At 39.9% G+C, this 139,034-nt stretch overlaps 3 protein-coding genes across 7 annotated transcripts in view; 1 reads left to right on the forward strand and 2 right to left on the reverse strand.

Moving 5' to 3' along the window:
- The first annotated feature begins 3,983 nt into the window (after positions 1-3,983).
- Positions 3,984-19,251, forward strand: spag16 (sperm associated antigen 16). Its single transcript, XM_061981055.2, has 3 exons — positions 3,984-4,914; positions 11,456-11,560; positions 16,732-19,251. The coding sequence occupies exons 1-3, from the start codon at positions 4,039-4,041 to the stop codon at positions 17,377-17,379; spliced, it is 1,629 nt and encodes a 542-aa protein (XP_061837039.2). The 5' UTR covers positions 3,984-4,038; the 3' UTR covers positions 17,380-19,251.
- Positions 19,252-19,985: 734 nt separating this feature from the next.
- On the reverse strand, positions 19,986-107,219 carry sptan1 (spectrin alpha, non-erythrocytic 1). 5 transcript variants are annotated; one of them, XM_061980696.2, is made up of 56 exons: positions 107,091-107,219; positions 85,479-85,721; positions 82,143-82,268; positions 81,678-81,818; positions 76,989-77,269; positions 76,736-76,880; positions 76,495-76,649; positions 76,088-76,223; positions 75,912-76,013; positions 75,564-75,701; positions 74,655-74,765; positions 74,493-74,570; positions 74,253-74,408; positions 73,913-74,117; positions 73,651-73,832; positions 73,321-73,564; positions 70,255-70,377; positions 69,962-70,179; positions 69,764-69,856; positions 69,534-69,668; positions 68,610-68,758; positions 68,394-68,450; positions 65,546-65,744; positions 63,900-64,004; positions 63,796-63,828; positions 63,670-63,705; positions 62,503-62,550; positions 61,508-61,599; positions 59,350-59,494; positions 59,101-59,282; positions 57,517-57,616; positions 53,746-53,943; positions 53,234-53,380; positions 53,054-53,157; positions 50,652-50,814; positions 49,589-49,603; positions 45,652-45,783; positions 45,375-45,512; positions 45,205-45,309; positions 43,929-44,134; positions 42,049-42,169; positions 40,741-40,862; positions 38,955-39,087; positions 38,786-38,884; positions 38,561-38,720; positions 37,686-37,762; positions 37,397-37,606; positions 37,022-37,318; positions 34,210-34,322; positions 30,225-30,242; positions 30,061-30,115; positions 28,335-28,531; positions 24,927-24,980; positions 24,700-24,846; positions 20,358-20,505; positions 19,986-20,283 (listed from the first exon to the last, which is right to left on the reverse strand). In XM_061980696.2, exons 2-56 carry the CDS (start codon positions 85,713-85,715, stop codon positions 20,158-20,160), a joined length of 7,437 nt encoding a protein of 2,478 aa, XP_061836680.1. In that variant the 5' UTR covers positions 85,716-85,721; positions 107,091-107,219; the 3' UTR covers positions 19,986-20,157. The 5 variants fall into 5 exon arrangements, with proteins under 5 accessions (XP_061836680.1, XP_061836679.1, XP_061836682.1 ...); XM_061980695.2 differs by having other exon boundaries at positions 63,796-63,831; XM_061980698.2 differs by lacking the exon at positions 68,394-68,450 and having other exon boundaries at positions 63,796-63,831.
- A 16,392-nt stretch (positions 107,220-123,611) lies between these two features.
- The window catches only part of derl2 (derlin 2), an 18,312-nt gene continuing 2,889 nt past the window's right edge, over positions 123,612-139,034 (reverse strand). Inside the window, exons 2-7 of the mRNA XM_061980702.2 lie at positions 138,666-138,731; positions 132,359-132,432; positions 131,771-131,864; positions 128,088-128,283; positions 127,911-128,001; positions 123,612-124,035 (exon numbers count right to left, since the gene is read on the reverse strand). Of these exons, the coding sequence (XP_061836686.1) occupies positions 123,930-124,035; positions 127,911-128,001; positions 128,088-128,283; positions 131,771-131,864; positions 132,359-132,432; positions 138,666-138,731 (627 nt within the window). The 3' untranslated portion in view covers positions 123,612-123,929. The remainder of the gene's footprint in view (positions 124,036-127,910; positions 128,002-128,087; positions 128,284-131,770; positions 131,865-132,358; positions 132,433-138,665; positions 138,732-139,034) is intronic.

Raw genomic sequence — 139,034 nt, forward strand, 5'->3', positions numbered from 1 at the left:
AACATTAATATCATGTCTAGGTTTTTGTTTTTCCTAAATATGCTAAATTTGTTTTAATATATATATATATATATATATATATATATATATATATATATATATATATATATATAAATAAAAGAAATACTTGAAATTCTTCACGGTGGCAGAGGGGTTAGTGCATCTGCCTCACAATACGAAGGTCCTGAGTAGTCTTGGGTTCAATCCCGGGCTCGGGATCTTTCTGTGTGGAGTTTGCATGTCCTCCCCGTGACTGCGTGGGTTCCCTCCGGGTACTCCGGCTTCCTCCCACTTCCAAAGACATGCACCTGGGGATAGGTTGATTGGCAACACTAAATTGGCCCTAGTGTGTGAATGTGAGTGTGAATGTTGTCTGTCTATCTGTGTTGGCCCTGCGATGAGGTGGCGACTTGTCCAGGGTGTACCCCGCCTTCTGCCCGATTGTAGCTGAGATAGGCTCCAGCGCCCCCCGCGACCCCAAAGGGAATAAGCGGTAGAAAATGGATGGATGGATGGATCTGCTATAGTAAATGGGGACATCTGTCTTACATTCGGATTGCAGACAACTTCTTATCTCCTAAGATAAATGTACTGTCACATTACATAATAAAATATTTACATTTTCTATATTAGCATTAGATCAGACCAGTGGTTCTTAACCTGTGTTCGATCGAACCCTAGGGGTTCGGTGAGTCGGCCTACGGGGTTTGGCAGAGCCTCCGCCGCGGAGGTCAAGACACACCCGACTCATTGTGTAAACAAAAACTTCTCCCTGTCGGCGTATTATGGATACCCCCAAACAATGTTCCCTCTAATTTTCCATATGTGTGAGCAAACTCAAAAACTCCTTGAGCATTCAGTGGAACACATGTGAGCGACGTCAGACGTGCACATGCACTGTGGTCACACCTGCAGCACACCTGTCCCAAACCTGACTAAACAACAAGTTCAATGTTTTATTATTATAATCAAATGACAGCACTCATTTCCATGAGATTACTTTCTAATATAAGTGTTTTGACCCACTTACAATGACTATAACATATTGTTTTTCATGAGTTGTGTACTAGTATTATATGTCTGGGTGGGGGTCCTGCTTTGTCAATGTGTACCCCTTTCAGATATCGCATTTAGTTCCCACTAAAACATTCACATGTTGCACAATGAGATGTAAACATGGGATCATGTGTACATTCCTGTAACTTTGTGTTTGTAAAATGTATCTTTATTAGTATTTATTTAATATAATAACGAGATAGGCTCCAGTGCCCCCCGCAACCCCAAAGGGAATAAGCGGTAGAAAATGGATGAATGGATAATAACATCGTTTTATGATTACGGTTCGGGTTCAGTGAACGCGCATATGAAACTGGTGGGGTTCGGTACCTCCAACAAGGTTAAGAACCACTGTTCGAGACATTACATTTTTTAAACAATAATATATTAGTATCAAGTAATTGTCAACTACACTTATATTCATCCACATGGTTTATTATTCAAAACTAAAGCTGCCCTTTTCACCTTCGCTTTGACTCTGGGTGACATATGCTCTGCCATAAATAAAAATAAGTTTGCATGTATGCTAACAATTTAAGTACACAATCTTTCGAAAAAGATTTTCACTACCAAATCCAAATATTTATTGACTCAATGTCAGAAATACAGCTGTTGAAGTTCATCAGGGAAAAGACTGGTGGTTCTCTCAGATCCCAAGGAGACAATTGGCTTTGGCAGAGCATCTGTTGTGGATTTGGGATACATTTCTTGTGGTAAGGGTCATTCAGCATCTACGCTGCACTTCTTAGACAGTTCATATTTAATTCCTGGGGAAAAAAACATTTTATATTCTGGTGCACAAGATTTGGTTTTCCTGTTTGCTTTTTTGCGTCAAACCAGTGATGGCATTCTACGGCCTCTGTCCTCTCACAGAGGAAAAGTCCATCTCTGCCATGGGTGCAAATGGAATTTGTAAATAGGAATAATAACAATAATTAATGAATGCATATCAACATCACAATAATTTAGGAAATGTTTAAAACCTCAACTTGTAAAACAAAATTAAAAAAGTAGTAAAAATAAAAAATCAGATTTCTACCTAAACACAGTATGTTTATCAATGTCTGCTCTGCCAAAATTCCCAAATTTCCAGGAAGTTCCCATTGAAACGAATGGGACATTTTTCCAAGTTGCACAATTCCCACATTTTTCAACCTATTCAAACCATTCCAACATCAACACATTCCATTCATCCTGGACATTCAAACTAACACTTCCCCCAATTCCAAACCAAATTCCGGTTTCCCTGGAAATTCAAACTCTTCAACATTCAAACTAATCTTTACATTCATAGTACATTTTGTCAGCATTTCAGTTCAACTTCAGCATTGGAGAATTCACACGCAGGATTTGCCTCTTCTAGTCTATCATAAGATCCATCCAGCCATTCATCCAATTTCTACCGCTTGTCCCTCTCGGGAATGAAATAATAATAATACCATCAAACAAAACAGTATGTTGTTAATGTAATTTTCAGGCGGTAGCAGGCTGACCGACTGCTTTGCAATATTAGACCGTATATAAAAGAGAAGCATAATTTGTGCAGCGATGTTAAGTACAACACATAATGTACAGATGATCAAAAAAGCGTTTATCCGTGTAGGAATGTCACATGTCGCACCAAAAACCTTTTTGACCATCAAATAATCCACATTTTGTATCATTGACATCGCTAATGTCGTCGTATTCGTTTAATCTGGAGCCAGAAGATGTTTAAAGAGGACACGATGTATACACTTGATATCAGAAGTATTTATTCCCTATTGGATACAATTCTAATACAATTTGTCTGAGCGCGATCTGTCCCGAGTAGTATTCAACACGGCGACTTACACAGGACTGTCTGGATGCGCCCTTCCTCTTGCAGTCTTACAATATATATCACAATGTATGAACATGCAATGAGGTGTCTGCTTCCAGGCGTGGAATCTTCCTCTGCCTTCTCCTTCCTGGAATCCAACTTCATATCTGGTGTTGTCCTTCAGACCTCGGCAAAGAAGCCACGTCAACAGTAGCAAGAATGTGGACAATAAGAGTGAAGACCTGCTCAGTGGCCTAGTGAGATCGGTAGGTTGAGAGTTCAAACCCCGGCCGAGTCATACCAAAGACTAAATATGGGACCCATTACCTCCCTGTTTGGCACTCAGCATCAAGGGTTGGAATTGGGGGTTAAATCACCCAAAATGATTCCCGAGTGCGGCCACCGCTGCTGCTCACTGCTCCCCTCACCTCCCAGGGGGTGAACAATGGGATGGGTCAAATGCAGAGGACAAATGTCACCACACCTAGTGTGTGTGTGTGTGATAATCATTGGTACTTTAACTTTAATGTGCGTATACTTGAACTTGGACCCAGTTCCAACTAGAACTTAGAGGATATGATTAGTTGCACGGCCTATTCTAAGCATATACAAATTTTAATCACTTCATCCTTTATTGTCCTAATTATATCCCAACATAAAATATCCTGTAATGTTTACTGCTTAAACCATTATTGTGAAAGTCTGTATCCTTACTGCTGTAACAGGATGTATTGGCTTCACTAACCGGAAGTAGGAGAAATGCCGGTGTTCGACCAAGAGGTAAAGAAATAAACGGAGCTCCCGGGCTAAACTGAGGAATAAGAGTTTTCTACGTCCAGTTATTATCCAGATTAGTCTATTATACTTATCGTATATAGCTAATCACAACATATCCCAACATTAATAACACGGAAGTATTGAACAAAGAACAAGGAGGGCTACAGAATTTACACGTTTACCCACAATGCATTGCGGGGTGACGTCCGCAAACAAAGCTCTATTCCGTCAACAAATTGAGAGAGGTAATGAGAAAATGAGCACAGAGAGTGTTCAAATGTGACCACAACAATGTTCGAGCGTGTATAGTAATACATATTATACGTACCGTGAGTGTACAGGACATGTTACTGTGTGTGCGGTTACTATAGCAACCTGTAACCACGAAGCCGCTGGAGGACAACATGTCGGCACAAGTGAAAGAGAGGGAAGATGAGGACTTTAAAGAGGAGGCGAGGGTGTCTTCCGTCTTCTCTTCTGCTGAAGCGTTCAGAGAAGAACCGTCAGACAACATTCCAGAGACAGTAGACGACTTTCTCAGGAACTTCCTGCGGAGACTTGGCATGAGTCGGACTCTGGACTCGTTTGAGGCGGAATGGTACGGCTTCGCTCACAAAGTCCTGACAGGTCCCTTAATCACCGCACCTGCGGCGCCGGGCGTCCTCGTCCTGCCCGACGCCGCCACACACCAGCGGCGGCTCCGCTCCGAACTGGACAAGGTCCTCGGTGAGACCAACGCCTTGAAAGAGGAAGTGTTGTCCGCCGGGGACAAGCTGGTGAGGGTGCAGCGGGACCGGGACCTGCACCTCCTGCACCACCGCCGCTTCGTGGACGACAAAAAACGTCTGCTGGAAGACATCAAGCGGCTGAAGAAGCGTCTGGAGTCCTACGAGCCGGCGCTGAGACGTCTGGACGACAAGTACCAAGCCACCATGAGGCAGAAGATGCTGCTCAGCCTGGAGAGCCAGCGAGTTCTGAACGCCTCAGAGCCACCGAGTCGGGACAGAACCAAGTCGGAAAAGACGAGCGACCTTTGGCGGAGCAGCATCAGACACCAGAGCCCCCCTGAGGCGCCTGTCTGCCAGAACCTTCCACTCACGTATGAACAACATCAACCCAGAGAAGACAAAACAATTTCAAACTTCAAGCTGTTCTGTTCCATCAAAGCTCACGTTCTTCCTATCAGCTGCATCAGTCTCCATCCTCACAGGAACTTCCTGGCCTCTGCTGGTGATGACTGCAGCTGGAAACTGTGGGCGCTGCCCACCAGCACAGAAAAGGTAAACCTGTGGTCCCTAACCACCGGTCCGGGGACCGGTACCGGTCCGTGACGCTTTTGCTACCGGGTCAGACAGAAACATTAATTATATCATAAACTACCGCATTTTCTCCAACTTAACTTTCACCTGTCCCACTAAACACACCAATAAGCTTGTTTATAGACGTATATTACAACTCCTGATAGAAGGTTGCCATTTGTTATAGTACATTAATGCACATTAATGAACATATAAAACATACTTGCCAACCCTCCCGGATTTTCCGGGAGACTCCCGGAATTCAGCGCCTCTCCCGAAAACCTCCCGGGACAAATTTTCTCCCGAAAATCTCCCGAAATTCAGGCGGACTCAGGTCCATGAGGACCTGAGTCCGCTAACCCACAATATAAACAGCATACCTGCCCAATCACGTTATAACTGTAGAATGATGGAGGGCGAGTTCTTGGTTTCTTATGTGGGTTTATTGTTAGGCAGTTTCATTAACGTCCTGCCAGTGCGGCAACAACACACAACAACAGCAGTCACGTTTTTGTATACCGTAAAGCAGTGCGTCTGCCGTAAACAGCAATGTTGTGACACTCTTAAACAGGACAATACTGCCATCTAGTGCATTTGATGAAAGCACTTTTGTGCGTGCCACACATCAATGCATCATCAGAGAGGGTGTTCAGCATGGTTCGAAAAATAGTGACAGAGAATAGAACAAGGATGGACAATTCAACCCTTAACTCAACAATGAGTAGATCAGTGTTATGTGTGTGTATATGTGTAAATAAATGAACACTGAAATTCAAGTATTTATTTTATATATATATATATATATATATATATATATATATATATATATATATATATATATATATATATATATATATATATATATATAATAAAATACATACATATATTTATATATATATATATATATATATATATATATATATATATATATATATATATATATATATATTGCTGGAATTCACTGAACGTCAAGTATTTCTTATCATTTATTATTTATATATATATATATATATATTATCTATATATATATACATATTTATATATATATAGATAATCTATATATATATATATGAAATACTTGACTTGGTGAATTCTAGCTGTAAATATACTCCTCCCCTTTTAGCCACGCCCCCAACCACGCCCCCGCCCCACCCCGACCACGCCCACCCCCACCCCCTCCCCCCACCCCCCGAAATCGGAGGTCTCAAGGTTGGCAAGTATGATATAAAATGGTAATGTGCCAGATTGAAGTCAAAGGCTTATTTACATCTACAGGGTCGTCCAATCAAGGCCCTAGTGTGTGAATGTGAGTGTGAATGTTGTCTGTCTATCTGTGTTGACCCTGCGATGAGGTGGCGACTTGTCCACGGTGTACTCCGCCTTCCGCCCGAATGCAGCTGAGATAGGCTCCAGCACCCCCCTGCAACCCCAAAAGGGACAAGCGGTACAAAATGGATGGATGGATAGTTTCAGAACATAAGGTGTTTTGTTTAAAGCTAGGGTGTCAAATGTACGGCCCGAGGGCCGGATCAGGCTTCATCCAGCCCGCGGGATGAGTTTGCTAAGTATAAAAATTAACCTGAAATTTTTGGATGAAAGAAACAGCTGTTCTAAATGTGTCCACTGGATGTCGCAATAGCAATTCTATTGCGACATCCAGGCGCTCAGACTTCATGAGCGCCAACAAACATAATAAATAAAACATCACTTACTGCACAATGTCTGCTCTCACTGGGATGCTGACTGATAAGATGTTGATATATTCCCGTTTAGATGAAAAAAAGACTCATGAATCCTCGCGAGAAAAAAGGGGGTGGAACCAAGTGTCTTTTTGTGTCTTTCTCGCCAATTACCGAGTCTAAATTGTGTGGCCTAGTGGTTAGAGTGTCCGCCCTGAGATCGGTAGGTTGTGAGTTCAAACCTTGGCCGAGTCATACCAAAGACTTTAAAAATGGGAGCCATTACCTCCCTGCTTGGCACTCAGCATCAAGGGTTGGAATTGGGGGTTAAATCACCAAAAATGATGAGCAGTGGGCACCGCTGCTGCCCGCTGCTCCCCTCACCTCCCAGGGGGTGAACAAGGGGATGGGTCAAATGCAGAGGACAAATTTCACCACACCTAGTGTGTGTGTGGCAATCATTGGTACTTTAACTTTAACTTTAATATGTACAAAATAAACCACATGATGTTAGTACATCAGTTGAGGAAAATGATCAAATTACATATGTATATTTTTTGATATAATTTTGTATCTAGATAAATTGAAAATTACACCAATGAGTTGACTGATGAACATTATCACATAGTTTATTCAGAAAATATATATAACAACAAATAAAGTACACATACTATTAACCGCAACAAGTAATTGTAAAAAAAACAAAAACCCAACAACAATATGATTTGTACAATTTCAGAATGTGCTTGTTCTATTTTTAAACAAAGAAAACAATCTGAAGTTGTCTTTATTTTTAAGTTATCGTGCCGTGATTTCACCAATCCGGCCCACTTTGGAGATTTTTCTACATGTGGCCCCTGATCTAAAATGAGTTTGACACCCCTGGTTTAAAGGAAACACCTCCTTTTGTAACTTGTGAGAATACCCCGACCTAAACCTTTATTATTTCATTTATATAGGGTTCAACTACCAATATTTACCTTCCAGAATAAAGAACCCCCCAAGTAGTTTTGTGTCCTTTGCTTGATAACGATTTTGCCGGGCAACACAAGTGCAACCCATTTATTATAACACAACGCAATAATACTAAAAGGCATAACACCTAAAACGCATAATACATGTAACACATATAACACACATTTATTTGTTTAAAATGAATCCTCATTATTTGCTATAAAGTAGTCACACACAAGACAAAAGCAAAATGTAACACATAACGCATTTCACAACATAACGCATATCATAACCCATATGCAGGGATTCTCAAACTGTGGTACGTGGGCTCCATCTAGTGGTACACCAAATAAGTAATTAAGTGATTAGTGTTTTATTTTACTATATTCGAACACAGTATTACTGTTCAAACTTTGTATGTAACGTTAAAGGGGAACTGCACTTTTTGGGGGGAATTTTGCCTATTGTTCACAATCATTATGTAAGACAAGAAGACAGATGTATTTTTTAGATGCAGTCTAACTCGTAAATGAACGTAAATAAAAGTAATAGTGATATTGTTATTATAAGCGCTAACGCAGACAAACTATAGTGGCACATTGTCAAAGAGAGATAACTAGCTTGTTGCTGTTATATTGACGTCATGAGTTGGTGAGCTGCTTTACCGCCTGGGAGCTCGTGAAAGTGTATTCGAGCTCTCACCTTGATAGAAGGATGAGGACATAATTCGACAAGTTGGTCAACTTTGGCATCCAATTTAGACCCGGGAATTGGCGAGAAAGACACAAAAAGACACTTGGTTCCACCCCCTTTTTTCTCGCGAGGATTCATGGGTCTTTCTTCATCTAAACGGGAATATATCAACATCTTATCAGTCAGCATCCCAGTGAGAGCAGACATTGTGCAGTAAGTGATGTTTTATTTATTATGTTTGTTGGCGCTCATGAAGTCTGCAGTTAGTAGTTCTCAGTAATGTTGTCGAAGAAAAAAGCGAACGTTGTGATGCTTTTGTGAAATTAATGCGCCGCGTATGCTTAAAATGAAGAAAATACGCAAATATTAAATGCTATTATAAATGTGCCTGTTACTACATTACATATATACTTACATCATGTATATACAACATTAGTGGATGTGTTTTGAGGTGTTTTAAGCACAGTACAGGCAGAATAGAGCGACTCCCATAAGCTCCATTTTAAACAGACTTTTGATTGCATTCATTTAATATTTAGAATGCATAAAAAAAAGAAAAACATGTGTTCTCGTCTTACATAAGGATTGTATATGATAGGCAAAATCCCCCCAAAAAAGTGCAGTTCCCCTTTAAAGTGGGCATAAATATTAAATATACTTGTTAAATAAAACCTCTGCCTTGTTTTTATTGTATACTTAGGCATACTATTACTACTACGCTACTGCATTTTAATTTTGGTCATCATGGTGGCACTTGTAGAGCCAAGGGTTTTCTGAGATACTTGGTGAAAAAAGTTATAGAACCACTGACATAATACACACCACACATAACACATGCTTATCATCACACATAATGCCTAACACGTATAATAACACCTATCATAGTACATGTAATGCATATCAATATGCTTTTCATTATTTTTTTACAATATATGTGTTTTGCCTACAAACACTGTCTAGTATCAAGTCCACTACTGTACACATAAAATACATAATGTAAAAAAGTTTCATAAAAAAAATATTTTATCATAAAATATGATGAGAAATAATTATTTCCAAACACAATTCACACTAAATAACTAAACACATTCTGCAAAGAATATATGACATATTTGTATAATTTAAATAAATGTTTTAATTAGAAAGTTGTGGGTGAGTGCAGGGAGATTTGCCATGTAAGGAATGTCCTCACCACTATGTGTCATTTCTGGCAATGCGTGAAAGCTGATGCATGACTATTTATATTCCTACTTAGTTTTTAGTTTCCATAGTAGTTTTTCATTTGTATTCACCTATAAGAGGGATGTCAAACTCATTTTCATTGAGGGCCACATGGCAGTTTTGGCTGCCATCAGAGGGCCGCTTGTAACAGCGAATAATGTATGAATTTGCCTCTGGTTTTCATTATTAATTATATACATTGTTTTAAGTAGACTGTAGATTTTACAGTAAAAACTTTACATTTAAACAATTTTTACTGTAAAATATGGTGGGTTGTATTTTTATTTTTTTTAACAACATTATATTGTTAATGGAAAAACAGTAAAAGTTCCTTTTTTATTCTGGCAACTTTGCTGCCAGTTTTTCTATTGTAAAAACAAATGTACTTTCTTTCCCTTTACAGTAATACACCGTTAAAAACAACAACCGTAGATATTACAGTCAAAAACTGGCAGCTCAGTAACCAGAATTTTAATGCGAAAATCAGTAGTATTTTTTTTCAATTTACAGATATATGCTGTAAATAACGTAAAATGTATTGTCATTTTTATTAATTTGATGGGTAGTTTGATGTAAAGTTAAGTATTTTATTTAGATAAAAATATAATGTTAATGTATAATGTTTGGAAAGTATTATAATATACTGTAATATTTGTGGCAATAATGGATACCATTAAAGTTGAAAAGGTATGCAATTTCAAGCGGTACATATATTTTTTCTGTCAAAATGAAAAAAATCCATTACATTTATTGAGAAAATATGACATGCTTTATTGACACATATCATTTCCAGGTGTTTGCGGGCCAGATAAAATTATGTCGCGGGCCAGATCTGGCCCCCGGGCCTTGAGTTTGACACCGGTGACCTATAGGAATGTGTGTATTCACTTTGGTAACCTGAGCACTTCATTCTTTTAGGATCTGCAATAAATGAAAGACAATCACGGACATTGTAGCCTCAAGTCTTTTTCAATGGATTCCACCATCTTGGCAGTTAGCACACTTTTTATTAAAAAAATGTTTATTCACATTTAAAAAAAATTTTTGTGATGCCCTAATTGTTATGTCCAAGGATGCACAGACTAAATTATGTGCACACAAAACTTTTACTTACAAAACCCAAAACCAATGAAGTTGCCACGTCGTGTAAATGGTAAATAAAAACAGAATACAATGATTTGCAAATCCTTTTCAACTTATATTCAATTGAATAGACTGCAAAGACAAGATATTTAATGTTCGAACTGGAAAACTTTGTTATTTTGTGCAAATATTAGCTCATTTGGAATTTGATGCCTGCAACATGTTTCAAAAATAGCTGGCACAAGTGGCAAAAAAGACTGATAAAGTAGAGGGATGCTCATCAAACACTTATTTGGAACATCCCACAGGTGAACATGCTAATTGGGAACAGGTGGGTGCCATGATTGGGTATAGAAGCAGCTTCCATGAAATGCCCAGTCATTCACAAACAAGTATGGGGCGAGGGTCACCACTTTGTGAACAAATGAGTGAGCAAATTGTCGAACAGTTTAAGAACAACATTTCTCAACGAGCTATTGCAAGGAATTCAGGGATTTCACCATCTAAGGTCTGTAATATCATCAAAAGGTTCAAAGAATCTGGAGAAATCACTGCACGTAAGCGGCAAGGCCGAAAACCAACATTGAATGGAAAGAAGTGGTTGATATTACCACAGCGCTGACAGTTGAGTCTGTGCATCCTTGGACATAACACTGATGCACTTTTCTCAGGTTAGTGAATGCATCACAACTGGACCGTTCAGTCTTTCTAGAAGAAATTCCACTCCTCATCCTAGCAGGCTTCATCAGTTCTTGCTCACAGACTAGCTCGGACAGCTCAAGTCTAAGAGGACGGTGCGGGACCCAAAGTATTTATTTATCCTCTAAGCTAATGAAATGCCCCAAGAAGTCTTCATTAGTCATCATCAGTCATGTTTTACGATGTGTCACCAGGTGGGCCAGTTGGTGCTGACAGGTGAGGGACACTCTGATTGGCTGTCAGGCTGCAGCTTCCACCCAGGAGGAAGTAAACTGGCAACCACCAGCGGTGACACCACAGTGAGTTTGTCTTCTTTCATCACCTTTCACTTTATCATGTTTTATTTCGCTAAAATTACTTTTTCATCCACCCATTTTATCATTTTATTTTTATTTTTTACATTAAAGCAGGTACAAATCAGATGATCAGTAATCAAAACAAAGACGATAAAACAAGTAACTGACATGTTAGTAAAAATATCAATACAAGACAAAGAAGTTGACAAAAACGAAATCCTATCATGTTTAATTTCATCTCGTCAATGGCTGGGTCAAATTCGGAATATATCCAATCACAGTTCTATAACGGCGTACATTGAAAGGGGGGTGTGGCTTAGTTACGAACGACAGCCAATCAGATGCTTTTCCTCGCGAGATAAGGAGGTCACCGACAACCTAAATATGTTTCTTTAATAAGTGTACACCTGGGAAAGTGAAGACATTTAATTTTTGCTGCTATGATGCCATCAGCAGGCGAGTCATTGATTCAGACATGGACACAACTCGATAAGTCAAATCTATTATTTGCTGAGATCGCCAAAAAACGATTTCATGTCAAAAATGTATTCCAGACGCCGCGTCGCCAAAACGTGTATCGCTTTCGGTCTTCTTCTGTCCACAACTGATTACTAACTATGAACCCTTATAGTTGTGGTTATCGTAACGATATGTGTTTGAAATTATTCAAGTAACAGTTGGCCATCTCTATGGTAATATTGAGATCGTAAAGGACTGTTATTGATCCGATGTTAATGTGCTAAAACCTCTTTCTTGTTTAGAGTCTACATGCATTAATAACTGATCTTTGTTAATGCACATACCGTATTTTTCGGTGTATAAGTCGCTCCGGAGTATAAGTCGCACCGGCCGAAAATGCATAATAAAGAAGGAAAAAAACATATATAAGTCACATTTTTGGGGAAATTTATTTGATAAAACCCAACACCAAGAATAGACATTTGAAAGGCAATTTAAAATAAATAAAGAATAGTGAACAACAGGCTGAATAAGTGTATGTTATATGAGGCATAAATAACCAACTGAGAACGTGCCTGGTATGTTAACGTAACATATTATGGTAAGAGTCATTCAAATAACTATAACATACAGAACATGCTATACGTTTAACAAACAATCTGTCACTCCTAATCGCTAAATCCCATGAAATCTTATACGTCTAGTCTCTTACGTGAATGAGCTAAATAATATTATTTGATATTTTACGGTAATGTGTTAATAATTTCACACATAAGTCGCTCCTGAGTATAAGTCGCTGGCCAAACTATGAAAAAACTGCGACTTATAGTCCGAAAAATACGGTAATAAATATTAATAAAGTGTTTGGATGTATTCATTCAAGAGAGTTACATATACGATAATTAGGTACATATACTGTACTGTTTACGTGTTGAGGTACCCTTTAAAAAGCTGACAATTTAGTGATTCAAAACTATATTTTGATATTGACACATGTCATCTGTACATCTAGTCATTTATGCACAGATGAGATGCGTCGATATCAAAATATCTCTTTGCATCACTTTTTGGCAACCAAGAATACATTGATTAAATGAATACATCCAATCACTTTATTAATATTTATTATGTGCATGAACAAATAACAGGTAATATTGTATGTAGCTTCTAAAGAAGAAAGAGATTTTAGCACTAGGCAGCACGGTGGAAGAGGGGTTAGTGTGTCTGCCTCACAATATGAAGTTAAAATTAAAGTACCAATGATTGTCACACACACATGAGGTGTGGTGTAATTTGTCCTCTGCATTTGACCCATCCCCTTGTTCCACGCCCTGGGAGGTGAGGGGAGCAGTGGGCAGCAGCGGTGGCCGCGCCTGGGAATACTTTTTTGGTGATTTAACCCCCAATTCCAACCCTTGATGCTGAGTGCCAAGCAGGGAGGTAATGGGTCCCATTTTTATAGTCTTTGGTATGACTCGGCTGGGGTTTGAACTCACAACCTACCGATCTCAGGGCGGACACTCTAACCACTAGGCCACTGACTAGGAAGGTCCTGGGTTCGATTCTGCGCTCGGGTTCTTTCTGTGTGGAGTTTGCATGTTCTCCCCGTGACTGCGTGGGTTCCCTCCGGGTACTCCGGCTTCCTCCCACCTCCAAATACATGCACCTGGGGATAGGTTGATTGGCAACACTAAATTGGCCCTAGTGTGTGAATGTGAGTGTGAATGTTGTCTGTCTATCTGTGTTGGCTCTGTGATGAGGTGGTGACTTGTCCAGGGTGTACACCGCCTTCCGCCCGATTGTAGCTGAGATAGGCTCCAGCGCCCCCCCGCGACCCCGAAGGGAATAAGCGGTAGAAAATGGACAGATGGATGGAACATTGGATCTATAATAGCATAAATATGGCCAACTCTTTCATTTTTCAGACACGATAAAGGCCAAACATTTTTTAAACACATTTCCTTATCCATCCATTTTCTACCGCTTGTCCCTCTCGGGGTCGCGGGGGGTGCTGGAGCCTATCTCAGCTGGATTCGGGCGGAAGGTGATGTACACCCTGGACAAGTCGCCACCTCATCGCAGGGCCAACACAGATAAACAGACAACATTCACACTCACATTCACACACTAGGGCCAATTTAGTGTTGCCAATCAACCTATCCCCAGGTGCATGTCTTTGGAGGTGGGAGGGAGCCGGAGTACCCGGAGGGAACCCACGAACATGCAAACTCCACACAGAAAGACTCTGAGCTCAGGGATCGAACCCAGGACCTTACCCCATATCCTCATAATAACCACAAATATAAAGTGTTTGTCTTACATGTAGTAATCAGTTGTGAACAGACAAAAAACAGCATTAAAGCTTTAACAAGCGTGCGAGCTACCGCGACGGGAATACATTTTTGGTAGCCCCCCCGAAAAAAATTGATGCCGCCCCTAAATATGTTTCTGCAGGTGCGTCTGTTCTCACTACGTATTCAAGCGACATTACATTAGGGTCTACGTAACATATAACATACTGGGTGTCCCTAAAGTCTGCATATATCATTCTAATAAAGAAATTGTTTTTCTGATATATACAATGTATAACGTATTTTTTCTATCTAATGTGTTGATTGTATTTGTCAAGCTGGATACATTATGTAGTCCTAACATTTTAGGACAGTGATCTTCAGCAGGAGGTACTGCTGAGGGATTGTGACATTTTTTGATTGATTAGGCTTTTAAAAAAATTTTTTTTTAATATTCCCCATGCCATTTTTTTAACCAATTTAAATGTCCTAAAATAAATGTCAACAATAATCCAACACACTGTAGTGTAGTTTATAAATAGCAGTGGCATGGCCACTTTACTTTCATGTTTAACATAAACACATCAATACATATTTATCATTTATTCATGTCAACATTTAAGATAGCTAGCGATTAGCGACACAAGTTGCCAGCTAGCGATTAGCGCTCCAGTTGTGAGTGTGTGAATGTGTGAATGGGTGAATTGGAAATAGCGTCAAAGCGCTTTGAGTTCCTTAAAAAAGGTAGAAAAGCGCTATACAAGTACAACCCATTTACCATTTACCATTTTGTGAGCTAGCGGTTAGTGTTGTCACCTCACGATTAGCGCACGGTGGTCATCTAGCGATTAGGGCGCCAGTTATCATCTAGCAATTAGCACGCTAGTTGCCCGCTAGTTATTAACGCCGCAATATTGTATTATTATAATGTAGACCTAGGCAAATTAAGGCTCGGGGGCCGCCTGCGGTCCGTAAGCTTGTCATTTTTTTAGATCTTTAAGATGGAAACTGTAGCTGCCATTATGATGTGCAGTGATTTTTTTAAATGAGCGTAAGTCTTGAACTATACAAAGTATTTCAATGGTTGGAATCTGCGCTTTTGCATGATAGTTACTTTGGTAATATAAGTCACAGCAGCTCAGACGAGGCACCAAGCAGTGTGGGTGGGGAGCGTTTCCACAGAGTGTTTCCAGAGCGGCCAGCCTGAAATGCGGTGTCAGGGACAGACGCAGAAGGAGATTTTTACAACAAAGTTCTAAAGCTTAGTGATATATCAGATTTTTCAGATTGTAGGTGCGTTTATTTTTTACATTTCACGTTCATATTTGGCTGTTTGTTGCATTTTTGTTGCGTTTCACTTGATTGCAAAAAGGGGGTGTGACGTTCATATGTTGTCAATATTCAGTGTTTTATCGTTCATAGTTAATATTGTAAATCCCACATTCTTTATTTTTATGTACATTCTGGGTGTCTCATTCAGTAAAAATTTTTAAAATTAAATTCAGTTTTTAAGGCGGTTTGTCATAACTAGAGATGTCCGATAATATCGGACTGCTGATATTATCGGCCGATAAATACTTTAAAATGTAATATCGGAAATTATCGGTATCTGTTTCAAAAAGTAAAATGTATGACTTTTTAAAATGCCGCTGTGTACACGGACGTAGGGAGAAGTACAGAGTGCCAATAAACCTTAAAGGCACTGCCTTTGCGTGCTGGCCCAATCACATAATATCTGCGGCTTTTCACACACACAAGTGAATGCAAAGCATAATTGGTCAACAGCCATACAGGTCACACTGAGGTTGGCCGTATAAACAACTTTAACACTGTTACAAATATGCGCCACACTGTGAACCCACACCAAACAAGAATGACAAACACATTTCGGGAGAACATCCGCACCGTAACACAACATAAACACAACAGAACAAATACCCAGAACCCCTTGCAGCACTAACTCTTCTGGGATGCTACAATATACACCCCCCGGTGCCCCCCCCCACCCCCTCACCGCCCAAAATTAGGCATAATAATGTGTTAATTCCACGACTGTATATATCGGTATCGGTTGATATCGGAATCGGTAATTAAGAGTTGGACAATATTGGAATATCGGATATCAGCAAAACAGCCATTATCGGACATCTCTCGTCATAACATTCAATCAGACATTATTGTGAGGTTTTGTATTAGTGTTCCTAAAAACAGATATACCGGCCCCCAGACACATTTTTTTCTCTAAATTTGGACCCCGAGTCAAAAAATTGCCCAGGCCTGTTAAGAATATATAAGTTGGGTATTTGCTCCAGCTCTACTTCAGTTTGGGGGTCTTTGGCCTGGAAAATGTTGAAGACTCCTGTTTTAGGAATATCTGACTTTATTGGATTTTTTTTCCATTCATGTAACTTTTACTCTTTGCAGGTGAGACTGTGGGACTTTTCCTGTGGACGTTGTGTGTTGACGTTGTCAGGCCACAGCAATCCCACCTGGGGCTGCTCCTTCCACTCGTGCGGTCACCTGCTGGCCTCCTGCTCCTCCGATAAAACTGCCAAGCTGTGGGACCTGAACAGCCAGAGTTGCCGCCTCACGATGCGCCGCCACAGCGCCTCCGTCAACAGCGTCTGCTTCCAGCGCGCGTCCAACTCTGTCCTCACGTCCTCGGCGGACAGGACGCTGGGCCTGTGGGACATCAGGCTGGGAGTGTGCGCCGCCTCCTTCCACGGACACCAGCATCCCTGCAACCACGCCGTCTTCGGCTTGGCCGGGGAAGTCGTGGCTTCCTGCGACACGCGTGGGACAGTCAACGTGTGGGACATCAGGAGACACACGTCGCCCATACGCACAATAGACGCCGGGCCGCCGAGCGCCAACCAGGTGGCTTTGAGTCCGTCTGGGAAGATGTTGGCAGTGGCGAGCAGCGACGGTTTGGTTCGGCTGGTGGACGTGGATTCTTGCACAGTCTGCACCTTGTCAGGACACAAGGGCAGCGTGAACACTATCACCTTTGACCACAAGGGGAAGACTGTAATGTCAGCAGGTAGTGATGGTCTCATTAATATCTGCACATGACCAGTGGCAGGCCGTGCGTTTCCCACCTAGGCCTTCAGTGAGTACCTCTCCAAATACCTTCATTTATGTCCCCACATGTCCATCGCTGGAGCAATACTATACACAAACACATTTACACACTACTAGAGGACAGCAAGAGAGAGCGAGACAAAGAACTCTTCCACAATTTTATAACTTTTCGGAAAAAGAAGAGGGTTTGGGGCAAAGCCTGTCTCCTGGGAGGGGAGAGAGAAGAGCAAAACACACTTATCTGAATGTGATATTAGCCATACCAAAAAATATATGGAATATGAACCATGTAACACACTGCAAAAAGCCAGTGTTCAAAAACAAAAATGAGGGGTATTTTATTTGAACTAAGCAAAATTATCTGCCAATAGAACAAGAAAATTTGGCTTGTCAAGACTTTCCAAAACAAGTAAAATTAAAGCTGCAAGCAGCGATGGACGGAACCGACTTTGACGGCACATAAAATCCAAACCATAGCAGTAATTAAAACTCTTTTGTCAACTTTTAATCAGAAGGGTTCAATCTCTCTCCTGTGCTAGTTTGAAGCCGACACGACAAACGCGCTCAGAGGAGATAATGTTTGAAAAAAGGTGACCAGTTTTTACAAAACTTTTGTTTTTAAGGGGGAATTGCAAACTTCCTGTTGATTTTTGCTGGGGGTTGTCAATATATGAAATGTAGGTCTAAGTGAGACCTACAGAGAGGTTTTTGTTTCATGTCTCTAAGACATTCCTACTTGAAGTTACAGGCAGTTTTGTCTGTTTTCTTCCTAGGAGCAGTTGTGTGTTTTCTTCCTAAGGGGCGCTAGAGCGCAATTTTGAGTTTTGGGGTTGGGTTTTTTATTAGATCGAAATTTTTGCCAGTCCTGATGTGTGTGTCCAGTTTGGTGAGTTTTGAAGCATGTTAAGGGGGTCAACTTACAGCTCAAAGAGGCAAAAGTGACTTGTTTTTAGCAAACTTTTGTTCTGAAGGGGGAATTGCAAACTTCCTGTTGATTTTTGCTGTAGGCTGTCTATGTATGAAATCTAGGTCTAAGTCAGACCTACATAGAGGTTTTTGTTTCATGTCTCTACGACATTCCTACCGGAAGTTAAAAGCAGTTTTGTCAGTTTTTTTCCTAGGGGGCGCTAGAGCGCAATTTTGAGATTTGGGGTTTGGTTTTTTATTAAATGGCAATTTTTGCCAGTCCTGATGTGTGTGTCAAATATGGTGAGTTTTGAAGCATGTTAAGGGGGTCAAATTACAGCTCAAAGAGGCGGCGGAATAATAATAATAAAACGCACGAAATACAATAGGGTCCTCTGTCCCAAAGGGACATTGCGGTCCCTAATTAGCTAACCTCAATGAACCCAAAAATACCTTAAAGTAAGTATATTCTCACTAATAACAACTGTACTACTATATGAGTACGTATTTTCTATTGTTTAATTGAAAATAAAACAGCAAAGTCTGTCATCTATTTTAATATGAGACAATTGTGTCAAAGTCATGATTTTTTTTTCATGCTTGAAATAAGAAATTATTACTTTAAAAAAGTAGTTTTATACTTGTGAGTGTTGATGACACAGCTTTGCATCAGTTGATATTCTAGTTTCAAGCATGTTTTACTCAATATAGGTCATAAAATCTCAGCAACAAGCTGTAATATCTTACTGAGATCATTTAGGACCAAAACACTTAAAACAAGTAAAACACTCTAACATATAATCTGCTTAGTGAGAAGAATTATCTTATCAGACAGAAAATAAGCAAATATCACCCTTATTTGACATATTTAATCTTACTTAGATTTCAGTTTTTGCAGTGCATGTTTTAGTAGTATGGATGAGTTTATTCAAGTTAAAAATGTAGAGTTAAAGGCTTCTGTACCGTTTTTTTTCAGATGTATATATATATATATATATATATATGTATATATGTATGTGTGTGAATGTTGTCTATCTGTGTTGGCCCTACGATGAGGTGGCGACTTGTCCAGAGTGTACCCCGCCCGAATGCAACTGAGAGGCTCTAGCACCCACCGCGACCTTGACAGGGACAAGCGGTAGAAAATGGATGGATGGATATATATATATATATATATATACATAGCCGAGGTTTGTGTGGTTTATCCGTTATACAATGCTCAATACCAGGGTAGAGTGGAGTATACGTTAGGTCAGGAAAAAACAGAGGCTATTTCATCCCTACAAGCCTGATTCGCATTGACATATAATACTACCACCACCATGCTTGACGGTAGGTGTGGTGTTCCTGGGATTAAAGGCCTCACCTTTTCTCCTTCAACTGGGTATTGTGGCCAAACAGCTCCATTTTTGTTTCACATGGCCAAAACCTTCTGGAGGAAAGTTCTGTGGTTCTTTACAAGTGTATGTAAACTTTTGACCGCGACTGTATATGCTGTTCCTTGTTCCCCTGTATAGAAGTACTCCCAGAGCACACCCACAGGAACAAAGTTAGACTATGGATGATCCTCTTCTTGCCAGCACTGTAGAATAGACTGAGAGGGGAACGTGTATGCATGGACATTTGTGTAGATAGAACCAGTTTAAGTAATACTTGAATATGGATTCAAAATGAAAAGTACGACTTCCAAGTAGTTGTAGGCAACATTTATTGAAGCACACTGCAGTGAAGTTATGTGATGCTATTAAATTATTATGATGACAAGCACAGACACATTAAGTACAGAGCTAAGTAGTGCTAGTCGATGTAGTCATGCACGCTTTCAGTGTGAGGGGTGTGTTGCTTAGTTGGGCAAAGGAAGGGTTAGTTAACGAAGAGTGAACGAGTGAATTCCACAAAGTCAAACGCTGACGGCAGCTCCCGGCCCTTATTGTCAAGGTAGGGCTTCATGTGCGAGAGGCAGTAATCTGCTTGTTCCTTGGTCAGGTTCTGTAGGAGCAGCAGAGGAAGGTGAAGAAGCAGTTGTGACAGTGAAGAACGTGCACAAGCAGCACTCTACTCACCTGATAAAGCTCTTCTTTAGTCACGTACGGCTTGTTCTCCGTACTTAAAGCTCGGAATGCGCTCTCGATCTCCTCGCTGGATTTGACGTTTTCTGTCTCACGGCTGATCATGAAGGCCATGTATTCTTGCAGAGACACGTTACCATCCCTGTAACAGTTCATTAAGCATCATTTTGAAATATTTTCCTGAAACAATAACAATGTCATTACAATTCACACTTTAGCCCTGCTACCCTGACACATCACTCCCTCTGAAGAATATTCCACAAGTCATGTGGTCCACAGAAAGTTGCATCATTCACCAACAAAAGTCCACTTCTTTATTCTTTCTGTATATTTGATCACATTTCAACTAGAGATGTCCGAGAATATCAAACTGCCGATATTATCGGCCGATAAATGCTTTAAAATGTAATATTGGAAATGATCGGTATCTGTTTCAAAATTATCGGTATCGGTTTCAAAAAATAAAATGCCTTAAAGGCACTGCCTTTGCGTGCCGGCCCAGCCACATAATATCTACGGCTTTTCACACACACAAGTGAATGCAAGCATACTTGGTCAACAGCCATACACATCACACTGAGGGTGGCCGTATAAACAACTTTAACACTGTTACAAATATGCGCCACACTGTGAACCCACACCAAACAAGAATGACAAACACATTTCGGGAGAACATCCGCACCGTAACACAACATAAACACAACAGAACAAATACCCAGAACCCCTTGCAGCACTAACTCTTCCGGGACGCTACAATATACACCCCCCGCTACCCTCTAACCTGCCCCCCCACCTCAACCTCATCATGCTCTCTCAGGGAGAGCATGTCCCAAATTCCAAGCTGCTGTTTTGAGGCATGTTAAAAAAAATAATGCACTTTGTGACTTGAACAATAAATATGGCAGCGCCATGTTGGCATTTTTTTTCCATAACTTGAGTTGATTTATTTTGGAAAACCTTGTTACATTGTTTAATGCATCCAGCGGGGCATCACAACAAAATGAGGCATAATAATGTGTTAATTCCACGACTGTATATATCTGTATCGGTTGATATTAGAATCGGTAATTAAGAGTTGGACAATATCGGAATATCGGATATCGGCAAAAAAGCCATTATCGGACATCTCATGTCGGAAAGCCCAACAACGTCTTTTTTTTTGAGGAAACTAAAATGTGCAGAAATCAATGGTCAACTTTTACAACTGTGCCATCAGCAGTGTCCTCACTTACGGATTTTTAGTGTGGTTTGCTAGCTGCACTAAAGCAAACCAACAGGCCCTCCAGCAAGTGGTTACAAGGACGATACTCCCAGAGATGAGTGCCATGTACACAACTCGCTGCCTAAAGCGAGTACACAACATCCTGAAGGACAGATACCACCCAGCACATGGCCTCTTCAACCTGCTACCCTCTGGAAGGAGGTATAGATAGATTGGCGCCAGGACCACCAGAATGTCTCACAGTCTGTATCCTCAGGCTGTGAGACTGCTAAATGAACAGCCTGCCCCTTTGCTGCCCCGGACCATCTTATTACCTCACTCTTCACCACCTCAATAATTGTGCTCTGGACATTGCATTGCTGCAACATCAACGTAACACCCATCAGACATATGACTGTTCCCACCCCCACGTCTCTCTTATCGCGATCTTCCTGACAATGCTAAAATGTAAACTATTGTCAACCTGCACGTCAATGCAGTTTCTATGCCGCTGGACAAAGCTCAAACAAAATCTCATTGTTCATGTATGACTTAAGTGTTATTATGACAATGACAATAAAGGAACTGATTGATCTCTAATTTCAACTATAACTGGGGGTTAAAATCTCAACACATAAATCACAACACTAATTTTTGTGTGACTGCTCCAAAGCATTCACACATATGGTTTTCTACACCAAAATTCATCTATTTAAACTTATTATTATTCTCCAGATTTTGGCGCGCTCTACCTTCCACATTTTTCACCCGATTCAAACGGTTTCAACTTCAAACTGTTCAGCCTATTCAGGAATCGCGGGCTTTCCCTTGACAAATTCCAAAAAATTCCCAGAATTCCCAGAATTCCAGGTTTTACGGGACATTTTTCCCATTCAAAATTAATTGACCATTTTTCAAACTTCCACCATTTCCACATTTTTCAACCGATTCAAACAATTCCACCTTCAACACATTTCACCATCCTGGAAATTTAAACTATAATTTTTCCAATTTCAAAAGAGTTCCATAATTTTCCAGACTTCCTGCTTTTCCAGAGCCCTATTTCCACCCTTTTTTCTGGCGACTACTCCTTCCACATTTTTCAACGGATTTCAACCGTTCCACCGTCAAAACATTCCTCTTAATCAGGACAAAAAAAACAAGTTGTTTTTTGAACTGGAAAAATTGCCGGTTTTCCCGAAATTCCAGGAATTCCGTAATACCATTTCTCAATTCAACATGTTACTACTACAACATTTCTCGACCGATTTGAAAAATTCCAACACCAACCATTTCAACTCATTCAGACCATGTTCAAAAAAATTCCCGCTTTTCCTGAAATTCCCAACTGTTTTGGAAATTCCCATTGAAATCAATGGGACAGTTCCACAACTGCCACATCTGTCATCTGATTCAAACTGTTCCAACTTCAAAATATTCAGCCTGTTTAGGAATTGTGTGTTCTACTTCAACAATTCTAAAAAAAATTCCAGGATTTCAGTTCAACTTCAGCATTGGATCCTCATCTTGTTTTGTATTGTTATTTCTTCCTTTTGAAAATAAATGTGTTAGTTGAATCACTGTAATATGTTTTTTAATAAATGTGCTTTAGCATTAATGTTTTAATGTATTTATTAATTCTATGATAAAACTCACTCCTGTTACTTTCAAGGTTCAAGGTGTCATATAATTTACATTCTCCATATGTTACACACAGTAAACAAAAATTACATTTCTCATACTCAGTGCATTTAGTGCAATGAAGACAGTGCAAGTGACAAGTTTCTGTCCTGTTACTCAAATGAATCATCTTCTGCTAAAGAACCTTGGATAAACCTAAAAATAAAGTTGTCCGAGGTTAACCAATACACATTTTGAGTACCGGTAGTTCAATATGTGTGTTATCAGATTTAGAGCGTAAAACCAATAAAACAGAAAAGTCATTGATTTACTTCATTCATCCTTGGTTTATCAGATGTTTATCAGGATTCTTCTTACTTGTACTTTGTAAACATTGAGTTGGAACAGTATCTTAAAGTGGATAATTGTATTATATTGTTTGATTTCTTTGCTAAATCCATTCCATAATTCAGCCTCTTGCAAAGAAAAATCCACCGATTAGCTGCACCTCTGTATAAGCCGCAGGGTTCAAAGCTTGGAAAAAAAGTAGTGACTATTAGTCCAGAATAGTGTTGTCTCCATACTTTTCGGTACTTTTCTAAATAAACGGGACCACAAAAATTGCATTATTGGCTTTATTTTAACAAAAAGTCTTAGGGTACATTGACCATATGTTTCTTATTGCAAGTTTGTCCTTAAATAAAATAGTGAACATGAAAGACAACTTGTCTTTTATTAGTAAGTAAACAAACAAAGGCTCCTAATTTAGCTGCTGACATATGCAGTAACATATTGTGTCATTTTCCATTCTATTATTTTGTCAACATTATTAAGGACAATTGGTAGAAAACGAATTATTAATCTACTTGTTCATTTACTGTTAATATCTGCTTACTTTCTCTTTTAACATGTTCTATCTACACTTCTGTTAAATTGTAATAATCACTTATTCTTCTGTTGTTTGATACTTTACATAAGTTTTGGATGATACCACACATTCAGGTATCGATCTGATACCAAGTCGTTACAGGATCATACATTGGTCATATTCAAAGTCCTCATGTGTCCAGGGACGTATTTCCTGAGTTTATAAACATAATATACATTTAAAAAAAAAACGAAAGAAGATGTTCTGATGCCAAAAAATATATATGTAATCATAGCAGTATTGACTAGATACGTGTCTGTACTTGATATCATTACAGTGGATGTTAGGTGTAGATCCACCAATGGCGTTTGCTTACATTTTGACGTCGGTGAGCTACGGTGTGTAGTGAAGCATGTTTAGGGGTGGCGGACCGGTACTTTTCAGAGGCGGTATAGTACCGAATATGATTCATTAGTATCGCGATACTATACTAATACCGCTATACCGTACAACCCTAGTCCAGAATATATGGTATTAGTAATACTTGCAAAGAAGATGTTCCATAGATTGTTGGTAATAATCATGGCTTTAAAGCATATTGTTTAATATTTTAGAGAAAGACTGGTGCGTGTGAATGAGTGACACACCTGTTTGGATCAACGGTGTCGAGTATGGCCTCAAACTCAGGATCAGGTTCCCCCTCTTCCACCATTGGAAGGTCGTAACCCAGCGAGCGCAAGCATGACTTGAACTCCTGGTGGTTCAGACGGCCTGACTTCTCTTTGTCAAAGTGTCTTTAGGACAAGAAAGGCAGATGATGAATGTTCCGGCATGGCATGAATACAACAGCGAGATGTTGGCAAAGGTCACATACTTGAACATCATGCTGAACTCCTTCAGAGCCTCCTCTGTCACGCCTGTCGTGTTCCTGGGAGGAGAAGCAAAAACTTGTGGACAGATGCTGACCATGTTGACTCTTAGGACTCCACGACCTATCTATGCAGGCGCAGCGTGATATGTAGTGCAACATGATATGTAGTGCAACATGATATGTAGTGCATCATGATATGTAGTGCAACATGATATGTAGTGCAACATGATATGTAGTGCAACATGATATGTAGTGCAACATGATATGTAGTGCATCATGATATGTAGTGCAACATGATATGTAGTGCATCATGATATGTAGTGCATCATGATATGTAGTGCAACATGATATGTAGTGCAACATGATATGTAGTGCATCATGATATGTAGTGCATCATGATATGTAGTGCAACATGATATGTAGTGCAACATGATATGTAGTGCAACATGATATGTAGTGCATCATGATATGAAGTGCATCATGATATGTAGTGCAACATGATATGTAGTGCATCATGATATGTAGTGCAACATGATATGTAGTGCAACATGATATGTAGTGCATCATGATATGTAGTGCATCATGATATGTAGTGCAACATGATATGTAGTGCAACATGATATGTAGTGCATCATGATATGTAGTGCATCATGATATGTAGTGCAACATGATATGTAGTGCAACATGATATGTAGTGCAACATGATATGTAGTGCATCATGATATGAAGTGCATCATGATATGTAGTGCAACATGATATGTAGTGCATCATGATATGTAGTGCATCATGATATGTAGTGCATCATGATATGTAGTGCAACATGATATGTAGTGCAACATATGTAGTGCATCATGATATGTAGTGCAACATGATATGTAGTGCAACATATGTAGTGCAACATGATATTTAGTGCAACATGATATGTAGTGCAACATGATATGTAGTGCAACATGATATGTAGTGCATCATGATATGTAGTGCAACATGATATGTAGTGCATCATGATATGTAGTGCATCATGATATGTAGTGCAACATGATATGTAGTGCAACATGATATGTAGTGCATCATGATATGTAGTGCATCATGATATGTAGTGCAACATGATATGTAGTGCAACATGATATGTAGTGCAACATGATATGTAGTGCAACATGATATGTAGTGCATCATGATATGTAGTGCAACATATGTAGTGCAACATGATATTTAGTGCAACATGATGTGTAGTGCAACATGATATGTAGTGCAACATGATATGTAGTGCAACATGATATGTAGTGCATCATGATATGTAGTGCAACATATGTAGTGCAACATGATATGTAGTGCAACATGATATGCGGAACAACATGTGGCTGCATTGCATTACATGTGGTGCAACATGATATGTGGCGGTGCAACATGATACATAGTGCAACATGTGGCTACACAGCATATGTGGCGGAAACATGATGCGTGGCAGTGAATCATGATATGTGGTGAAACATGATACGTGGCACAACATGTGGCTGTACAACATGACATATGGCGCAACATGATATGTAGTGGTGCTTAATGATATGTGGTGCAACATGTCGCTGCACAGCATATGTGGTGGTGCTTGATATGTGGTGAAACATGTGGCTGTACAGCATAATATGTGGCATAACATGATATGTCACAGTGCATCATGATATACAGTGCAACATGACACGTGGCGCTACATATGATATGTAGAGCAACATGATTTGTGGCGCAACAAGGTATGGGGCGACGCATCATGATATGTAGCGCAACATATGTGGCTGCGCAACATTACATGTGGTGCAACATATTTGGCGGTGCATCATGATACATGGAGCAACATGTGGCTGCACAGCATTACATGTGGTGAGACATGATATGTGGCGGTGCATCCTGATACTGCGCAACATGATACCTGGCGCAACGTGATACGCGGTGCTGCATGATGATATACCAGGCACAATGATCATATGTAGCACAGCATGACACAACCACACAGTACTGACTTGAAACTGCAAACGAGTCTTTAAATCAGTGAAGTAAAACTGATGCATGATCAATAAAATTGACTATGATTTTGTCTTCGCATTTGTTAGTATAAGTCAGAGAATTTTGTTTGCAGCAGCTTTAAAAATATCTGCTATATGAATCACTACATTATCCACAGCCATGTTGAACAGAATGATGAAAATAGTATTATTTCACTTCTTTAAGTACCTTAAGTGATTGCTCTAGTTGCACTGCAGAAACTGAAATCTAAGTAAGATTAAATATGTCAAATAAGGGTGATATTTGCTTATTTTCTGTCTGATAAGATAATTCTTCTCACTAAGCAGATTTTATGTTAGAGTGTTTTACTTGTTTTAAGGGTTTTGGTCCTAAATGATCTCAGTAAGATATTACAGCTTGTTACTGAGATGTTATGACCTATATTGAGTAAAACATGATTGAAACTAGAATATCAACTGTTGCAAAGCTGCGTCATCAACACTCACAAGTATAAAACTGCCTTTTCAAAGTAATAATTTCTTATTTCAAGCATGAAATAAAAAATCATGACTTTGACACAAGTGTGTCTCATAATTACAACAGATGACAGCCAAATGGATTTTGCGGTTTTATTTTCAATGAAACAATAGAAAAGATGTACTCTTATAGTAGTGCAGTTGGCACACTACAGTAAACGGACAGTTAATATTTAAACATTTGACATTTCAAACAATTTTGACATGCACATTCGGGTAAATTCTTCAAAATTACAATCAAATAAAATTGGCCGGGGGCCGGGCTGTAAATATATATATATATATATATATATATATATATATATATTCCTTGCGCACTAATTGACTGAAAGAGCGCATACTTGACGTGATAATGTCATGTTGTCAATGGAAAAATGCCTTTTTAGACAATATGATTTGCCTGAGTGGCTAGTAGACCCCGAGAGTAACAAGCGGTTGCCTTGTTGCCTTTCCATTAAGAAAAATAAACTAGTTTTTAGTATAAGTTTGCTGGTTTCAAGAAATGTAATGCCGAGCGCATATCATTATGTCAAGATATCGGCACTAGCATGTATTTAATTTAAGAATATTTTTCAACATTCTGAGAAAAAAGGTCTCATGTTTGTTTTTTCTATCAAGAAAGGTGCACTTGTTATTAGTGAGAATATACTTATTTTAAGGTATTTTTGGGTTTATTGAGGTTAGCTAATTTTACTTCTTTTGGAAAGTCTTGACAAGCCAAATTTTCTTGTTTTATTGGCAGATAATTTTGCTTAGTTTAAGTAAAATACCCCTAATTTTTTTTATTTTTTCCCCTTGTTTTTGAACACTGACTTTTTGCAGTGTGAGAGTTGTTGGATATTAAAGAGCTAAAGTATGTATTGTTGTGTTGTTTGTGTACCTGGCTTGTATCTGCTGCTCCAGGTTGTGTTGCATCCTCATCCCCAGCTGGTCCAGTTGGTCCCACTGCTGCGCCAATCCCACCGTGCTGTGCTCCGTGTACTTGTTGTCCAATATGAGCGCTTCTTCCATAGCGGCACCCAGGTCTTCAATCTTCTTCAGCTGGCTGCGCATGGCACGAATCTCCTGGTGTTTGCGCTGCACAAACATACACAGAACACAATCATTTGTATCATCTAACTGCTTTATAAACACAAAACACCCAAGAGAGCGTATGCCAACATTTAAAATTGAGGAGATTAAATAATTACTATGATGATGTAATAAAATGTTAAGACAGATCTTCTGTAATAGAAAGTGACAGTTTTTGTCATCACATCATAACAATTGTCTGACAAAAACAACGATGCTTATATAAGGCTCACATACACTATATTGTAAGTAAGTATTTGGCCGCCTGCCTTGACTCACATATGAACTTGAAGTGCCATCCCATTCCTAACCCATAGGGTTCAATATGATGTCGATCCACCTTCTATCCATCCATCCATCCATTTTCTACCGATAGACAACATTCACACTCACATTCCATCCACCTTTTGCAGTTATTACAGCTTCAACTCTTCTGGGAAGGCTGTCCACAAGGTTGCGGAGTGTGTTTATAGGAATTTCCCACCATTCTTCCAAAAGCGCATTGGTGAGGTCACACATCAATTGTTCAAGCCCTGGCTCTCAGTCTCCGTTCTAATTCATCCCAAAAGTGTTCTATCGGGTTCAGGTCAGGACTCTGTGCAAGCCAGTCAAGTTCATCCAACCCAGACTCTGTCATCCATGTCTTTATAGAGCTTGCTTTGTGCACTGGTGCACAGTTATGTTGGAAGAGGAAGGGGCCCGCTCCAAACTGTTCCCACAAGGTTGGGAGCATGAAATTGTCCAAAATGTTTCTCTATCCTGGAGTATTCAAAGTTCCTTTCACTGGAACTAAGGGGCCAAGCCCAACGCCTGAAAAACAACCCCACACTATAATTCCTCCTCCACCAAATGTTACACTCGGCACAATGCAGTCCGAACTGTACCATTCTCCTGGCAACCTCCAAACCCAGACTCGTCCATCAGATTGCCAGATGGAAAAGCGTGATTCATCACTCCAGAGAAGGCGTCTCCACTGCGCTAGAGTCCAGTGGCGACGTGCTTTACACCACTGCATCTGGCACTTTGCACTGGACTTGGTGATGTATGGCTTAGATGCAGCTGCACAGCCATGGAAACCCATTCCATGAAGCTCTCTGCGTACTGTACGTGGGCTAATTGGAAGGTCACATGAAGTTTGGCGCTCTGTAGCAACTGACTGTGCAGAAAGTCTTTGCACTATGCGCTCTGTCAGTTTACGTGGCCTACAACTTCGTGGCTGAGTTGCTGTTGTTCCCAAACTCTTCCATTTTCTTATAATAAAGCCGACAGTTGACATTGGAATATTTAGGAGCGAGGAAATTTCACGACTGGATTTGTTGCACAGGTGGCATCCAATGACAGTTCCACGCTGGAAATCACTGAGAGCGGCCCATTCCTTCACAAATGTTTGTAGAAACAGTCTCCATGCCTAAGTGCTTGATTTTATACACCTGTGGCCGGGCCAAGTGATTAGGACACCTGATTCTGATCATTTGGATGGATGGCCAAATACCTTTGGCAATATAGTGTACGAGAGGAGGTGTAAGGACTTTTACCTTCGTGGCCTCCAGTTGGGATTCAAGTGTACCCGACTCTTCAACCATACAGGACCTGACACAAAAAACATTTTGGAAAAGAAGAACGCATTACTCACATTTCTCAACAACACGTCACTAGAAACCAAATCAACTAAATTAAAGAAAAAAAATGTGATATTAACCCGTCCAGAAGATAGGTCCTGATCCGAGCAACAGGATACCAGCCAAGACGACAGGGAGGTAGAGGAAGAGAAACATGCAAAACATGTCAAGTATATTCATGGTACATGTCATTTGCATTTTTTTAATCATGAAAATGTGTTTAATGTCTTAGAGTAGGGATGCACAATAATTATCAGTCCGATATGAGGAATTATGACGTCAAAACAATAACATTAAAGGTCTACTGAAACCCACTACTACCGACCACGCAGTCTGATAGTTTATATATCAATGATGAAATCTTAACATTGCAACACATGCCAATACGGCCGGGTTAGTTTACTAAAGTGCAATTTTAAATTTTGCGCGAAATATCCTGCTGAAAACGTATCGGTATCATGACGTCAGCGCGTGACGTCACGGATTGTAGAGGACATTTTGGGACAGCATGGTGGCCAGCTATTAAGTCGTCTGTTTTCATCGCAAAATTCCACAGTATTCTGGACATCTGTGTTGGTGAATCTTTTGCAATTTGTTCAATGAACAATGGAGACAGCCAAGAAGAAAGCTGTAGGTGGAAAACGGTGTATTGCAGCCGGCTGCAGCAACACAAACACAGCCGGTGTTTCATTGTTTACATTCCCGGAAGATGACAGTCAAGCTTTACCATTGGCCTGTGGAGAATTGGGACAACAGAGACTCTTACCAGGAGGACTTTGAGTTGGATGCGCAGACACGGTACCGTGAGTACGCATGCAGCTGCGGCTTCCAAACATTTGATCGCTTGCCCGTACGTGCGTGCCGCTATGTGCATGTCACGTACGTAACTTCGGGGACTTTGGGGAAATATATGTGCTGTATGAACTTTGGGGAGGTGAACGGTACTTTGGGCTGTGGGATTGAGTGTGTTGTGCAGGTGTTTGAGTTGTATTGGCGGGTTATATGGACGGGAAGGGGGAGGTGTTTGTAATGTGGGATTAATTTGTGGCATATTAAATATAAGCCTGGTTGTGTTGTGGCTAATAGAGTATATATATGTCTAGTGTTTATTTACTGTTTTAGTCATTCCCAGCTGAATATCAGGTCCCACACGCCTCTCACAGCATCTTCCCTATCTGAATCGCTCCCACTGCCCTCTAGTCCTTCACTCTCACTTTCCTCATCCACAAATCTTTCATCCTCGCTCAAATTAATGAGGAAATCGTCGCTTTCTCGGTCCGAATCGCTCTCGCTGCTGGTGGCCATGATTGTAAACAATGTGCAGATGTGAGGAGCTCCACAACCTGTGACGTCACGCGCATATCGTCTGCTACTTCCGGTACAGGCAAGGCTTTTTTATCAGCGACCAAAAGGTGCGACCTTTATCGTCGATGTTCTCTACTAAATCCTTTCAGCAAAAATATGGCAATATCGCGAAATGATCAAGTATGACACATAGAATGGACCTGCTATCCCCGTTTAAATAAGAAAATCACATTTCAGTAGGCCTTTAAAAAAATGCTCCACTGAGGCGAGATTACCCGTAGGTGGGTTAGGGTGAGCAAATCCAGCGCTCCTTTCCTCATACCGTATTTTTCGGATTATAAATTGCAGTTTTTTTTCATAGTTTGGCCGGGGATGCGACTTATACTCAGGAGCGACTTATGTGTGAAATTATTAACACATTACCGTAAAATATCAAATAATATTACATTTCTCATTCACGTAAGAGACTAGGCGTATATCAGCAATCGTCACACACACACGTCAACCAATAATAATTTGGCGGGGGCGGGTCATGGCAGAAGTGCATTGTAGGAAAAAAAGATGCTACCTGCTATTACTTCCGTACCTATGAAAATTGATCATTTCAACATTGGCAGTAATTTATAAAAACTGAGAAGGGCTTTAAGGCAGTCCTGCGCAACCTGTGGGAGCGGTGGATGAAGAATGGAGAGCAACCGGGAGAATGCGCCATGCAACTTTTCTGGATGTCATTGGATGGATCGACAAAGCATGGGCTTCAGTGACAACCGAAACCATCCTGTCCGGATTCAGAAAGGCTGGAATAATTGGAACTGCAACTGACGATGACTCTGACGTAAGCGACGTACCGATAGAAGAGGAAGCGGCGCATTGTCTACCTTTGGAATTGGCAGAGTTGTTTAGAAGCGACACAGAGGTAGAAGATTTCATGGGATTTAGCGATTAGGAGTAACAGATTGTTTGGTAAACGTATAGCATGTTCTATATGTTATAGTTATTTGAATGACTCTTACCATAATATGTTACGTTAACATACCAGGCACGTTCTCAGTTGGTTATTTAAGCCTCATATACTATTCTTTATTTATTTTAAATTGCCTTTCAAATGTCTATTCTTGGTGTTGAATTTTATCAAATACATTTCCCCAAAAAATGCGACTTATACTCTAGTGTGACTTACCGTATTTTTCGGACAATAAGTCGCAGTTTTTTTCCATAGTTTGGGGGGTGCGACTTATACTCAGGAGCGACTTATGTGTGAAATTATTAACACATAACCGTAAAATATCAAATAATATTATTTAGCTCATTCACGTAAGAGACTAGACCAGGGGTCGGCAACCTTTACCAGTCAAAGAGCCAGTTTTTTTTTGCTTTGTGCTATGTATAAACTAGGGGTCTCAGACACGCCGCCCACCTTTATATGGAATTTGAAAGCTGGTGCGGCACGCGAGTTTTAACTGAATGGTGCTTGTCAGCGTCATGCGTGCCGTGATGGTACAGCATGTAGCGCCCACTACAACCAGCGTGCCTGATCAGCCACACGTTGTATGGTGTTTCCGCTTGCTCACGTAGGTGACAGCAAGGCATACTTGGTCAACAACCACACAGGTTACACTGACGGTGGCGGTATAAAAAAAACTATAACACTCTTACTAATAATGCGCCACACTGTCAACCCACACCAAACAAGAATGACAAATACATTTCGGGAGAACATCTGCACAGTAACACAACATAAACACAACAGGACAAATACCCACAATCCCATGCAGCCCTAACTCTTCCGGGATACATTATACACCCCCGCTACCAAACCCCGCCCACCTCAACCGACGCAGGGGGGGGGGGGGGGCAGGGGTGTATAATGTAGCCCGGAAGAGTCAGGGCTGCATGGGATTCTGGGTGTTTGTTCTGTTGTGTTTATGTTGTGTTAAGGTGCAGGTGTTCTCCCGAAATGTGTTTGTCATTCTTGTTTGGTTTTGGTTCAAAGTGTGGCGCATTATTAGTAAGAGTGTTAAAGTTGTTTTTATAGTCACCGTCAGTGTAACCTGTGTGGCTGTTGACAAAGTATGCCTTGCTGTCACGTACGTGTGCAAGCAGAAGATGTATATTGTATAACAAGTGTTGGGCTGGCACGCTGTTAATACAGATTGTAGAGAGCGCCAAATGTTGTACCATCATGGCACGCCCTTATTATAGCTGTAAGGATGAAAATCGGTGAATATTAATCCCGGGAGTTTTCTGCGAGAGGCACTGAAATCCGGAAGTCTAACGGGAAAATTGGGGGGTTCAGCAAGTAAGCTGCTGAGCCGCATCAGAGTGATCAAAGAGCCGCATGCGGCTCCGGAGCCGCGGGTTGCCGACCCCTGGACTAGACGTATAAGATTTCATGGGATTTAGCGATTAGGAGTGACAGATTGTTTGGTAAACGTATAGCATGTTATAGTTCTTTGAATGACTCTTACCATAATATGTTACGTTAACATACCAGGCACGTTCTCAGTTGGTTATTTATGCCTCATATAACGTACACTTATTCAGCCTGTTGTTCACTATTCTTTATTTATTTTAAATTGACTTTCAAATGTCTATTCTTGGTGTTGGGTTTTATCAAATAAATTTCCCCAAAAAATGCGACTTATACTCCAGTGCGACTTATATATGTTTTTTTCCTTCTTTATTATGCATTTTTGGCAGGTGCGTCTTATACTCCGAAAAATACGGTATATTTATACAGTGAAAGAAGGATTTCTCTACCTGGTTTCTTGCAGCCATTGATGGAAAGCGTTGGCATGCTGTGCAAACTCCTGACGCAACTTGTCATTCTCCTCCTGCCTTCTCTGCTCTTTCTGCAGCTCTAGTTCTCGCTCCTACATTCACAGAGGCGGCAGGGAAAGGAAAATTATTATGAGAACATCAGTATTTATAAACACATTTCTCACAGCTCTGCATTACGATGACCCTGATTTATAGATTTAATGCATGTTGATCAGGGGTCTCAAACTCGTTTTCATTAGGGCCATATTGTAACTATAGCTGCCCTTCAGAGGGCCGTTTGTCACAGTGACTACGGTATATATGAATCTAATTGTAAAATCTCTATGAAATTATTACACAATTGCCTATTCATTTTATTATATTTTATTACAAACAAATTGGTCTGCTTTGAAATCATCAGTTAAGATATTTTGACATTTTTGCTAAGAAAAAAAGCTTGGAATATCTTCTTACATGATGAGATATCCAAGTTTAGAACATATTCTATTGCGTCCAGTACACTTTTTCTGTCAATATTTAATTATATATACATTTAGCAAAAAAGACAATGTTTCGTTAATGCACATTATCTCCAGGCTTTCGCGAACTACATAAAACGATGTGCCGTGCCAGATCTAGGCCTTGAGTTTGACACCTGTGATGTAAATGATAATAATCATCAGTAGGAACTCATCACGTTGCACATGGTACCTCAATTTACAAACCCCTTATTGTACGATCTTTTCAATTTACAAACCATAGACAGGGTAAAATATGCTTTGGTGTACCAACCACTAATTGTGTGCCTTGCAGCGCAGCCATTGTGGGCGGACTGATCGAGCTCTGGTGCATATTGTCCGTCAGCTCACAGTGTTGCTGTTAGCTACTGTGCTCAGTGCTAGTTTGTGCTTTTTAAGTGTTTATTAGAGTTTTTGCCGCATTTTTCTAGTTTTGCTAGCTCAATATATGTCCAAAGAAGTTAATGGACAAGTGATGTGTGGTTTTAAACATTCAGGAAGAATCTACAGCGTTGTCGACGCTGCCTCCTCCCTTCTGCCTGCACGCCAAGATGATTAACTGATAAGGTAAAGTGGGTTTTATTTTCTATTCCTAAATGTGGTGCACGTAAAATGAAAAAGCCTGCATTTATCCACTTACTAAAACTATAGCCCTCTCATTGTTTTACTTGATATTTTATTTGTACAATGTATACAATGTATAATACTACATTTTTATTTACAGAAGTATTTCATTCAAGGAAAATGTTTTAAGTTTTCTCAAATGTTGGAGTTTGCAATGCTACATTTTTGTTAACAGAAGTAATTTGTTGAAAGCAGAAGTACTGTCTCCCAGAGGAAGCTCTTGATTTAGTTCTTTGAAAATAATTCCGTAAAAAGTACAATTGGTCAACAACATTGCACAAATTAGAGTAAGTTGCAGTGTAATTTCATACTATATCACTTTTTGATCAGATAAAAGTCATTGTCATTTGTATTCATTGGTGTCTTTAAAAAGTAGGACGGGTGGAATCAGGAAAAATATTGTAAACATTTCTTGTGGAAAAAAAATCAGATTTTATTTTTAGGCCATATCGCCCAGGCCTAGTTTGATATACAGTACTGTATAGCATGTTTTATTGTGTCCAAACAATGACACTTTTACTCAAATATGGACTTTTATCAAGGCTGGAGCCCCGTATTCATTTTTACATTGTTTCTTGTGGAGAAATTTGATCAAAATAAAACATGTTTCTATTTACAAACCTTGTTGAAGAACAAATTGAGTTAAATAATCTAGGGTTCCACTGTATTCTGTATCTCTAGAAGCATATCATTACTGAAAATGATGCTTGGATCGCGTGACCGTTAAGGTTCTGTGGTGTATTCACACCTCCGAGCAATCTTTGGACACTTTAGGGCTTTTAAGATTGAATGACTAACCCTAACAGGTTACTGACAGTGGTAAACTACACCAAGAGCAGCACACACAGCAGACTGTTCTTCATCTGTAAGAGAACTCGGGTTAGACCAAAGACTTGCTGGATGGGGTTACTATCTCACTACTCTACAGTCTCACTGTGGGCCTGGGAATGTCTCATTGGAGGAACTGTCCAAGACAGAGAAGTCTGGCAAGTCCTTCAACCAGACTTTAATGACTCCTCTTCCTCCTATCCAGGAGATCGCAAAAAGCCGCTGCCTGACCAGGGCTCAGAAAATCTGCAAAGACTCCTCCCACCCCCACCAAGGACTGTTTTCACTGCTGGACTCTAAAAAGAGGTTCCGCAGCCTTCGAAGCAGAACCTCCAGGTTCTGTAACAGCTTCTTCCCTCAAGCCGTAAGACTCTTGAACGCATCATAATTAAATTATCCCCTCAACTCCCCCCAAAATGGATTAACTCGCTGGAATAAAAAAGACAATATAACATACATCCATAAACGTGGACGCATGTGAAAAAGTGCAATATATTTATCTGTACAGTAATCTATTTATTTATATATATATATTTATATATTTTATAAATATATATATATATATATATATATATATTTATATATTATTTATATATATTTATTTATTTATTATATATGCACCTTATTGCTTTTTTATCCTGCACTACCATGAGCTTATGTAACGAAATTTCGTTCTTATCTGTGTAAGTCTAAGTCTAAAAGGTGGATGGAAATACTATAAATCCATGTTTTAAATGAGCAATATTGGGGGTAAAATCACAGATATGAGACATGTTTGCAGTTAGTGTATTTCAAGCCACCAATCAGAGTAAATAAAGCCTAGTAAGAATGACTGAGGGTACCTTGATTATCTTTTGCAGATTTCTCCATGTTTCTTCCAAAGCTTCCATTGTGAACCAGGTGTACGGGTTGGACACCACCTGGTAGTTCTTAATCTGCGTGTCCAGTTCAGCCAGCTGGTTGAAATCGGTATGCGCTGAGGTCAGCGATGACCGGAAGGCCTCATGGGCTTCACGCAGTGCCCGGATTTCTTCCAGAGAATTGCACCTGACTGGGTCTGTCAGGTCCTCCTCGGCATTCTCAAACCAGCTGTTAAAGGCTGATGCCTTTTTGGCAAAAGTAAGAAACAAGTCTTCTACCTAAAGAGGGGACAAAAATTTAGATTTTTTAAAGTGATACGTGCAGCCAATCAACACCGTACACCTCTGGATTGCTACCTTTCTGAAGTGCTCTTGAGCCTCCAGAAGCTTCTTCTTGCGAGCTGCTGAGTTGGACAACAGCTGGTTCCAGCGCTTCATTAAAGCAGCATGACGAGCTTCTATTGCTTTTGACTGGACGTGCTTGGCAGCCAACAACTGGTCTTTGAGAGCTGTAATACTGGTGATGCCCTCCTGCTGGAAGGCTTGAAGTCCGGCATCAAATGTCTCCTGCAGCCCCACAGTGATACAAACGGTCAGTGAGTGGCGACTGATAAGACGTTTGGAGGAGTTTATATGCAGGACATACCTGCTTAGTCAGCAAAGTCTGGACTGAGGAAAGGTCTCTGCCATAGTCATCCGTCTTCAGGCTGTTCTCTTTCTCTCCTGAATAGAAACCACAAGCTGATGGTTACAAAAACAAACCAAAAAATCTCCATAGCTGAATGATGATGATCGTGGTTATTGGTAAACTAAAAATTATAATCTCGTTTCACTGTATTGGCATCATAATTCATTTTGAAATGAAAACTAACAGTACAGTCATGTAAAATGTTACACTATTATTATGATAACTATAATCCTAGCTCAATGTAAACTTGCCACCTATAAAAAGCATAAACTTGGAAAGCAGAACCCAAAACTTTACATGTGAGTTTGTAACGTGGCCAAAAACAAGAGGCTACTGAAAACCATATTAGCAGCGGCCCATATGCTTTGGAAGAATGCTATCATACATGTAAAATCAGGGGCACATTACAGGAGGGAAAATTAGGACAATTCAAAACATTGAACTGTGGTAATAACAGATGTGGTTTTTTTTTTTGCTGCCCAGACACCACTGCATGTAATACAGAAATGCAAAGTTTGATTCTATTAGACGAATAATCAAATGACGATTAGCAACTTGTCCTGTGTCTTTGAAAATGTGAAGCTGTATGGAGGCCATGTTTTTCACATTCTAATTGTACACACATGCTTGTCAGTTACCTATACGTGTGTACGAGGGGTCACACATCAAGGTTTAATTAACAATAGTGTCACCATGTGAATATTTGTCATGAAATAAAAGCACAAGTGCATATTTTCACACATTTCCACCCTTTTGTGCGCAGTGCACCAGGAGTAGAAAATATATAGACTAGTAAGGACAGTGAAAATACTCTTCTGCACTCTCTTTCATACCAATCCAAGACTCCACCACATCAGCCTTCCAGTTGAACTGCAGGAAAGCAGAGTTCTCATCCAGCTTAGCCTTCCTCTGAGCAGCTGCCCGACTGAGCTCCGACACCTTGCCTTGCAGAGCTGACATCTTGGAGGTGATGTTGTCAACATGATGGTTGTTCTAGGGAAACAAATATTGTGTTGTAGAATGCAAGTTTGTTTCTTTGCCCATTGCACAGATTGTACCTTCTTAATGAGATCTTCTCCATTGGCACAGACATCACTAACTCTGTCTCTGTGGACGGTGAAGTCTGTCTCAAAGGCTTCATGCTTTTTAAGCAATCCCTGTCAGAAACAAAGCACCCTTAGAAAGACTCAGAAAATAAACTTGAACAAATATAAGTAGAAGACGTACCTGCACAGCAGCCAGTGTGTCTCCATAGTCTTCACTGCCCACTAAATTCAGTTTCTCATTAATCCATGCTTCTTCTTCTTCCACGTTTGCCACAAACTGCTGGTAGTCCAACGATTCCTCCAGCCTCTGACCCCTAGATGAACACACATTTACTCAAATGTTCTTGGTCTACTTTATTTACATATTACATTCACCTATATACAAACCCCGTTTCCATATGAGTTGGGAAATTGTGTTAGATGTAAATATAAACGGAATACAATGATTTGCAAATCATTTTCAATCCATATTCAGTTGAATATGCTACAAAGACAACATATTTGATGTTCAAACTGATAAACATTTTTTTTTTTTTGCAAATAATCATTAACTTTAGAATTTGATGCCAGCAACACGTGACAAAGAAGTTGGGAAAGATGGCAATAAATACTGATGAAGTTGAGGAATGCTCATCAAACACTTATTTGGAACATCCCACAGGTGAACAGGCAAATTGGGAACAGGTGGGTGCCATGATTGGGTATAAAAGTAGATTCCATGAAATGCTCAGTCATTCACAAACAAGGATGGGGCGAGGGTCACCACTTTGTCAACAAATGCGTGAGCAAATTGGTGAACAGTTTAAGAAAAACATTTCTCAACCAGCTATTGCAAGGAATTTAGGGATTTCACCATCTACGGTCCGTAATATCATCAAAGGGTTCAGAGAATCTGGAGAAATCACTGCACATAAGCAGCTAAGCCCGTGACCTTCGATCCCTCAGGCTGTACTGCATCAACAAGCGACATCAGTGTGTAAAGGATATCACCACATGGGCTCAGGAACACTTCAGAAACCCACTGTCAGTAACTACAGTTGGTCGCTACATCTGTAAGTGCAAGTTAAAACTCTCCTATGCAAGGCGAAACCGTTTATCAACAACACCCAGAAACGCCCTCGTCTTCGCTGGGCCTGAGCTCATCTAAGATGGACTGATACAAAGTGGAAAAGGGTTCTGTGGTCTGACGAGTCCACATTTCAAATTGTTTTTGGAAACTGTGAACGTTGTGTCCTCCGGACCAAAGAGGAAAAGAACCATCCGGATTGTTATAAGCGCAAAGTTGAAAAGTCAGCATCTGTGATGGTATGGGGGTGTATCAGTGCCCAAGACATGGGTAACTTACACATCTGTGAAGGCGCCATTAATGCTGAAAGGTACATACAGGTTTTGGAGCAACATATGTTGCCATCCAAGCAACGTTACCATGGACGCCCCTGCTTTTTTCAGCAAGACAATGCCAAGCCACATGTTACATCAACGTGACTTCATAGTAAAAGAGTGCGGGTACTTGACTGGCCTGCCTGTAGTCCAGACCTGTCTCCTGTGTGGCGCATTATGAAGCCTAAAATACTACAACGGAGACCTCCGGACTGTTGAACAACTTAAGCTGTACATCAAGCAAGAATGGGAAAGAATTCCACCTGAGAAGCTTAAAAAATGTGTCTCCTCAGTTCCCAAACGTTTACTGAGTGTTGTTAAAGGAAAGGCCATGTAATACAGTGATGAACATGCCCTTTCCCAACTACTTTGGCACGTGTTGCAGCCATGAAATTCTAAGTTAGTTATTATTTGCAAAAAAAAAAAAAAAGTTTATGATTTTAACATCAAATATCTTGTCTTTGTAGTGCATTCAATTGAATATGGGTTGAAAAGGAATTGCAAATCATTGTATTCCGTTTAAATTTACATCTAACACAATTTCCCAACTCATATGGCAACGGGGTTTGTATATGTGGTGTTTTTACCTTGCTCCGGATAAGTCTTTGAGTTCTTTCCAGTGGTCAACAAACTGGGACAGTCTCTGCTGGATCTCCTCTTGACCAATGGTGTTGTCATCAGACAGCTTCTTTCCAGTATCCAGCACCGACTGGAAGCATGTACCGGTACAAGATTTTAACATTTCAGTATTCACATGTGCAACTCAACAAACTCCTGAAACCTAATCCTCATATCCCATAAAAAGGCTTTAAATGTGTTTTATACATATTTGTGTGTGAAAGTGACATATAAGAAACATTTAGGATTGGTTGTCATGTGACTTTTCCAAAATAGAACCCAAATTAACAGTGTGTCAGTTAAACAAACTAATTTACAAAAGATACATTTTTACTATTGATAAATATATTTTATTTCCTTAATTCAATACATTTGTACAACACTAAAAATTAGAGATGTCCGATAATATCGGCCTGCTGATATTATCGGCCGATAAATGCGTTAAAATGTAATATTGGAAATTATCTGTATCGTTTTTTTTAATTATCAGTATCGTTTTTAAAAAGAAAAAAATGTATTAAATCAACATAAAAAACACAAGGTACACTTACAATTAGTGCACCAACTCAAAAAACCTCCCTCCCTCATTTACACTCATTCACACAAAAGGGTTGTTTCTTTCTGTTATTAATATTCTGGTTCCTACATTATATATCAATACAGTCTGCAAGGGATACAGTCCGTAAGCACACATGATTGTGCGTGCTGCTGGTCCACTAATAGTACTAACCTTTAACAGTTAATTTTACTAATTTTCATTAATTACTAGTTTCTATGTAACTGTTTTTATATTGTTTTACTTTCTTTTTTATTCAAGAAAATGTTTTTTTATTTATTTATCTTATTTTATTAATTTTTTTTAAAAAGTACCTTATCTTCACCATACCTGGTTGTCCAAATTAGGCATAATAATGTGGTAATTCCACGACTGCATATATCGGTTGATATCGGTATCGGTTGATATCAGTATCGGTATCGGTAAGAGTTGGACAATATCGGCATATCGGCAAAAAGCCATTATCGGACATCCCTACTAAAACATTTTGGTTTTTTTCAAGTAACAAAACAATGTAACATTTATATAAATCTTTTTAGCAGTATGAATTAGTAAAAATTGACAAATGTCTTGCATGTGTTGTACTTGCTCTTTGCTATATCCACCATCATTCAACTTAAAATGGATTGTTACGAGTTAAGTAAGAAGGGCTTTTTCACAAATATAAAAGTTATGTTTTGACAAATGCACGCTGTAGTGTAAACACATGATTTATTTTGACCTTTATCGCTGGCTCGTGGGCTCCCAGCTCAGCTTCAAGCCGCTTGTGTTTCTTCCTGAGATTCTGAACTCCAGTCAAATCACGTCCATAGTCCTCTGAACTTACAAGCAACTTCTTCTCCCTGTTTGATGTTGGGGCAAAAATACACAGCAGCTCGTTGGCAAGGTTATTTTAAAATGAGGGCTGTCAAAAATAACGAGTTAATTTGTGATTAATCACAACAATATCAACGCACTAATCATATGTACCTACATGGAGATTAATCACGCAATTTATTTTGACCGTAAATGCTCCTTTAATGTAACCACGGATAGTTACCTGAAAGGCGGCACGGGTTGCTATATCGTCAGTGATCGGGTCATTGCATAAGCCATTGCAAAGATGAGTGAAGAGAATGACTGGTGTGCTCGCTGGCAAATTTAACTTCAAGATTAACCTGTTACCAACTTTTGAGCAAATAAATGAAGTGAAGTATATTTATATAGCACTTTTCTCTTGTGACTCAATGCGCTTTTACATAGTGAAACCCGATTTCTAAATTACATTTAAACCAGTGTGGGTGGCACTGGGAGCAGGTGGGTAAAGTGTCTTGCCCAAGAACACAACGGCAGTGACTAGGATGGCGGAAGCGGGGATCGAACCTGGAACCCTCAAGTTGCTGGCACGGCCACTCTACCGACCGAGCTATACCGCCCCACAAATGACGTGCATTCAAGTAAAATATTTAAAAATGTACCTGTATGACATTCTGACAATTAAATTGCAATTAATCAGTTCATTTGAATTATGCAAGCAAGTAATTAGTTGTAATTAATCACGATTAATTTAATTTCAAAAGTGTCATTAATCTGTCCAAAAAAAATGTGTAATTTGGCAGCATTACTTAATACATGAAGTGAAGTGAATTATATTTATAGAGCGCTTTGCTCTAGTGACTCAAAGCGCTTTACATAGTGAAACCCATTATCTAAGTTGCATTTAAACCAGTGTGGGTGGCACTGGGAGCAGGTGGGTAACATGTCTTGTCCAAGGACACCACGGCAGTGACGAGGATGGCGGAAGCCATCCCAACATGAACAGCCGATATACTGTCCTACAAATTATTGCCGATATTATTTTGAGATCGAATTAAGTACAAAAGTAATCATAATATAATATATAGCAATGATCCAAGTACCCTTTTAAAAGGCAATACACATTTTTTCTAATTAGTATTTTCTATTATTGTAATTGAAAGGTCATTACTTAATTGTCTTTTTAACAAGTAAACAAAATAAAATTGACTCTCAATCTCTGTTAGCAAAAATTGCAGTTCAATAAATGTTGAACATCTTGAAGTGCATTTTTTCCCGTTGAAAAAACTGGTTCAAGTGTTGTGTTCATTGTTGTCTTCACTTTCTAACACATTTAACATACTGGCTTGTTCGTCCATGTTGAAGGAGTCATATTTCTCATTTGGTTTGAAGCACTCTGTTCATGTAATTCTGCTATTGAATAAACATGCTAAGGTGCTGAGAGCAATACAGAGTGAACTCCCTTGCACCCGGTTTGAAAACGAGGGACAAAGAAAACCAACATACACGGACATGGCAATTTATCGGAACCTCCCATGCGCTTCACAAGTCACATCGTTTTATATAAGTATTTATAATTATTTTTTATAATTTTAACCACCTGTCAATAGTACCAGTACCTTGCAAACCTGGGTGCCTAAGGCCTAATATTTTTGCTTTGACAAATTTATCTTATACTTTTTTAGGTCCATTGTTAGATATCAAGTATTAACAGAGGAAATGTCAAGATGTATCAAACAAATCCGACTGGTGTTGTGTACCAGTAGATTAAAAGTAAACAGAATAGAAAAGAAGTGACTCTCTTACTTAATCCAAGACTCTTCATCATCCAGGTCCCTGAAGAACTGATGCAGGCGGTGAGACTCATTGAGCTTGGCATGGCGGCTGGCTGCCATACTTTTAATTTTGATGAAACGGCCATTGACGGCGTCACGCTTCTCCTTCACTTGAGAGGTGTCCAAAGCAGTGCCCATCAGACTGTCAGCCTGGCCACTTAGATCCTTCAGACGATCCTGAATCGGGAGGGAAAGTACATGTAGACATTATGTAGTTGTCTGAAAACTAACCACAAAATGGAAAGTCAATAAAACGTGTATCAAGTTTAACCCTTGTGTAATGTTCAAATTGTTGTTACTCAGCCAGGGTTTGTGGGTCTGATGGACCCGTTGCATTTTGTGGCTTTTAATGCCTCACAATCAAACACTTTTATGTTAAAATACTGAACAGATGTTTACCTTATCCCAATAAACATCTATCTACACAGGGATTCTTCTTTTGTGTTTCTGCACCTGCGGTTCCCACACAAGGTTGCAACATTGTTTGTCAACACTGTCTGCTCTCATTTTCTCGCACATTTGACCCTCTGATGTTCTGTGTACCTACACTCTGTCCTCCTCCTGTCTAGGCCTGCTGTGTGTGTGTGTGTGTGTGTGTGTGTGTGAACATCAATTTCCCCACTTCTATTAGCCCCGGGTGGACCCTGACATCTTATATGTAATAGAAATGTGTAGGGGGGGTGTATGGTGTGTGGTCATTAAATATGTATTCTGATATATGTTCTTCACAGAAAACGAGCCAAAGTCAGTGAGTCTCAGTTTGAAAAATATATTAATTGTATCATTTTTCTTTTAATATAAAATTCAAACGGGTCCCACAGACATTTTAGATGTGTGTTTAGCCCATGAACTTGTTCCACTTAACTAATTGTAACCCGACTTACTACCTTCACCTTGGCTCTTGCATAACATTCTCCTACATATAAGATCTATAGCCCTTGTGCCCGCGCTATACGAACCACCATTCTTGGTGGTTATGGCATGATATGAACTTAACTGCCCACTGCCACCTGCTGTTAAATCAACTGTTTAACTTGTGAGAAAAATGGTCAAAACGTTATTGACAATTGAAGGAAGAGAGCATGATAGGCTGATGCGGAGATCTCATATCGTTTTACAATATACAAACACATCTAATGTATCCAAAAAACACTGTGGCCTGTGGTCTATGCACAGAAAATCTATGATTCAATACTACCTCGCTATATAGTTGGTGTTGCTGAAATTATATGCTTAGTTCAATGTACCTCGTGGGCAGAAATATCTGCCTCCAGCAACTGGTGTTTCTTCAGCAGGTTGTTGACCGACGCCAGATCTTTACCATAGTCCTCTGAGGCAAGGAGTGCTTCCACCTAAAAACACATTGTGTCAGTCCAACAGAGAGCCTTACCATCTCTGTTCTTAATGTGATGATTACCTCAGAGAGCCAAAAGTCAAAGTCTTTGATGCCAGTGTTAAAGTTCTGCTGCTTATTGGCATCCTTAAGTTTTTGACTCTTTTCAGCAGATTTATTGACGAGGAACTGCCACTGCTCGTCCAAAGCACTTAGGCGGACCTATCGAGAAAAATACATGTTTGTACAACACGTACTGTACATTTTACACAGCCAAAATGGCACTTTAGGAATAATCGAATATTCTTCAAAGCATGCCAACTGTAAGTTAACATGTAAACAAAGCACATGGTTTAAATACCTTCACTGCATCCTCACTGCCAGCACAGGCCCCTCTCTGGATGAGAGAGTTCCCAGTATCTATCACTCCTCGGATTCTGTCAGCATTGGCATGGAGCTCCGCCTCAAACGCTTGATGCTTCTGGTGTTTGCTCTGCCACCATTGAGACAATCAAGATGATACAAAAAGTGTAAGATTATATCATGACAAGTTGCAACACCGGTAGAACTTACGTTTAGGATAGCATGTCTAACATTGAATGCAGGAAATGCGATTGCAATTACAACCCAAGCTATTGACTAAGGGCCTGATTTACTAAAGGTTTGGATGTACTAAAACACGTGCAAACTGAGCTACTAAACGTGTGCAAAGTGGATTGCGTCTGTTAATTGAGCGGAAAAAATCGATTTTGCGTCTGTCTTCATTAATATGCAAAATATTTGCTGATCATCAAAACGCCCACAATATTGGGAGGAGAAAATGCAAATATAAATATTTAGCTCACGCAATGCGATTAATCAACACTCGTTACCGTTTTGTAAGTACTATATTGTCTTTTATTTAACACGTGTCAGAAAGACGTACAAACTGACAGTTCCACACACGGCTGCACAGACAGACAATGAAGAGACTAGAATCCTCCGTCTTACGTGTGTGTGTGTGTGTGTGTCAACATTTTGGACTGCCAGAAATAAAAAACAGACATATCATATATTCAGCAATTTCCTTTTATAATTTTATAGCTGCTGGATGACTTAAGGGGCTGATTAAAATTCATTCAATTGATGCGTTATGGAGTCTGTTTTTTTTAATTTAGGAAATATATTAGTATAATATATCTCCTTCATGAAAGTAAGTCTTTTATTGTGCATTTTCTTGCATTTCAATCATTCGAGACGCACAAATGCACTTTTGATGCAATCCCCATCCTTGTGCATAGAGACAAGTGTCAATGTGCGCATGTTTCTGTTGTCTAGATTGCGATTCAGAAAAGGTGTTACAGATTATAGATGTGTGCTGCTGGTTCAACACATCGCACATAGGTAGGAGCATGATAACATGAATTTACAGAAAATGATCGTTTCTGTGGTAAAAGTCCAGTATGCACGCAAAGCCGTCATTTAAATAAGGCGACGTGCACCACTTTCCAATTGTACACGCAGTGTTAGTAGATCACACGCAACATACCCACTCATAGTACACGTTATTTTATTTTTTGCACACGCTGTTTAGCACGAGGTATTTGGATCTTAATAAATCAGGCCCCAAGTAAGCTAATTGAAGTAGAAGCAAAGCCTTCGGTCTCCAAATTAATAAAAAACATCATTATTTAGTTTGTATGTAATTAATATAGTAGTGTCAGTAGACTTTGAAGCTTAAAACAGACATAAAACAGTGGCAACAACAAAAAACAAATCTAGGGATTTTAGTTACGAACCCAGAATATACACTTGCACTCATCATGGCGTACATATCATAATTACATGTGCCCTTCATCATTTACAGTATATTTCCCAGGGTGTAATGATACTATAATCAACTGTTTTTGAAGATTAAAAAAAACAAAAAACTGAATTGGGTGCAAGTTTTAATTTACTTTATACAGGGTTACAATTATATATAATTTACGGACTCAAATAGATCCAAGAAACAAGTTAGTGGGCTTTATCCAGTCTTAAAGCTGTTTTGATGTGTAATTAGGATGAATGCCGTGATGGAAAAAGAGATTAAACAATTTGTAGTACTTCATCAGGAAATCTGCAGGTATCAGCTAATCTAATCTTTTTAATGATACTTAAAACTAATTTAATGCCCATGTCCAACTGCATACAGTTATTCACATTGTCTGTATAGAAAGAATTGATTGATTTAATTGAGAACGTTCACAGGATGTATCATTCCAGGTATCCGGTGTTCATAACCCTTTCAAACGCAATAAACTTATTTCTCATTCACACAAAAAGGTTGTTTCTTTCTGTTATTAATATTCTGGTTCCTACATTATATATCAATATATATCAATACAGTCTGCAGGGATACAGTCCGTAAGCACACATGATTGTGGGTGCTGCTGGTCCACTAATAGTACTAACCTTTAACAGTTAATTTTACTCATTTTCATTAATTACTCATTTCTATGTAACTGTTTTTATATGATACATGATCCTAACCGTGTCAGGTCAACAGAAAGATTTGGTTTTATTTTATAAACCAATTTATCGGTAGTTCTTGGCTTCGAAAACCTTCAACAATGGACTTTACAATTTGATTCAATGAGTGCTTTATTTATTTGTAGACCTTAATTTAACCATGATAAGTTATTCTGGACTCTTCAGAACACAAAGATTTAAGAGTGTGCATTGGTTGCCATGATGAGTGCATGTAAACTTGTAAATACAACTTGCCAGCAGCACAATCTGAGGTGACCAAGTAGATCAGTTTGTAAGGACTGGGTTGAAATGTGACCAATTCAAGTCCTGCTTCAGTCCAAAGTACGGTAATATGTATAGAGTAGTAAGGAAATTGGGACAGTGCGGCTGGAAAGGTTTGCTTCCACTAATGAGGAATAAAAGAATGATAGTCCCTTCTTGCACAAGTTTTCTATTCGTTGGTGGATGTCTGTAGAATACAAAGCGTGTGTGCGCGCACTTGTGTGTATTTGTGGTGCTCAAGGGAAAAAGAAGCACTTTGAATAATAAGAGAATGTCTGAATGGATCCTTGTCGCCCTCAAATCAGTAACAGCCTGAAATGAGCCAAGTTGTATGTTAGTCCATCATTTAACGACTCAAACATGTGACAAGACAAGACAGACACAAACTAGCACTACTATAAAACCAAAGTACACATTGTTGATTTTACAGTGGAAATAAAATGTCTACTGTACACAAACCCCTGTTTGACTGCCAGGTCTCTGGGATGTAAAGGTGACACCGATATAAACTGTTCACATTCAAAAAATATTTTATAATTCCGTTGTAAGCTTGTTTGTGGACCAAACACAAAGAAAAATGCTTTTTTAAATATGCGTGTGGGTGTAGACAAAGCCTTACATGCCACCATTACACATCAGCAGCAGTGTTTGTGCTTCAAGGACAATGTTTTCTCATCTCATGCCTACACTGAAAGGATTGCTCTGGTGAATGTATTTTCGTTAAAATGTTGTTGAACTGTACCAATTGGTTCTTACATTATAATATGGGTGTTGAAAATGTGTTTTTGTTTTGTTGTTTGCCTATGCATGGTGCAATTGTATGTGTGCGATATGTATTATTTATTGCAAATTTTTGGTTTGTCATCGTGTTTTACTTATGTAGCTGTATGTAGAAATGGCACCGCTGAAGTGGCAGCTGATTGCAACAGCTCTGCGCTTTTCCTTTGTGTTCTTTGATGTTTTCCTTTTGTTTTCATGTGTTTTTTTACTTTATTTTTTGTGGACTATCAGCACTGCAACCACATAATTTGCCCAATGTGGGATGAATAATGTACCGTATATCCTATCCTATTGGCCTGCGCGCACTGCCCTGCTCTCAAAGACTACATTGGCTTTGATGCTCAGGTGTAATATTACTTTTTAAAAACGTATAATGCTGCTTGAAGTCTAGTTGGTGTCAGACAAAGTCTCTTAATTTGCTAGCAGATGTGTACTTGTTTAAATAGACTGTGATAGAGATGATGACAGGTAAGGACGACTGTCGAGGGAATACATACCATGATGATAGAGGGCCACACACAAAGACTCACATCCAAATATAAACAGATTTGAGTTTACTTTTAACGGAATTACTTCAAATGAACTTCCTTATTATTCCAGTATGTTCCGTATGAAATGTCACATATCATAAAAGGTAACATTTACAAGGGTGTGTGTAAGTGTTTTTATATCCACTGTACATCAAGTCTACACAAAGCGAACTCAAACTGCTAATTTGTTAGTGAACTCACAATACTCAAACTTACCAGTAGCTTGGAAAGCTAAGGAAAAACACAAACATTAGACAATTTTTAGTCTAATTCAGATAGGACACACAAGCGGATTAGATAAAATACTACACATTTTCAAAAGAAAATATGTACAGAATAATTTGCCCCTGTTTCTGCTTGTTTATCATTCACATTTCATTACAAAGTTGTTGATTATTGAACTGTAATCAAGCCAAAGTGTGGCCACAAATTGAACTAAGCCTTCAAAAGGGAATTTACTTTTTCCCCCTAGAGGGAGGTAGGTTATCCTCCTCAATAGAAAAGGTATTTAAAAATGGTGCTGTGTATTTTGGGTATACTTCTATTAAAATTAAATAACAATGCTCTGAATGAGGGACAAGTAAGCAAAATCTGAATTACCAGGAAGCACTGTTTTGTCTTCTTGCGGGCCAGTATGAACTATACTGTCAAGCCTACATTTCACTAGTTAACTTACAGTGACACTAGTTAACCAATGTTACTCGTGTTCACTCTAAATTAACGGTAAATACCTTACAGTTAACAGTAGTTTACTGTGTTAACTTACAGTAACTGTAATTACTATGCCACTTGCAGTTAAACATATAGTGAACATTTAGCTAACTTACATTGAACTAGTATTAACTACAGGTAATTAGGATGAACCTACAGCTAACTAGAGATAACTTTGTTAACCAGTGTTTACTTAGTTAACTACAGTTAGATAGTGTTAACAGCTAAGTTTTTAAACTAGTACCTACTTTTAGTAACTAATGTGTGCAGTTAGCAGGTGGTAACTTGTGTTAAATGAGTGTTACCTCGTGTTAACCAACATCTAATTATGGGTAACTCAGTTAACTAGTGTACACTTAGTTATTTACTGTTAATTTATGCGACTCATGTTACGGTACAGTTAACTAGTGTGAACTTACAGTTAAATAGTTGTAACTTTAGTGAGCTAGTGTTAATTTATAGTTAACTTAGTTAAATACTGTTAGTTTACACTTAACCTCTGTAAACGTACAGTTAACTAGTGTAAAGTATTGTATGTGGGTTTGCACTCTTGCAATGAAATGCATACCTGTATGTTGGTGGGGTCCTTGTAGGACTCATCTGTTGCAGTCTGCAGTTTCTCGCTAATCCATGCTTCAATTTCATCCACATCTCGGCTGAACTGCTGCAGTGTCTGGGATTCACCAAGTTTGGAGCGCTTTTCTATCATCTGGGTTTTCAGGCGGCGCCATCTTTGAATCAAGCCAATGGACATTTCTTGTCAGGATTTTCACTTGTTAATGATAATGTTAGACATGCGGTACTTTCTGGAAGATGTGTGTTGAATTGAGAAGGATGTAATACAGAAGATTTATTAACATGTCCACCACTTCATAGCTTTCCTCTTGGCACGCATTTGTATTTTTGTATTAAACAATAAACATATCAAGCAATAATAGCTACTCTTGCAGATTACATGTGTACGTCTACAATATTTCATTTCTTATAGTTACATAAGTTGTGCAGTATTATTAACTCTTAAGTAATAATTCTGAAATGTTATTTACAGTCCATAAAGCATGTTGCTTCTGTAGCGTCATCAGCTCAATTTGCATAAATGTTCCTGCTGGCCAACACACGTTCCTACAGGAACCTTTGAGTTCTAGGAAATTGCCAGGAACTAAAAGTTATTGACTATTCTAAATATCTGGTGTAAAAGGAGTTTTGGCGTGTTTGTTCACAAACAGCCTTGTAATTTTTGGGCGTCTACCCTACTTGACTTTGCTTTTTTTTGTCCCATAACACTTAGGATCTTTTAAGAAATGTAAATTATTGAACTGCATCCAACCTTAGCAGCAATCCTTTTTGTACAGTACTATCCCACCGCATTTAAAGACAGAAAGCATTTTTGCCTTTGCCATCAGGAGGAGCTTAGATATGAGATTTTCCCTGCATTGGTTAAAGTGTTTGCTTATTGGGGTAGTCCTAAAACCTCTCTACATAAAAAGTGCCTCAAGTTGATATTTAAAGTTAAAAGTTAAAGTACCAATGATTGTCACACACAGACTAGGTGTGGTGAGATTATCCTCTGCATTTGACCCATCACCCTCACACTCTGGGAGGTGAGGGGAGCAGTGAGCAGCAGTGGAATCATTTTTGGTGATTTAACCCCCAATTCCAACCCTTGATGTTGAGTGCCAAGCAGGGAGGTAATGGGTCCCATTTTTATAGTCTTTGGTACACTGCAAAAACTGAAATCTAAGTAAGATTAAATATCTCAAATAAGGGTGATATTTGCTTATTTTCTGTCTGATAAGATAATTCTTCTCACTAAGCAGATTTTATGTTCGAGTGTTTTACTTGTTTTAAGGGTTTTGGTCCTAAATGATCTCAGTAAGATATTAATGCTTGTTGCTGAGATTTTATGACCTATATTGAGTAAACATGCTTGAAACTAGAATATCAACTGTTGCAAAGCTGTGTCATCAACACTCACAAGTATAAAACTACTGTTTTAAAGTAATACTTTTTTTTATTTCAAGCATGAACAAAAGAATCGTGACTTTGACACAATTGTGTCTCATATTAAAACAGATGACAGCCAAATGGACTTTGCGGTTTTATTTTCAATGAAACAATAGAAAATACGTACTTAGAAGCATTTAAGTCCCATCTTAAAACTCATTTGTATACTCTAGCCTTTAAATAGCCCCCCTGTTGGACCAGTTGATCTGCCGTTTCTTTTCTTTTCTCCTCTGCTCCCCTTTTCCTTGAGGGGGGGGGGCACAGGTCCGGTGGCCATGGATGAAGTGCTGGCTGTCCAGAGTCGGGACCCGGGGTGGACCGCTCGCCTGTGCATCGGCTGGGAACATCTCTACGCTGCTGACCCGTCTCCGCTCGGGATGGTGTCCTGCTGGCCCCACTATGGACTGGACTCTTACTATTATGTTGGATCCACTATGGACTGGACTCTCACAATATTATGTCAGACCCACTCGACATCCATTGCTTTCGGTCTCCCCTAGAGGGGGGGGGTTACCCACATATGCGGTCCTCTCCAAGGTTTCTCATAGTCATTCACATCGACGTCCCACTGGGGTGAGTTTTTCCTTGCCCGTATGTGGGCTTTGTACCGAGGATGTCGTTGTGGCTTGTGCAGCCCTTTGAGACACTTGTGATTTAGGGCTATATAAATAAAGATTGATTGATTGATTGATATAGTAGTACAGTTGTTATTAGTAAGAAAATACTTATTTTAAAGTATTTTTGGGTTAACTAAGGTTAACTAATTTTACTTGTTTTGAAAAGTCTGGACAAGCCAAATTTTCTTGTTCTATTGGCAGATAATTTTGCTTAGTTCAAATAAAATACCCCTAATTTTTGTATTTTTTTTTCTTGGTTTTGAACACTGACTTTTTGCAGTGTATTTGCTGTGTCTTTAAATAAAAATATATTTAAGTGAAACAAATGTGATGTGAAAATAATACCAACCTGTCAAGGACTTCATTACGGCGATTTAGGATCTCAGGTTTGGCATAATGGTCTGCCCCAATCAGCTGGTTAGCAAAGGATTGCAGAGCAGCTATTTTCTCTTCCTGTGTATTGAGACGGATTGATTTTTAGAAACAAAAGCAGTCATCACTGAAAATTACAAAAGTATGCAACAATCACCTGCACATTTATGGCCTTATCAAAATCTTCATGTTTCTTAATGAGCGCCTCAACACTGTCAAGAGAGTCTCCTTTGTCATCACTTGCAAGGAAGGCTTCTCGAGCTGCCATCCAGTTCTCAGCCTGCTCGCAGTCCCTGCTGAAGAGCTGTTGAAGACATCAATGCACATGAATAGTTGAATACAGATGTTAAACACATACATTTACTTGAATGCAGCTCTTGTATCATAAATACATACGGACATAGCTATTGCATACATCAATACACAGATGTTAAATTTAAACAATACACATTCAACAATACTTATTCTCTATTTGTTTTAGGCTTGTCAAGTGTTTGGCCATCTAAAATGTTGGTTTATGCTCCAACACATTGTTTTGGTTGAGAATATCAACTGCGAGTATGAAAGTTTTTCCATTAGAGCAATAAAGAGTAAAGATATTGTTCCTGCTTTGCATACACAGGAAACAAACAGGTTTTGGCGACACAGTTCTAGTCATCCATCGTTTACCTGGAACTCGAGGCACTGGTCCAGCATCATGCGCCGCTGCACCCAGGCCTTTTCCAAGTCCGCACGCTCGTTGTCCAAAGCCTCCAGTCTCTGCTTAATGTCTGGACTTGCATAATGACCCTGAGCCAAAAGCTGCTGTCCAAACTGCTCAAAGGCCTGGAAGGTACCAACACGAGCATCTATCTCGGTGCGGTGCTCCTGCAAACATGGACATATGGACAAAAAAAGTGAGCACATGATGGCTTGTTTTACTATAAAAGGTTTTGTTTACACTTTCAGATTTTGAGCTTTACTGTCTTTACAGGACTTTCCTAAGTGTGAGGGCTGCCTCGCCTAGAGAGAGGCTTCATTATGCTACAATGTCAAAGCACCAGCGTACACGACTTGTTCTTCCCCCTGATGGACCTTGACAACGCTCTCCCAAAAAAAATCCATTCTTAGGTTAAATGTGATGCAGACTGCAGAGCCGTGATTGGTCAGCCTATTCTGAAGAGGGTTTCCCCCCGCACAGGAGAGCTGAAGTCACAAATGTATACTTCAAATGGATAAATCTTGTATGACAGAAAGCAAGTTATTCAAAATTTGCATGGCAACTGTTGGCTACACGTATTGCGTACTTTGTGCAAATAATTACTGAGTGTGTTGCTTCCAGTAACGCTTGTTTGTTTTGCACAAAAAAATGTAGTTCTCAAATAGTTTCTTTATTCCCCAATTACATAGCTTCATAATGGCCAAGTTCTGCACAGCCCAAACGCTCAAACAAGCATTCAAAATACGGTAAGCCCATCCTCTGCCTGGACTCATGCAACGGTTACACAGCTCACCTTCGTGAAATAGATTGAGGCTATCAGAAGGGTGGGCATAGTGACTACAATGAAGCATAATGAAGCCTTTAGACTAGTGCTGCAGCAATTGATTATTTTAGTAATCAATTAATCAGATAAAACACACTTTATGGTCTCATTGTGTACTTAAGGGAAATAGTTGAAATAAAGGATTTTTCTGCTTATTGTAACCTTCATTCTTTTTAGTAATAAATGCACATCATCAACATTGAAATTGCAATCTTAATATGTTTGCATTAATGAAAAATAAATAAAAAATCTCTGTTGTTCACCCCAACACACACATCACAGCACTCACACACCACCACTCATGTGCGCTCTATTGCAGCGCCATTGCAGAAACTATATTAAGTTCCGGGTACTCTGAGCAGTGTGAATTTTCAAAATGTTATTTATTATTTTACTATTCATTAAATGATTGATTTAAATCTAAAGAATCCAGTAATTGTCGCGGCCATACTTTTAGACCTTGAAAAACCCTCATACTGTATTCATTGTTGAAATGAGTTCACATCAACCAAACAAATAGCCCCAGACCCGTCGCTTGGCCCACTGTTGGTGAAAGTGGGCTGTTTGTGCACCAAGGAAGGTATGAGTGTTCACACTGAGCAGATGTTTGTTTTACCCAACATACCAGCCTAATAACACTTACGGTAACAAGATAACAATAAATAAGAATGGGTACTAAGGCTGAAACGACGCGTCGACGTAGTCGACGTCATCGGTTACGTAAATAGGTCGACGCCGTTTTTGTGCGTCGGCGCGTCGCATATTTACGTCACTCTACTTTACTGTCATGGCGGAGCGCAAAGCAGACGATGCGAGCGAGGGGAAAAAAGCACGCCAAAAGTCGTCAAAAGTGTGGGAGTATTTCAATAAACGGCCTAATAATGTTGTTGTATGCACACTGTGTCGAGCGGAAATGGCCTATCGTAGCAGCACAACGGCTATGAACGAACATTTGAAAAGAAAACCCCCGACAGCGTTCTTGCCATCACCATCAACAAGTCAATCGTCCGCGTGCGTATACGTTGTCATTATTACACAAAAACATGAATGTGTCATTTGTATCTGCGTTGTAAATTCATAAACTAAAGCACCGTTTTGCTCTGAGAGGCGCGTTTGGCGTGCCTGTTCAGTGTTTACAAAGACGCGCTCCTCTTTAACGCTGTGGAGAGGCGGCGGCGGTGGCGAGCGAGCGGCGAGGCGGGGCGCGCCGGGAGCGACGCCGCAATCGTGCCCAGGTGCGCGATCCGCGCAGTTGGAAGAGAAAAGACTTTGTGTAAAATTAAAAGATTGTAAACCTGGCAAAGCCGTCTGGCGTTCAGTCTGTCGGTCCTGAAAGAACCCCACGGCACAAGACGTGTCACAAACGCTAACGTTAATTAGTTGTGCAAATACCTTTTACAACATTAACAGTTACATATACTATGTACAAACGAACAATTAACTTTCACTTTAATCATACTATCATTGTTGTGTTATTAAGCAAAATAAGCAATACTTTTACTTTTGTTGAAATGTTTACACTGTACACTTTTTTGTATTGGATGTTTAGCTTTATTTTTGCACATTTTAGCAAATAAGCAATACTTTTACTTTTGTTGAAATGTTTACACTTGTTACAGAATATTTCCGTTTTGCACTTTTTTGTATTGGATGTTTATCTTTATTTTTGCACATTTTAAAGCAAAATAAGCAATACTTTTACTTTTGAAATGCTTATACTATTCCAGAATATTAAGATTTGCACTGGATGTTTACTTTTATATTTGCACATTAAAAAGCAAATAAGCTACTTTTAATTTTGTTAAATGTTAAAAGTTTTAAATGTTTACATTGTTACAGAATATTTTGTCATGTTGTTGTCAATGTTGACTGAGTGGCCATACTTTTTTTTTTGTAAATAAAAGCCATGCCTTTTGAAAAAACTGGCCTACATTTATTTTTTCCTCTTCATTTTAAATAAAAAAAAAAATCGGTAAAAGGAAAAATAATCTATAGATTAATCGAAAAAAATAATCTATAGATTAACCGATTAATCGAAAAAAATAATCTATAGATTAATCGATAGAAAAATAATCGTTAGCTGCAGCCCTAATGGGTACCGAAAGCCAGTAGCATAAAGGCAACAGCGTTAACATAAACGGCAGATTTTAGGAAAAAAGTAGTAAACATCAGTGCCTCATCAATCAATCAATCAAAGCCTTAATTAGGTGCTACAATTACTATTAATTTAGTGGCACTGAAAAGAGTGAAAAATTAGGGTACAGTTAGAGGTGAGTCAACTGCAGTGACGTATTACACTTGTGAGCATATCGCTAAAATACTCAGAGACACAGGAAAGTGTGCTTGTACTTCACCTAAAAATGCTGAGTCAGCCACCTGCAACAAGTTTGAAAGCGATGCTGTATCAACAACATCTTGTACGTAATTATTTATTTTTAAAGAATACACAACTCTTACTTTTAGGACGAACTACCAAACATCGTTGTAATGCTAGTACAACATTGCCACAACGATCTATTTCTGCTCCAAAAAAGCAGAATTTTTGCACATAATCAGTGGAATGTATACACTTCAAGTACGGTACTGTAAAATATTACCAAAACATTCCCAGTGTTGTGTATTACTGCTGGTTTTGTTATGATAATTAGAACAATTTGTTGTAGATCTGATTTCATATTGGTTAATGGGTCAATTGTATTATTGAAGTACCTAAATTACTACCGTATTCTGTTCAACTTGTATGTCACAAAATTCCCCTAAAATAAAAAAGGGCAATGTCTTTTGATAACATTTTTGTTTTCTTTTTTTAAAGAACTGGTTCTGGCATCGTTTTTACCAAGTAACCATTTAGCACCGTTATGGGATAATAAGTAATACTGAAATTCAACGCCAAAAAATAGTATTATTCATCCCACACCTGGTGTCGTTCAAGAAGGGCTTCAGCTCCAGTCACATCTTTAGCTAACTCCTCTGAGGAAACCAATCCTCGGATTCCATTGATCCAGGACATGAGATCTCTGTGTAGAAATAGAGCAGGTTTAACACAAACAAACAATTTGTTTTATGGAGGAATGTAGTTAATCATAGAACTGGCATATTAATGTACATTACTGTATACATAAAGACAAAGTACATTAGTGTGTACATTAAAGGCCTACTGAAACCCACTACTACCGACCACGCAGTCTGATAGTTTATATATCAATGATGAAATCTTAACATTGCAACACATGCCAATACGGCCGGGTTAACTTATAAAGTGCAATTTTAAATTTCCCGGGAAACTTCCGGTTGAAAACGTCTAGGTATGATGACGTATGCGCGTGACGTCAGTAGTTGAATCAGACATTTTGGAATAGGTCGGTCGCCAGCTTAAATCGTCTTTTTTCATCGCTAAATTCCACAGTATTCTGGACATCTGTGTTGGTGAATCTTCTGCAATTTGTTTAGTGAACAATGGAGACTGCAAAGAAGAAACCTGTAGGTGCGATCGGTGTATTAGCGTCTGGCTACAGCAACACAACCAGGAGGACTTTGACTTGGATAGCAGACACGCTATCCGACGCTAGCCGCCGACCGCATCGATGATCGGGTGAAGTCCTTCGTCGCGCCGTCGATCGCTGGAACGCAGGTGAGCTTCGGTGTTGATGAGCAGATGAGAGCTGGCGTAGGTGGAGAGCTAATGTTATTAGCATAGCTCTATCGAGGTCCCGTAGCTAAGTTAGATTCAATGGCGTCGTTAGCAACAGCATTGCTAGGCTTCGTCAGGCGGTACAGCATTAACCGTGTGGTTACAGGTCCAGAGTTTGGTAGTATTGTTGATATTCTGTCTATCCTTCTAGTCAGGGGCTTATTTATTTTGTTTCTATCTGCAGTTAAGCCCGATGCTATCACGTTAGCTCCGTAGCTAAAGTGCTTCGCTGATGTATTGTCGTGGAGATAAAAGTCACTGTGAATGTCCATTTCGCGTTCTCGACTCTCATTTTCAAGAGGATATAGTATCCGAGGTGGTTTAAAATACAAATCCGTGATCCACAATAGAAAAAGGAGAGAGTGTGGAATCCAATGAGCCCTTGTACCTAAGTTACGGTCAGAGCGAAAAAAGATAAGTCCTGCACTGCACTCTAATACTTCACTCTCACGTTCCTCATCCAAGAATCTTTCATCCTCGCTCAAATTAATGGGGTAATCGTCGCTTTCTCGGTCCGAATCACTCTCGCTGCTGGTGTAAACAATGGGGAAATGTGAGGAAACTTTCAACTTGTGACGTCACGCTACTTCCGGTACAGGCAAGGCTTTTTTTTATCAGCTACCAAAAATTGCGAACTTTATCGTCAATGTTCTCTACTAAATCCTTTCAGCAAAAATATGGCAATATCGCGAAATGATCAAGTATGACACATAAAATGGATCTGCTATCCCCGTTTAAATAAAAAAAAACCATTTCAGTAGGCCTTTAAGTTTCTTGTAACATGCAGGTGTTAAAAACTACTGCTCTCACCTGAAGTCCGAGACAAAGCGCTGCAGGTCATGCGAGTTTCCAAGTTTGTCCTTACGTTGGTCAGCGCGTCCTACCAGGCTGCTCCAGGCAGTGTTAAGCTCAGTACATTTCTCCTGGATGTCATCCACTGCTTCTGGGTGGGATTGGATCAAACGTTGTGCTGTCTCACCGAGAGAGTTGACCTGGATATGATAGCCAGCATGAGAACACTTGTCAACTTCTCTGACATGAGCCAAACAAAAAAGTTACCTTATCGCCCAAAGCTGCCAGGTCTCTCTCAAAGCCTTCGTGCTTACGCTGCAGAGCCTGAACACTGGCCAAGTCGTGACCGTAGTTGTCCGTGTTGAGAGCCTGGTTCTTCTCCTCAATCCACTCTTTCGTTTCATCTGCATCTCTGGGGGAAACAAATTGCTCGTTATTTAGTAGGGAAACATCTAATGATGGGTCTGTCCAAATAATGGAAGTTTTAAGCAACAAGACTTTTGCCGAAATTCCCAAATGTCCATGAAATTCCCATTGAAATGAATGGGACATTTTTCAAAGTTCCACAATTCCCACATTTTTCAACCGATTCAAACCATTCCACCTTCAACACATTCCACCATGCTGGAAATTCAAACTACCGGTACCCTTTTTCCAAGTTCCAAACCATTCCAGGATTTTCCAGAATTCCTGGTTTTCCAAAGCCCTATTTTCACCCTTTTTTCTGGCGACTACTCCTTCCACATCTTTCAACCCACTTCAACAGTTGCACCGTCCAAACATTCCTCTTAATCAGGACAATAAACAAAGTTGTTTTTTGAACTAAAAAAATTCCCAATTTTTCAGAAATTACTGGGATTCCTAATACCATTTCTCAATTAAAAATGGTACTACTTCAACATTTCTTGACCAATTTCAACACCAAAACATTTAAACTCATTCAGAACATTCAAGTCTTTTTACATTTTCCAAAAAATTCCCGCTTTTGCCGAAATTCCCAAATGTCCATGAAATTCCCACTGAAATGAATGGGACACTTTTCAAAGTTCCACAATTCCCACATTTTTCAACCGATTCAAACCATTCCACCATCCTGGAAATTCAAACTACCCTTTTTTGCAAGTTCCAAACCATTCCAGGATTTTCCAGAATTCCTGGTTTTCCAAAGCCCTATTTTCACCCTTTTTTCGGGCGACTACTCCTTTCACATCTTTCAACCAACTTCAACAGTTGCACCGTCCAAACATTCCTCTTAATCAGGACAATAAACAAAGTTGTTTTTTGAACTCGAAAAATTTCCAATTTTTCAGAAATTACTGGAATTCCTAATACCATTTCTCAATTAAAAATGGTACTATTTCAACATTTCTCGACCAACTTCAACAATTCCAACACCAAAACATTTAAACTCATTCAGAACATTCAAGTCTTTTAACATTTTCCAAAAAATTACTGCTTTTGCCGAAATTCCCAAATGTCCATGAAATTCCCATTGAAATGAATGGGACATTTTTCAAAGTTCCACAATTCCCACATTTTTCAACCGATTCAAACCATTCCACCTTCAACACATTCCACCATCCTGGAAATTCAAACTATGCTGTCAAATCTTCTGCTAAAATTGTTCAAGTGTCTGATTTGTTGGTTGCACAAAACTTCCAGCCTTCAACAGACACATATGTTTTCAGCATATATGACTTTTCAAACACGTTTCATGCTGGACACAATGTACACATACTTTGACAAATACTACTTAAAAAGTCATCTGTGTTCACCAAACATCTTGACAGCTGTAACTGTGGTTTTTGTCTACAAGCACATGGGTATTTAGAAAAACACTTTTTTACAGGTTTAGTGCACAAAAATAGCTTTTGGAAAACTCCGACCGGGATGAAAGTTGTGAAAAAGTGATCGTTCAGTCAGTGTTTGTGTCGAGAAATACACAATTGTGTAATTACTGCATGGATTTAAATCTTACTAAACAGCACCAGTAATGAAGTTATTGATTAATAGGTGATGATTGTATTCCATGCAGTGTTAAATTTGTAAAATACATGTACCGTACATTAAAAAAAACATTTATGTGGTTTCGTGTATTCCATGCAAAATATTTAAAATATAATGTACATAGTGCATGTAATATATAACTATAGGTTTTATAAAGTAAGTATTTTTTGAAAATATTGGAGTTTGTGTTTGCATGTATGAATCCAGCGTATCTCCTGTGTTTTCCACATACCTGTAATAACAATTCTAATATTCAATGAGTAGCATTTGTGAAAATTATCATCTTTTGTCAGTACTGTTCGGGTTGACATTTCTAACTTACATTGGTTAACAGATGAGGACTATTGGACATGATTGAGTTATGGTTTTCTAAATACAGTCTGTGTTGACGTGTAAAATGTTTGATGATGATTGTTACCTATGGAATCGCTGTACTTCATGGGCACTACCCAACACATTGCTTCTCTCTTCAGCCAGCTGCTGCAGCGATTTCCAGCGGTTGTTCAGTTCCTGCATAATGAAACAATGGGCTTGTCAGTACTTAAGAAACAAATAAGAAGATTAATCCGACTCTAGAGTGCACTTGCCCTTTACATTTTGCACTACAACTGTTACATTTGAATACAAAGCCTTTCTTTCATTATTTCATTTTTGTTGTGTGTTCCTTGGTATAAAACTGCATCACTGATGCATTTTAAATGCGGTGAGTGACATGTCATCGTCAACGTTGTCAACACTTCTATAGTACTGCTCATCAATGACATGAGATGTAATATTTAATTTATACATGTGATCAATATGGATGTACATCTTACACCAACTCCTGATTCAATTCAAATCCGATTCTTAGGGTGACAATTCAATACAGAATTGATTTGCGATTCAACACAATTCTCGATTACAACCGATTCTCACAATATATTAGTTGGTATATAAATTATAATAAAACATTTTAATAACAGGTTACAGGTTTCAGAAACTCCTCTTGGCTGCTAACGAATGAAATAAAAACGTTTTTTTTTTTTTAATTTTAAACAATTTAGAATTTTTTCCAGCAGCCCTATTGATCAAGTAGCATTCTACATAATTGCAGTGCGTCGATCAATGATCATTAACAGTTCAACTTTAGCAACGTTTTTCTACGTTCCATTTTCTTAAATCATCTGAAGACCACTTTCAATTTGTCATCACAAATTATTCAATTATTATTAACTGATGCTTTACTACGTGGGTTTCCCCCCCCCCCCGCTCTAATCAAACAGGGTGAAAATGATAAATTACATATACATGACAATAAAAAGGGTTGTGTTAGGTTAAGTGTTTAAAGTGTTACTCCATAGTTGCAAAAACACTTTATGTTTGAGTATTTCATGAAATACACAGGAGAAAATCTTAAGGTGTGGGTATGCTTACCTTGATGGTGTTGAAGTTAGCAGTTGTTTGAACGGCCATACGTATGTTCTATTGACAAAAAAAAAAGGCAGACAGTTTACGAGTTGATAGTATTTCACTTTTTAAAAGCTCAATTTACTGGAGCAAAAAGCACCACAATGCAGGAGGTAGTAAACGGTTAAATCACATCACAAATAACTGGACTATCATTACATGCTGTACATGCACATTTGTTTCGTTAGCTCAAATCAGTGAGCCTAATGCTAATGGGTTTAGCAGGCTGATGCTAAAGCGAATTCATGTTTTTTTAAATGACCTTGTTTTCTGATTTCATGCTTTCTATGTTACTAACTTAACATTAATAATAACATTGTAACAAATATCGCATATTTGAATAAATTCACTCATTCATCCAGGTCATTGTTTGGTTTGTCAAAACCAAACAGTCCGGTTGCGATCGAATGAATGCCTTGTAATAGCAGAGGAGCTAATAACAATATAACTCGTTGCTCTTCAAACTCTTTGTGCAGATCTGAATGTTTGTTATTTAAATGTTTACCTAAGTTTGAAGCAAAGGTGGTAATACTGTACCGCCACCTTTGGTGAGGCATATTTTAAAGCAGAGCTTGCAGTGCGGCGTTTGCGTTTAAAACTTCACCTTAATCGTCAGTTTTGAAGGCACTATAGTATTGTCATAATTCATTAGTACTGCGGTACTTTATTAGTACCAGTATACCGTGCGACCCAATTTAGATGTTAACTGGCTGTCCAACTTTGCACAAGTGAACACGCTGCAGGATGGAGGCCTTATAGCTGAGATTTAAAATGCAAGCCAATATAATCAGATACTTGTTTTTTTGCTGATATCGGACTGATATCCACTATTAATATCATATTGAGACACCCTTATTTAAGCATGTTAGAAGTAAACAAAGCATAAGCATTATTATTACATTAGGAGTATAGATATGCATATTGGTACAGTCAGAGATAGAAATGAAAAGAAAGTGACATGGCACTTATAAAAGCTACCTGGAATAATATAATCAGGACTTCAGGTTTGAAAAGATGACAAATATTTGTCTACTTTTGTCTTTTTACACAGCAAACTATTGTTCTTGCATAGCCTTTGCAGACTTAAATGTAAGCCAATGTCCAACAAAAGAGGAGCAGTTCAGGAACAATTACCTTCCATGGAGATGCACCTTTGGAATCAGTTTCATCCTATCGAAGAAATAAGACATGGTTATGGTAAATGTATATATTTTTCGTAAGTATCACATACAATATACAATGACATGTAATGTAGCTTACCATCTTGCCAGGCGCCGCACCTAACACTTCTTGCTGCTGCAAAAGAAAGAGCAAATGAAGGCACACTTGAAATGGAAGCAGTGAGACAGGTGAGTAAATCTTACCTGAGCTTGAACCACAGGTGCCTCCTCGGCCATGAGGCCTTCAGACTCCAGCTCAGAAGCCACTTTGTTGATGTCCCTCAAACGGGACTCATTGGCCTTGAGGTCCTGCAGAGCCACAAAACAACAAATATGTTTAATTTGCTGCCAGGCCACACCCACATCTTACATCTTATTGAGCCATACTATTCTACTTAATTTAATCATGTTATTTTGTGTAAGGACTATGGAAATGACCCAAAACAGCTGCTTAAAACAAACATGTCTGTTTTTCTGGGTTTTGGGACATGACTTCTTGGTTCTAAAAGGCGTTACTACACAGATGGACAAAGATAAGCACCTTCTGGAGGAAAGTTCTGTTGTCAGATGAAACAAAAATTTAGCTGTTTGGCCACAATAACCAGCAATATGTTTGGAGGAGAAAAGGTGAGGCCTTTAATCCCTGGACCACCATTCCTACAGTCAAGCATGGTGGTGATAGTATTATGCTACCATTCCTACAGTCAAGCATGGTGGTGATAGTATTATGCTATCGGCCTGTTTTGCTGCCAATGGAACTGGTGCTTTACAGAGAGTAAATGGGACAATGAAAAAGGCGGATTCTTCAGGACAACCTAAAATCATCAGCCCGGACACTGGGTCTTGGGCGCAGTTGGGTGTTCCAACAGGACAATGACCCCAAACACATGTCAAAAGTGGTAAAAGAATGGTTAAATCAGGCTACAATTAAGGTTTTAGATTGGCCTTCCCAAAGTCCTGATTTAAACGTGTGGACAATGCTGAAGAAACAAGTCCATGTCAGAAAACCAACAAATTTAGCTGAACTGCACCAATTTTGTAGAGAGGAGTGGTCAAAAATTCAATCAGAAGCTTGCTAGAAGCTTGTGGATGGCTACCAAAAGCGCCTTATTGCAGTGAACCAAATATTAACATTACTGTATGTATACTTTTGACCCAGCAGATTTGGTCACATTTTCCGTAGACCCATAATAAATTCATAAAAGAACCAAACTTCATGAATGTTTTTTGTGACCAACAAGTATGTGCTCCAATAACTCTTATCACAAAAAAATAAGAGTTGTAGAAATGATTGGAAACTCAAGACAGCCATGACATTATGTTCTTTACAATTGTATGTAAACTATTGACCACGACTGTATGTGCCCTGTGATTTTCTGGTAACCAGTCCATGGTGTACCTTACCTCTTGGTACAAAATACAGGAAAAACATGCACTCTTCAAAAAACTTAATAAAACAAAAATAAAGAGGTGCACAGTAAAAAGTGTACCGGGTACTTAAAGAAAAAGCAAGGCCAGCAACACTTGTGTCCTCCTCTTGCCCATTGTCAGCTGGGATAGTCTACAGCTTACCAGTGACCATAATGAGTACAAGTGTATACAATTAATGGATAAAGGTGTAAGACATTGCATTGTATGTGGATTTGTTATTTCTTTATGAACAAGCAGCATGGACACAAACCACTTTCACTTTCATTATAAAAGTAACATAAGTTTATTTTTGTGTTGTTTTTTTGTTTTTTACAATTGTGGCCATCTTGATCCAAAGTCAAAAACTGAATAAAATGTAATATTAATTTCAATAGAATCATTGAATGTTAGAACAAAAACAAAACATTTGTACATTGTACCTTCTGGAAATCGTCAAACTTCTTTTGTAGGACCTCCACCTGCTCCAGGTCTGAGCCCACCTCTTCGTTGGTGAGGGCATTCTCCTTCTCATTGATCCACTGTTGAAGCTCATTTGCTTCGCGAAACAACATAAACTTCTTGCAGCTTTTCTCCAACATGTTCTTGCGTTTCTCGCCCAGGTCTAACAGCGTTCCATACCTGCCAAGACAAAAGCATTCCATTAACAAAAATAAATGCTTTGGCATAAAAACGCTGGCATGCAGTGTGTTTCTCCCATAATGAACATGGCTTCAACATAAATCACAATGAATGCATATTGCGCATGTTACCATTTCCAGCTCAAGCTGATGCTTATTGTTTCCATACTGACTTGATATGATCAAAGATCAAATTAGCCTTGCAATGCTTGACTAATTGAATGTAGAATAATACAAACTGTGTTTCAAACGTTGCAGTTGATAACAGCAAAATGACACATGGCAATAAATGACATTACCACACATAAGGGGATGACGTCAGATGTTCTATGCCTGAAATAAATGACCGAAAATGACACAGGACTATAAAAGCTTTTCTATGTATTATAAGCTGCCCACTACTTGACTAACACACCAGATGTACATGAAATCCAAAGGGTTCTAAGAACAAAACATTTACGGTGGATAAGGGGGAAGGTAAGAAGAGAAGTAGAAAAAGTAAAAACTTAAAGAGAAACTGCACTTTTTTTGTAATTTTTGCCTATTGTTCACAATCATTATGAGAGACAAGATGCCACCTGTTGTTTTTTTTTAAGATTCTAAAGATGATAAAAAAAAGTGCTTGCAAAATGCGGCTAATGGGAGTCACCATTGTATCTTTCAAAGCCCTATAAAACAACTTCAAAACCCCCCATCAACATTGTAAACACACATTGCAACTACAGTATATCTATAATGTAGTAACAGACACATTCATAATATTATGTAATATGTTCAATATTTACTGTATTTTGGTCATTTTAAGCATTACCTCAGCGCATTTATTTTCGTTTTCATAGTGGCGCACTTCCGACAACAAATGTGTTTTCCTACTTCCGGAAGCAAACGCGAGTGCATTCTAATCATGGCAGACTTGGTAACGGACAACAAAGATGAGTATTTTAGAAAAAATTAGGATTCCCAACCTTATCTTTTTTAACATGACTATACAGAGGATGAACTGGTGGTTATAGACGCGAACACGAAGAGAGGCTGAAACGTTGGAGCAGATGGAAGGCAAGAGTGTGAGGTCGACATGACTGAACGGTGTAAATCGGGAACTTGGAGCCAAGCTATGCCGACATAAGTGTTGTGATTACCCAAAATCAATTGGAAACGTGGCCGCAACTGTCCTTTGAGTGAGTCACTATAATATTGATGATGACTGCTATTATAACTACACTACATACACTGTCGAACTAGTTGTGTACAAACAAAACATGAAATGTGGACTAATACTTTACAGATACTGTAATATGATTGTTCATGTTTTTCAGTCAGTACAGATTGTTGTCCTATCCTATTGTGTTGTGCATTACAAATCAAAAGCCATTCAGCTGTTGACGCAAGAAGCTAGCTTACCTAATGACACAGGACTATAAATACTATCTATTCGAAGCTGCCTGCTACGTGACTAAAACACCAGATGTACACGGGATCCAAAGGTTCTAAGAAAAAAACATATACGGTGGCTGAGGCGGACAGAAGACTGGGAATGCAAGAAGAGAAGCAGAGCAATAATTTAATCCAAGAAACCTAATATTGCTAATGTCGTCATAGTTTTAAAAATATGTTCTCCTCTCAGTATGTAAGTGCACAATTATTATGATGTGGAACTTGTTAAAATGCATACAGTTTGGTTTTGGCGGTGGGAGATCCAACTTCCTAATCTCCCAAATAAAAACATCTTATTGGTTACCCTTCATAACTAACTCCTGGCCCGTCTCACGTACGCTAGTAAAGACCTGCAATTTGATATACTCCAAACTTGTCACACCTATCTACAAGATGAAATGAAATATTCATGGATTTAGTTTCTGTCAACATGTTTATCTCTTTTTTATTTGTTGACTAAAACGTAATTTATTTTCGTCACAGTCTTTTTAGCGTGCATTTGTTGTAATTAGTTATCGTCTTATGTTAGGGGAAAATAGCTCGTTGACAATAAATAAGACGACAATCATTAGACAACGAAATTACCACTAGTGGCATCTGTAATCTGCACACATGATGTGCAGTTCAATTATTATCCTCTTGTTAGGGCCAGCAAGTTTCATATGCATAAAAGGGGGCATTTTTTAGGAATGTTTGGGAGCCAACAAACATTCTGAGAAAGTGGTTTTGCCAAGCACAACTTACCGGTACAACAATGATACTTTGGTCAGTAAGTCATTGCTGACATGGCACACATACAGTAACAAAGCAATGGTTTCAGTGAGGGGTGTACAAGGATGAGGGATGGGCAAACTTGATTTCTGATGGAGGAATTTGTTTTTTCACAATGTAAAGTTTGTTTTAGTTAAATAAATACTTGGTAGGTTGATAACATAGAAAGTACAATTTGAATAGAAACACTATGAGGCCAGAATCTGTCACCATTCTGTCCTGCTGTTCTTCTTTGAATAAGAATTGTTGCAGCATTTTTGGTTTGGTTGAAATTGGATTTGAAGTGTGGAAAACACACTAAATTTGGTATCCTTCTGAAAGCAATGCAAAAAATAATAAAAGATAAAGTATGAATTGATTTGGTGGAATGCCCATTCCAAACAAGCGTGATAGAAATGTGGGAACAAGGAATACAGCACGGAAGTAGACACGAGTTCCTACTCACAGCTCTTCAACCTGCTTTGTGCGCATAGACACGCTGCAAGCCTCTTTGGTGACAAGCCTTACCAATACCAAGGCAAGATTACATTGTTAGATGCAGTCAAAGGACAGAAGAGGGAAAAGAGAAATGTTTTAATTTAAAAGAAAAAAGAAAAAAAAGTGTCTGAGGGGAAAAACTTTTTTTTTTTTTTTTTTTTTTTTTTTAAAAGGCTGGTCTTACTGATTATCAATTTGGTCATGGCGAAGTCCAATGCTTCCATGGTCATCCAGAAGGTTTTCCCTGGAAGAGGACTGATTGGGATCCAGTTTCTTCACATATGCAGCAGGAACAAATCCCTGGCGGTCATTCACTTCGACTTTCCACCAGTCCTACAAAACAAAATAATGCTTTCAATAACACTTGCAAACAGAGCAGCACTATCATAGCCTCCACAATGATACAGCTATCATTTTGGCAAAAAGGGCAATATGTATACATAATCCATAGCGGAACAGGTGGATGTCATCAGTAGAAATAATACAGCAACAAAACTAGAACATTAAGGACAAACAACTCTAAACCTCCAGGATTTCGAGCTTGTTTTGTGATTGGTGCGGCCTAAAATGTCAGCAGCTTTTACAAAAAGTTTCAAAAAAAGTTTCAATGTTTTGAGGGTTATTATTTTCATCAACATTCTCATGCTTGTTATTTTTACAAATTGTAGGCGTTATTTGTACTCTGAACCCAAAAAAGTATAGGATATCAACAAATCAAATTAATTATGCTTTATTTGCACATTGAACTCAAGTACAGAGCACATTTTTGAGCATTGAGAGCACTCTATCAGCCCTCCAGTATCTGACAGGCCTTTTTCCTAGGATTCCGGATTTCACGAATCCTACAGCACACCTAATGCACTGTTGTGCTGCAGCACAGTGGTTCAGAATCACTCTTTTAAAATATGACAATCTTAAAAGAGGATACATTTGATTTGATTTGAACAAAACATCACAATCACTAAAGACATTGGTTTAAAAGATAACCCTCTAATATGGTTCAAAGGACATACATACTTAAAATTATTAAATCAATGATTAAATGTTTATTTACATTGTGGTGTGTGATGTTACGTATTGCGTGTCATCAAGCAGATGTCATCTTTACCTTATTGGTGCTGTTCAAAAGGGTGAGAATGTCACCCTTCTTCATGGTAACTTCACGGGGGCTCTTCTCCTGGTAATCGTACAGGGCCAGAACAAGTTCCTTCCCAGTCTCATCATCGGTTGGTGCCACTTGTTGCTGGTCATTCAAAAGGAGTCACATAATTTTTTCAAAGTAACAAAATGAAAGATAACATTTACATTTGTGCAAACAAGAGGTAGTGTAATGTTTACCCTGCAAGTCACAGCCTGTTCATTCAGCCCTTTGATGCTACTTCCATAAGCACTCAGGTCAGACATCAGAGCCTCATGTTTCTTCAGTAAAGCCTGTAAAATACAAGTCATGAGCTGAGCTATCTTTGCAGCAAGAATATGACAAACTAGAAAAAAGACACACTGACATGACTTTTCCTCCAAAGTGTGTTCACATACCTCAGCAGAGTCTTCATCTTTACCATAGTCTATGCTCCCCACAATGGGTTCCTTCTCTCTCATCCAAGACTCTGCTTCATTGGCATCAGCAAAGTATTGCTGCGCCTGAAGAGAGTCTTCAAGGTCCTGCCTTCTCTGAAAGGCTTTGGACTTCAGAACATCCCAGCGTCCGTGTAGCTCAGACAGTTTTGCTTTTACTTCTGCACCAGCAAAGTGTCCTGAGGATGGCCATCCATATTGATTTTAAATTTCAGGTAGCACACATTAAGTGGGTTACAAATGTAAATAAATACCTTCTTCTACCATGGCCTCTCCTTTCAAAGAGACGGCTTTTATACGAGGCTCATGACCAGTGATCTCAGCTTGGAGGGCCTGGTGCTTCTTCAGCAGATTCTGGACACCAATTAGATCTTTGCCTAAAGACACATTTTTGTTAAGACCTTTATCTGATCTGACTGTGAATCAAGGTATTAAGTTGTGCTTTGCGATGAAATGATACATGCAGGGTGCTACAGTTTATTTTAGCTTTCTACAGTCAAAGTCAAATAATTTCAACTGTATCACCTCATTCACACAATCATCAATCATACATACTACATAGACCTGCATTTACTGATGCTTAGGGAAAGAAACATGATCATGATCATACACTATCATATTGCATTCAGAGGAACTGGGGATTTGCCTGTACTTGGTTTGACATGGTTCTAACTGCTATTGATGCATGTCCACTGGCAAAAACTGCTTATACTAGGTGCTACTTACAATACCTAGTCAGCCAGGGTTTAGAATACAGATTCTTTATTGGCAAACACTAAGGGCAAAAAGACAACAAGCTTTGTTACTGCGACTGATGCGTTCCATGTGGCACGTTTCTGGAAAATAAGTGTTACTGTTGTGAGTGCCCCAAACTAAGACTCTTGACGTATCTGCCACAGCGATACGAGGCAGCTGCAGGTACACTCAGAAATATGCACTGCCATTGTAAAACAAACGTGCTGTGCAAATGCATACGTAATATTGGCTTAATTGCGCACAGATAGAAATTTTAGAAATGGAAGTTTTCAATTTACGCCTCGACTGACAGAGGCACAGCTTGATTTTGGTAATTCTGTCTAGTTCGGGAGATTCATATTCAGTAGCTAAATCGGGAAACTGAATTTTTAGAAACAGCTCAGAGTATCATATTGTGCAGTTTCACACAACTTTAAAAAAAATCTTCCTTCTCCTTGAACTGCCCCTTTATCGCGGTGGAGGGGTTTAAGTACCCAAGCTACGTTATATGCATCTGCCGGGACCCTTCTGAACAATTGACCGGTGCCACATCCTACCCAAAAATTGGAAATCAAGGGCCCATCCTGCAGCCAGGCCAGGGGATTTGGCCAAACCACATGGGCTCATCATCAATTATCCCCCTCATTTTTCATGTGTATGAGCTTTTAGTCAGCTAAATTCTTCACCATTTTAGTTGACTAAAATTACAGTTAATTGTGTCAACGAAAATATAAAGTATAAATATAACGCATCTTTGAAGTTTTCTCGATACCACTTTTATTAAGGTTATTATAATTACTGTACAACGTAATAGATCAACACTGCATAACTTGGCATACACAGATGCATTTCAATAACTGTCAATATAGTGCATCACATTATTTCAGAATCAATTCAGACTAAGAGACTAATTAAAGCCTCAGAATTTTTTCCAGTTAATTTCCGAACATGCATTCAATAGAGTGTAGTATGCAACCGAGCATATAGTCCACCATGTATTTGGCAAAAGAGCTTGGTAGTGCTAGGTGCTTGGCGGGCTACAACGTTTCCACTTGCTCTGAGCGGCGTGTAAAATGAAATTGCATTAAGATAATTGTATTTATTTGACAGGAAATAATGGAAATGGAACACAACTTGTGTTTGACGGTCAAATCTTAACATTAAGAATGTAATGAAAACTGCTATAATATAGTGTTACCGTACATTATTTACATACACAAAGTTGTATAAATGAATTGTTGAGTGCGTAACAAAAACAGTAATTTTAACAATTATGTTCAATAACATAACTATTTTCTGTCAAATCAATGAAATGTAATGTGTACATTGTATTATGTAGGTCTACTATATATTTGGACAATTATGGCCAAACAAAAATATCACTGATTTATAGTTTGTTAAAAAATAGAACACTCTCAAAGCCACTGTACATTGCATGAAAATATGTATGCATGGTTATGATCATATGAAGAAACAAACTAGTTTTTATTCAATATTGTGTATAACTACAGTGAGTGTGCACAATAATTCCCGTCTTGGCCACTGTGCCGTGTAAATACAGCAACTAGTGTTATAAAGCTAACGCATATATATGTCTCACATAGCTAGCTGTCTTTTTGCGTTCGCTTAAAAAAAGGACAAATCTGGTCTTTCGGGTTGTCAAGTTGTGCAATTAATAGCTGAACAGAACATAATCTGAACATCGATTAAAGTGAACTGTACAGGTATATGTATTGGCGGGTAAGCTCGGCTCAGCTCGTGGCATCATGGTCGACTACAAAAGTAATGTGTTTTTAAGTAAGTGTTTATTTTCGGTGGTATATTAAGCAATGTTGCACCTGGTGTACCGTTTTAATAGTAACAGTAATTCAGTACAGTATGAGTCATTTTGAAATATTAGCTTCAGCCTTACTGTTGGGAAGATGTCACAATTGTTAGTCTGCAGATGGCGCTTCAAGTTGGTTGTATTTTTGCCAAATACATTGGATCCACAGGGTTAACAACTTGTCTTGTTGTCTATCGTGGCAGAGGTGACGTGCATCCATATGTCTTCTCTTCTCTGTCTTCCCGGTGTAGAAGATATATTCTATTGATATCGTGTATTGATTCTTGCTTTTGCGGGTGGATATCGCCTTACAAAGAGGCTAGTTTTGATTGGATACCCATTGTGTTTTTCCACCCGCCCGTCTCCCACATGCAACTGTGATTGGACATTTTGTCACACCCACTAAAAGACGAGATTAAATATGATTGGATTTTGTCTCTGTCAACATTTTCGTCTTGTTTTAATTAATTGACTAAATTGTCAATTAATTTCGTCAACATGCTTTTGTTTTCATTCGTTATCGTCCTGATTTCGTCAAGAGAAAATAGGTCGTTGACAATAATGAAGAAAAACATATTTAGTCAACAAAATTAACACTGGTTATTGATTATCATTGATATGTTGGCCCTGCGATGATGTGGCGACTTGACCAGGGTGTACGCGGCCTTCCATCCGAGTGCAGCTGGGATAGGCCCCAGCCCCCTCGGTACACCAAAAGGGAGAAGCGGTAGAAAATGGATGGAGGGATGAAAGTTTGTACCTCTGTTTGTAGATGCAGCTATGGGCTCTTTCTCGCGTATCCAAGTTTCCTCATCTTCAACATCTCTGAAAAGTTGCTGGAGGCGAAGAGAGTCAGCCAGCTTCTGTTTGCGAGCAGCCATGGGCTCACGAAGGGCTTCGTAACGAACTACTAAAGCGTCCTGTTTCTTCTGGATGTTATCAGCATCAAAGTGTCCAGCCTCTTGGAACTGTCGAGCTTGAATTATTATACCATCAATGCGATCCTGATCAATTCAAAAGATTTATACAATTAGTTTTCTAAACAAGTTACTTCATGGCAACTCATAATAGTCTATGGTTCATCTTATACCTGGTGAGCAGTTACATCAGCTTCAAGAAGTGCATGTTTTTTCTGAAGATTTTGGACACTGGTTAGGTCTTTGCCATAGTCATCTGAGGTCAAGTGGCCCTCAACCTCATAGAGCCAAAGCTCAATGTCCTCCACATTCCTGTTAAATTGCTGCTGTTGGTTGGCCTCACGGAGCTTGATGCCTAGAAAATGCAAGATATATATGATATACAAAGTATAATTCTGCATGTCTTAGTAATTAAAATATGTGTTTAAGCAGCACCTTTCAGCTCAGTGGCTTCCAGAAGTTTTTTCCACTGGGAGCTGACCTCTTCCATACGACAGGCCACCTCCGAGGAGGCGTAATGTTTTCGATCAAGCAACTCTTGACCAGACTTTTGCAGAGCATCAATGCGGCTTTGATTAGCGGACAACTCTGCTTCAAAAGCTTGGTGTTTCTGCACCTTTCCTTGCAAGTTGGAAGGATCCTGTAGTCAAATGATCAAGTCAGGGGTCACAGGCCAGAACATTCAGCAAGACAAGTTCAATACCCCTCAAGCATCCACAAGAGCACAACAAAAAATCAAAAACTTCTTTGCACTACACAGCTCATTGTTAATGACCTTATATGCTTCATCACTGGCAGTCTTCATCTTCTCATTGATCCAGCTCTTGAGCTCATCAGAGTCTCTGAAGAACTGCTGAAGGTGGAAGGAATCCTCCAAGGCCGAGCGTCGAGACTGAGCACGCTCATGTAGGGCATTGCGACGACTGAGAAGCTAAAAATATAAAATTAATTTAGAAAAACCTTGTAGTCAAGGCAAAGGGGAGATTAAATGAGCAAGATGACACTTCTCTCTTACAGCGTCTCTGCGGGTAGCCACATCCTCTTTGGCATAATGCTTGTTCTGGATGAGTTTAGTTGCAAATTCATCTAAAGCCTGAGGATGTAGAGAGAAAAATTGATTGACGTGCATCCTGGAATGCTATTGACAAACTTCCAGTAAACAATTAAATTAAATTACAGTGATCTTCTCTTCTTGAGCACTCAGTGACTTTTCAAAGTCTTCATGCTTCTTCAGCAGTGCCTCCACACTATCCAGGGAATCACCAAGATCTTCATTCAAAAGAAAAGCCTGAAAAGAGACGACATACCGTCAGGCATACATCGACAGTGCAGTTCTAAATACAGTGCAAGCTGTTTTTGTCGACACAAAATGTCATGCTTTTGTTTTGAAGCTTGCTTTGCAGTGAACAGGAAGGCAGTGAGTGCAGGTTTCAATACTGTGCAACTGCCCCTTCTTTAAAGGGGTGTGAGCCTATTCCTGTCACGCTGCTCAGTGATGATGATTTAAGTTAACAACACTACACATAGAAACGACCCCATTGCCTCTCAAAGTTTGTCCGTTTATTTAGATCCTCATTAGGCAAATATACGCGCACGCGTGAAGCGTAGTCACTTTTTCTCAGTTACATTTACACATTTTTTAGGATAAAGCTTCTTAAGTCGCGATACAGAGAACAGGTGATGAATTGTAAACTATGTTAATGACACGTCATGTAAATAACATTAGCTAGGTATCCTGCTCAGCACTTTATGAAAATTAATATGTAATTACCTTGACCAAGTTACAAGATTTGTCATAACTACCTTCATTGTATTATTATCCAAGGTAGACTCAAGCCTAGGTAAATAATTACTTAAGTATAGCTGAAAAGTAATTGTTTGTTCCAATTCAAAGTCACATCTAACAGACAGAATCTTACCTTCTCCAAAGTGAGAACACCACTCAGATTTCAGCAACCATTTTATTATTAAACCTTATTATATATTATATTATAAATAATCTTCTCAAGAGACAATATTGTAGAAATGACCCCATGTGACAAGATAAAACACTTGAAAGGATTATCAGTTTGGATAGTCAGGTTACCTCTTGTTTGCTCATCCAGTTGTCCACTTGCTCAGTGTCCCTGTAGAAGAGCTGGAGGTCCATACACTGCTCATATTGCTGCCTGCGAAGTTCCCACAACTCTAACAGAGACTCCTTCTCTTCAGTAAGGACGCCCAGCTGCACATGATAAGATTGATTTGGGGAACATGGCCAACAACAGAATTAGGGATGCAGACTGTGCCTAAAATTTAACAATTTGAAGTTCAACCAGAATTTTCGTTAAAAAAAAAGCTTGAAAAGTTCTATCAAAATACAAGACTTGAAAAATAAATGTGTAGTTATGTTGTAATTTACCAGAGCTCAATGTGTGTGTTGAGAAAGTCTTACCTTTTCCTTGACTTCTTCAGAAGCGTAATGTGCTGTACTGAGCAAAGCCTGGCCAGCCTCATCAGTGGCTCTGAAGCTATCCTCATGGGCATCAATCTCTCCCTGCGCAATGTACACAAATCGTCACACTTTCAATGTCATCGTCCAAAGTTAACATTTGTTACAAGGGAATTTACTTTATGCTCCTGATGGCGGTCCAGCAGAGCCTCAGCTCCAGCTACGTCATTAGCAAGTTCATCTGCATTAATGAGGGCCTTCATTTCGGTTACCCAGCTTGTCAGATCCCTGAAGTCTGCAGTAAAACGCTGCAGCCTGGAGACCAAGAAACAAGTCTCTCTTATGTACATTTAACAGCTGAGCTGAGGAACTTCTCCTACATCAAATCATCCTTGCTACATCAATGAGTTAGGTGCATGGTTTGCCTTTCATGTTTTGAAAGAATATTGATTGTGTTGGGATCGGCTGCTATTATGTGTGGTTTAAATGAGTAGTGGCATTTTTAACCCAAAAACGCTGAAACAACATAGATAGTGAGAAAAGAACACTTGGCATTCAACCATACAGCCATGTCCTGGTATTTTACCGATAAGCATCATTCAAGCGTGCATGGCGCTCAGCAGCCAGACTGCGAATCCGCTCCCAATTTGTCACAAGTTCATCTTTCTTGAGGTGGATCTGCGAAGCATTTTGGGGATGTGTTTGCTGCAAATGCTCTGCATCACCGCCTAGTGTGTTGACCTGATGGATGGACAAAAGCAATATTGTTACAGAAGTAACTTCTCTGACCTAATCTAATGTCAAATATTTCATATAGAAAGCCTTGCCTTATCTTCCAGAGCAGCCAAGTCTCTCTCCAGACCCTCATGTTTACGGATAAGTGCCTGTACACTGGCCAGATCACGCCCAAAGTCATCAGAACCCATCAGCTGCTCCTTCTCCTTAATCCAACTGATGGTCTCATCAACATCCCTATTAGTAAAATACACAACGCCCCAATAAGATCACTGATGATAAACAGAGGCTTGAAGAATGACCATGGAAAGATGTATTGATGGATATGTTTTCCCTACTGCTTACCTATTGAATCGCTGGACCTCAGCAGCTCCAAACAGCTTTCCTTGTCTCTGCTGGGCCAGACCCTTCAGGCGCTGCCAGGCAGCATTGACTTCATCCTGCTTGCAAACGATGAGTTCCACCTCAGGATGGTCCTCTTGTTTCAGTTTGGCCGCCAGCTGGTTCACTTCATTCACTCGCTCCTCGTGTGCTGCCAGGTCTGTCTGGAACTCCTCAAACTTCTTCTGCAGAAGCTCCACATGCTCAAGGTCCTGCCCCAGCTCCTCAGATGTTGCTATGGCCTCCTGTGGAGTAAACATGTTTAAAGCATACAAAAAAACACCTTACATTACCAACAGACCTGTCAAAGTTAATTTAAAAAGTGAATGCAAATTCTGTTGACTTTTCCAGCACATTCTCAGCAAGCAATGTTGAAAAATCTCTTACATAAAAAGGTTAATTTTGAAATGAAGGATTGTGTCATTTGTCATGCCAATAAACTTGATTACATTGAATCACAGAGGACTAAATAAGAGCAATGGCATATACCCATCCACAATAAATAACTATTTATATAGCCCTTACTCACAAGCAGTGTTGGGTTACTTACTGAAAACCAGTAACTAGTTACAGTTACTAGTTACCGGTACTTTATTTCAAAAGTAACTCAGTTACTAACTCAGTTACTTACACCAAAAAGTAGGGATGTCCCGATACAACTTTTTCACTTCCGATACGATACCGATATTGTAGCCTTGAGTATTGGCCGATACCGATATCAATCAGGCACGAATCATACATATATTTATTCCTTATTTTGTTGTGTGGAATGTTAGAAAAGGCTTGATAAAGTGATGTTACTGTTACTGATGTTGTAGTGTTAAAACAGAAAACAATAGTCAGCAAGAGTAGGTATAGGAAAAACTGACCCATTTATTATTAACCAATTGGTTACATAAATTTTAATCTTCAACATAAGAGTATTACCTCAACAAATCCAATAAAAACAAAGTGATATATTTAAAGTGCAAAAAAACCACTAATTCCAACATAATTATACAATTGAATAGAATAAATTAAAAATAAATTAGAAGACCCTGAAAAATAACCTAAATAAATCCAATTAAAAAAAAAAAACATTTTAAAGTGAAAGGAATAATGTAGCGAGGTTCGAGGTGCTCCATTAAGCATTTAAACCTACTCAGTATAAAAATTAATGATGCTACATTACTCAGTGTGGCCTAGTGGTTGGAGTGTCCGTCCTGAGATCGGTAGGTTGTGAGTTCAAACCCCGGCCGAGTCATACCAAAGACTATAAAAATGGGACCCGTTGCCTCCTTGCTTGGCACTCAGCATCAAGGGTTGGAATTGGGGTTTAAATCACCAAAAATGATTCCCGGGCGCGGCACCGCTGCTGCCCACTGCTCCCTTCACCTCCCATGGGGCGAACAAAGGGATGGGTCAAATGCAGAGGACACATTTCACCACACCTAGTGTGTGTGACAATCATCGGTACTTTAACTTTTACTTTAACTTTAAACCCGACATTACTCACCACCGACAGGGGCTGGTCATCAAGCACAATAAACTGGGCTATCTTTTCTGTTATGGCCATTGCCTTTTTGCTGAAACGAGCCAGAGGTTTGTTGCTTCGCCTTGCTGCTCTCGCGAAAATCCTCATGTTTTTTTTTGTGGTGTTTTTTTCAAATGTGCGATGAGGTTGCTTGTATTGAACCTTCCCGGTTCTGTCCCTCCACGGGACACTTGCGCCTGACAAATGTTGCATTTAGCGGCAACGTCTTTGTCCGAGTTTAGGTTAAAATACTTCCACACAGCCGACATCACTACACTTTGCTGCAAGCACTCGCGTTGTCGTTGTTGTGATCACGTGGGCTGTGCATGCTGGATCAGAGACGCTCTTCTTCCGCGGCCGGTGTTGTACCGAAATCTGTTACCCATCGGAATTTGTAAGTCCAGGGGGCGATGTTCCCATGGCGTTTGTTTGATGGTTAAACGGCAAGCCCAAAGAGGAGAAGAAGAACGCTTGCGTAAATGGCGTAAACTATCCTTAATGATGAAACGTCAGTTGTCAGAATTTCAGCATTAATAAATTACACATATTCTGGAAATCAATGACTTACTTTCATTATAGTATGAGTCCATTGTATCAGCTGTTGATTCTCTCTCACACACATACATTTTCCGCATTAAAAGCTATCATGGAATGAAACGTCAGTTGTCAGAATTTCAGCATTAATAAATTACACATATTCTGGAAATCAATGATTTACTTTCATTATAGTATGAGTCCATTGTTATTATTAATGCTGAAATTCTGACAACTGACGTTTCAGCAGGATAGTTTACGCCATTTACGCAAGCGTTCTTCTCCTCCTCTTTGGGCTTGCCGTTTAACCATCAAACAAACATCATGGGAACATCGCCCCCTGGAGTTACAAATTCCGATGGGTAACAGATTTCGGTACAACACCGGCACCAACGTTAATAAAGGGGCATTGCCGCCACCTACTGTATTGGAGTGTGATCAAACCAGAGTCACCTATTATAGACGTGCTGCAGCGGTAAATGGACAGCTTATATCGGAGCGCTTATATCGGAGTTTTTAGATTCAGTTCGATAAAATCCAATATTCACTTTTTTGGCTAATATCGGATTGATTTCCGATATCAATATCAAAAAGTAATGCGTTACTGTGAAAAGTAACTACTTAGTTTTTTTTCTTCTTTTTTTTAAAAGCTCCCATTAATGCCCTTTTAGTCTTCATTTCAGTACTGTTTTTGCACTGGAGAATAATACAATGTGTTGATCAACTTGACATGCATTTGCATCACTGAACTCTGGTAAGCAATGTGGTCTACATACAACACACAAAGACCAAGATATGTTTCAAAGGGCCAATTTATTTCAGGCCAGAACAAATTGACAAAACTATTTTAAATAGCTGCAACATAACATACATAAGTAACAAACAGCATAATAACATCATAGCTGTAAAACTGGCTTCACCTAAGGAAGGCACACGTGACATACACAAAGGCTAACCAGGCAGATTTGAATTGTTGTTTTGGGCAGTAGACGGGATCTTTGATCCAAGACACTACTTACATTTAACTCAAATGTTCTTTTCTTTGTGCTCGACAAAAGAAAAGAAGAGAGAATATCTCATACTTGCCAACCCTCCCGAATTTCAGTGCCTCTCCCCGGGACAACCGTTCTCCCGAATTTCTCCCGATTTCCAGCCGGACTTAAGGCACGCCCCCTCCAGGTACATGCGGACCTGAGTGAGGACAGCCTGTCGTCACGTCCGCTTGGCCAACCAAAACACTATAGTGTTCTGTGGTTACTTTTTGGTTGGCCAACGGTTTACGTTGTATTGCGCACCCCCCCTCCCCTCCCCTCTCCTCCTCTCCCCTGCCCTCCACTCTCCTCTCCTCCCCTCCCCACACCCAGACACACACACAGCGCGCCTTCGGCTTGTGACAGAGGAAGAATCAGAAGGACGACACTGCAGCGCGCCAATAAAACACACTCAGATCTTCTTTTTCTAGCCGATACTACATAAAAAATAACGTAAAATAACGCAGTAACGCATCATGTAGCAACGGTAACTGAGTTACTGAATATAAAAAATAACGCGTTAGATTACTAGTTACCGCCGAAACTAACGGCATTACAGTAACGCGTTACAAAGTAACGCGTTAGTCCCAACACTGCTCACAAGTCACTCAAAGGGCTTCACAAACCGCAATGACATCCCTGATATGAACCCACATAAGGGCAATGACTAGTCTATAATGGTTTTAAAGTAGTGGGAAGTTGCAGCTAGGGATGTAACCATAAACTGTATTAATGATAACCATGGTAAATCACCCGACAGGTGAGATAGCCATTTTAAATTATCGAAAACCCGTGATTGACAACTACACTTGGATAAACTAACGGACTGACTGGCGCCAGCTTGCTAGCTTAAATGCTAACGTGAAAATAAGAGACACTGCCATCATTCCCCATTTCGCAATGACATACCCTAATATAAACTTACTGTATATAAACAGATTGCTGCCTGAGCGAGTAAGATATTACATTTTGCACATTGACCCTACAAGCTGTGCAGAGTGATCGTTTTATAGTCAGAGGAATACGAGACGGAAGTGTTTTTACGGTGCTTTCAAGAAACCGCTGAAAAGAGTAGGACGACACAACGACCGCCAGAATTAATAAATAATGAATAATAATAAGAGATTGTATTTGTTATGCACTTTTCATTTAAATACATCATAAAGTGCTACAGTACAAAATCAATATTCAAAACAATAAAAGCTTAGCCATTAAAACGGATACAATGCTAAGACTAAATCACTATCAGTGAAGCATAAGAAACACAAATCATGCAAAATAGTGGGGTTTTTAACCGCGTGTTATTTTAGTTATTTAAAAAAACTTGATCAAGAGATTTCAGTGTGTGTTAAGTGATTTTTAAACACATTCAGCAATACTACGATAATGTTAACCGTAATCATTTTGGTTACGATAACCGTGATGTGAATTTTTCGTATCGTTACATCCTTAGTTGAAGCACTCGTTGAGAGGGAACACCAAATTACAATACACCAATATCTCAGTGTGTAGATTTCAGGGTGTGCAGAATCAAGCACTTACTGTATATAAAGTAAAACACCAAAAACTGCATACCTTATCACTGATCCAGCCCAGGGCATCTTCACACTCCCGAATGTACTGGACTAGTTTTTGTGCATGTAGGAGATGCATCCCCTTCTCTTTTGTCCTGAGCAGCAGGAGCTCCCAAAGACGGCGTAGCTCCTCCAGGCGGTTCTAGTCCGAGAAAAGGATGATGAAAATAAGTTACCAAACTCAACTGAATTTTGTGTTTATTTGAATAGAATTTACTACTAATTTAGAAGCAAAAAATGCGTCAAAGATTCCAGGTCCACAGCATCCAAAAAAGATTATCCACACCAACCACACCTACCAGAAGATACTCAGCTGTATCAACACTTGAAACTATCGGTCTCTGTTGAGTCCGGTAGGGCGTGTAGGACTGGGTAAGACGATCGTGTCAAAAGAACATTTTTCTGTCCGTTCATGGGCACAGTGCATAGTAGACTATCTTATACTGATAAATACATTATGTCTTACTCGAATGGTCTCAGAAGCAAAATGGCCTTCTGTGATCATCAGACTTCCAGTGTCATTCAGCTTGATGATGGCCCCGGCATTGGCCTGAACTTCAGCCTCAAAAGCCTGATGTTTCTGCAGCTTACCCTGAAAAACAAATTGTTAATGACATGAATATAAATGTGACGTGGAAATATTTAACGGAATGATTTGTAAATGTAATTGCTTCTAATCAACTATTGGGCAGAGCTTAAATTGACTGTCCTATTAAGTGTTTTTCAAAAGTAAAGCCTATTTAAAATTAATAGAATAAAACAGCTCAATACAAATGATGCACGCCAGTGTGGAGTACAGGTAGTCCTTGGTTTCTGATGTTCTGTGTTATGAGGTTTCGTAGTTACAAACACAGTTCCATAAAATAAATAAATACTTAATTTTTGGCTATTAAACACAAGTTTTGCTCCAGAATTAGTATCAGAGCGTGGCAAAAGAAATTCAATGGCATAGCGCAGTTATAAACCCTTTGCCCTTTTGCTAAACTACACTTCGGAAGAATAAAAATTGCTTAATAACTAACTTTTTGTACTTCATGATGTCTCCCAAGCATAAGGCACACTAGTCTGAATTATTTTAAATGCATTGCATAACTAAGGTTTAAAAGGAGCCATATGTAGTAATGTGGCCAGAAATGGTACTGCAATCACAGTCAAAATTCTGTACTGCATTCCCACTCTCCATGACTGAGGTTCATACACAGCCGAATCCGAATCCTACTCCAAGGACCTTCAAATGGCAATCGACGAGTCCTACGCTGTAGGTTTCTCTTATTTATGCTTCTTGCAAGATGGTTTACTAAGTAATAATGCCACATTTTACTGATGTCGATTAGCCAAATGTATTTGTAAAGTTACGCAGCAATATTTTCGTCGGGAATCGGGACAGATTGTTGGCATTACCCTGCTAAAATGCCTAGTTGAATCGCACGGACCACCATCGAAATAATTATATATAATAATATATTATATATCGCATAGGCCTACTTTGATGGCAAGTCAAGGCCAACAGTAAAATAACCGCCACATTTCATTCAGCATAACTCCATGTTGCATCCAAGCTGACGCACTGCATTCTCTTCCATGTACGCACATCACCATCTTTCAGTGCAGAGTGCAATTCTATGAGCCCACTCACATTACGCAAAAACCATGTTACGCATAAATCATATGGCCTACTACCATGTCAATACACAAAGTAGAAAATCATTACATGTGATGCATTATATTGTGCCAGACAAATACCACTCCATATGTGTTTAATGCACATACAGTACCAGAAACCCCCATTAGCCGTGCTAATGTTGGAACACATTTCCTCAGCGTATCGGCATATTGAGAACGAAATAGGCACTGACACTACCCATATCCGCATAGGTTTTATTTGTCAGTTGGATGACACATCGACATACAATCCGGGCATATATTTCCCCCGTTAGCCTATATGTTGATGTATCATTGACCGAGCGAGCATGCTAAGCATTCGTTGCAAAAACATACTAGCTTTGTTAGACAAGATCATAGACTGTATCGGACAATATAGTTTACATACTAATTGTCCATTTCCATTTATTACAAGTAATAAGAAAACGTAAATGCCTGTCTTACCTATCAAGGAGGAAATTAGCAAGTTTAGCGTCAGATGAAAACATCTTCTCCGCCTTCAATCGTCGACTGTCACACCTGGGTGAAGTCTGGTTTGGGTTTCGTCTGGTTTCATGTTGTTTTGTCATTTCCTGTTTTATTTAGAAATGCTGACTCTCCCTCTTGTTTCAGGTCACTTGCCCTTCCTCCTGTTTCACTGGTCTGATGTCATTCCTGATTGCGCCCACCTGTGTCACCCTCCCTCATGTGTATAAATGTCTCATCCTCCTTCTGTCCTGTGCCAGAGTGTTTCGTATCGTCTTGTGCGTACCTCCAGCGTTCCTTTGCCACAGCCTAGTCTACAGCCATTGCCACGTTTTTTGTACTTTTGATCCACGGGAGATTCTTTGTTTGTAACCTTTTGTCAGGTAAGATTTGCTTCTTAGCATCGCCTCCGTTGGAGCGCTTTTTGTTGTATTTGTTAGTTTTTGTTCTTAGCCCCTTTTTCCCTCCATAGCCGGAGCGTTTTGAGTTGTTAATATTTTTGTTAGTTTAGTAGTCAGGTTAGATCTGTTTTTGATAGCCTGTTTTGTTTCTCCCGTTTTGGACCCCTCCCCTTTTGAGAATAAACAACTGTTTTCAGTAATCCTGCATCTGTGTCCAGAGTCCTAGTCGGGTCGTGACATCTACAATACAAATCCTCGTTTTGTTCCTGGCTTTGTCATGAATAAGTTGAGAATCGGAACGACACCTTTTAGAGTTATTAAGGTCTGAGATGTTTAGTAACTTTACCAGTGGCAGTAGCTCGAAAAAGAGGGCGGTGCGTAACTGGCTACATGGCTGTGACACACTCACAGACCTTTTAATTGGTCAAACGGTGGAGGGCGGGGCATTGAAATGAAAACAACAATATTTCGAGGCTGTAAATCTAAATTTGAAATGAGAATAACCCGGCTGAAGTACCGTTATCAGTTATAAAGGTATTCGAAATTAACATGATTTATTAATGCCTTTTGACACATCAGGGCCATTAAATGATGACTTGACATTAAATTATTACATATGGCACCTTTAAGGTGAAGCTGGTGGGGGGAATGATAAAGCAGCAAGTAAGTTGCCTGGTGTGTCGGCAGAGATTATGAAAAAGATAGAAGGTAGTAATTGTTCTCTTTTTTTTCCCTACACGGTGAATTCATTCTTGTATATGATCTTTTTATTTCAGTACTTTATGTCCTTAATGTGTTCAGTGTAAGGGACTAGAGTGTAATTTAGTCCCCAATAGGGTTGTATGGTATTCCGGTATTAAAAAAGTACCACGGTGCTAATGAATTAAAAACAATACGATACTGCCTTTGAAAAAATACTGGTACTTTTTTTTTTCCATACACATGCTGCCATGCAGCGGTGACGTAAAGATCCGAGGCGCATGATGTTAAGTGTGGCAGCACACACACACAGAGCCAAGAGCGCATACAAGAAGAAACAGTGTTGAAAGGAAGAAATGGCAAAAAACAACAATTGTACTGTATTTTAAAGAGGGTGTGTGAAGCGCAATATGGAAGTACTTGGGCTTCAGAACTATCAATAAAAATTACGCTTTAAATACGGAAGTGCTGCTGCTTTAAAACATGCCTCGCCAAAGGTTACACAAATGTAAGTCGTCTGAATACCTTTACATTGTGCTGAGCATAACTAACAATAAATAATAGGCCAGAAATACCTGCAGGTTCGACGGGTCCTTGTAGTTCTCATCAGAGGCAATTTGCAACTTCTCCTGGATCCACTTCTCCAGCTCATCTGCATCGCGGCGGAAGAACTGGAAGCGGTAAGAGTCTTCCAGCTTCTGACGCCGCATAATGGACAGGTCCTTGAAGCGCCTGTAGCGGTCCAGGACCTGCTGCCGGCGCTCCTGGATGTCTTCGGCAGTCTCCAGAACTTTAACTCCTGCGGTCTCCATTTTCTTCTAAAAACAATACCATACATATTAGTAAACAAAACATGTTATTGTACACAGATTAAAAAATCTTAATCTATGAGGATGACAAAATTGTCTGCTGCACATGTAATAATTTCTCAAATGGAAACAAAGTCATTGTGTATCGACAGTGTCTATCTATCCATCCATGGGATTTTCTTCCGGATTCTGTTAAATCGAAGAGTCATCTACTTGTTGCAATTGTTGTTGTTTTACTAGGTAAAAGTATGGAATGAAAAATAACCTAAATAAAGTAAATATTCTTACATTTGCTTGACTGGTACATATTGGGAGGCATTCTATTGTTGACCTACATATACTGTTATAAACAATCTTTGGGGCAGACACAAAAGCCCCCAAAAATAGAAATACAATTAACTCTATAAACCATACTAGTGTGAGTACATGTCGAGTGTTACGTTTTACTACATATAATACACATTTAGAGGTGTTGTCAAACTACAGCAGCGACTATACACTTATTGCTCTTCAAAATACTGTACATTACCTTTTGCACTAAATTAATCTATATTATTATGTGTTGTCAACTTTGTACTTTTTTTATGTCATTGCCTGAAATAAATGAATAAAATTAAATTAAAAAAATAAAATAAAACCTCTCTCTCCACCTGTAGAGGTGACTTAATACATGAGTTTGTGTAAATTAACTTGTATGTAAGATTATATTTAATGCAATATACAAACATATACATACAAGACAGGGTTTCCCCTTATTGTAATTGACTGGCGACCCGCCACACCTTACTTAAAAAGGTGGGGGGTTGTTTCTACATGAAAACTAATTAAATAATATAATGCATTGGAGCCTCCAGAAGAAGCCACACAAAGTATGAAACTCGTTTTAACTTATATTGCCAATCTTATGCTAACAACAGGCCCAATTCTAACACGTATTCCTTCCCGTGCACACCTCTGTCTACGCGCTTGTGTGCTGTCAGGACACACAACACTTAGTCATTATCCGCCAATTCTTTTTCAGGCACGGTGTGTTCACAACCATGTAAACAATGAACATAAATAACTCACAAACATGAACAATAACACCAGCAGGTTGTTAAGTGGATGTACAGTACAGGCCAAAAGTTTAGACACACCTTCTCATTCAATGTGTTTTCTTTATTTTCATGACTAGTGTAGATTGTCACTGAAGGCATCAAAACTATGAATGAACACAAGTGGAGTTATGTACTTAACAAAAAAAGGTGAAATAACTGAAAACATGTTTTATATTCTAGTTTCTTAAAAATAGCCACCCTTTGCTCTGATTACTGTTTTGCACACTCTGGGCATTCTCTCGATGAGCTTCAAGAGGTAGTCACCTGAAATGGTTTTCACTTCACATGGGGACCGCGTGGCGCAGTGGAAGAATGGCCGTGCGCGACCCAAGGGTCCTTGGTTCAATCCCCACCTAGTACCAACCTCGTCATGTCCGTTGTGTCCTGAGCAAGACACTTCACCCTTGCTCCTGATGGGTGCTGGTTAGCGCCTTGCATGGCAGCTCCCTCCATCAGTGTGTGTGTGAATGGGTAAATGTGGAAGTAGTGTCAAAGCGCTTTGAGTACCTTGAAGGTAGAAAAGCGCTATACAAGTACAACCCATTTATCATTTATCATAGTTTTGATGCCTTCAGTGACAATCTACAATGTAAATAGTCATGATAAATAAAGAAAATGCATTGAAATGAGAAGGTGTGGCCCAACTTTTGGCCTGTACTGCATATATCACCTGTTATTTGCGCACTATTGACTAGTGATGCATTGAAAATTCTGCTGCGGAAAAAAGACTAAAATGTACACAATACGCACGGGATTGTCTGGAGTTGAGGCAGCATGACTGCGATGTGGATGTACTTTAATATATCCGAGATATACTCGCAGACAGCGATTTACAAAATGTGCAATGTGCAAATATTAAGGGAATGCTGGCGTCTTTGGAGAAAAGGCTCGTAGCAGCATGAAGCAAGTGTGACGGTAGACTCGCTGCAGCTCTAGCTGTTCGTCGAGGACATCGAGGGACAGTCTCCAATAACACCAGAAAAAGGATGCATTATTTGTTGTTAGTCATTTTTACTAAAGAAAAAGTCACGAAAAGGATTGGAGAAGACTGGAAAGGTGAAAAATTCATGCTATCATATCACACTTGTATTTTTCTGGTTTTGTATGTTTCTGTCTACTTGACTTATTTGCACTTTTGTAGACAAAAATTGGTCCGAATATAGTCTTCAGGGTACCAAAACATAGTATGTAATTATACGCTCCAGTATATCAGCCTGTTTGACATACATTTTCCATAATATTGAAGTACGGTGGGAAACGGACATTACCAGGAATTATTTTACCCAGGAAAATAAATACAAGTTAGGTGGAAATGGGTTTATGTTTAAAATGGTCTTTAAAAAACAGTTGCCTTGGTTGGAATCACATATAACTTTTCTACATACCCAAAGCTCTTTACACTGAACCCATCATTCATTCACTTCAACAAGTATTGGTGGGAAGCATGTGTCGTTATTATAAAGTGCCATGTGGCTTCTTTTTTAACTGCCCCATGTGTACACCACTGTGGGTGATACAAGATAGGACAACTGAGCCATTGCCGCGCCACACCTTTTATCATCAGATTGTAAAGCAAGTTCAGCACATTCCATCGACAGCTGACCTTTAATATGTGACTGGCTTTGCAATTTGAAAGACAAAAGCAAGGCGGAAGAATGGATGAGCGTGAACAGTGCAACTTGTTAGTCAGCAGATAAAAAACAACAAAGCATTCACATTCCTCGCAGTCAAAGATGCCCAATAAAGTCAGTGGCTTTCATTGAAATGGATAATGTATTACCATTTCATAATACTTGAATATTGACTACTGTACAAAAAAAAAACATCTGTAGATACAGCTATGATTATAAATCCAATGTATTTTTCTTCCAACATTGTGGCTGCATGATTATGGCCAAAATTAAAATCCCCATTATTTTAATCAGTATAGAAATCACGATTATTCATTATGTTAGGTAAAACATTTTATTTGAATGTTCTATTTTTTTTAAAACAGTAATCAAACAAGGCTTTAACTCCTAAATGAAACTTAACAAAAATAAATCACAAATAATAAAATTTAAGAAAGTTAAAAGGACCAATTAGAAATAAATATGCAATTGCAGAGTGAACTCATAAAATGCAAACAAATCAAAAAACAAGACTGTGCAGAAAAAGCACATATTACAAAGAACACATCTTTGTCTCAGTGGGCGGTTGTGGCACTGCTTGCACATACGTGCAGACACAGTCCCGGTAGTCGTTAGTGAGCAGTACAGCCAAGTAACAAAAATTAAAAGTAAAAGAGATGATTGCCAAGCCAAATGTGCCACTGTGGGAATTTTGTCTTCAAATCGAATAAGAAAGATGAGCCCGCCAACACGGGGTAACAATCCAGTATGCCGAATTTGTTGGAAAGTGACAGCAGCAAAATAAACAACAAAACAAACCACCTCAACCGATTTTTTTAACTGTGTAAAAAAGAGTCCATTTTATCTTAATTATTCAAGATAATTAAAAGTAATTTTTTAAATGGTAAAAATACTAACAAGTTTATTATTAATAAAAGTTGATTGCATTTTTATCATTATTATCATATATTATGATTACCGCATTTTTGGACTATAAGGCACACTTAAAATTATTTCATTTTCTCAAAAAATCGACAGTGCGCCTTATAACCTAATCCATCCATTTTCTACCGCTATTCCCTTTTGGGGTCGCGGGGGGGTGCTGGAGCCTATCTCAGCTGCATTCGGGCGGAAGGCGGTGTACACCCTGGACAAGTCACCACCTCATCACAGGGCCAACACAGATAGACAACATTCACACTCACATTCACACACTAGGGCCAATTTAGTGTTGCCAATCAACCTATCCCCAGGTGCATGTTTTTGGAGGTGGGAGGAAGCGCATAATTCTGGTTGTGTTTACTGAGCTTGAAGCAATTTTATTTGGTACATGGTGTAATGATAAGCGTGACCAGTAGATGGCAGTCATACATAAGAGATACGTGTAGACTGCAATATGATGGCAGTAAATGTCAGAAAAATTGTATTTAAATTATCAAAAAACTTTCCGTTCTGAGTTCTCAATGAACAGACAAGAAGCGGTCTTTGTTGCACCAAGCCAAACGCTTGGAAGATTCCGCTGTGGACGATGGAATGAGACGGGAGGGGTCATCCATTGTCTTGTAAACCTGCCCAAGCTGAATCCAGGACGAACCCAAACCTGAGGGATCTTCTTCTTTTGTCTTCAATGTGACCGACAACAATGACTATTTACATACTCCCCATTCCTGCTGAGACATGTGTTGTTGCGTAAACATTGAAATCTCTAAATAAAAGAGGAGACGGAAACCTTCTTCGTCAGAGCGTGGTGCAGGACTGTGCAGAGAGTACAGTGACCATGTCTTTCCTCAATTGAGTCCAAATTGAATTCTGTCTCTGTTTGATTCCTTGCCTTTTGTCTTGTGTAACAGATGTCCTGTATTTGAACCTGACATCAAATTGGTCCTTCGAGCCGGATTCCAACACGTCTGACGATTCCAGCATGAGTGAGTGAAACCAGAGGACCATGGCAACCAAATCCTGATTGAGGAACTGCTTTTTCTTCATTTCGGGCTGGAATTGAAAGACTGACGGAAAATCCGAGGACAAAAGGAAGGAAGGCAGAGAGCAGTGAGTACGTTTTAAATTGACGAAGAAAGAAACGACTGAGAGAAAGCGTGTGACTGAGGGTTACGACGCATAGACAAACCCTGTAAATCCTAGGCTCTAACAGGTAAAACAAACCCTGTAAATAACAGGTAAAAAGGCCAAATTAGAGGGACGTCGGAGTCCAACGTCCGTGAGTATTAAAATTTTAAATAAAAACTGAATTAAGATAAAAACTGAAGAGGCCAAAAGACTGCAGGTTAACGGAACCGCGAAAACTGGAATCCGTAATATCCATAAACAGACATACTAGGGGGTGTCGGAGCCCACAATAATTTGAAATATCCGTGAACCATTATCCTGGGGACGTCGGAGTCCAACAGACCTAAAATGGTCTATTCAGAATAAAAAACTGAATTTTGTCCGTGAAAAAACAATAACCTGGAGGGCGACGGAGTCCGCATGTAATATACATTGAAATTTCCGTAGATCAATATACTGAAAGGTGTGAATGTGAGAGTGTGTGGGAGTAATCGCCATTAGGCTATCACTCCATATGAAAGTTGTGAGAAGTAAATAGTGGGTTATTGTGGATGCTCTAGGCAAGACACCTCCACTGGGGAACCATCTCCAGTAGAAGCGACGTGTACCACAATAATAAATTAAACCACTATCTTACAACAAAAACAAAAGTAATCCTTATAAGTTTCGGCTCTGTATGGGGCGACGGATTACTCCAAATTCTCAAAATGGAAAGAGGGACACAAAGAAACGCAGATCTAATATGGTCTATTACAATCTATTTAAACCAAAATAGAAGACAACAACCACAACGTCAGCGGTTAGACCCTACTGCATGTTGGCGTTGAAGCAGAGAAGGACATTTTGCAAGAAACTGTCCTGGGAAAAAAAAAAATCAAAGTAACTCAGCATGACTGTTAAAAGACGACACCAATTAGTCATGTTGTCAGCGTATGCCATTGGTGGTAAGATCGCTGCAAATGTGTTTGTTTGTTTGTTTGTTAGTGTGTGTTTAAGTGTGTATCTTTCCAGGTACAAATTGTGTAAAAACCCTGGAGGTTCAAATAAAAATAAAAATAGGTTAAAAGAAAAAGCAAATAGGAGAAAAATCTCAAAGTGCTAAAATGAGATAAAAGTAAAAATAGATGAAGAAATAGGGAAAAATCAATAATAAGAATTAATGCAAAATGAAATAAACTAATGCGAAAGAGAGATAATGGGGGTATTGAAATAAGAGATGAAGAAAAGGTAGACTGAAGATATACATGTATGTTTGGATATATAAAGAGCGCTTTTATATATACAAATATATATATGTATAATTAAATAATGGAATAAATAAAAACCTAGATTAATAACTATAATAAGAGTTGAGATGTATAGTATGATAAAATGATAAAGTGGGTTACATGTTTATTAGCTGAGGAAAGAAGAAAAAAAAAACAGAAAAAAAAAAAAGGAGAGAAGCTCAAGTGTTGCTGACCTTTGCCCTAAGAAGTGCACTCACGCCCTCACACACCACCTTGTGTGTGTGTGTGTGTGTGTGTGTGCGTGGCGCAGTGGGGGAGGTGTGAAAGTGAATTTATTACATGTAAATTTAAAGTAGGTTTAACTTTGAAGTGTAGTATAACATTCTTAAGTTAGATTATGTTTTAGACATTTGCAACACCATACATCTGAGTGTTGAGCTAAGATAAGATAAGGACATAACATAAAATAAATGAGGTATGGCAATCAGGAAAACTATCAGCTAGCGATAGACAACTGATTGCTTTAAATATTATTGAATAATAATTGCAAATAAAAATATAAACAATGGGAAGAATGTAAATTCAGAGTTTAAAAGTATAGATTAAGTAGCATATAGACAGTTAAGTGAGTTTAAAACATTACTTAAAAAATGCATAAAGTAATATGTATAACAAGCATTGTCCTGAGGTTCCATGCAGATCTAAACAAAGGCAAAATAATGCACCTTGGATGATAAACAGTTTGAAAAATGCATGTAAAAAGAAAAATAGACTTTGTAAGGCGTTTATCAAATCAAGAACAGAGAATGCTGAAAAACGCTGTAAGAACTACAAAAACAAGTTGACCAATATATTGAGACAAGCAATGAAAGTAATAAAAAGAAATTATGAGGATGATGTTGAACAAAAAAGACATCTATGTATGTCCAGACAATAAACCAATCTTACAAAGAAAAATCGGTATAAGTGAGCAGCAATATTGAGCCAAGGTTGAACTCATGGCTCAACAGGAGGGATATGAATGCCCTTATACAGAAGTACTATACTTCCTATAGTTTAATTCTTATAAAAAAAATTGTATAAAACATCTATGCAATTAACTAAATAAGAGTGAAGGAAAACATTATTGTCTGGTCATAGTAGATGCATTTTCAAAGTAGTTAGAAATATTTCCTAAAGGAAAAGCAGATGTGCTGACAGTAGCAAAAGCATTATGCAAATATTTAGTAAAAATGTACATTAACATTACAAGTACAACAGGACTAACACCGTTTGAAAGATAGTGGAAAGACCAACCTGGGTACACTTAGTACATTGTAAAAAGGTCATTTCTGTTGAATCATCCAATAAGGAAAGGGAAGCAAAGTCTGGTAATAGTGTGGACGCACACGATGACTAGAGTTGAGCCAAACCACTGACCTTGGTAGAGGAGTGAATCAGCAGAAATGACACCCCAATGGCTCAGACGGTCCATAAACATATGGGTTAACGATATTGGTACTGGTCGGCCCTGCCCCCCTAATATGGTTCACTTGGGAATCTGACGAAAATGTAGAACTCAGGAAACAAAATGATACTGCACCCATAGTAAACCCAAACCACTGGCATAATCAAGAAGTAAAATACACTCACAGGGGAGGTCGTATTAGAAGACGGGCAATGGGAGGATTCGGAGTAACCCCATTAGTGAAAAAAATGCCAGAAAACCCATGCCAGAAAAACAGTAATGGGAAAAAGTATTTGGGATTGTATTTACATTGTAGAAAGGTCATATAATGGAAAAAAGTATTTGGAATTGTATTTGTGTTATCAAAGGGACATGTTAACTAGCACACTACAAATTCCACTGTGACAAAGTTGTAAGCATACCATTTGATGGTGTGTCAAAGTTTGATAATAATTGGTTCCTGTTTTGGTAATTAATTTGTTCCTTATGGCGGAGCAAGTGGGAAAGGCTACAAAAACTGATTGTGTTGTATGTATAAGCCCAGACAATTACTCAATATGAGTCAAAAAAAGTTGAATTGAAGTAATGAGCAAAACAAAATTGACCCTGTAGCTAAAGAGACAAAACAGAAACCAATATTTGATAAATATGTGAAAAAAGCTAATTATACCTGCATTAACATGCAAGGCTCTGTACAACAGTTAGGAAACGTATCATCAGATAACTGCATACACATAGTAAAAGTATCAATATTTGTACAAGAAGTGTTAACACGCCTGAACAGTTTGATATCTGAACATTGGAAAATAATTAGACATGATGTAAACTGGCAAAGTGTTGTAGATCCAACTTATATTGATGGGTGTCCAAGAGGTGTATCTGACGACTATAAATTGGTAAATCAAGTTGCAGCTGAATTTGAATCATCCGTCTACTGGTGGTGTACGATTAACAAGAATGTTGACAGGATAAACTATGTCCACTACAACGTACAGAGATTGGGAAATTGGACACAGGCCGGACTTGAAGCAGTCGCTGATCAACGCCGCCACCTCCCTTATGGCCTTTCAAAACCGTATGGCGCTAGACATGTTGTTAGCGGAAAGAGGGGGTGTGTGCGCAATATTTGGTGAACAGTGTTGCACGTTCATACCAAACAACACTGATGCAGAAGGTAGCCTGACCAAAGCACTGGAAGGCCTTCGCACCCTCAACGGTAAAATGAAAGAGCACTCAGGCATAGATACATCTATGTGGGATGGGTGGATGGACGGTTTCGGCAAATACAAGTCTTTGGTATCATCAATTCTAGTATCTATGGCCGTGTTTGTAGCAATACTGACGTTGTGTGGATGTTGTTGTATTCCCTGTCTGCGTTCTCTGCTTAACCGTCTGATTACCACAGCGATTAGCCCAGCAGATGATAAAGCTGTTCAGATGCACCTCCTGGCGGACGATAAGGAAGATGAATCTGATGATGGGGATACCTACCTGGATGGTGTTCCTGATCTGTTTCCAGACCTGAGTGTGAACATAACTTGGCCCTAGGGAAATGAACCATTAACTGAAAATCGCAAGAAGAAGTTATTGGGGATAAGAAGATTCTGGGGAAGTTGTTTGATAAACAGGAGGGAAATGTCAGAAAAATTGTATTTAAATTATCAAAAAACTTTCCGTTCTGAGTTCTCAATGAACAGACAAGAAGCGGTCTTTGTTGCACCAAGCCAAACGCTTGGAAGATTCCGCTGTGGACGATGGAATGAGACGGGAGGGGTCATCCATTGTCTTGTAAACCTGCCCAAGCTGAATCCAGGACGAACCCAAACCTGAGGGATCTTCTTCTTTTGTCTTCAATGTGACCGACAACAATGACTATTTACATACTCCCCATTCCTGCTGAGACATGTGTTGTTGCGTAAACATTGAAATCTCTAAATAAAAGAGGAGACGGAAACCTTCTTCGTCAGAGCGTGGTGCAGGACTGTGCAGAGAGTACAGTGACCATGTCTTTCCTCAATTGAGTCCAAATTGAATTCTGTCTCTGTTTGATTCCTTGCCTTTTGTCTTGTGTAACAGATGTCCTGTATTTGAACCTGACAGTAAACAACACCAAAACTTTAAATGTTCCATTGACAATATAGAACATTACACACGGCGCTCAAAAATCTGTCAAAATGTTTTTAGTACGACTTCGGCAAGCTATAAAGCCGCACCGCTTGATGGATTGTCAGCGCATTAAACGTGCGAGTATTATTATGGTGCGTGTATAAGGACCGCAAAATGTCACCTACTAGCAGACACATTATTTCGCAATATTATGCAAAACCAACTTTTCTTACCTTCTGGTACCTGCTGATGTGTATTTGGGACCTGCATAAGTCCTGAAAATGTGCGCAGGGCCGCAATTGTAGTCCGTGCCGACGCCGTAGTCATAAGCTTCTGTTTCTCTATGTGGCATTCATCTTCCGCTGTTGCCATTTCTAATATAAAGTAGCGTAAAGTTCTTACTTATATCTGTCAGTAGACTAGCTATCAAAGCGCTAAAACAATAGTGGGTTAACATAATTCACCTTACGGATCTTTAGTTATAAGAGGGTTCCGGTCGGACGATTTTTCACGAGACACATTTCCGGCGTTGATGTTGCACTAGTGAGCCACGGATGAGAAGATTGTGTTCCGTTATTGATTTTAGTAAAGTCTGAATGTCATTAAAACAGTTAGCTCCATCGTTTGACACTTCTTCCACTCCCGTCCTTGCACGCTACACCACTACAACAACGATGACGGGGAGAAGACGCTGTCGAAGGTGAGCCACGTAGGTAAGACCGCCTACAAAACACTGCATCCTGAAGGGACGCTCAGAAAGCTACTTGAAAATGGTCTGTAAAACATGGTTAGAGTGTCCGCCCCAAACCCCGGCCGAGTCATACCAAAGACTATAAAAATGGGACCTATTACCTCCCTGCTTGGCACTCAGCATCAAGCGTTGGAATTGGGGGTTAAATCACCAAAAATGATTCCCGGGCGTGGCCACCGCTGCTGCTCACTGCTCTCTTCACCTCCCAGGGGGGTGAGGGTGATGGGTCAAATGCAGAGGATAATCTCATCACACCTAGTGTGTGTGTGTGTGTGTGTGTGTGTGTGTGATAATCATTGGTACTTTAACTTTATAATTTATGCAACACTTTCACCAAAAAACCACCATCACATGTCATGTAGACCAAAAGATAGTGTTTTAAATTTAGAAAAAAATCCTGATATGACCCCTTGGTGCGGCTTTTGTATGAAAAAATACCTGAATAGACCCGCTCATCGGCAGTGCACCTTTTAATCCGGTGCGCCCTATTGTCCGAAAAATACGGTACATTAGTGCTTAATTAGGTGTCAAAATAATGCTGACCATCGTTTAACGGCAATAATTTGACCGTCCAGCAAAATGTCTTATCGGCTCAAGCCTACTCAGAAGTTGTGCTGGTTAAATGAGAATCTTTCACCAGTGCAGTGAAGTAGTAGTCGTGGGTCTATAAAAACCAGACTGGAGGCCACATTAAGGAGAAAGAAAATCCAGATCCACATACTGTACCCTAAAATGGCCCCTGCCTGTCAGGCTGGAGAAGCTGATACTGTTTACGTGAGCAGCAGTTAAGCGTTATCTAAAGGTTTGCATGCGAGGAGATACTAATGTGCTTTTAGGAGCAACATCGAAATGCAAGGGAAGAGTAAAAGTTGATGAGGGCTTCCTCATCAATAAAGTACTATCTATCTATCTATCTCATGCAAGCTACACTATCGTTTCAATCAAGCATGCTGCCTGCATCCCGCTGAAAGATTTAAAAACATTTTTTTACAATTTCAGACTTTTCAGAGTCAGTTAAACCATTTTTGGTCCATTTTGCCTAAGGAAAATAATCTCCTTTTTTTGTGCACATTTGAACAAAATGTTCAGCTTCCTGACAAAGGCTGTGAATATTAGGGATGCTCTAATCAGGGTTTTATCGATTCCGATCATCCCCATGACTGAGATCAGCCGATACCAATACCAATCCCATGTATTAACTGTAATTGTTTAAACCTCGGGCAGCACGGTGTAAGAGGGGTTAGTGTGTCTGCCTCACAATACGAAGGTCCTGAGTTCAATCCCTGAGCTTGGAGTCTTTCTGTGTGGAGTTTGCATGTTCTCCCCGTGACTGCGTGGGTTCCCTCCGGGTACTCCGGCTTCCTCCCACCTCCAAAAAACATGCACCTGAGGATAGGTTGATTGGCAACACTAAATAGGCCCTAGTGTGTGAATGTGAGTGTGAATGTTGTCTGTCTATCTGTGTTGGCCCTGCAATGAGGTGGCGACTTGTCCAGGGTGTACTCCGCCTTCCGCCCGAATGCAGCTAAAATAGGCTCCAGCTCCCCCCGCGTCCCCGAAGGGAATAAGCGGTAGAAAATGGATGGATGTTTAAACCTATTTATGATGAGTACTATTGACAGTTTATCAATATCAACATATCTAAGTTGGTTCCCTATTATTTTATTACACACATTTTTGAGCAAAACAATAGTTCACAATAACTAAACAAAAGCTACAACTATTATCTGCTAAACCAGGGTTCCCCCTTGGTGTATTTGATTGTGGCGGTGTTCCACGGCAACATATTAGCTGCCACACCTTAAAAAAATGTGTTAATGTGAAGACAAATTTAAGTAATATATTGTATTACAGCGTCCGGAAGAAAACACGCAAAGTCCGACGTTCTTCACCCACATCTGCGGTCCTCTCCAAGGTTTCTCATAGTCATTTTCATTGACATCCCACTGGGTTGTGAGTTTTTCCTTGCCCTTATGTGGGATCTGAACCGAGGATGTCGTTGTGGCTTGTGCAGCCCTTTGAGACACTTGTGATTTAGGGCTATATAAATAAACATTGGTTGATAAACATTGAATCTTATGCAAAAATGGGCCCAATTGTAGCATGTAATTCACTCCAAGACACACAAGACTTCCTTATTCTCTGCCAAAACAATGTGTTCACAGATCATGAAAAAAGATTAACATCATAACACACATACACATTAACCCGAAAGGTAGTGACAGTATAAATGGATATATGTAGGTAATTATTTGGGCACTTTTGACTAGTGATGCACCGAAAACTAGGACGCCGAAAAAAGACGCACTTTGATCACCGGAACAGCGCCGCCGAAACCAGATGTTGTGATGACGAAACCAGATGTTGTGATGACATAAGCCATATGTACAAGGTTGTTTGGATCGGAGGTATGGAGCCAGACAAACTGCCAGTAAGATTTGGTATCGGGGAAAAATTATAGTGTAGAAAAAGTTGTATTGGCACAGAAACAAGTTTTGGCAACAAATTAATACAAACATTGAAAGAATACAATATTTTTATTGAATGTTTTCGATGCCAATATTCGTACACTTTTATTGATTTTTTGTGTTTCAAAAGGTTTTTATGACCGCTTTTCTTTTTTACGATTTAGTTTTTTTTTCCAGTTTCGCTTCTTTTTTTACGGTCTGAAAATGATGGCAGTGTTTTAATGTGAGATGCGGGCGCCCGTGGGTGGGGTTATACTAAGTTTACCCGGAAGCAGTTTTACTGGACTTGAGCATGCAAGTAAAACACCGTAGAAGAAGAAAGGAGGACTGCCCTCTAAATTAAGTTTAAAATAGCTTCAAAATATGAAATTATTAAGCAAAAGTTGTTTTTTTACATTTATCTTGAGTAGACTTGTATATGTTGCTGCTCAGAGAGAGATATTTTGTAAACAGGATATAGTGACTTACTTTATTACTCTTTGACTACTTCGTAAAGCACTCTGGTCAACTTTGTTACTTTCACAATTGGTTTTATAAATGCTGTTGATTTCAGCACAGAGAGGTTATTAGGATATACACTATATTGCCAAAAGTATTTGGCCACCTGCCTTGACTCACATATGAACTTGAAGTGCCATCCCATTCCTAACCCATAGGGTTCAATATGATGTCGGTCCACCTTTTGCAGCTATTACAGCTTCAACTCTTCTGGGAAGGCTGTTCACTTGGAGGTGCTGATTCTCATCCCAGTCGCTTCACACTCAGCTGCGAACCGATCCAGTGAGAGCTGAAGATCCTGGCCAGATGAAGCCATCAGGACCACATCATCTGCAAAAAGCAGAGACCTAATCCTGCAGCCACCAAACCAGATCCCCTCAACGCCTTGACTGCGCCTAGAAATTCTGTCCATAAAAGTTATGAACAGAATCGGTGACAAAGGGCAGCCTTGGCGGAGTCCAACCCTCACTGGAAACGTGTCCGACTTACTACCGGCAATGCGGACCAAGCTCTGGCACTGATCATACAGGGAGCGGACTGCCACAATCAGACAGTCCGATACCCCATACTCTCTGAGCACTCCCCACAGGGCTTCCCGAGGGACACGGTAGAATGCCTTCTCCAAGTCCACAAAACACATGTAGACTGGTTGGGCAAACTCCCATGCACCCTCAAGGACCCTGCCGAGAGTATAGAGCTGGTCCACAGTTCCACGACCAGGACGAAAACCACACTGTTCCTCCTGAATCCGAGGTTCGACTATCCGGCGTAGCCTCCTCTCCAGTACACCTGAATAGACCTTACCGGGAAGGCTGAGGAGTGTGATCCCACGATAGTTAGAACACACCCTCCGGTTCCCCTTCTTAAAGAGAGGAACCACCACCCCGGTCTGCCAATCCAGTGGTACCGCCCCCGATGTCCACGCGATGCTGCAGAGTCTTGTCAACCAAGACAGCCCCACAGCATCCAGAGCCTTAAGGAACTCCGGGCGGATCTCATCTACCCCCGGGGCCTTGCCACCGAGGAGCTTTTTAACTACCTCAGCAACCTCAGCCCCAGAAATAGGAGAGCCCACCACAAACTCCCCAGGCACTGCTTCCTCATAGGAAGACGTGTTGGTGGGATTGAGGAGGTCTTCGAAGTATTCCCTCCACCGATCCACAACATCCGCAGTCGAGGTCAGCAGAACACCCTCCTCGCCATACACGGTGTTAATAGTGCACTGCTTCCCCTTCCTGAGGCGGCGGATGGTGGTCCAGAATTGCTTCGAAGCCGTCCGGAAGTCGTTTTCCATGGCCTCACCGAACTCCTCCCATGTCCGAGTTTTTGCCTCTGCGACCGCTGAAGCCGCACACCGCTTGGCCTGTCGGTACCTGTACGCTGCCTCAGGAGTCCGATGAGCCAAAAGAACGCGATAGGACTCCTTCTTCAGCTTGACAGCATCCCTCACCGCCGGTGTCCACCAACGGGTTCTAGGATTACCGCCACGACAAGCACCAACTACCTTGCGGCCACAGCTCCAATCAGCCGCCTCGACAATAGAGGCGCGGAACATGGTCCATTCGGACTCAATGTCCAGCACCTCCCTCGTGACATGTTCAAAGTTCTTCCGGAGGTGGGAATTGAAACTCTCTCTGACAGGAGACTCTGCCAGACGTTCCCAGCAAACCCTCACAATGCGTTTGGGCCTGCCAGGTCTGTCCGGCATCCCCCCCCACCATCGCAGCCAACTCACCACCAGGTGGTGATCGGTAGAAAGCTCCGCCCCTCTCTTCACCCGAGTGTCCAAAACATGAGGCCGCAAATCCGATGACACAACTACAAAGTCGATCATGGAACTGCGGCCTAGGGTGTCCTGGTGCCAAGTGCACATATGGACACCCTTATGTTTGAACATGGTGTTCGTTATGGACAATCTGTGACGGGCACAAAAGTCCAATAACAAAACACCGCTCGGGTTCAGATCCGGGCAGCCATTCTTCCCAATCACGCCTCTCCAGGTTTCACAGTCGCTGCCAACATGAGCATTGAAGTCCCCCAGTAGAACGAGGGAATCACCCGGGGGAGCACTCTCAAGTACTCCCTCAAGTGAATCCAAAAAGGGTGGGTACTCTGAGCTGCGGTTTGGCGCGTAAGCGCAAACCACAGTCAGGACACGTTCTCCCACCCGAAGGCGGAGGGAAGCTACCCTCTCGTCCACCGGGTTGAACTCCAACGTGCAGGCTCTGAGCCGGGGGGAAACAAGAATTGCCACCCCAGCCCGTCGCCTCTCACTGCCGGCAACGCCAGAGTGGAAGAGAGTCCAGCCCCTCTCGAGAGAACTGGTTCCAGAGCCCTTGCTGTGCGTCGAAGTGAGTTCGACTATATCCAGCCGGAACTTCTCCACCTCGCGCACTAGCTCAGGCTCCTTCCCCCCCAGCGAGGTGACGTTCCACGTCCCAAGAGCTAGCTTCTGTAGCCGAGGATCGGACCGCCAAGTGCCCTGCCCTCGGCTTCCGCCCAGCTCACATCGCACCCGACCTCTATGACCCCTGCTATGGGTGGTGAGCCCATTGGAGGGGGGACCCACGTTGCCTCTTCGAGCTGTGCCCGGCCGGGCCCCATGGGGACAGGCACGGCCACCAGGCGCTCGCCATCGTGCCCCACCTCCGGGCCTGGCTCCAGAGGGGGGCCCCGGTGACCCGAGTCCGGGCAAGGGAAATCTAAGTTCCTTGTTCGTTTTCTTCATAGAGGTCTTCGAGCTGCTCTTTGTCTGATCCCTCACCTAGGACCAGTTTGTCTTGGGAGACCCTACCAGGGGGCATAAAGCCCCCGGACAACATAGCTCCTAGGATCATTGGGACACGCAAACTCCTATACCACGTTAAGGTGGGAGCTTATTTTATTCTTATAAAATAAAAGTGAGCTTTTGTTAAACCAAATATTGTGTGTTTTTTTCCTTATACAACAACCTATCTGGATTCGATAAGAGAATCGATAATGAATCAGTTCGATAAGAGGATTCGATAATGGGCTCGAACTCGAGAACTTCTTGTCAAACATCATCCCTAGTCATGTTGGAAGAGAAAGGGGCCCGCTCCAAACAGATCCCACAAAGTTGGGAGCATGAAATTGTCCAAAATGTTTTGGTATCCTGGAGCATTCAAAGTTCCTTTCACTGGAACTAAGGGGCCAAGCCCAACTCCTGAAAAACAACCCCACACCATAATTCCTCCTCCACCAAATTTCACACTCGACACAATGCTGTCCGAAATGTAGCGTTCTCCTGGCAACCTCCAAACCCAGACTCGTCCATCAGATTGCCAGATGGAAAAGCGTGATTCATCAGTCTAGAGAAGGCGTCTCCACTGCTCTAGAGTCCAGTGGCGACGTGCTTTACACCACTGCATCCGGCGCTTTGCATTGGACTTGGTGATGTATGGCTTAGATTAAGTTGCTCGGCCATGGAAACCTCTTCCATGAAGCTCTCTGCGTACTGTACGTGGGCTAATTGGAAGGTCACATGAAGTTTGGAGCTCTGTCGCAACTGACTGTGCAGAAAGTCAACGACCTCTTTGCACTGACTTCCTGAGAGCGGCCCATTCTTTCACAAAGGCTTGTAGAAACAGTCTCCATGCCGAAGTGCGAGATTTTATACACATGATTAGAACACCTGATTCTGATCATTTGGATGGGTGGCAAAATACTTTTGGCAATATAGTGTGTTTATGTTATTTATTAAATGTTTAAATAATTAATATGTATGAATTCTCTTTACAAAGCAAATAAAATAACTTTAAAGCAATTACTCATATTAACTAGTTATGATACAGTTTATAGAGGATGTATTATACGATTAATTCTTAAATAAAAAGTAACATGGCAGTCAACCATCAGCTTCGCTCACTTAAGGATGATGTCCTGTAGTTGGATGTCCTCTCAGAAACACGCCTGTGAAGGAAGTCCAGATGTCTCACAAAGGCAGAGATTGTCTTTGTATTTCTTTGTCTTTATGCAACATTACAAAGTACTACTTAGATATTATTTTTAAAGATGTTTTAATGTAATTGTTAATAGAAATTTTAAAAGTGCAGCCTGTTTCTTAAATACATTTTAAATAATCCCTCAGCTTTACATTATAGCAGTTGATGTTTTAAAAATATGTTGTAGGTTGTACATGTAAATATTATGTGGAATATCATTTAGTATATCTATATTGTACTATTTGCAAATAAGGCAAGAAATTAATTACAATCGCGGTAGTTTCAGCACAATGTTTATAGAAGTTAAATAACACCTGACAATACATTACGACACACAATAAGACCACCTATTTAGGTGTAAACATAGAAAGAAAAAGATAGATCAGATTTAAGGTTTTACTTCCAAAAGCTGAAAAACAGTCCGTACATGACGTTGTCTCCACAGCCTGGATATGATCGGCTCCCTCCCGGGGGAACAAGAGGATGAATCGCCAAAGGTCGCTCAACATTACGATAGTCGAAGTCTCGTATTTTAACACAAATTGGTTACTTATGTCACAGTCACACCAAGCTTTACATGTCTGATGTTCCATCCATGCATTTTCTACCGCTTGTCCCTTTTGGGGTGGCGGGGGGGCGCTGGAGCCTATCTCAGCTGCATTCGGGCGGTAGGCGAGGTACAACCTGGACAAGTCACCACCTCATCACAGATGTCTGGTGTTAAATGTTTTAAATGAAATACGGCTACACTTACATTTCAAAGTCGCTCTTTTCCCACCACGTGGAAATGTAACAAACTGAGTTTTGTCAAATATCACGACTATATCGAGCACTAGTCTCCACCTCTACCTCTAATGAATCCAAAAATGGAAAACTGCTGTTGGGTGCGTACAAGAGAAGGCATTAATGGGCAATGGCAGATCACATACTTTTTCCTGAAAATTGACCAATAGCAATTAGCACATACTGCGTTTCTTATTTTTTATTCATTTGCAACAGAGTCTTGTGTATGTGTGTCAGTATGTATGTCAAGGAGTGCAGCAGTCAGAGTTGGCCAGCAGGAGACATGACCTCAATGGATGCTTGATAAGCGTTATCATTTTCAATGACTGCGTTTTTATCTGTTGCCTTAAAACAGTCCTTCTCAAATAGTGGGGTGGGCGCATCACCAGAATATGATAAAGCGTATGTAGCACTTCGCTTCACTGTCACCACGGTGGGAGACGAGGAAAGACCGGTGCGGGGTAAAACAAAAGTAGTGAAGAGAAGGAAAAAATACAACATACTAAGGCTGGGCGATAAATCGATATACTCGATATATCGCAGATTTGTTTCTGTGCGATATACAAAAAGGCTATATCGTGATATTCGAGTATACGTTCTCACGCTGTTGCTTTTAGCTGCGGGCATTACACTGCATGCGTTTCCCACTCTTTCTTGTCTCTCCTTCTCACAGAGACGTAAAACAAGCGCACCTTCTTACATACGTCACGTGTGCAACGTCACACGCTCCCGCGGAGCAGAGAGGTCGCGACATTGTAACGATAGCTGTGATGCTAACGGTGCGGTGCGGGTGGTAATACGAGAGAGAGAAGGTTTCGAATCTGGTAACAAATGAAGGAAGAATTAATTCCCAAGAAAAACAGCACGGGGTCCATCGTCTGGCGGTGGTTTGGCTTCAAGCGGGAATATGTTGAACAATTATGCGGCAAAAGCGTTACTACAAAAAGTAGCAGCACTGCTAATGTAGAATCATTTGAAAAGTCACCCGCTGGAGAATGAAGAGTGCTTGAAACTCTGCATGTCAACATCTCCGTTCGGTGCCACACCAACAAAATGCAGAGGCAACCATTTCCAGATCAACACCGTATGAAAAAAATTGTCTAAAACAGAAGGAGACACAGCCCCAGGAACCTACCACATAGCAAAGGACATACACTATTTGATTTCCTATTATGCAGCTCATTTTTATTTGACACTTATTGAAATATCTTGTGTGACATCATGCACAAAAGTGCACTTTATTTATTTTAAACTATTGTAGTGGCGTTCAGCACAAAAAGTGCACTTTAAGTTTAGTGTTGTCCTGATATGTCATCTTGGTGACATCATGCACAAAAGTGCACTCATAGCTTGTTTTAAAATGTCTCTGACAATCTTGCGCTTTCTGTTTTGGAAATGACATGAATGTTTGTGCCACTGCTTAATAACTGTTTAATAAATACAGTTTGGGTAAATTGACTTAGTTGTGATTTGCCCCTCTGCATGAAAGTTTAAAATAAGCATATATTTATGATGTATGAACAAGATTGTTTTAATGTAGACACATAGAATCATCATACTGCTGTGATTATATGCATCAAGTGTTCATTCAAGGCTAAGGCAAAATATCGAGATATATATCGTGTATCGTGACATGGCCTAAAAATATCGAGATATTAATAAAAGGCCATATCGCCCAGCCCTACAACATACAAAGCTAATGCACTTGCGTGTGTGTTATGTGCTAAAAAACAGAAGAGGGCGAGGTATAATCCATACAGTGGCGGGCCGTGCGTTTCCCACCTAGGTTTTGTTTTTAACCTTCTTAACCCTGAACGTACATTGTTAATACACGCAACCCTAACTCAAAATGCCGGACATTTGAGGCATTTAAGAACGTCCTCCTTCTTTCTTAAATGCCTCAAATGTCCGGCATTTTGAGTATTGTTTACACAACGTGCAGTACGCTACTTAATATGTCCGTGTGGAAACTCGTTCGGTACACCTGCGCACCGAACTGAAACCCCCGTACCGAAACGGTTCGAGACAAATACACGTACCGTTACACCCCTATTATTTTGATTATTGTTTCTCAGCTGTTTGTAAATGTTGCAGTTTATAAATAAAATTTAAAATAAATAAATAAATAAATAAAAAATACGTAGCCTCAGCGCATGCGCATAGCATAGATTCAACGAATCGATGACTAAATTAATCGCCAACTATTTTTATAATCGATTTTAATCGATTAGTTGTTGCAGCCCTAATTGTGTTATATTTGTTTTACGTTGCACGAATGCGCCAAGTAAAATTCCTAGTCTGTGAACCCGTTCTCAAACAATGGCAATAAAAACTCTTCTGATTCTGACCTTCGTATTGTGAGGCACACGCACTAACCCCTTTTCCACCGTGCTGCCCCAATTGTCAAGATGCAGAGCAAAATGATACCTCTTCCTGTCATTTTTTTATTATAGCAGTCAGGGTGAAAATGAACACAACGTCCTTTTTTCCTATCACACAGCACGAGATAGGCAACAAACTGGAAATCATTAATGATGCACTTCACCCTAAAGAACTTAATTAGAAATAATACCACTCTTGAAACTCTTACTCTTATACTTGTATGCATTATCTTTGTACTTTACTAACAAACAGTGTCCAAAGTGCTACCTGTGGGTAGCACTGCAGTGAAAGGTACTTATGCTTGGCACCGTGACAGAGGACAGCAGCACCCCTAATGGCCGGAAGTAGAGCCGCACCTGCTGGCCAGATAACGGTCAAAATGACGCCCTATTTTTTTGTAAGTAGCATTGTTTAAATGACACTATACACTTGTATACAGATACTTCAGATACCTACAAAGATCGGAAACGTGGGCATGTACGTGTTACTGTATATGCGGTATATGGTATATTGGTTTAAAAAAAAAAACTTGCTAAATGCAGAAATGCAAGCACACTGGGCGGATCCCATTCCAAAATGGCCGACAGCCTAATGCAGAATATCTATAAACATTCCAAACTTTGATATTTAAGTAAAATATACAATACCTCGTCCGCAGTGGCAACTGTTTAGTAAATGTAATAATTGACATACAGACTAAATTAGTAAAAATGGTGCTTGATTATGTAAACACAGAATATACGAATACCGTGTTTTCATTCATTGTAGATGATGTTGACTAATACAATATTAGACGTTGCATATGAACAAATAGATCAAAGACAACACACAATTATACCATGAAAAAGGATCCGAGTAGGAATATTGACACAGCTGTTAGCTAAAATTAGCCACCATGCTAGCGCTAAAGAGACGTAAGTAAATGAATTGTGAAACATGATTTCAAGTATAAAATGTTAAACCATGCACGATTCCTACCTCTTAGTCTCTTCGAAGTGTGGAAGAAGATGCAGAGGCGTTGGCGTTGTCGATCAGCTCGTCGAAGAGTAAAGCACTCTGTTTTCCTCCGCCGCGGTGACGTCACTGCTGCAGCAGCGCCGCACCACTTTGGACCGGAAGTCGTACTGCGGCAATGACGTCATACATAAACTACGTTGATAAAACAGTGTTTTTCAACCACTGTGCCGCGGCAGACTAGTGTGCCGTGGGAGGTTGTCATTTCACCTAATTGGGTTAAAAACATTTTTTTGCAAGCCAGTAATTATAATCCTGTTTGATTGATTGAAACTTTTATTAGTAGATTGCACAGTACAGTCCATGTTCCGTACAATTGACCACTAAATGGTAACGCCCGAATAACTTTTTCAACTTGTTTAAGTCGTTAATCAATTAATGGTAATTCATCCGCAAATAATGTGCCGTTGTTGAGTATCTGTGCTGTTTACCATGAATTGATTAACGTGGACCCCGACAAGTTCCATCCATCCATCCATCCATCTTCTTCCGCTTATTCGAGGTCGGGTCGCGGGGGCAGCAGCCTAAGCAGGGAAGCCCAGACTTCCCTCTCCCCAGCCACTTGTTCCAGCTCCTCCCGGGGGATCCCGAGGCGTTCCCAGGCCAGCCGGGAGAGATAGTCTTCCCAACGTGTCCTGGGTCTTCCCCGTGGCCTCCTACCGGTGGGACGTGCCCAAAACACCCCCCTAGGGAGGCGTTCGGGTGGCATCCTGACCAGATGCCCGAACCACCTCATCTGGCTCCTCTCCATGTGGAGGAGCAGCGGCTTTACTTTGAGCTCCCCCCAGATGGCAGAGCTTCTCACCCTATCTCTAAGGGAGAGCCCCGCCACCCGGCGGAGGAAACTCATTTCGGCCGCTTGTACCCGTAATCTTGTCCTTTCGGTCATAACCCAAAGCTCATGACCATAGGTGAGGATGGGAACGTAGATTGACCGGTAAATTGAGAGCTTTGCCTTCCGGCTCAGCTCTTTCTTCACCACAACGGACCGATACAGCGTCCGCATTACTGAAGACGCCGCACCGATCCGCCTGTCGATCTCACGATCCACTCTTCCCCCACTCGTGAACAAGACTCCGAGGCACTTGAACTCCTCCACATGGGGCAAGATCTCCTCCCCAGATGGCACTCCACTCTTTTCCGGGAGAGAACCATGGACTCGGAATTGGAGGTGCTGATTCTCATCCCAGTCGCTTCACACTCGGCTCCGAACCGATCCAGTGAGAGCTGAAGATCTTGGCCAGATGAAGCCATCAGGACCACATCATCTGCAAATAGCAGAGACCTAATCCTGCAGCCACCAAACCAGATACCCTCAACGCCCTGACTGCGCCGAAAATTCTGTCCATAAAAGTTATTAACAGAATCGGTGACAAAAGGCAGCCCTGGAGGAGTCCAACCCTCACTGGAAATGGGTCTGACTTACTGCCGGCAATGCGGACCAAGCTCTGACACTGATCGTACAGGGAGCAGACCGCCACAATAAGACAGTCCGTTACCCCATACTCTCTGAGCACTCCACACAGGACTTCCCGAGGGACACGGTCGAATACCTTCTCCAAGTCCACAAAGCACATGTAGACTGGTTGGGCAAACTCCCATGCACCCTCAAGGACCCTGACGAGAGTATAGAGCTAGTCCACAGTTCCACGACGAGGACGAAAACCACACTGTTCCTCCTGAATCCGAGATTCGACTATCCGGCGTAGCTTCCTCTCCAGTACACCTGAATAGACCTTACCCGGAAGGCTGAGGAACAAGTTGAAAAACTTATTCGGGTGTTACCATTTAGTGGTCAATTGTACGGAATATGTACTGTACTGTGCAATCTACTAATAAAAGTTTCAATCAATCAATAGAGCTCGGCAGAGTAACCATGTAATACTCTTCCATATCAGTAGGGGGCAGCAGGTAGCTAATTGCTTTGTAGATGTCGGTAACATGGTTTGTCGTGATCACAATATGCGGGAGGCAGCGTGCAGGTAAAAAGGTATCTAACGCTTAAACCAAAAATAAACAAAAGGCGAGTGCCGCTAAGAAAAGGCATCGAAGCTTAGGGATGGCTGTGCGAAACGAAACTAAAACTGAACTCACTGCAAAGTAAACAAAAACAGAATGCTGGATGTCAGCAAAGACTTACAGCGCGTGGAGCAGACGACGTCCACAAAGTACGTCCGTACATGACATGACAATCAACAAGGTCCCCACAAAGAAGGATAGCGTCTGCACAACTTAAATAGTCTTGATTGTCAAAACAAAGCAGGTGCGGGCAATAGCGTTCAAGGAACACATGAAACTGCTACAGGAAAATTCCAACAAAACAGGAAAATCCACCGAAATAGAAAGAACTAGAACACTACACACAGGAAAACGTTAAAAAAAAAACTCAAAATAAGTCACAAAGTGATGTGACGGGTCGTGACAGTACACCTACTTTGAGACAAGAGCTATAGTGAAGCATGGTTGAATTCATATCCAACAATTGCAAAAAAACAACTTTTTATTGTCAATATCGGCTGCTGAGTTTCATTTTTCAATGATTTCTGCTGGTTGTGTGCCTCTGTATTTTTTCAATGAATAAAATGTGCCTTGGCTCAGAAAAGGTTGAAAAACACTGGTATAAATCATACAAACGATCTTAAAGTTTCCACCATAGTATATCGTTAGACTATCAGATGGTATTGTTATATTACCGTCAATGTGAATTAAGTTGGAAATTGCAAAGAAACAAATAAAGGACCAACATACCAATTGCAATATTGTGCAAAATGAAACCAGAACTGATTTTATATATGATATTGTACTTTCGGTGAGTGGAAATATGGGGAAATCCTATATTTCAAAATAAATTAATAAAAATTGTTAACCTAGCAGACAATAAGCATCAACCAACCCATTCTTAATCAAACGTAACTTATAAAGCGTGCGTCATACACAAAAAGTGCAACACAAAGTGCTTTACAGACTGAAAAACAATGCCCCACCTGTCATGACCAGGACTTTGGCTTGGTTTGTTCTCCCGAGGTGCAAGTGAATTGGACTGGTCATGGTGTGAAGGTAAATACATTTTTAATAATAACACTCAAAAGAACAAAAGGCGCGCTCAAGGCGGATGTACAAACTTGACTAATGAAAACAAAAGACTTGCACGGGGGCAAAAAACTAGGAACAACAAAAAAAAACCACTAACTGTGGCAATAATAAACAAACTTACTTGGCATGGACATGAAGTGCGCAGAGGTGGACAGAGTGTGACAGGGGGCATAAATGCGGGGTGTCGTCAGGACGAACAACAGAAAATGAAAAGCTTAAATAACACAGACATGATTAACGAAAACAGGTGCGTGACTCAAAACGTGAAACAGGTGCGTGACGTGACAGGTGAAAACTAATGGTTGCTATGGTGACAAACAAGAGTGCACAATGAGTCCAAACGTGGAACAGGTGAAACTAATGGGTAATCATGCAAACAAGACAAGGGAGTGAAAAGCCAGAAACTAAACAAAACATGACTTAAAACAAAACATGATTACACAGACATGACACCACCTCCATGCTGACAACTCCCTCCAAGGAACGCCAGAAAGTAAATATAATAAAACGCAAACAAATAGTAAGAACCTATAGACTTAGACTTTGCCAAACTTCATTGATCCACAAGGGAAATTGTTCCACACTGTAGCTCAGTTACAAAGGATGGAAAGGATAATGCACACAAGGGCACAAAAAGTGGGAGAAACCCAAAGGTATAAAGTAGACTAAAATGTACCATAGTAGCAATATAAAATAACATATATGTAATATTTATATATACAGTACCGTATTTTTCGAACTATAAGTCGCTCCGGAGTATAAGTCGCACCGGCCGAAAATGCATAATAAAGAAGGGAAAAAACATATATCTCGTATTTTCCGCACTGTAAGGCGCACCTAAAAACCTCCAATTTTATCAAAAGCTGACAGTGCGCCTTATAATCTGGTGCGCCTTATATATGGACCAATATTGAGCCACAACAGGTCTCGCAACTACGGTATGCATAATGTAACCCCAGCCTCTACTGTAGCGTCTATTCTATGCGCCTTATAATGCGGTGTGCCTTATATATGAACAAAGTTTTAAAATAGGCCATTCATTGAAGGTGCGCCTTATAATCCGGTGCTCCTTATAGTGCGGAAAATACGGTAAGTCGCACTGGAGTATAAGTCTCATTTTTGGGTGAAATTTATTTGATAGAACCCAACACCAAGAATAGACATTTGAAAGGCAATTTAAAATAAATAAAGAATAGTGAACAACAGGCTGAATAAGTGTACGTTATATGAGGCATAAATAACCAACTGAGAACGTGCCTCGTATGTTAACGTAACATATTATGGTAAGAGTCATTCAAATAACTATAACATATAGAACATGCTATACGTTTACCAAACAATCTGTCACTCCTAATCGCTAAATCCCATGGAATCTTGTACGTCTAGTCTCTTACGTGAATGAGCTAAATAATATTATTTGATATTTTACGGTAATGTGTTAATAATTTCACACATAAGTCGCTCCTGAGTATAAGTCGCACCCCCGGTCAAACTATGAAAAAAACTGCGACTTATAGTCCGAAAAATACGGTATATAATATATACTGATGTATTATGTTATTATATTATATTATATTTTTATATGATGTATATGAAATATATAACAAATCCCATTTACCATGTACAATTTTACAGTATATGTAACAGCTGCAGCAAAAAAAAAAAAAGAAAAAAAAGGGCACCATTAAATAGAGAGTAGATCCAGCAGAGAATTACATTACAAACAAAGAGAGGTAGCTCACATAGAAACGGTCAGGTAATAGACAGATATCATCTTTTGCTGTATGTCGAGGAATTATACAGCAGGATGGAGTGCGGAATGAAGTAGTTCTTGAATCGAACACTGTGGGAACAAAGCTGAAAGAGCCTTTTGGAGTATGAGCTCCGCTGTCCCTCGATTGTCTGGTGGAGCGGGTAGGATTGTCCATGATGGCGGGCATTTGTCCAGTGTCCTTCTGTCCCTCACTGACACAAAAGCCTCCAACTGCATGCCAATAGTTTGGCCGGATTTCCGCATCAGTTTGTAAATACAGTTTAAGTCTCTTTTGCTGGTGCTGCTCCCCCAATAAACCACTGCAAAGTACAGGGCACTGGCCACAACAGACTGATAAAATATCTCCAACAGCTTGCTGCACACATTAAAGGACCTAAGCTTCTTCAGGAAAAAGAGTCTGCTCATGCCCTTCTTGTATGCAACTTTGCTGTTGTCCTTCCAGTCCAGTCTGATGTTCAAGGGGACTCCCAGGTACTTGTACTGCCCCACTACTCCCACCTCCAGGGCCTGGATGTTGATGGGCTCCACAGGGGTCATTTTCTTCTTGAATTCGATGACCAGTTCCTTGGTCTTGTCCACATTAAGGAGCAGATGGTTCGCCTGAGACCACTCTTCAAAGTCAGCGATCAGTGTCCTTTTTACTCCAATTCCTGTCCCTCTCCGATACACCCGACCACAGCAGAGTCATCAGAGTATTTCTGCAGGTGGCAGGACCTGGAACTATACTGGAAGTCTGAGGTGTGCAGGGTGAACAGGAAAGGAGACAGGACAGTCCCGTGTGGAACACCTACACCACTGACCACAGTATCCGACAGGGAGCTCCCCAGTTGCACAAACTGGGGCCTGTCAGACAAGTAGTCAGTGATCCAGGAGACCAGTGACGTGCGGTCACTAGAGGCAGGTGAGGCACCGCCTCACCTGCCATCATGGAAAGAAAAAAAATGTAAAAAGAAAAAAAATTAATTAAATTGTTATATGTATCCAGTGATTATACTATAAAGTTATTTTCCATTTAACTTCACCAGTTTTAGATGATGTTTACTCAAAATCGCTGAATTTTCACATTTGCCGATCAAATACTGAGAAGAGACGGTGCAGTGATCAGCAGCCAGTTGAGGCACGTCACTCAATTGTGCCTCACCATGGATTGCGGACTCTGCTAACTGCTGGCCTGCTGTGCAGTGAGACCGTATTGCTATATGAATTATATTATACATTTCCATAGTTTAGTTAGCTGAGGTATATAATGTACAGTGTATTTTGTCAACAACTGTATGTGTGTAAAGTATTTCTTGTGCTGAGCAATCATAAAACTGCTGCAAAGACGCACTGTGTGAGGCTCGCGTAATCCCGACTCCTGGTGCCGGTTAATGCACCTTCGCCGCAGACTGCACCCCCCGACGGGAACGCCACACCAACCAAAGCCCACACCCAAACCCTCCACGTGCAAGACCGAATCCACCCAAAAGAAGTCACTTAACAAGAAGCCAAAAAGTGCAAAAACAACGTTGTTCGCGCCGGAGGAGCCGTGAACGACTGCAGGGACACAACATTCGGTACACCTGCAGACTGCAGCACGGATTTCATATTTCATTCATTCACAACTCCTCCAACCCTATCACCACTGTTCCCGCACTTATAAGTAAAGGTAAGACCATAATAACGTTTTTTTTTTATTAAATGTGCTTTTTTGTGTTCTACAGTTTGTATGTGTAAAGTTAAAGTTAAGTTAAAGTACCAATGATTGTCACACACACACTAGGTGTGGTGAAATTTGTCCTCTGCATTTGACCCATCCTCTTGCTCACCCCCTGGGATGTGAGGGGAGCAGTGGGCAGCAGCGGCGCCGCACCCGGGAATAATTGTTGGTGATTTAACCCCCAATTCCAACCCTTGATGCTGAGTGCCAAGCAGGGAAGCAGGGACGCCGAAAAGGGGGGGGGGGGGGGTAAAGGAGACGGATTCTAGGGGCCCATGATGGAGGGGGGCCCAGAGAGGCCCCTAATGATGATGAAATTATAATACAGAAAAAATAATGACACTGTGTTGGGGGCCCTGTAAAGATTCTTTTCATGGGGCCCAAAATCCCTAGGGGCGCCCCTGCAGGGAAGAATGCTGGTATGAGCTTTTAAACATAACCCGTTAACTGCTGCCAATCAAATGGTGAATAAGATACTCTTTAGGGTTCATATGTTTGTAAATCTGACTGTGATGAAGTCAGTGCCTCACCAGTCACCAGCCATGAACCTCACCGCACGTCACTGATATATACAGTATATAGTATAGCAGTTGTGCACTGCACTCTCTAAAAGCCGTAGATGTTATTGTCACATATGCATGTACAGTAGATGGCAGTATTGTCCTGTTTAAGAGTGTCACAACATTGCTGTTTACGGCAGACGAACTGCTTTACGGTAGACGAAAACGTGACTGCTGTTGTTGTGTGTTGTGGCCGCGCTGGGAGGACGTTAATGAAACTGCCTAACAATAAACCCACGTAAGAAACCAAGAACTCGTCCTCGATCATTCTACAGTTATAACGTGATTGGGCAGGCTCGCTGTTTGTATTGTGGGAAAGCGGACGTGAAAACAGGCTGTCGACACGTCACTCAGGTCCGCATGGAGCTGGAGGGGGCGTGGCCTCCACTCCGCCTGAATTTCGGGAGATCTTCGGGAGAAAATTTGTCCCAGGATGTTTTCGGGAGAGGCGCTGAATTTCGGGAGTCTCCCGGAAAATCCGGGAGGGTTGGTAAGTATGGAATCATCCACCCCTACATGGGGCTGATACGCAAACTGGAGAGGGTCCAGGGAAGGAGCCACCAGGGGTCTCAGCTGAGCCAGCACAAGTCTCTCGAGGACCTTCATGACATGAAACGTCAGGGCAACCGGTCTGAAGTCATTCAAGCCCGATGGTTGATGGTATGATTAAGAATAAAGGGTCAAATATGAGTAATGAAGATAAAAATATATGTGTACAGTATATAATAAATGAATTGAACTAAATCAAATCTGGCATAAATATTAAGAATAAAAAGTAAAGAACGAACGTATGACTTCAATAAAATCAATAAATACTAAATAAAAGCAGAATCAAAAAGGTAGGTCTTAAGCTTGCGCTTAAAAACACAAATGTTTTCTGCAGCCCTGAGTTTCTCAGGCAAACTGTTCCATAATCATGAATATATGCCATTCCGTGACATTGTGTCCTAATAATAACTAGGAGACGAGTGCCAGAGGATCTGAAGGTCCGCGAGGGTTCGTAGGGTAAAAGCAAATCTGAAAGATAAGAAGGACCATTATCATAAAACTTTAAAAAAAAAATATAAGAATAACCTTTCAATCAAACACATGAGGAACCAATGCAGTGATTTTAAAACTTGTGTAATGTGGGCCCGCCTTCTGGTCTTCCTCAGGACACGTGCAGCTGAATTTTGGAGTAGTAGGAAAGATGCAATAGTCTTTTTCAGAAGACTAGAAAGTATGCAAGCATTACAGTTCACTATAAGACTTGTAATTAAAACACATGCATTAACAGCGACAAAATTGTGCTAATGCTATATCTTTACAGTATTGTCCAAGCATACTAAATATGAGAGTGCTTTATATTATGCCCAACAGTGGTTTGACAAAAATCTGGTAATATGCATGACGTGTGTTCCACTTGGTGCAAAAGTTTGATTTTGACAATGCTATATGCAGTTTTGGTTGCAGTGCTTCATTTTGCAGACTGTAGGAGGTATTTTGCAGTTTGGAGGTGCGGTTTTGTGAATTGTGTATTGTTTTGCAAAAGTGTGTTTTAAAAATTTGAAAAAACTGTAAGACAAAATATTTTTGTTATATTTTAAAGTTGAAAATGACGCCCATGTTTTTTATTCGGAGTGATGGAGTCAAAGACAATGCTTGGAGTTAGAAATGCTTTTCTCGAAGAGCCAATGACAATTACAGTTTTGTCCTGGTTAGGTTGTAGAATGTTATCCGCCACCCAGGATTTAATATATACAAACCCCGTTTCCATATGAGTTGGGTTGGATGTAAATATAAACGGAATACAATGATTTGCAAATCCTTTTCAACCCATATTCAATTGAATGCACTACAAAGACAAGATATTTGATGTTCAATTTCATACATTTTTTTTATTTTTTTTGCAAATAATAATTAACTTAGAATTTCATGGCTGCAACACATGCCAAAGTAGTTGGGAAACGGCATGTTCACCACTGTGTTACATGGCTTTTCCTTTTAACAACACTCTGTAAACGTTTGGGAACTGAGGAGACACATTTTTTAAGCTTCTCAGGTGGAATTCTTTCCCATTCTTGCTTGATGTACAGCTGAAGTTGTTCAACAGTCCGGGGGTCTTCGTTGTGGTATTTTAGGCTTCATAATGCGCCCCACATTTTCAATGGGAGACTGGTCTGGACTACAGGCAGGCCAGTATAGTACTCGCACTCTTTTACTATGAAGCCACGTTGATGTAACACGTGGCTTGGCATTGTCTTGCTGAAATAAGCAGGGGCGTCCTTGGTAACGTTGCTTGGATGGCAACATACTGTATGTTGCTCCAAAACCTGTATGTACCTTTCAGCATTAATGGCGCCTTCACAGATGTTTTAAGTTACCCATGTCTTGGGCACTAATACACCCCCATACCATCACAGATGCTGGCTTTTCAACTTTGCGCCTATAACAATCCGGATGGTTCTTTTCCTCTTTGGTCCGGAGGACACGACATCCACAGTTTCCAAAAACAATTTGAAATGTGGACTCCTCAGACCACAGAACACTTTTCCACTTTGTATCAGTCCATCTTAGATGAGCTCAGGCCCAGCAAAGCCGACAGCGTTTCTGGGTGTTGTTGATAAACGGTTTTCGCCTTGCATAGGAGAGTTTTAACTTGCACTTACAGATGTAGTGACCAACTGTAGTTACTGACAGTGGGTTTCTGAAGTGTTCCCGAGCCCATGTGGTGATATCCTTTACACACTGATGTCGCTTGTTGATGCAGTACAGCCTGAGGGATCGAAGGTCACGGGCTGAGCTGCTTACGTGCAGTGATTTCTCCAGATTCTCTGAAGTTTTTCTTAAACTGTTCAACAATTTGCTCACGCATTTGTTGACAAAGTGGTGACCCTCGCCCCATCCTTGTTTGTGAATGACTGAGCATTTCATGGAATTTACTTTTATACCCAATCATGGCACCCACCTGTTCCCAATTTGCCTGTTCACCTGTGGGATGTTCCAAATAAGTGTTTGATGAGCATTCCTCAACTTTATCAGTGTTTATTGCCACCTTTCCCAACTTCTTTGTCACGTGTTGCTGGTATCAAATTCTAAAGTTAATGATTATTTGCAAAAAAAAAAAAGTTTATCAATTTGAACATCAAATATGTTGTCTTTGTAGCATATTCAACTTAATATGGGTTGAAAATTATTTGCAAATCATTGTATTCAGTTTATATTTACATCTAACACAATTTCCCAACTCATATGGAAACAGGGTTTGTAGAATGCATTGAAAACGTGTATCAATTGGTCTTGTGTCATCAGGAGACATGGAAATGTACAGCTGTAAAAAGTGAAAGCATGTAAACATTCAAAATAATAGGATCTAAAATAGACCATTGAGGGACACCACATGTGATTTCATGGGTCTTTGAGGAGCTTGTATTCATACTTACCAATACTTTTATGATCCAGTAGCACCAAGACTAACAGTTTTTGAGGATCAGCACTCAAACTGAGATCATTTACTATCTAAAAGTGCCGTCTCTGTTTTGTGGTTCACCCTAAATCCAGACTGAAATTTTTCTAAAATATTACAATTATTAAAAACATATTATATAGCTGTTTAAAACATGTTCCCCCCCAAAAAAAAATACTTTAAAAAAAGCTAAATTTGATACTGGTCTATAATTATTAAAATAGTCAGAATCAAGTTTAGAATTCTAACCTGAGCTTGCACATCTCACAGTCCCAAAGGGTTTATATCCATTAGCATTTCATGGATGTATCCATTCAGTGATTTAAAGACAAGTAGCACAACTTTAAAGTCTGTTCTATAGCTCAGTGTTTTTCAACCTTTTTTGAGCCAAGGCACATTTTTTGCGTTGAAAAAATGCGGAGGCACACCACCAGCAGAAATCATTAAAAAACGAAACTCGGTTGACAGTAAAAAGTCGTTGTCGCAATTGTTGGATACGACTTTAAAGCATAACCAAGCATGCATCACTATAGCTCTTGTCTCAAAGTAGGTGTACTGTCACCACCTGTCACATCACACCCTGACTTATTTGGGGTCTGTGTGTAGTGTTTTAGTTCTTGTCTTGCGCTCCTATTTTGGTGGCTTTTTCTCTTTTTTCGGTATTTTCCTGTAGCAGTTTCATGTCTTCCTTTGAGCGATATTTCCTACATCTCCTTTGTTTTAGCAATCAAGACTATTTCAGTTGTTTTATCCTTCTTTGTGGGGACATTGTTGATTGTCATGTCATGTTGGGATGTACATTGTGGACGCCATCTTTGCTCCACAGTAAGTCTTTGCTGGTGTCCAGCATTCTGTTTTTGTTTACTTTGTAGCCATCAGTTTTCTGCATAGCCTTCCCTAAGCTTCAATGCCTTTTCTTACGGGCACTCACCTATTGTTTATTTTTGGTTTAAGCATTAGATACCTTTTTAACTGCTTGCTGCCTCCCGCTGTTTCCGACATCTACAAAACAATTAGCTACCTGCTGCCACCTACTGATATGGAAGAGTATTACACGGTTACTCTGCCGAGCTCTATAGCACCGACACTCAACAACAACACATCATTTGCAGACTATAATTACTGGTTTGCAAAACATATTTTTAACCCAAATAGGTGAAATTAGATAATCTCCCACGGTACGACAGACTGTATCTCACGGCACACTAGTGTGCCACGGCACAGTGGTTGACAAACACTGCTATAGCTGACTGGAAGACAGTGTGAAGTCATTGGAGCTGGAGTTAGAAGTGCTAATATTGATATTGTTATGGTCAGAATACGAGCTGCAGCATTCTGCAGATAATGCAGATGTTTAATGCTTTTTTTGATGGAATCCTGTCAGAAGACAATTCCAATAGTCAAGTCTACTGGTGATATACACATGGATCTGCACCTGGGTGGTGTTACAGATAGGAGGTTCAACAAACTCAATCTAAACCTGAAGTCTGAGTTGATTTACTCTAAGATGGGAGTCACTCCTGCACTGTTCCGTCCTTCATTCCTGCCTCTTTGGCGCCTTTTGATCAATCCACTTCCTGCTGCCACCTGACTCAAGTACTTCTTGACGTCTCCTGTTCCGACTGGAGAGATGGGGTTGATACTTTCACCTTTCCAGGGCGTGATTTTTATGTGGTCACCTGACATTCAGTCTGATCAGAACTACCCTGATTTCACTCCTCATGCACCTTCACACACATTTATTTTTTTATGACCTTCCCTCCTGCACCCTTGTAAATTATGTGTGTGGTTTGTTGATTATGTATTTTACTTCCTGTTCACTTAAATTAGCATTTACCTGAAAACTATGATTAAAAGACAGAATATTGATTATTTTTGAAATTATTTGAACTTGTCATTGCACCAATCAAAAAGTTTTAAATTATTCTAATGTGTTTTATTAGGTGTGTGACCAAAGCTACAACTTCCTAAAATAATGAATTGAGATGGCTTATTGACCTTCAACCTTGCAAATAATGTTTGAATTAATAAATTAGCATCTTTAATCAACATGAATAACTTTTAATAATCAGACGCACACTCACACCCACCTGCAGGTTAGCTAACCTCTATGGCAGATGAAATAGGTAAGATCAATGACAGATAATCTCTATAATAAATACTGCAGGTAAGGTATGTAAGATCTATGAAAGATATGATTTACAAAACCAGTGAAGTTGGCAAGTTGTGTAAATCGTAAATAAAAACAGAATACAATGATTTGCAACCTCTTTTCAACCTATATTCAATTGAATAGACTGCAAAGACAAGATATTTAACATTCGAACTGGAAAACTTTGTTATTTTTTGCAAATATTAGCTCATTTGGAAATTGATGCCTGCAACATGTCTCAAAAAAGCTGGCACAAGTGGCAAAAAAGACTGAGGAAGTTGAGGAATGCTCATCAAACACTTATTTGGAACATCCCACAGGTGAACAGGCTAAATGGGAACAGGTGGGTGCCATGATTGGGTATAAGAGCAGCTTCCATGAAATGCTCAGTCATTCACAAACAAGGATGGGGCGAGGGTCACCACTTTGTGAACAAATGCATGAGCAAATTGTCCAACAGTTTAAGAACATTTTTCAACGAGCTATTGCAAGGAATTTAGGGATTTCACCATACGGTTCGTAATATCATCAAAAGGTTCAGAGAATCTGGAGAAATCACTGCACGTAAACAGCAAGGCTGAAAATCAACATTGAATGCCCGTGACCTTCAATCCCTCACGCAGTATTGCATCAAAAACAGTGTGTAAAAGATATCACCACATGGGCTCAGGAACACTTCAGAAAACCACTGTCAGTAACTACAGTTCGTCGCTACATCTGCAAGTGCAAGTTAAAACTCTACTATGCAAAGCGAAAGCCATTTATCAACAACACCCAGAAACGGTGTCTGCTTTGCTGGGCCCGATCTCATCTAAGATGGACTGATGCACAGTGGAAAAGTGTTCTGTGGTCTGGCGAGCCCACATTTCAAATGGTTTATGGAAACTGTGGACGTCGTGTCCTCCGGAACAAAGAGGAAAAGGACCATCAAGATTGTTATAGGCGCAAAGTTCAAAAGTCGGCATCTGTGATGGTATGGGGGTGTATTAGTGCCCACAGCATGGATAACTTACACATCTGTGAAGGCACCATTAATGCTGAAAGGTACATACAGGTTTTGGAGCAACATATGTTGCCATCCAAGCAACGTCTTTTTCATGGACGCCCCTGCTTATTTCAGCAAGATAATGCCAAGCCACGTGTTACAAAGCGTGGCTTCATAGTAAAAAACTGCGGGTACTAGACTGGTCTGCCTGTAGTCCAGACCTCTTTTCCATTGAAAATGTGTGGCACATTATCCATCCATCCATTTTCTACTGCTTATTCCCTTCGGGGTCGCTGGAGCCTATTTCAGCTACAATGGGGCGGAAGGCGGGGTACACCCTGGACAAGTCGCCACCTCATCACTGGGCCAACACAGATAGATAGACAACATTCACACTCACATTCACACACTAGGGCCAGTGTTGCCAATCAACCTATCCCCAGGTGCATGTCTTTGGAAGTGGGAGGAAGACAGAGTACCCGGAGGGAACCCACGCAGTCACGGGGAGGACATGAAAACTCCACACAGAAAGATCCCGAGCCCGGGATTGAACCCAGGACTACTCAGGACCTTTGTATTGTGAGGCAGACGCACTAACCCCTCTTCCACTGCGCTGCCTTGTGGCACATTTTGAAGCTTAAAATACCACAACAGAGACCCCGGACTGTTGAACAACTTAAGCTGTACATCAAGCAAGAATGGGAAATAATTCCACCTGAAAAGCTTCAAGAATTGGTCTCCTCAGTTCCCAAACGTTTACTGAGTGTTGTTAAAAGGAAAGGCCATGTAACACAGTGGTAAAAATGCCCCCGCGCCAATGTTTTTGCAATGTGTTGCTGCCATTAAATTCCAAGTTAATGATTATTTGTAAAAAAAAAAAATTACGTTTCTCAGTTCGAACATTAAATATCTTGTCTTTGCAGTCTATTCAATTGAATATAAGTTGAAAAGGATTTGCAAATCATTGTATTCTGTTTTTATTTACAAATTACACAACGTGCCAACTTCACTGGTTTTAGGTTTTGTATGATATATAGGTAAAGTAGGTAATATAAGTAGGTAACATTCTTCGATTGGAAAGTCAGGCGCCAGGACTTCCTTGAAAGATTTAACAACATTTATTCAAGCAGGTCATAGATGAAAATTACACCATCGGTCTCATTCAGCATTCAGCTAGCTACGGCCAAGAGGAATGATCCCCTATCAACAAATATTCGCTTTCCTTACAGTCTCTAGAGCAGCAAGTCCATTGGGTCCTGAGGGACCATGCATGGTCAAACGTGTCTTCACGAAGGTGGAGGCGAATAGGAATAATAGTCCAGGTGGCTTTGGCACAACAAAGCCATCAGGAGGCGCCTTGGTGGAGCCATTGAAACTTCTGTGACTAATTAAATCTATAGGGTGTGTACTTAATGTATTAATATTAGTTTTAAGTTCACGAGACACAGAGTCAACATTCTTACAGTATTGGCAATAGCCATGAGTTTAATGGTGTTTTCACAGCAAGAAGGCCTTGCCTGGAGTCAGGCTGACACACACTGTGTGCTACAGGCAGAGCAAAGGTCGAAGAGGTTGTAAGAGTGAACCGGCATATAGTGTACAGTACTTAAGTGTATATTTGCTACAATATTCTAACAATAGATAGGTAAAGTAGGTAAGACATATGACAGATAAGATCTATTATGGCAGAAAATATATATGATAAATAGGTAAGGCAGGTAAGATATGACAGATAAGATCGATAATAGGCAAGATCAATCTAAGCAACATTTGATGGTGTCATGTGATCTAGTCAAAAAAATAAACGTACAGTAATCCCAAGAAACAGTTCTGTCATAAGACCATTTTTGAGGCCCACAGAAAATCCTTGAGATGTTTGCAAAATTCTTCAGGGTTAATGCAAGCAAAGCAAGCTATTTTTTATTCTTAGGTGCAAAATTATTGTGTTCAGACGTCACCGGTGAAGCACACTTGGGACGCTGTCCTTCGTTGGCGACACCAGGGGGGAGAACAGATATGGCCGGGTCGAGGAACTTTATTTCGAAAGTTTTCCCGACCCAGTCAGCTGTTTTTAAGACACGTCACACCAGGAAGCAACAACAGCTCTGACGAAGGCTGAAGTGTCAGCAGGTAAGAAACCTCTCTTACACAACAAACTTGTCTGAACACAAGAATTTTGCACCTATCTATTTGAGAAGACAAGATGAACGCAATTGATTAAGAAACTAGAGCGTGCTAAAGTGGAGTTTTTTTGTCAATCTTGCATTACAAAGGTTTCAAAATCATATTGAAGATGTTTTTCCTTTATATTCCAATTGAAATGTTACTTCTTGACAATGTGTAATTTTCTGTCCAGAATTTACGGACAACATTTTTGCAAATACATCACGATATAATTCCATGTGTTTCGATGTCCTAAGGTGTTTTTACCTCCCGTTAAAACTACTACAAAGGAACCTTTCTTCTTGTCGTCATCCTATTGAAATAATTTACTTTAATATTCGTAACGCAAACTTTTATAAACACCTCTTTGGTACAATGACAATGGGGACAGTATCCACAATGGAGCCACATAAATCTCTGAGGTCAATTGGGCTCCTTCTTTGCCCTTATTTTACAGAAAATTTGTATTCTGGTATGTTAGTATTCATGTCCAATGTAGAAAAACTGCAACTGTAGTTACTGTACATAGTGTACTTGTTAAAGTCAACCAGTGTGATTAATTCCAACATGGAACAAAACACAGATACTGTATCTTAGAATCCACTGCAAAGCACTGACAGTTAGAAAAGTGTTTTTATTCCATCATACGCTCCAAATATTTCTACACGTTTGTTGTTCACACATTTTCAAACAAGTTAATATGATTCTCCACAAAGTTCATCAGAGCAAACGTTTGAGCTTCAGCCTGCAATAGTTTTTTTCAATCATGTCCGTCCACCACGACAAAACAAAAGAATAATCACGTACGCTTTTCTCCAGGTGACTTCTATTTGTTGGTTTGGTTTTGTCCATTCAGGAATCAAAATCACGTCAATGCTCCTCATCACTCTGCTGGAACATCTTTGCCAGAGATCAGTATTCCAAGAGCAGATCTAACCTCCAAGTTGCTGTCCATCTCCCCAAGCAAACCCTCCTGGACGATCTTCTGGCAACGGGTTGTAGTTAGCATCATGGTCAGGCGTGTCGAATAGCATCTTTCTGGTGACACAAAGAAGGTTTGTTGGGGTAAACAAATCCAATCATTATTTCAAAATAAGACTTATTCATTCAACATGTTTTTCTTACTGATAAATAAACAAGCACGCCTCACTTTACTTGTTTTATGTTCCCATGCACTCCCATAATAAATTGGTTTTGTTTACTGCAGGTTTTCCCCCAGATTGTCAATATACTTGCAGCAATGGGGGTGTGGCTACGGGCATGGTCAATATAACGTTATCATATAATTTGCATAATCTGCGTTGATGCATGCATTTTCTTTAAAAAGGCTTAAAAAATGTAATACATGAAGTTAAAAACATATCTGTGTTATTATTAATTAGCATTAACATGTATTATTTCTTATATCATTTTGCTCTATTTTTCATTTGTTGCTGCTCGTTGTACAATGTACTTTGTTGAGAATTGTTCAAGTTTCTAGAGACTGCTCCAATCCTTTAAGTGAGGTTTTTTTTAAAATTAAAAACGACTAGCAACCAATCTAGCAATTTTTTTGGTGTTATTGGAGACTGTTTACTTCTGTCTTCTGTTGCTCCATGTACGCGACAAACAGCAAGAGCTGCCACTGTCAGCTTAATATTTGCGTATTGCACATTTTGTAGATCGCTGTCTGTGGGTATATCTCAGATATATTAAAGTACGTCCACATCCTAGGCGACAAACATGCTGCCTCCGCTCCAGAAAAATTGTGTGTGTCTTGCCGACGTCGTCACAACATTCTGTTTTGGCAGTGCTGTTTTGGTAATCAAAGTCTTTTATCGGTGGCTGAAATTTCAGTTCATCACTAGTCAATAGTGCACAAATAATAAGCTGTATACATCCAGTCATACAATATATTACTTAAAGGTGCCATATGTAATAATTGCATGTCAAGTCATCATTAAATGGCCCTAAAATGTCAAAAGGCATTAATATATCATGTTATTTTCGAATACCTCTGTAACTGATAACGGTAGTTCAGTCAGAATATGCTCATTTCAAAATTAGATTTACAGCCCCGAAATGTTATTGTTTTCATTTAGGTGCCCTGCCCTCCACCGTTTGACCAATTAAAAAGTCAGTGAGTGTGTCACATCCAGGTTGCCAAGTACGCACTGCCATCTTTGTGGAGCTACTGCCACTGGTAAAGTTACTAAACATGTCAGACCTTAGAAAATCTAAAAGGCGTCGTTACGATTCTCAACTTATTCATGACAAAGCCAGGAACAAAACGAGGATTCGTATCGGGGATGAAAGAAGGAGACGATTGAAGGCGGAGAAGATTTTTTCATCTGACGTCAAACTTGCTAATTACCTTCGAGTCCTTGTTAGGTAAGTCCGGCAATTACGTTTTCTTATTACTTGTAATTAATGGAAATGGACATTTCGCATGTACACTATATTGTCCAATACAGTCTATGATCTTGTCTAAGAAAGCTAGTATGATCGTGCAACAAATGCTTAGGAGCGAAGCACTTTCACACAAGCGTAATTTAGCATGCTAGCCCAGTCAATGACACATCGACCTATAGGCTAACGGGAGAATTATATGCCCGTTAGCCTGTATGTCGATGTGTCATCCAACTGACAGGGCAAAATATATTTTCGACAAATAAAACCCATGTGGATATGGGTAGTGTCAGTGCCTATTTCTTTCTCAATATGCTGATACGCTGAGGAAAGGCATTAGCACGGCTAATTGCGGTTTCTGCATCAGGCACATATGGGGTGGTATTTGCTTGGAACAATATAATGCATTACATGTAATGATTTTCTACTTTCTGTATTCACATGGTAGTAGGCTATATGGTTTATGCGTAACGTGGTTTATGCGTAACGTGGGTTGGCTGAAAGATGGTGATGTGGGGTGATGATGGTGATTTGATGTACAATGTTTTTTTCCTGAGGGAACTCTCCTGAAGGAATCAATAAAGTACTTTCTATCTATCTATGTGGGTACATGGAAGAGAATGCAGTATGGCACGTTGGATGTAACATGGAGTAATAAGAAATGTGGCAGTAATTTTACTGTTGGCCTTGGCTTGCCATCAAAGTAGGCCTATGCGATATATATGATATATATATTTATATATATATATAATTATTTCGATGGTGGTCCGTATGGTCAAATTAGACATTTTAGCAGAGTAATGCCAACTATCTGTCCCGACGAAAATATTGCTGCGTAACTTTACAAATACATTTGGCTTAATCGACATCAGTAAAATGTGGCATAATTACTTAGTAAACCATCTTGCAAGAAGCATAAACAAGAGAAACCTACAGCGTAGGACTCGCCGATTGCCATTTGAAGTTCCTTGGAGTGGGATTCGGATGTGTATCTGGTAACCTCAGTCATGGAGAGTGGGAGGGGACTACAGCATTTTGGCCGTGATTGCAGTACCATTTCTGGCCACATTGCTACATATGGCACCTTTAAATTTGTTTTCACGCAAAAAAAAAAAAATCCGTCATTTTTTAGGTGTAGATCTGCGCCATGAACATGCAGAGGATACCCCGTACTGTGCATAAAAAACTACTAAAGAAAAATACGTTAGCGAAAGGATATGCAGGTGGAACACGTAGTCTGGTTGTTTCACTGAGGAAAGACATCACTTTCGTTTTTTTCAGCTAACTTTTCCCACCTCATGAGTCTTCTGATCGCATTGTGTTAAGGAAAAGTATAATTAAACATGGTCAAATGTAAAGAGTAAAAATTAATGGTGGTTGCATGCTCGGTAAAGGCCACTCACACGTTGCGTCCATCATAAAGGATAAAGACGGTATAGCGATAACAGAGTAGTGGTTTCATTATTGACACATCCCGTGTGTCGGGATCTGCTCTATGAAGCGTGCAGCAATAACCAAGCAGAGTAGTGGTCTTATTGACACTTGCTGTGCGCAATGATCTGCTCTATGAAATATACAGCGATAACTAAGCAAAGTAGTGGTCTCATTAATGACATTTGTCATGTGCACGGATCTATTCCTATTAAATGGACCTTTATAACTAAGCAGTGCAGTAGTCTCATTATTGTGTAAGGATGTACTTTTATGGAATGGGCAGCGATAACTAAACAAAGTAATAATCTCATTATTGACACTTTCTGTGTGTACAAACCTGTTCCATGAAATGAACAGCAATCAAATAAAGTGCCAATGAATGTCACACACACACGAGATGTGGCGAAATTATTCTCTGCATTTGACCCATCACCCTTGATCACCCCCTGGGAGGTGAGGGGAGCAGTGAGCAGCAGCGGTGGCTGTGCCCGGTAATCATTTTTGGTGATTTAACTCCCAATTCCAACCCCTGATGCTGAGTGCCAAGCAGGGAGAAAATGGGTCCCATTTATATAGACTTTGGTGTGACTTGGCCGGGGTTTGAACTCACAACCTACCGATCTCAGGGCCAAGCAGCGTAGTGGTGTAATTAATTCCAGTGTACAAGACAGTCACAGGACTGACTGTTTCATTTACTTCTTGTAATTCATGTTTGAATTACTGTATTTGATATTTACTTCATGTGTGCTGTGTGCAGACAATTTTGGTGGCTTTGGAGCTTATGACACTTTCTGTGTGTACGGATCTGTTCCATGAAATGAACAGCAATTACCAAGCAGCGTAGTGGTCTCATTATTGCCCATCCACACTCCCCCCAACCTCCTGCAAGGCCCTTTCCAGTGTACAAGACACTCACAGGACTGACCCGTTTCATTTACTTCTTGCATTTCATGTTTGAATTACTGTATTTGATATTTACTTCAGGTGTGCACTGTGCAGACAATTTTGGTGGCTTTGGAGCTGGTCATGGCAGAAAGAATGGTAACAGTGACTGAATTATCACTGACAATTCTAAAAGTCTGACAACTTACATGATGGATGGAGTCTTCAGCCATCTTCCACCACCTGGCTGGTTGGGGAAGACGTCTTCCAAGAAGTAGTACACGTGACCCACAGCGATACCTGAGAAAAGATACATTATCCAAGCATTCCACACTGACACATCTAAGAAAGTACTATATATAGTATAAAATAATTATTCTACACACCTAAAAGATCAACAATGATGGAGTTGCCCAGCAGAAGGGAGAATCCCATCAGCACCCAAGGCAGGAAGGGTGCTTGGAAATTCAAAAGGCCGAAGAAATTCATACGAACGTTTGGATTTCGTCGACTCCACACATACACCAACATGATGGTGAATGCCTGACCCAGGAATACCAGACTCACAAATATACCAAATATCTGAATGCATGTTAAAGATCTTAAGCCATTTTCATCATTTGGTACTAAGGACTAAGCTGCTGACCAGTGTTGGGACTAACGCGTTACTGTAACGCCGTTAGTTTCGGCGGTAACTAGTAATCTAACGCGTTTTTTTTTTTTTATTCAGTAATTTAGTTACCGTTACTACATGATGCGTTACTGCGTTATTTTACGTTACTTTTGATGTAGTATCGGCTAGAAACAGAAGCCCTGCGGTGTCGTTCTTCTGAATCTTCCTCTGTCACAAGTCGGAGAGAAGAAAAGAGGCGCGGTCTATGTGTGTGTGTGTGTGTGTGTGTGTGGGTGTGGGGAAAAAAAGTTGTTGGCACGTTCAGTCCACACACAGCGTGGTCATGGCGAGCGGAGTAACGGAGGAGCTTGAACGCCCCCGCCATTGAATCGGTGTGTTTATAAGTGCAGACTCGGTTGTGCAAAATGAGGGTTTTAAACACATGCTGAACATGCTTGAACCACGTTACGACATCCCGTCGCGCACCCACTTCAGCAATAAGATTGTGCCAGATCTTTATGAGCAGGAGAAGAAAAAAGTTGTGAATGAACTATCCCGAGCATCATCTGTTGCGCTCATGACAGACGGGTGGACGTCCAGCGGAACTATAAGCGCTCACTTCATCACAGCAGACTGGGAGATGAGAAGACACGCCCCCTCTACGAGAGTCACCTTGCGCAGGTACTGACACAAGCAGTGGAGGACTGGAAGATAAAGATATCCCAGTCACACGTGATAATGCCAAAAATCAAATAATTACAGAGAATGAGGCAAGACTGGGACCACAGATAGGTGCTTTGCACATGTAGTGAATTTGGCAACACAGAAGGGAATCTCAGTCAATAGGATGGAGCGCCTCTTTGGGAGGATCAGGAAGGTTTCTTACTTCCACCCAAGCACAACAGCTGCTCATGTGCTTAAGACAAAGCAAGAAATGCTAAAGCTGCCTGCTCATACATGATGTCCCAACGAGGTGGAACTCCACTTATGATATGTTGGAGCAGCAGGCAGCTATATACTCTGTATTGACCCACAACACCCTGAAGACAAATGTCACCCTGTCTGATGATGATGTGAGAGTGGCAGGTGAGGTCCTCCAGGTGCTTAAACCCCTCAAAAGTGTTCCATCTCTACTGAGCACTGAAACTTCACCATCTGTGTCAATGATCCTGCCACTGAAAACAAGTATTCTACAATCCATGGCTCCAAGTGTGGAAGACAGCAGCATCACTCCAGATGTCAGGCTTTATGTTTCAAGGAAGATGATGTGCCTTCTTATGTTGCACTTTAACTTGTTTTTTATTCATGGTCATTGGTCCAAGTTTAAAGAAAGGAGGAATGCCTTTTTATGTTGCACTGTTTTTCATTAATTATGTTAAAAGGAAAATAAAAATGTATGTCAAGTTGATCAACAGATTGTATTATTCTCCAGTGCAATAACAGTACTGAAATGAAGGCAAAAAGGGCATTAATGGGAGCTTTAAAAAAAAAAGAAGAGAAAAAGAAGTAACTAAATAGTTACTTTTCACAGTAACGCATTACTTTTTGGTGTAAGTAACTGAGTTAGTAACTGAGTTACTTTTGAAATAAAGTAACTAGTAACTGTAACTAGTTACTGGTTTTCAGTAACTAACCCAACACTGCTGCTGACTAACTACTTCATGCCAAAGATCAGGACTCTTTAACATTTCCGAAGCTAAGTACCCCTAAACAGATTGAGAGATGGAGCAAAGGATACTTCTCTATCCTGTGAAAATTGTGATTGTGTTTTATCTTGTACCATATTATTGTTGTTATTGAATACTTAGATCAGGGGTGCCCACACTTTTTCTGCAGGCGAGCTGCTTTTCAATTGACCAAGTCAAGGGAATCTACCTCATTCATATATATATATAATTTATATTTATTTATTCATGAAATAGACGTTTTTGTGAACAAGTTAAATGTTTTTAATGATAATACATGCATGTTTACCACATATAGATTCCTTTCTTTCTTGAAGACAAGAATATAAGTTGCTGTTTTACCTGATTCTGACTTGCATTGATTGGAATCGGACAGGATTCACAGTAGTGCTGATAAGGTTCGCATCTTTGAATGGAGGAGGAAAAAAAGTCCTCCTTTCTGTCCAATACCATCATATTTGTCCAGCTTCCATACTCGTTTTTATACACTTTACAAGAAATACATGGGCGGCAAATTCCGTAGCTTGCTAGCTTTCTGAGACTCTTATTTTGTTAGCGCAGGCAGGATGAAGCAGGGCTTTTATTGTGAAGACAGGAACTGTGCAGTCAGTCTTTAGAGTTTTGACAGCAGGTACAGCGCGAGAGTTCGTTGAAATAAAAAGTGTTTTTCGCCCTCCTCTTGGTCATTTTTTCTTAATAACGATCTCGCAACAGCCCACGTTATCTCACAAGACCCTCGGGTGCCGTGAATGTCTTAAAGTGACGTCTTAGTGAAGATTGATGATCACTAATTTTTAGGTCTATTTTTTAATGCCGGGCTGGCGATCGACCAGTAGCATGTGATTGGCGTAATGGGCACCCCTGACTTAGATATTCAAATAATACAGTATAGCACTGCTAATCGCTAACTGAAAACTATCACCCTAATCATTGAGTGGCAACATACGCTGCTAATCTCTAGCTAGGAATTAGCGCACTAATTGCAAACTATCCTAAAAATTTCACAACCCCCCCATGCAGTACAACTGTGGACGCCCTGGGAGTGGCGGATCCCTGTTGAAGACCTCTGATTTTTTTGTCATGATTTGCTATGTTTAAAAAATACTTGACCAACTTAAATGGGTAAATCCATACTTCTTACATCTTCACTGACTTACGAGGACATTGTTCAGAGTATTGTTGAGCCAACGTGAGCTCAAATACTTCCATAATTATTTCCTCTCTTGTCAGTTTACGTGGCCTACCACTTCGTGGCTGAGTTGCTGTTGTTCCCAAACTCTTCCATTTTCTATAATAAAGCCGACAGTTGACTTTGGAATATTTAGGAGCGAGGAAAATTCATGAGTGGATTTGTTGCACAGGTGGCAGGCATCCTATAACAGTTCCACGCTGGAAATCACTGAGCTCCTGAGAGCGGCCCATTCTTTCACAAATGTTTGTAGAAACAATCTCCATGCCTGAGTGCTTGATTTTATACACCTGTGGCCAGACCAAGTGATTAGGACACCTAATTCTGATAATTTGGATGGGTGGCCAAATACTTTTGGCAATATAGTGTATATATTTCAGCCTGTCTTTAGAATGTTGACCTTGTGTGAAAAAAGTAGATCTAAAATAAAGTTTAAAGAGTTTGAAAATCAGTAAAGTATGTATTATTCCATCCTGGAAAAAAAAAACAGGGGATAAGACATTCATGGCCATGACAAGTGTACTGTATGCAAAACATTATGATTGCAATTGAGTAAAAAGCAATATTTGATGTCAAGGATACAGTCATCAGCAACCCACCAAAGATAAACATGAAGACAAAGTCAGCTGTGCGCCCCCTGAAAGAGCCCTCCTCCAACATACGACAGTATCTGTACCTGGAAATAAACGTTAAGGAAGTAATCGCCACATTTCTAGTTTAGGGTACTTTAGGAAAATATAACGGTATATGATAATACTTGTGAGGACTGTTGTATTATTGTTGATGTCTTATAAAATCAAAAGACAGACTGAGAAGATCTTGTTTGAGTCTTCGACACGCTCATCCAGGTTGAATGAAAATGACATGAGTACATGACATAATACCATCAAGCAAAATAACCTTCAGGAGGATATTTTTAAGATGAATGATTTCCTTGAGGTGCTTCATGAGTCTGATGGAAATTCACATATCTATAATGAACTACTTGGATGAACTTCCGACATGGATTTGGAAGGTCTCAAGACTGTCATATCAGGACCCGCCAAAATGTTTCTAACAACTCACCTGCCAAGTTTGCATTGCAAGGTGTTAAGTTAAAGACAATACATTTACATTGTTATTATGTGTTAGACATTAAGTTGCAAGGACATTTAACAATGAAAAGGATACAAAAAAATCATATTGAAGAGGAAATTGAAACCCACTGGACCGAAAAATAGGAAGTTTGTTATTAGCCGCCATACCTACAAATGAGAGAGAGACAATTAGTGAGATAGCGAGATATATATACATATACACACATTTTAAAAATAAGACAGAGAGACAATTAGTTGTGTATATCATACATAGCACATGCTAAAAATAATACATGAGACCATAAGTATACTGTATATCAACAGTACATCCTAACAATAATAAATGAGACAATGATGGGAGCAGACTGTATCAAACACTGCACGTTCAGTAGAATGCAAAATAGACCAATGTCAATCTTTTTTTAAATTTTTTAAAACATTTTCCAATTGAATTCCAATTTAATGAAAACATACCACAAACAAGGTACTGGTTCCATTTGGTGGCCAAAATATGAATGCAGTCACAATCATGGAGGTATTATTACATCTACATTAAAATGACTCATTTAGTATTTCAAATGATACTTTTATGAATATAGATTTAGATTGAAATATATTTCTATTTAAATCACCATCTTCACTCAGGTCTGTACAGTGTGACCAATTTACTTGCAATTGCGACTAAAACACTTGTACGAATCTGGGTTTCAACCCTTTCATTCTCATTTTGCTCCTAAATAAATCTGTGAAAAGAGGATCAATTACAGTAAGATTTGTAAAAAGAAACATTGTTGTCAGCAGACCATGCTTGCGCTATATGAACTCTCGGTGCATCTGCTCAGCGCAGAGGTGTCAAAGTCAAAGCCCGCAGACCGGATCTGGCCCGCAAATTCATTATCTATGGCCGCCGGGATGATATTTGATTAATATTAGAACTGGCACGCAGGCCACAGCCGCCTGCTGCTGTTTTGCATACTCCGTCAGTGTTGACGCTAGGAATTTTCAAAATGGGTCCCAGGGACCCCATCAAGTCATAAAAATGGGGTGCCACAGTAAATTTTTGGGGACCCTTTTTTTTGTAACCGTTTTGAAAACAAATGCTAAATGTATGCATTATCCTGTTATATCTCACATTCTATGTTGTGTTTTGGAAAAAGGTTGTCTTAAAAGTTACTTAATTCATAAAAATAAAAAAAAATACAAAAGAAAACAAATGTTTATGCATATGTAAATGTATTCAGTTATAAACATTCATTCACTTTCTTCTTTCCTTCATGGATCTAAACTTTACCGCTGCCGGTATTTTTTTCTATATTTTATTGTAATATTTTCAGAATGAGTTTGTTCTATTTTTGGCCAAAGTAAGACAAAGAAAACAATCTGAAGTTGTCTTTAGTTTTTAGTTTTAATGCCATGTTTTAATAGTCCGGCCTGTGTGTGCATAGATTTTCCTCCATGCGGCCCCCTGAGCTAAAATGAATTTGACACCCCTGTACTGAATTTGAAGTGAAGTGAATTATATTTATATAGCGCTTTTCTCTAGTGACTCAAAGTGCTTTACATAGTGAAACCCAATATCTAAGTTACATTTTAAACCAGTGTGGGTGGCACTGGGAGCAGGTGGGTAAAGTGTCTTTCCCAAGGACACAATGGCAGTGACTAGGATGGCGGAATCGGGAATCGAACCTGGAACCCTCAAGTTGCTGGCACCGCCACTCTACCAACAGAGCTATGCCGCTCTGTAGAAAGCTTAACTGCTAGCCAAAGCCAGTCACTTTCTATTTAATTTCAACAACTAAAGATGTGAAGTTAATAGTAAATAAATATTTCCACTGCTAAATGTGCTCTTTTAAGGGACGTACTGTAATGAAAAAGGTAAACATTGTTGGCGGTGTAGAGGTTAGCTACGGGGCTTCAGTGGCTTTGACTCGGGGGTGGGACTTCAGAGACATGGATGTGAAGTGACCTTTGTTTTGGGGGTAAAAGGTTGATAGAGAGTTGTTGGGAAAATAAGAGAGAGAGTTTGAACTTGTTTGAGTGGAACGCTGCATTTTTGGTTAAATAAAGAAAGACATACTGGGAATCTGTCATTGCCTTCATTCCTTGGAATGTTATAATACTTTAAATGGCGGTCGCTGATTTGTTACACAAAGAAGGCGTCTGCGCATGCGTGCTGCTTCTGACGGGATAGTAAGTAGGGAAAGAGAAGGCAAAAATGTCACTGAAGAAAAAGATAAAAGCTATTGCTGTTTTTTTTTGATTGATTGAGACTTTTATTAGTAGGTTGCACAGTGAAGTACATATTCCGTACAATTGACCACTAAATGGTAACACCCGAATAAGTTTTTCAACTTGTTTAAGTCGGGGTCCACTTAAATTGATTCATGATACAGATATCACCTACTCAGTGGCCTAGTGGTTAGAGTGTCCGTCCTGAGATCGGTAGGTTGGGAGTTCAAATCCCGGCCGAGTCATACCAAAGACTATAAAAATGGGACCCATTACCTCCCTACTTGGCACTCAGCATCAAGGGTTGGAATTGGGGGTTAAATCACCAAAATGATTCCCGGGCGCAGCCACCGCTGCTGCCCACTGCTCCCCTCACCTCCCAGGGGGTGATCAAGGGTGATGGGTCAAATGCAGAGAATAATTTCGCCACACCTAGTGTGTGTGTGTGACAATCATTGGTACTTTAACTTTAACTTTAACTTTATATACTATCATATATACTATCATCATAATACAGTCATCACACAAGATAACCATCAGAGTGTATACATTGAATTATTTACATTATTTACAATTCGGGATGTGGAGGGGTTAGGTTTGGTTGTTATCATCAGTCATCAACAATTTAGAACAGAGAAATTGATATTGAAACAGTGTAGGTCTGACTTGGTAGGATATGTACAGCAAGGAGTGGACAGACAGAGAGAGAGAGAGAGAGAGAGAGAGAGAGAGAGAGAGAGAGAGAGAGAAAGAGAAAGAGAAAGAGAAAGAGAAAGAGAGAGAGAGAGAGAGAGAGAGAGAGAGAGAGAGAGAGAGAGAGAGATCAGAAGGCATAAAAAAAATATCTGCATTTGATTGTTTACATTTGATTATTAACTACAATCCGGGGAGGGTGTTAGTTTAGGGTTGAAGTTGCCTGGAGGCGTTCTTTTAGTGCGGTTTTGAAGGAGGATAGAGATGCCCTTTCTTTTATACCTGTTGGGAGCGCATTCCACATTGATGTGGCATAGAAAGAGAATGAGTTAAGACCTTTGTTAGGTCACTGCGGTTATATTTTCTGCTTACACTACTAATGATCAGACTAGCGATAGTTCCTCAACATCACCTGTATAAACTTAGATCTACATCTTCCTCCCAAAAAAGGTTAACCTTTTCTCCAGCTGTGGTTCATAATCACATACAATGTCTGCACTTTTCACATGACAATTTCATGTACTTTAATATTTGCATGACTCTCAACAAAACATTCAAAAGTTTTGTTTCCTTTATTGTCCGTCCGAAAAAATGTTCTAAAAAATTATCTCCCGCCGGTCTTTCTTTGCTTTGGACTGGCACCTGGTCCAAAACCTTCTTGGTAGTAGCGCCATGTTCGTAGCGCAATATAAAATAATGTGTTGATGCTGTCTGCTATTTAACATCAACACAGCCATTAGAGACATAATATTTCTAATCTTTGCCAATACTACAGCGGACACCCGGTACAGCGGACACCCGGTACAACGGAGATAAACTGAGCCGCAGATGCCTGGTGTGACGTCATAGGTCAACCGGAAAAGCAATCAATTTTCCCACACTGAAAGGAAATTAGCGCCCCCAGTGTACGGGAGGCACACGGTGTATGACCAACAGTCGCATTAGCGTGTGTGCATGGACACTGGGACCTCACAGTTAAGTGTGAAAATACAAAAAAACGACTACCGTATTTTTCGGACTATAAGTTGCAGTTTTTTTCATAGTTTGGCCGGGGGTGCGACTTATACTCAGGAGTGACTTATGTGTGAAATTATTAACACATTACCGTAAAATATCAAATAATATTATTTAGCTCATTCACGTAAGAGACTAGAAGTATAATATTTCATGGGATTTAGCGATTAGGAGTGACAGATTGTTTGGTAAACGTATAGCATGTTCTATATGTCATAGTTATTTGAATGACTCTTACTATAATATGTTACGTTAACATACCAGGCACGTTCTCAGTTGGTTATTTATGCCTCATATAACGTACTCTTATTCAGCCTGTTGTTCACTATTCTTTATTTCAAATTGCTTTTCAAATGTCTATTCTTGGTGTTGGGTTTTATCAAATAAATTTCCCCCAAAAATGCGACTTATACTCCAGTGCGACTTATATATGTTTTTTTCCTTCTTTATTATGCATTTTCGGCCGGTGCGACTTATACTCCAAAAAATACGGTAATTGGGAAATCAGACTAATTTAGTGCATGGAAAAGTAGTTGTCTCGGTATTAAGAAAACAACTAACTAACATCTGTTAGCCACATTGACTTATGATTTAAAAGGAAGTTATCCACTACCCCTGTTGGTAAAAAATATACCGGTAATTAAACATGATAGCCTATGCAAGTTGTATAAAGAGACAATAATACGTTAATATTCATATGCATTTTCTGTTACAGGTTACAATTATGTCTGAGGGCAGACATAATTGCGATGTGGCCCTCAATAAAAATGAGTTGGACAGCCTTCTTCTGGAGTGAATGTGGAAGAAGATTACCACCACACCACTAGTAACTAGAGGGGTCTGAATTTTCAATAAACGTCGCTAAGTCTGCAACCATGAACCCTATTGCTACGTCTTATTATCTGGCAGACCCGACGGCTCAACAATAAAGCTTGTGTACACTCAAAAACAAGACCGAAAAGTTGCGCACGTTGTTTACCACGCAAAGTATGTGACTCATAAAATCCCAGCCTGACGTGAGAATGTGCGCACCAGTCCGCAAACTTGCGGGTCTCAACAAATAAATAAATGTAAGGTAAACACTGAGAACATTTACTCTACCTTTCCCTATGGCGCCAGTTCAAAAAGATTACATTTGATGAAAAAAAAAAACATTATGGCTCTAGATATTTGACAGTTTGTTATGGTTATGTGCCTGCCTCGTGGGCGCTAACTTTTGAACATATTTTTTTATTAGTATTATTATTATTATTATAATTAATATTGTTATTAACATCATACCCTGCCCACTTCCTGCAGAGCATGTAAGTTATGACTCACACTAAAAGAGATAAGCAACAATACAACGTTATCTTACATAAGCAGTTTTTAAAGGAGGTGTATGATTTTAAACACCGGTTAAACATGAATATAACAAGCGTAGCATCTGTATTTAAATCATTTAGCTTGCGAACATCTCCCCACAATTCAAAAAGAGAATCCATTGATCACTCTGGTTTTACTTCTCTCTGTCTACTCATTTGTAGATGGCTGTTTTTTTGTCTAAGTTTTAGTGTAAGTGCGTGCGCTACAGGCACGAGAGTGCCTACAGGACAGGTGTGAGTGACAGACAATCATCTTTTTAGGACTGAACAACATGTTTTTTTCCAGTTGTAATTGTAATTCAGTTGTAATTGTGTAAAAAAGTATTATTTTTCATTTTGTTCTTTTAAACCACTCATGGCAAAATATGCTTGATACGGGGGTTCCTCTTATTTTTTTTTTGTAAAAAAAAAAGGGTTATTTTAAAACCAGTGACATACACAAGCTTTAAGTGAGCTTACTACGATGGTAGGGCTGCCTACATGAAGGCTGTGCTTGCTTATATCGGCCAGGGTAATACTGGTGTAATTTTTGTCACCATACAAAAAGAAGACAACATAGACATGAGGTGCATGCACATTATTAAAAGCCGTATATCGCCATTCAGATTTAAATCGGGAAATACTTGTTTTACTATCACAGCCAATTCACCCCATGGAGTAAAGTGAAACTAAACTCACCAGAGTAGTTTCACTTTTGTCGAGCAAACTGTAAAGAATTGATGCTACGTTCCACAATAACAGAGCGGTTGTTGAGTGCAGTAGTACTTTACTTAATGGTACTTTTTGCTAGTTTAATTACAACATGAGATGGAAACATGCCCAGTTGATCTACAGGGATACTAGATTAAACAATGATTACATTAAGATTTAATCTCTCAAAAAATACTACAGTTCCAATATGAAAATACACATTTTTCTTTAACTATAAACAACATTTGACATTGAGTGTGTGAATTGAGACTTTGAGATATGTGACAAATTCATGTTCAGAACGTGAATTTGCTATTGCCCACAAGCAGCTTTTATGTTGATTGTTGATGAAATAACTTTTAGGGCTGATCAAGTAAGAATTTAGCAACACAGGTGTATTACATTACTTACCTGGTAATTCCTTAGGATCAAATCTGGATTGAAGTACAGTTGAAAAGGTGTGATTAACTCTAGTTGCTGGAAGAAAGAAATAATATAAACATTGTGTTCAATATAGTATGCAAACATTTACATTCCTGACACATCTCATTCTACAATATTTCCTTGCCTGCAATCGCAAAAATAACGATCAATTCATTGCTTCATTTGTTTTCTTGGGGCATATATGATACGGTCGTGGTCAAAAGTTCTGACATCACATGGACAAAAATAAGACATTCTGGAGGAAAGTTCTGTAGTCAGATGAAACAAAAATTTAGCTGTTTGGCCACAATACCCAGCAAAATGTTTGGAGGAGAAAAGGTGAGGCCTTTAATCCCA

This window comes from Nerophis lumbriciformis, linkage group LG20, assembly GCF_033978685.3.
Source record: "Nerophis lumbriciformis linkage group LG20, RoL_Nlum_v2.1, whole genome shotgun sequence".
NCBI classification, from domain to species: Eukaryota; Metazoa; Chordata; class Actinopteri; order Syngnathiformes; family Syngnathidae; genus Nerophis; species Nerophis lumbriciformis.

Excerpts from the sequence above, each read along its gene's own strand:
- spag16 (XM_061981055.2), top strand. The coding sequence starts at position 4,039 with ATGTCGGCACAAGTGAAAGAGAGGGAAGATGAGGACTTTAAAGAGGAG. Across the intron at positions 4,915-11,455 it reads TGCCCACCAGCACAGAAAAG|GTGGGCCAGTTGGTGCTGAC; the intron begins GTAAACCTGTGG and ends ATGTGTCACCAG. Across the intron at positions 11,561-16,731 it reads CCACCAGCGGTGACACCACA|GTGAGACTGTGGGACTTTTC; the intron begins GTGAGTTTGTCT and ends TACTCTTTGCAG.
- sptan1 (XM_061980695.2), bottom strand. The coding sequence starts at position 85,715 with ATGGAGACCGCAGGAGTTAAAGTTCTGGAGACTGCCGAAGACATCCAG. Across the intron at positions 81,819-82,142 it reads TTGCTTCTGAGACCATTCGA|AACCGCCTGGAGGAGCTACG; the intron begins GTAAGACATAAT and ends TTCTCGGACTAG. Across the intron at positions 28,532-30,060 it reads CCCAACTGGAGGCCACGAAG|CGCAAACACCAGGAGATTCG; the intron begins GTAAAAGTCCTT and ends ATGTTTGTGCAG.